The 134,406-nt window shown below is 46.2% G+C and overlaps 1 protein-coding gene across 1 annotated transcript; it reads left to right on the forward strand.

The window, feature by feature from the left end:
- Positions 1-11,084: 11,084 nt before the first annotated feature.
- On the forward strand, positions 11,085-117,284 carry RTKN2 (rhotekin 2). Its single transcript, XM_044298198.1, has 12 exons — positions 11,085-11,261; positions 14,073-14,272; positions 18,738-18,796; positions 41,506-41,559; positions 60,470-60,587; positions 68,533-68,730; positions 70,107-70,201; positions 72,918-73,024; positions 73,740-73,871; positions 81,269-81,434; positions 108,683-108,790; positions 115,240-117,284. The coding sequence occupies exons 1-12, from the start codon at positions 11,151-11,153 to the stop codon at positions 115,752-115,754; spliced, it is 1,863 nt and encodes a 620-aa protein (XP_044154133.1). The 5' UTR covers positions 11,085-11,150; the 3' UTR covers positions 115,755-117,284.
- Positions 117,285-134,406: the final 17,122 nt, after the last annotated feature.

Consider the following 134,406-nt stretch of genomic DNA (forward strand, 5'->3'; position numbering starts at 1 on the left):
CCATGTTGAAGTGTACAGCCCCACTTGCTGCATGCTGTACCAGAGGCATCAGGGTACATTTGGATCAAAAGGCATAAGCCCACTCACCACGCCCAGGTCGCCTCTTTGAGTGGTCATTGACCTGTAGCTCCTGATAGTAGTGGACATGTTGTGTTAAGACAACTGTTCACATGGTGCAGTACTGCGAGGTGGCCTTTGTGGCGCTGTTCTGGTGGGTTGGTGGGACCTAGTGCCATGGGTGGCATTGTCAGACAGCAGATGTGCTGTTTGACTCCCGGGTCCCGCTGCCTACTAGGGCAGTGCCGCTTTGTCACCGCATTGCGCTGCGCCTTTTTGTCAGAGTAGGTCCCACTCAAAGAGGCGACCTTGGCGTGGTTAGTGGGCTTATGCTTTTGATCCAAATGTACACTAATACCTCTTATACAGCATGCAGCATGGGGGGCTGTACACTTCAACATGGCGCTGAGAAGCGAATTTGATTAGATCAAAGCATAGCGTTGTGGATGTGCGATCCAGTTCTGTTTTTCTTTCTATTCCACCCACATGACAATTGTTCTTACCTGCATTGGGGAGTTTTGCAAGGTGTTTGGAGATCAGACATCGTATTCAAAAGCAGTTTATTTTCATGATGGACGAGAATACCAGCAAGAAGCCTGAGATGAAGTGAATAACAACCTTTTAAAGTCTGTCCCTAGATACCTACTACACTTTAGGTAACATAGTAACATAGTTTGTAGGGCTAAAAAAAAGGCATCTGTCCATCCAGTTCAGCCTGTTATCCTGCAAGTTGACCCAGAGGAAGGCAAAAAAAAAAAAACATGAGGGAGAAACCAATTTCCCTTATTATAGGGGAAACAAAATCCTTTCCGACTCCATTCCAATCAGGCAATCAGACTAAGGCCTCATGCACACGACAGTATTTTTTCACGGGCCGCAAAACGGGGTTCCGTGATCCGTGTCTGGTTTTTCTTCCGTGTGTCTTCCTTGATTTTTGGAGGATCACCAGACCAGAAAAGTGAAAAAAAAAAATCTAAGTCAAGTTTGCCTTGAAAATGATAGGAAAAAAAACGATGACAATCTTGTGTGCCTCCGTGTTTTTTCACGGACCCATTGACTTGAATGGGTCCGCGAACCGTTGTCCGTCAAAAAAATAGGACAGGTCATATTTTTTTGACGGACAGGAAACACAGATCACGGACGCGGATGACAAACGATGCATTTTCCGAGTTTTCAACGGACCCATTAAAAGTCAATGGGTCCGCAGAAAATCACAGGAAACTGAACAACGGACACGGATCCACACAACGGTCGTGTGCATGAGGCCTTACTCCCTGGATCAACGACCCCTCTCTAGTAGCTATAGCCTGTAATATTATTACACTCCAGAAATACAGTACAGACCAAAAGTTTGGACACACCTTCTCATTCAAAAAGTTTTCTTTATTTTCATGACTATGAAAATTGTAGATTCACACTGAAGGCATCAAAACTATGAATTAACACATGTGGAATTATATACATAACAAAAAAGTGGGAAACAACTGAAAATATGTCATATTCTAGGTTCTTCAAAGTAGCCACCTTTTGCTTTGATTACTGCTTTGCACACTCTTGGCATTCTCTTGATGAGCTTCAAGAGGTAGTCACCTGAAATGGTCTTCCAACAGTCTTGAAGGAGTTCCCAGAGATGCTTAGCACTTGTTGGCCCTTTTGCCTTCACTCTGCAGTCCAGCTCACCCCAAACCATCTTGATTGGGTTCAGGTCCGGTGACTGTGGAGGCCAGGTTATCTGGCGTAGCACCCCATCACTCTCCTTCATGGTCAAATAGCCTGGAGGTGTGTTTGGGGTCATTGTCCTGTTGAAAAATAAATGATGATCCAACTAAACGCAAACCGGATGGAATAGCATGCCGCTGCAAGATGCTGTGGTAGCCATGCTGGTTCAGTATGCCTTCAATTTTGAATAAATCCCCAACAGTGTCACCAGAAAAGCACCCCCACACCATCACACCTCCTCCTCCATGCTACACGGTGGGAACCAGGCATGTAGAGTCCATTCGTTCACCTTTTCTGCGTCGCACAAAGACACGGTGGTTGGAACCAAAGATCTCAAATTTGGACTCATCAGACCAAAGCACAGATTTGCACTGGTCCAATGTCCATTCCTTGTGTTCTTTAGCCCAAACAAGTCTCTTCTGCTTGTTGCCTGTTCTTAGCGGTGGTTTCCTAGCAGATATTCTACCATGAAGGCCTGATTCACACAGTCTCCTCTTAACAGTTGTTCTAGAGATTTGTCTTTTGCTAGAACTCTGTGTGGCATTGACCTGGTCTCTAATCTCAGCTGCTGTTAACCTGCGATTTCTGAGGCTGGTGACTCGGATGAACTTATCCTCCGCAGCAGAGGTGACTCTTGGTCTTCCTTTCCTGGGGCAGTCCGCATGTGAGCCAGTTTCTTTGTAGCGCTTGATGGCTTTTGTGACTGCGCTTGGGGACACTTTCAAAGTTTTCCCAATTTTTCAGACTGACTGACCTTAATTTCTTAAAGTAATGATGGTCACTCGTTTTTCTTTACTTAGCTGCTTTTTTCTTGCCATAATACAAATTCTAACAGTCTATTCAGTAGGACTATCAGCTGTGTATCCAACCGGACTTCTCCACAACGCAACTGATGGTCCCAACCCCATTTATAAGGCAAGAAATCCCACTTATTAAACCTGACAGGGCACACCTGTGAAGTGAAAACCATTTCAGGTGACTACCTCTTGAAGCTCATCAAGAGAATGCCAAGAGTGTGCAAAGTAGTAATCAAAGCAAATGTTGGCTACTTTGAAGAACCTAGAATATTACATATTTTCAGTTGTTTCACACTTTTTTGTTATGTATATACATCCACATGTGTTAATTCATAGTTTTGATGCCTTCAGTGTGAATCTACAATTTTTATAGTCATGAAAATTAAGAAAACTCTTTGAATGAGAAGGTGTGTCCAAACTTTTGGTCTGTACTGTACATCCAGGCCCCTCTTGAATTCCTTTATTGTACTCCCCATCAGCACCTCCTCAGGCAGAGAGTTCCATAGTCTCACTGCTCTTACCGTAAAGAATCCTCTTCTATGTTTGTGTACAAACCTTCTGTCCTCCAGACGCAGTGGATGTCCCCTCGTCACAGTCCTGGGGATAAACAGATAATGGGATAGATCTCTGTACTGACCCCTGATATATTTATCCATAGTTATTAGATCTCCCCTCAGTCATCTTTTTTCAACAGTGAATAACCCTAATTTTGATAATCTTTCAGGGTACTGTAGTTGCCCCATTCCAGTTATTACTTTAGTTGCCCTCCTCTGAACCCTCTCCAGCTCTGCTGTCTGTCTTGTTCACAGGAGCCCAGAACTGTACACAGTACTCCATGTGTGATTTGACTAGTGATTTGTAATGTGGTAGGACTATGTTCTCATCACGGGCATCTATGCCCCTTGGCATAATCTTATTGGCCTTGGCAGCAGCTGCCTGACTCTGGTTTCAACAGGTAAGGCCCCATTCACACGAACCCAAGGCTTCATGCCCGTATTGCAGATCGCAAACAGCGGGTCCGCAATACACGGGCAATGGCCGTCTGCACTCCATGTTGCGAATGTGGACCCACGGACTGGAATGGGTTCGCGATCCACAAGATCCAGAAAAAGATAGGACTTATCCTATCTTTCATAGAGAGGAGGCACAGATCGGAAGCCCATGGAAACACTTTGAAGCGCTTCCATAGGCTTTCGGGTCTGTGTCTCCGCACCGCAAAAGATAGAATGTGCCCTATCTTTTGCGGATCACAGACCCAATCAAGTCAATGGATCCGCACTGCAATACGATATTCACGCAGGTGCAAATAGCGGTCCGCAGCATGGGCACGGCAACTATGCGGTCTTGTGAACAAGTCCTAAGTCCTTTTCCATGTCAGAGTTACCCATTGTTTTACCATTTAGTATGTGCGGGTGACTTGCATTATTCCTTCCTTTATATTTTGCTGTGCAAGCCTTCTACAAGATCATTAATAAATATATAAAAGAGAATTGGGCCCAATACTGACCCCTGAGGTACCCCACTAGTGACAGTGACCCAATCTGAGTGTGTACCACTAATAACCACCCTCTGTTTTCTATCCCTCAGCCAGTTACTTACCCACATACAGACGTTTTCTCCCAGTCCGAGCATTCTCATTTTATATACTAACCTTTTATGTGATACAGTGTCAAATGCTTTGGAGAAGTCCAGATATACGACATCCATTGATTCGCCGCTGTCAAGTCTAGAACTTACCTCCTCATAGAAACTGATTAAATTAGTTTGATATGACCGATCCCTCATGAAGCCATGCTGATATGGCATTATTTGCTTATTTTCATTGACGTACTCCAAGATAGCATCTCTTCAAACTGTTTACCCACGGTAGATGTTATACTTACCGGCCTATAGTTTCCGGGCTCTGTTTTCGACCCCTTTTTAAACATTGGCACCACATTTGCTATGCGCCAATCCTGTGGAACACTCCCTGTCAGTATAGAGTCCTTAAATATCAGAAATAAGGGTCTGTCTATGACATTACTTAATTCTCTTAGGATATGGGGGTGTATGCCATCTGGACCCAGTGATTTATCTATTTTAATCTTAAGAGCATAAAGTTGATGACAGCAGGTTCCCTTTAACAGGGAAGTTTACTTTGACGCTCTGTATTTCATCTGACATTTCATTTTCCTCAGTAAATACAGAAAAAGAATATTTACTAGATTCAATTTCTTCTCATCACCCTCTACAACTTCACCCTCATTACTCCCTAGGGTACATGCACACGTTCAGGATTCATGTGCGGAGAATCCGCACTGAAATCCGCAGGTGTTCGCAGGCAAATCTGTGTGGTCAATCCGCATTATTTGGTGCGGATTTGCGTGCGGGGGGGGGCTAAGGGGGCTAATAGTTAGTAAATAAAAAGTAAAAAAAATAAAAATACCAACATATTAAATATAAATCGCCTCCTTTCCCAATTTTACATATAAAATATATAAACAATAAACAAATAAACCTATAACCGTATTTTTCGTCCTATAAGATGCACCGGCCCATAAGACGCACCTAGGTTTTAGAGGAGGACAATAAGAAAAAAATATTTTTCATTACACCTTAGGTCAGACCACAAATGAGACCCCCAATGTTAATCAGACCTCAGCTGACAGCCCCAATCAGACTCCTAATGTTAATAAGACCTCAATTCAGCCCCCAATCAGACCTCAGCTCAGACCCCAATCAGACCTCTGATAAGAGCCCCATGCCTTTCATCACCCCCATATCAGCCCTTATGCCTCTCATCAGACCCCATATCAGCCCTTATGCCTCTCATCAGACCCCATATCAGCCCTTATGCGTCTCATCACCATTATGCCTCTCAGCCCCCATTATCAGCCATTATGCCACTAATCAGCAATTATGCCCCCAGCAGCCTGTTTTATAAAATAAAACTCCTGGCTGCCACCGCTCCTCACCTACATCGCGATCCTCTTCCTCCTGATGTCGGCTGTGCTGTGATCTGACACGCACAGCGTGAGGTCACAGAGCGCCCTCACGCTGTGCACAGCCTTCACAGCTGACAGCCGAGGACCAGGAAGCGGTGAGTACAGAGCCGTCACTGCTTCCTGGTCCTCCGATACTAATGAGCGCTTCCATAATGGAAGCGCTCATTAGTATTCGCCCCATATGATTGGGGAAAAATTGCATCTTATTTTTTTGGGGAAAAATGCATCTTAGGCTTTATTCACATGGTCAGTGATTTTCATCAGTGATTTTGAGCCAAAACCAGGTGCGGCTCTAAACACAGAATAGGTGCAGATCTTCCCATTACACCTGATCTTTGTGGAGGCTCCACTCCTGGTTTTGGCTCACAACCACTGATGGTAATCACTGACTAAACACTGACGTGTGAATAAGGCCTTATGGGGAGAAAAATGCGGTACATATCGCCATGTCCGAAAAGGCCAAACTATTAAAATATAAAAATGTGGTGAACGTAAAAAAAAAACTAGCGATTTGCCATTTTTTTGTCGCCTTGTCCCTCCAAAAATTAGGATAGGACTGTTCTATTATGGGCCGGACGTTCCATAAAATGCGGAAAGCACGTGGCTTTCTTGGTGGTTTTTCATTTTGCGTGGTATCGAATATCGCAATACTTTTTTATGGTATCAAAACCAAATCAAAATTTTGGTATCGAGACAACCCTATCCTAGACAACCCTTTCATGGCAAGCACTGAACATAGAATACAGCATATACACCTCTTACAGGTTTCTTTTAGGCTACTTTCACACTAGCGTTCGTCGGTCCGCTCGTGAGCTCCGTTTGAAGGAGCTCACGAGCGGAGCAGAACGCTTCCGTCCAGCCCTGATGCAGTCTGAATGGATGCGGATCCGCTCAGACGTGCGGAGGCGTGCGGATCCGTCCAGACTTACAATGTAAGTCAATGGGAACGGATCCGCTTGAAGATGACACCATATGGCTCAATCTTCAAGCGGATCCGTCCCCCATTGACTTTACATTGAAAGTCTGAACGGATCCGCTCAGGCTACTTTCGCACTTAGAAGTTTTTCTAAGTTATAATGCAGACGGATCCGTACTGAACGCAGGGGCGGACTGGGCCGGGGGGCAGGGGGGCAATTGCCCCCCGGGCCTCCCTGGCTTGCTGTCCCGGCCGGCCGGCCGGGCCAGAATAAACATCCGCTTTATGCCAGGGAGACGGGGAGCAGTGGAGGCGTGTTGCGGCAGCCTATCAGACAGGCCGCCGGACCGGCGCAGGAGGCGCGATGACGTCATCGGCGCGATGACGTCATCGCGCCACCTGCGCCGGTCCTGCGGCCTAACTGAGCCGCTGCCGTAAAGTGATTGCAGTGTGTGCTGGCGCCTGGCTGGAGGCGGGACCGGAGTAGTCCAGAGAAGCAGGGAGGTAAGTATGTCTGACTGACATTTTTTTTTTTTTCTTTATTTTTGTCCCTATCTGGCTACTACTGGGCTGGCACTTTATGAGGGGGGTGGGGGGCAGGGGGCACAATCTGGCTAGTGGTGGCTACTCCTGGCACATTATAGGGGGGCCCCCCCCTAATCTGGCTACTACTGCCAGTAGTAGCCAGATTAGGGGGGGGGCCCCCTATAATGTGCCAGGAGTAGCCACCACTAGCCAGATTGTGCCCCCGTGCCCCCCTGCCCCCCACACCCCTCATAAAGTGCCAGCCCAGTAGTCTACTGGGCTGGCACTTTATGAGGGGGGTGGGGGGCAGGGGGGCACAATCTGGCTACTCCTGGCACATTATAGAGGGGCCCCTATCTGGCTACTCCTGGCACATTAGTGGGGGGGGCCCTATCTGGCTACTGGCACATTAGTGGGGGGCCTATGGCTACTGGCAGATTATAGGGGGGGCCTATGGCTACTGGCACATTATGGGGGACCTATGGCTACTGGCACATTATGGGGGACCTATGGCTACTGGCAGATTACAGGGGGGGCTATGGCTACTGGCAGATTATAGGGGGGCTATGGCTACTGGCAGATTATAGGGGGGGCTATGGCTACTGGCAGATTATAGGGGGGGCTATGGCTACTGGCAGATTATAGGGGGGGCTATGGCTACTGGCAGATTATAGGGGGGGCTATGGCTACTGGCAGATTATAGGGGGGCTATGGCTACTGGCAGATTATAGGGGACCTATGGCTACTGGCACATTATGGGGGACCTATGGCTACTGGCAGATTACAGGGGGGGCTATGGCTACTGGCAGATTACAGGGGGGGCTATGGCTACTGGCAGATTATAGGGGGGGCTATGGCTACTGGCAGATTATAGGGGGGGCTATGGCTACTGGCAGATTATAGGGGGGGCTATGGCTACTGGCAGATTATAGGGGGGGCTATGGCTACTGGCAGATTATAGGGGGGGCTATGGCTACTGGCAGATTATAGGGGGGCTATGGCTACTGGCAGATTATGGGGGGGCATATGGCTACAGGCACATTATAGGGGGGCCCTATGTGGCTACTGGCACATTATAGAGGGGCCCTATGTGGCTACTGGCACATTATAGGGGGGCCCTATGTGGCTACTGGCACATTATAGGGGGCACTATGGGGACATTAGCTCAACTGGGGATATTACAAGGGGGTATTTTGTGCACTGTCTATTATAAGGAGAATTATTTCTACTGGGGGGGTGGGGCATTATGGTGGGCTTTATTACTCCCCCATGGTATGACCCCCTAGTAGCAGCCCCAGCCTCTCCCTGCTCTGTGACCCCTCTGCCCCTTCTCCAAATCCTTATTATGAAATCTTTCTCATTAGGATAAAACACAACATCAGCTCCGCCGAGCCCCCGGCCAAAGCGTGGAAGTGGCGTCCGAGATCCCCAAGGGTCAAGTAACTGTAAGTTTTCAAATGAAATATGTTTATGTTATACACATATAGCCTACACTGTGCCACACAATATACAGTTTCTCCTGCAAAAGTCATCAAGTGTAATGGGGGGGGGGGGGGGGGGGACACAGAGCAGCGCCCAGCGGGGAGGAGAGAATACACGGATGCAACACTGTATCAGCCAGAAAATGACACTTTCGGCATTATACCAAAAATGCAATTTTCGGCTGATGTGTTTCGGCGGCCGATATATCGGAGCAGGCCTAGTTTATTTAGTTTTACTGTGTTCTAATTTACATGGCTGACGAAAGTGGGGGGTGGGGGGGCTCAGTGGGCCTCTGGGTGTTACTTGCCCCCTGGGCCAAAAGTTGCCAGTCAGCCCCTGACTGAACGGAGCCTCCGTCTGCATTAATATGATCGGATCCGTTCAGAACGGATCCGATCAAGCGCAAGTGTGAAAGTAGCCTTATTCCCATTTAGACTTGCACACGATTCTCTGCATTTCCAGTACATACAGAGCTTTCCTGAGGACACATTTATAGATTTCTTAACATTGTTGAGTGTATAACTAACTGTGTTTCCAGTTATTAAATGCACAGCGCATTGCACATTTATTACTTACAGAAAATTTCAGGAACTTCAGAAATTGTATTCCAATAAATGTGGTTTAAGTTCTTAAGATTTGGCCATTTATAAAGGAGTCAGAGCTGGGGTCAGTGTGATAAAATACAGGAGTCCGAACTTTACCAACTCCCCAGCCCTGCTATACAGAACGCTATGGCCGATTTCACACGGGCGAGTATTCCGCGCGGGTGCAATGTGTGAGGTGAACGCATTGCACCCGCACTGAATCCGGACCCATTCCCTTCTATGGGGCTGTGCACATGAGCAGTGATTTTCACGCATCACAGCAAAAAATAAAAATACAAATATATATATATATAGCAGCATGCTCTATATTGCGCGTTTTTAACGCAACACAGGCCCCATAGAAATGAATGGGGCTGCGTGAAAATCACAAGCATCCGCAAGCAAGTGCGGATGCGGTGCGATTTTCACGCACGGTTGCTAGGAGATGATCGGAATGGGGACCCGATCTGTATTATTTTCCCTTATAACATGGTTATAAGGGAAAATAATAGCATTCTTAATACAGAATGCTAAGTAAATTAGGGATGGAGGGGTTAAAAATAATAATAATAATAAAACTCACCTCATCCACTTATTCGCGCAGCCCGGCTCGTCTTTGGTGACGTCACTATGCTCATCACATGGTCCATCACATGAAGATAGATCATGTGATGGACCATGTGATGAGCGCAGTGACGTCATCAAAGGTCCTTTTCCTCCCAGGTCCTTAAAGAAGAAGAAAGAAGATGAGCCGGGCTGCGCGAACAAGTAGATAAGGTCAGTTTATTTTTTTAACCCCTCCATCCCTAATTTAGGCTACTTTCACACTTGCGTTCGGGGATCCGCTTGTGAGTTCCGTTTAAAGGCTCTTACAAGCGGCCCCGAACGCATCCGTACGGCCCTAATGCATTCTGAGTGGATGCGGATCCGCTCAGAATGCATCAGTGTGGCGGCGTTTGGCCTCCGCTCCGCTCAGCAGGCGGACACCTGAACGCTGCTTGCAGTGTTCGGATGTCCGCCTGGCCGTGCGGAGGCAAACGGATCCGTCCAGACTTACAATGTAAGTCAATGGGGACGGATCCGTTTGAATTTGACACTATATGGCTCAATTTTCAAACGGATCCGTTCCCCATTGACTTTCAATGTAAAGTCTGGACGGATCCGTCTGAGCAACTTTCACACTTAGAATTTTTTCTACAATATAATGCAGACGGATCCGCTCTGAACGCAAGTGTGAAAGTAGCCTTACTTAGCATTCTGTATTAAGAATGCTATTATTTTCCCTTATAACCATGTTATAAGGGAAAATAATAAAATTTACACAACACCGATCCCAAACCTGAACTTCTGTGACAAATCCAAGTCCCCGCCTAGTTGAACCGAATCGCCTCAGTAGCATATGAGGCGACAAAAAAAAAAAACAGAGACCACAGCGGAAAAAGGGGGGGGGGGGGGGGGGGGGCTTTGAAAAAAATAAAAAGCGGAAAGACATCACTGGGGGCCGCACTGTAAGGTAATATAACTATTTCAATACATGTACTGTATGTCACACAATGTATTTCCATGGTGTCCCACTGCGATGCAAGTCACAAGGAATCCATCTGACCAAGTCAGGTATTTCTTTGGCGACTGTTGGGTCACAGTTGCAGCATTTCACATTGTGACACCACTGAAATAAATGATAAGAAGTGCCCCCCCCCCCCCCCTCTTTACAAAGCGCAGATGGAACAAGACACCTGCTCCAAGCTCCTGCTAGCTCAGAATCAAATCCAAAGGACGATACCATATAGACACAGGCGGGAGGGGAGCCCTGTTAGCCAGATCCTATAAAATATAATCAGTTATTCTCACTGGACAGTTACCATTACACTACTGCAATCTTTATGGTAAAATCTTCTCTCCGAGGGAACCCCTCACTATTTTGTACGGCGTCTAGGGGCGCTGACGAATGGTACGGGCCAGCCTATAGGAGGCGGCTCCCATTCGGATCAGCAGTCTCCGGGGAGCAGTGGAGCGCTCGGGCCGTGACGTCACTCGGTCGGCTCCTGGGGAAGGACTAGTGCGCAACGGCAGCGCCAAATTCAAAATGCTTCGCCGTGGAGATCGGTACCGGGCCACCGTGTCCAAGTGCTCGGCGCTGGACATGGAGATCAAAAGGAAGAAGATCCGGGAGAGCGCCGTCTTCCCCTCCCAGGAAGTGAGTTGTGATTGGAATCTGCCTTATCTATTGCAGACAGGCTCCTCCATTGTAAGGCTGGTGCAGGGAGTGTTGTGTGCAGGCGGCTGGGCACGAATGGGTTAAAGCACCGTGCATGCAGTGGCCCCTTTGTTTTTTGGGCAGGTTGGTGCTGGAGCTAGACCCCAGGATCTCGGTCCAGTGCTGGTGCTGAGACCTTTGTCAGTGGCAAGCAATGGAAATCAGTCCACTTCCATTTACTGCAGTTTGGAACCCCTTAAAAAATTGTTCCATTGTAAAAGTGATAGGTTTCTGTCACCTGAAAAATGGGTATTAAGTTGGCTAATGTCAGCTGAACATAACTAGATTCGTGCCAGTTCAGGGTTTGGCGCAGTGAGGAAGCCGGCAGCCGCCGAGCGTCCTTCCCTCACCGCGTGAGATTTACACTGCAGACAGGGCTGGCGGGAGGAGAGCAGCGCTGCCTGGCCCTGTCAATCAAGAGAAGGGCGTTAAAGAGAACCTGTCACCTGGATTTGGGGTATAGAGCTGAGGACATGGGTTAAAAACGAAAGTCAAGCAGCAGCACTCTTTTTAGGTTGCCAGGTGCAAATCCCACTAATTCCTGGACCAGGAACAGTAGAACAGAATCGGTGAAATGAGGGCTGCTTTATTTTTTATTTTTTGTTCTCATAATAAAAGCACACAGAGCTATGGGGACTGGGTATTGCGGATGTGCTAGCGGCCATCTAGCAACCCATGTCCTCAGCTCTATACCCAAAATCCCGGTGACAGGTTCCCTTTTAAAAGAGGTGGGCAAATGGAGCCTCTAGGACAGTGGTCCCCAACCTTTTTTGCACCAAGGACCAGTTTCACGCAAGACAATTTTCCCAGGGGGTGGGGCTTAGGGGGTGCTAGTCGGCGCTGACTGATTCATGTGCATAACAAAACACAAAGGTGCATATTAAAATATATAAACTGACTAGGCTCTCTGCTGCACTGTATCTAGGTTTTAGAGTAGAACAATAAGACATTTTTCATTACATCTCAGATCAGACCCCCAACCTTTAGCCATCTATCAGCCCCTTATGAGCCATTAGTCCCTATGTCAGCCGCCAGGGCAAAAAAAAAAAACACCTGGTCACCATCGCGATCCTCTTCATCCTGCTGTCGGCTGTGTATCACGGCGCAAAGTGTGAGGTCACGGAGCAGCCCTGCACAGCCGATAGCTGAGCTGAAGACCAGGAAGCTGTGAGTACAGATCCTTCACCGTCCTGTACTAATGAAGCTCTTGCCGCGGCCCGGCAAACAATCTTCCAGGGCCCGGTCCTTGGCCGCAGCCTGGCGGTTGGGGACTGCTGCTCTAGGAGCAGGTGCAACACCCCCCTCCCCCTGCTTGCTCACTGAGGCTATATTATTATTATTATTATATTAGCATATTATAAAAGTTAGTTTTTCTTAAAAAAAAAAAAAGGCTTCAGGCAGTGAGATGGCACTAATATAGTTATGTTCAGCTGACATTAACACATCGCCAGCCAGCTTAAAGGGAACCTGTCACCTGGATTTTGGGTATAGAGCTGAGGACATGGGCTGCAAGATCGCCGCTAGCACATCTGCAATACACAGTCCCCATAGCTCTGTGTGCTTTTATTGTGTAAAAAAAACAACAACAATTTGATACATATGAAAATTAACCTGAGATGAGTCAGAGCTTGTAAATATGACTCTTCTCTGGTCACACAAGATATGACTTATGTTAATTTTACATAAAAGGCAGGAAGTACAAAAATGCAGAATACTTATTGAATTTGTCTGCAAATTAAATTAAAAGTGTAAATTATATGTTCAGGGTAACGCAATGGACATTTAGAAACGCTCAGTGAGGGTAGCACAGTAGAGGTGACAGGTTCCCTTTTAATACCCATTTTTCAGGTGACAGAAACCCTTTAAATATCACATTTATGGGGGTCTGGTCCAGGACATCCCCATAGATGCTGCATACAATACCTTATAACAGGTGATGGCCACGTGTGGCGGAAAATCCGCTGCATCTTCAGTCCCAGCAAAGTAGATGAGATTTTAGCAGAAAAGTTTTGCTACTAAATGTCACTTTACGCAGTGAATTCCAGGACAGTGGACGTACTCTTAAAGGGGTTCTCTGGTAATAATGACATCTACTATTAGCCTTACATGTACCTGCTCCCCGCCGCCTCCGGTGTCTACGTGTTTACTTCTGCCGCAGCATTGGCATGGCCTGTGTCCTGACTGCAGCAGGGGCTCCCAGCAAAATTATGTCTGGGGACACTAAGCCTCACACCAAGCCCCTCCCCATCAAGATCTGCCCCATTGCTCTTCCCCACCCCTTGGGCCCCTGTGGAGCTGGGGGTGGGGGTGACGGACGCTGAGAGTAAGTGAGGGCCGCAGAGGAGGAATATGAAGTGGAACCATGAGCCCTGGACTGTATAGAAAATTTGGGGCCCACTCCAGCCGAGAATTTTAAATAATTTCCATTTCAAAGTTGATCAGCAGCAAGTAGAAATCTCAAGAAGGCAGATGACGATACTGCATCAATGAGTCTTTTATCTATTATTATTATTATTATTATTACATTAATTTATTCATTCATTAATTTATTGTATTTAAATTTGGCAGTTAAAAATTTTTGGCTCCTGATTATTATTATAATTTTTTTTCGGTCTGGAGCACTGTTCGGCTTGTTGGCAGCCACAATGCACCAGGACTGCAGGTCTCTACACTGCTTTGTGAAACGGTTTGCTTTTAAAATTCTCAATTTTCCTCTTTTTGAAATTTTATTTATTTTTTTCCAATTTTTAGGAGGGCTGTATCCAGGAGAAGCTCGGCTTTGAATGTCGTATGCGAGAGGGCATATGCAAGCTGCTGTCAGTCAGCACCCAGAAGGATCAGATCCTAAATGCTGTGAAAAATCTCATGACCTGCAATGCCCGGATCCAGGTTTATACCGCGCAGCTTCATTCCCCACTGGAGGCAAGGAACGCTATGGTCTCAGGCAGAAGGTATGTCGGTGGAAAAGATAACTGTCTCGCGGCAGCTGCTTCCAGACACCATCCAGTTATTTGGGGAGGACTTTCCCATATCCTCAGGATAGGCCAGGGGTGGCCAACCTTACAGACACAAAGAGCCCAAAAAAAAATCGTATGACTGCCAGGAGCCACGAGCTATCCGTTTACACAAATATGCGTGCACACGACAGTATTACTGCAATTGAGTTATCAAACATTTAAAAGTGCATTTAAACCACCTTTCCTACCTGTAATGTAGACAGCTTTAGTGAGACTTCTGGCAATCTTTGTTTTTCACAATGTGTTTCAAGATTTCTCGGATGACCACCCTCATGCTCAGATGACCGCCCCATGCTCAGATGACCGCCCCATGCTCAGATGACCGCCCCATGCTCAGATGACCGCCCCATGCTCAGATGACCGCCCCATGCTCAGATGACCGCCCCATGCTCAGATGACCGCCCCATGCTCAGATGACCGCCCCATGCTCAGGGGTGATTTGACATAGGGGAGATGTGAGCATGGGGTGTCTTATGTGAGCACTGGAGAGGCTTATTTTGTGGGTCTGATGAGGATTTGGGGGTCTTATCTGAGCTCATACTACCCCCATGTCAGATAAGACCCCCAGATCAGTACTTTAATAAAATAAAACTGTGGCTTATCCTACCTCTGCTGCCGCTGCTCTGAAGACTGTGGCGACCTCTCCATAGTGACCTGACATGCAGGTCAGAGCGCGGGCCTGCATGGTATTAAGGGGGGTGGGCACTACGCCACCAATGAAAACCTTTAATAAAGATACAGGGGGCGGGTGCCGGCAGAATCTCATAGCCGACACCTGGCCTCTATGCTGCATTCCCCAGTGTAAACAGCCCCTCCCCTCCTCTTCCCCTCTTAATTCTCATTGGTGGCAGCGGCAGCAGCACAGGGAGGAGGAGGGGACTGCTTTCTTCTTCCTTCTCCCGTGCTGCTAATATTTTTAAAACCGGCGATATCCCTGGCCCGCTCCCCTGCGAGCCGCATATGTAGAGGAGACCGCGCTCCTCTGAGAGCCGCAAGTGAAGGTCCGAGGAGCCGCATGCGGCTCGCGAGCCGCGGGTTGGCCACCCCTGGGATAGGCCATCAATTTTTGATTGGCGGGGTGCTGGGGGTTGGACCGCCACCCATCAGCTGTTTGTAGAGGCTGCAGCCTAAGTAGGCTAGAACCAACCCTGTCCTCACATGGATCCAGAGATCTCCACATTCATTGCTCTAATCGCTCTGCTAGATTTATTTAGGACACACCCCCTTTAGCTCAGGGAGGCGTGTCTTTTATGCTGCAGCTCTCTCCCTATCACAGATCAGTTGACTGCTGGAACTGAGCATGTGTGTCCACCCCAGTGAACTGGGCAGAGAAATAAGAAAAAGAACAAACAGCAGGTGGCGCTATACAGAAACATTTTACGGAGTAATGCTTCTTTCACACTTGCGTTCGGGGTTCCGCTTGTGAGTTCTGTTTGAAGGCTCTCACAAGCGGCCCCGAACGGATCCGTACTGCCCCAATGCATTCTTAGTGGATGCGGATCTGCTCAGAATGCATCAGTATGGCTCCGTTTGGCGTCCCAGGCGGACACCCGAACGCTGCTAGCGTTTCGTGTCCGCCTGACCGTGCGGAGCCAAACAGATCCGTCCAGACTTACAGTGTAAGTCAATGGGGACGGATCCGTTTGACGTTGACACAATATGGTGCAATTTCAAACGGATCCGTCCCCCATTGACTTTCAATGCAAAGTCAGGACTGATTCGTCTAACAATTTGACTTAGATTTTTTTCTGAAATATAATGCAGACGGATCCGTTCTGAACGGATACCATCGTTTGCATTATAGGAGCAGATCCGTCTGTGCAGATACCAGACGGATCCGCTCCGAACGCAAGTGTGAAAGTAGCCTTACTCGGTGGTTATACAACATTTTTCATTAAATACAATTACAAAAATATTTAGATACTGGTTTGAAAACTGCTAAATATTTTTCATGGGACAAACCTTCTAACATTCAGTGATATTTATTTCTTACTGTGGTAACAAATTTTCGAAGAAGCCATGGAAACAAAGAATATGACCCTGTTACTCCTCATAATGACAATGATTGGTAGAAATGACTGGGGATGTAGCATTAAAAAAATCCTTCTTTATGGCTCAAATAAAGGCTTAGGCCTCATGCACACTGCCGTGTTTCACGGCCGTATGCGGGCCGTGGAACCGCGGCCTGGATCCCTGCTGAGAGCAGGAGCGCACGGCGTCACTGGTTGCTATGACGCCGTGCGCTCCCTGCTGCCGGCACAGTACAGTAATACACTGGTATAGATCATACCAGTGTATTACTGTATTGCGGCGGCAGCAGGGAGCGCACGGCGTCATAGCAACCAATTACACCGTGCGCTCCTGCTCTCAGGAGGGATCCAGGCCGCGGTTCCACGGCCCGCATACGGCCGTGAAACACGGCAGTGTGCATGAGGCCTTATTGAAAGTAAAGCAGCGTATTGATCTCTTAGGGTGAGAAGTAATATACGATAAGGTGGGCGGTGGCCAATATTGAAAAGGGACGGATCCGCAGCAAACGTGAGTGTGAAAGCAGCCTTACTTTTGAGGGGTCGTCCACTTAAACCTGCTGCATTTACTGCTACCTTGTTATTACTGTTACTTGCCTGAAATGGCTTGTACCATTTTTCTTATGACTTTTTTTTTTGTTTTGTTTTGTTTCTCATCCATACTAAAACTAATACAAGCTTTAAAGAGGACCTTTCATCAGTTTTGATTGTGGTATTACCCTCCCCCCCCCCCCCCCCCCCCGATTTGGCGCGCTGTATTATGAGCAGTAAGCTCGCAACTGTTCTGGGCATCTCCTTCTCCCTGGCTGTGAGCCGTCCGTTGAAAAAAAATACACTCGTGGCATCAGTTGTGGCCGCCCAACAAGTTTATACCGTAATTAGCCTATGTCGAAACTGATGAAAGGTCCTCTTTAATCTCAAACATGGTTTCATAGCACCATCTTCTGGTCATTTCATGTAACTACACTTTGTCTGAAAGAATCTAATCTGTATTTGGGTTTATGATGGCAGAAATTTGCTTCTACAGTGGGTTTACAGCAGACAGATCCAATATTATTTTTTTACATTTTAATAGCAACCCAACTTTAGCAATATTGGAACCCTTTCACTGTATGCCCCCATTGTCTCATAGGTGCGGGTCAGCCGACAAAGTGGTGGCCGGCAGTGCCGGGTCCGGACACCACCTAGTGTTCCTATTGGCCCACTGAAAATAGCCGAGCGGTGCATTCGGCTATTTTCGAAATCCCCCATATAATTTAATGGGAGTGCACCGTGCTTACGTGGCCTCCGCTTGCTTTCACTTCTATGGGGCTGACGGAAATAGCCAGGCCAGTGCTTGGCTATTTTGGGCGGCCCCATAGAGATGAATGAAGGGTGGCCGCGCATACGCAGTGCACCCTCCTTCACTTTGCTGCCTGCATTTATGAGATAGGTGCGGGTCCCTATCGGACAATGGGGGCATATCCTAGCGATATTGTCTGAAAGGGGAAAAACCCTTTAAAGGGCTTCTGTCACCCCATTAAACCGTTTTTTTTTTTCTTTACTAATAATCCCTACACTGCGATCTCATCATACATAAGCTAATTAATGATTTTCGTTCAGTAGAATTTGTTAAAAATCGATTTTTGAAATATGTAAATTACCTTGCTACCAGCAAGTAGGGCGGCTACTTGCTGGTAGCAGCCGCGTCCTCCGATGGTAATGACGCCCCCTCTGCTTGTTGATTGACAGATCCCGTCCGCTGGCCCTTTCTCTGCTGGCCCTGCCTGTTTTGATTCAATATCTGGCGCCTGCGCCGCGGCCGTACCTCTCTTCAATCTGCGCAGGCGCACTGAGAGGCGGCCGCTCGCTCCTCAATGCGCCTGCGCCGGGTGTAGATGTGACGTCATCGGCGCAGGCGCATTGAGGATGGAGCGGCCGAGCGAGTGGCCGCCTCTCAGTGCGCCTGCGCAGATTAAAGAGAGGTACGGCCGCAGCGCAGGCGCCAGATATTGAATCAAAACAGGCAGGGCCAGCAGAGAAAGGGCCAGCGGACGGGATCTGTCAATCAACAAGCAGAGGGGGCGTCATTACCATCGGAGGACGCGGCTGCTACCAGCAAGTAGCCGCCCTACTTGCTGGTAGCAAGGTAATTTACATATTTCAAAAATCGATTTTTAACAAATTCTACTGAACGAAAATCATTAATTAGCTTATGTATGATGAGATCGCAGTGTAGGGATTATTAGTAAAGAAAAAAAATAAAAAACGGTTTAATGGAGTGACAGAAGCCCTTTAAGAAGTGGCTTATAGCATGGCTGATGAATCTTTAGTATATTAATTGTTCCTATTCATTCTTTATTGTGTCTCCTGTTTCTTTCTTTACTTCACAGGTTGTCAGATGCTGGACTGAAGGAACGCTTGGCCTGTCCTGGAAAGCTGTCTATAACAGGTACCCGTATTTTAGAGCTTTTTCTTCACAAACTATGGAATAACAGGAATATTGGTGTTATCTGTTTTGCACTTTATACTAAAAAACCTAAAGCTGCCCATATTCTACAGGCCTTGGTTTGTTCACAAGAGTTCTAATACATGAGATTGAGATGCAGATAATTAAAGGGCCATATGCAGATACGATGTCTTCGTTGTGCTCTGCTCTCATATGTATAGCTGTTTCAATGCTTCAACTGGAAGCGAACAAGAAAAATGGAAGAAAAAAAATCCCAACCAATCGCCATTAAGTTTTGCAACAGACGCATAAAGAGGTTGTTTTAGGATTTGATCTTATTCTCTAACCACAGGGTTGTTAGGGATCAGACTGCTGGGAACCACACCTTCTAGAACTGGTCATGCATCCATGCTGCAGCTCCATTCATGTGCCATCAGCACAAAAATATAAAAATGCGTATAGTGCATGGATGAGAAATACGATCATGAAGCCTTACATGGCATCTATTCACTCGACGGGCAGCTATGTAGTGTGGTGGGGACGTTACTGTAGTTTTATAATGTCCGTATTCCCCAGTAGCACATGGCAAGGGGTTGCCCAGATGGTACAATCCATTTTGCCAATTTAGCCTTTAGTTTTGGCTGTAATAGAGTACATTGTAGATGTGTCTATCCTTATGTCCCCATATATCTTTTATCTGTTTTATATAGTAGTGTGTGCTTTCCCTAGGTTTATACATTTCCACATAAAGCTGCTGTTTTTGTGGCGCTCAGAGTGAGTAGAGATGCAGGTTTCTGCCACACTTTATCTACTGACTTATTAACTTTCCTGATGTTCAAGACCAAAGTTATTCATTGGCTCAAATATAGTCTGAACTGACCTTTGTTTCCCAATAAGACCTGGAGGCTTTTGTGGATGTTTACTAGGAACTGTGTTCTACACTAGAGGCCTCCGTAGACATTACGCTATTGTTGACCAGCCGGCTAAAGGGCCCTTTGCATTGTTCAATGGATTCCTGACAGTTGGCTGCTCGGCAGTGGAGGAGAAGGCGACCTCCTCCCAACAGTATGGACAGTTAGCCCATGGCAAGAAACTATATGCAGACTTCCCCATCCTCCATCTGCAGAAGACCTTTAAAGGAAACATGTCCTCAGAAAATGACCTAGTGTTTAAATCGCGTTTTTATGTTTTAACATATTTTGAAAGAATATTTGGTGATATTATTTTTAAGTTTCCATGTCACTATCTTTAGTTAACCCTTTCATGACCAAGGGTCATTGATGCCCCAGTGTCCAGGTCAAAATTTACAAATCTGACATGCGTCACTTTATGTGGTAATAGCTTTGGAACACTTTTACTTATCCACACCATTCTGAGATTGTTTTCTCGTGACACATTGTACTTCATGATAGTCATATATTTGAGTCAATATATTTCACCTTTATTTATGAAAAAATCCCAAATTTACCAAAAATTTGGAAAAATTCACAATTTTCCAAGTCATACCTAATAAAATATTCATTACTTAACATTCCCCATATGTCTACTTTATGTTGGCATCATTTTTGAAATGTAATTTTATTATTTTAGGACGTTAGAAGTTTAGAAGCAATTCTTACAATTTTTAAGAAAATTTCCAAAACCCACTTTTTAAGGACCAGTTCAGGTCTGAAGTCACTTTGTGGGGCTTACATAGTGGAAACCCCCCCCCCCATAAATGACCCCATTGTAGAAACTACACCCCTCATGTTACGCAAAACTGATTTTACAAACTTTGTTAACCCTTTAGGCGTTCCACAAGAATTAAAGGAAAATGGAGATGAAATTTCTAAATTGCACTTTTTTGGCAGATTTTCCATTTTATAATTTTTTTTTCTTTAACACATTGAGAGTTAACAGCCAAACAAAACTCAATATTCATTACCCTGATTCCGCGGTTTACATAAACACCCCACATGTGGTCGTAAACTGCTGTACGGGCACACGGCAGGGCGCAGAAGGAAAGGAATGCCATACAGTTTTTGGAAGGCAGATTGTGCTGGATTGGTTTTCTGAACGCCATATGTTTTTTATTTTTCTGCCCATCGTCTTGTGCAGGGGCTCGTTTTTTGCAGAAAGTGTGGAGGTTTATATTGGTACCATTTTTGGGTACATAGGATTTTTTTGATCATTCATTATTACACTTTATGGGGCAAGGTGACCCAAAAATTGGCTGTTTTGGAACAGTTTTCATTTATTTATTTTTTACAGCGTTCATCTGAGGAGTTAGGTCATGTGATAGTTTTATAGAGAAGATCGTTACGGACGTGGCAATACCTAATATGTATACTTTTTCTTATTTATTTAAGTTTTACACAATAATAGCATTTCTGAAACCAAAAAAATGATGTTTTAGTGTCTCTATAGTCTGAGAGCCATAGCTTTTTTATTTTTTGGGCGATTGTCTTAAATAGGGTATCATTTTTTGCGGGACGAGGTGACGGTTTGATACTAGTTTGGCGGTCAAACGCCTTTTTGATCGCTTGCTGTTGCACTTTTGTGATGTAAGGTGACAAAAATGGCTTTTTTTTTTTTACAGTTTTTTTTTTTACAGTTTTTTTTTTTTTTTTTTTATGGTGTTTATCGGACGGGGTCTATCATGTGATATCTTTATAGAGACGGTCGTTACGGACGCAGTGATACCTAATATGTGTAGTTTTTTCATTTTTAATTTTTTATAGGAAAATGTTATTTTTTTTTAATTTTACATTTTTATTTAATAATTTTTACTTTTTTATTTTTTTTTTCACTTTTTTTTTATCAAGTCCCTCTTGGATCATGAAGATCCAGTGGGGCTGATGGCTGTACTATACTTTGCAATGCTCTTGCATTGCAAAGTGTAATACATTCAGATGCCCTGTAGGTGGCAACAGCGGACGCTTTTGCAAAGCGTCCGGTTGCCAGGGCAACCATCGGGGCTGCTATCGCAGCGCAGCAGCCCCGATGGTGGAGAGAGGGAGCCCCCTCCCTCTATTAACCCCATAGATGCCGCTGCCGCAGCATCTATGGGGTCACAGAATTTACAGCAGAGTGTCAGCATAGAGCTGACACTCTGATGGCGGCGGCTCAGGAATGGAGCCGCCGCCATCAAACAGCAGGGGGGCAGACGGGGGTCAGCGCTGGAAGGGGGGGGGGGGGGGGGGGGGAGGGAGGTATGACAAGGCAGCAGGGGGCGGACTCAAGGAGGGGGCAGAGCCGCAGCACTAGGAACAGACGGAGGGGGCACAGATGGGCCTGCACAGATCGGGGCGGGGGGGTAAGTGTCTGCACGCACAGATCGGGGGCGGGGGGCTGCACAGATGGGGGGGGCTGCAAGGACACTGATTTCAGGCTCTGATCTGCAGAGCGCAGATCAGAGCCTGAAACCGGCATTTTAACACTGCCGCGATCCGATTGGTTAGTCTGCACAGACTAACCAATCGGATCGATTGCCGGCAAGGGGCCACTCTGGTCCCTTGCCGGCATTACTGCACTGTATGCTGTCCGTGACAGCAGCAGGGCAGGGGCAGAAGCTTTAATCCAAGCGCTTTGCAGCGCTTGGATTAAAGAGCTGCCAGAACGTGTATATATACGTGGTAGCTGCACGGGGTATGTGCAGCTATCACGTGTATATATACAGATTGCGGTCGGGAAGGGGTTAAACAAAAAATATCAAATCCTTTAGTTTTCCCACTGGCCACTAAGGCTACTTTCACACTTGCGGCAGTGTGATCCGGCGGGCAGTTCCGTCGGCGCCGATCTGCCGCTGACTGAAAGCATTTGTGAGGCGGATCCTGGTGTGGATCCATCTCACAAATGCATTGCAAGGACTGATCCGTCTCTCCGCTTCTCATGCGGACAGACGGATCCGTCTTGTATCTTTTTTTTTTTTTTTTCCACATTTTTACCGGTCTGCGCAGGTCGAAAGGACTGATCCGGCATTCAGGCAAGTCTGTTTTTTTTTTTTTTTTTTTTTTTTTTGCCGGAGATAAAACTGTAGCATGCTACGGTTTTATTTTTTGCCTGATCAGTCAAAACGACTGAACTGAAGACATCCTGAACGGATTACTCCATTCAGAATGCATGGGCATATACCTGATCAGTTATTTTCCGGTATTGAGCCCCTGTGACGGAACTCTATGCCGGAAAAGAAAAACTCTAGTGTGAAAGTACCCTAAGTCTAATAGGCGCCACTTCTTGGTCTGTACAGATAACTTTATTGCAGTTACATGCTTATCTGTACACATAGGTTATATCAGTACAGGCAGGATTAGAATGACAGATAAGACAGGATTGCTAAAGCTTATCTGATTTCCTTTTAGGATCTTCTTCAGATGGGGGAGGGGGAACTCTGCATATATTTTCTTGCCATGGACTAATGGTCAGTGCAGAAAATCGGCATGTGAATTGTCCCATGAAGTTTAATGGGTCAATGTGCTGTTGGTTCTACACTTGGACAACACCCGGATGAGAAGATAGTCTGCCTAAATAAACCCTTAAGGCTCCATTCACAAGTCCGCAATGTGTTTTGCGGAAACACGGAGCCACGGAAAGCGGCAATGTACATTCCGCATTTTGCGGACTGCACATTGCCGGCACTAATAGAATATGCCTGTTCTTGTCCGCAATTGCGGACAAGAATAGGACATGTTCTATTTTTTTGCGGAACGGAAGCACGGATGCGGAAGTGCGGATCCGCAAATGTGGATGCGGACAGCACATTCCGGCCCCATTGAAAATGAATGGGTCTGCACCCGTTCCGCAAAATTGCGGAACGGATGCGGATCCATTTTGCGGACTTGTGAATGGACCCTTAAGATAGAGTGGTACAACCATTATGTGTTGGATATCTTTTTTTAAATAATGGAAGCTGCTTATGGGATAAAATGGCCTAAGCCAATTTTGCATTGCTGGTCCTGCGGTTCCCAGGCAGTTAGGCCCCTTTCACACCGATGAGTTTTCCGCGTGGGTGCAAAGCGGGAGGTGAACGCATCACTTGTGCGTTGCATGAAAATTGCAGCATGCTCTAACGCAGGCCCCATAGAAGTCAAGCAAGTAAGTGCGGATGCGGTGCGATTTTTCACGCACCGTTGCTAGGAGACTATCGTGATGGGGGCCCAATCTTTATTATTTTCCCTTATAACATGGTTATAAAGGGAAAATAATAGCATTCTTAATACAGAATGCAAAGTAACTTAGAGGTGGGGTTAAAAAATAAAAATGATTAAATTCACCTCATCCAGCTCGCCGCTTTTGTTGTTCTTTCACCTGGGAGGAAAAGGACCTTTAGTGACATCACTGTGCTCATCACATGGTCCAACACTGCAATAGGGTGCATGCACCATCTGTCTACCTGGGTCTGCTCTTCTTCCGCTGATGACTCTGAATTGAACAACCAATCTCTCTAGGAAACGTTTGTCAGCCTTCCTGGAAACAGTCCTCTTTTTCCCTGGACAGGATCTGGGTCTTGGACAACGATCAACTTCACTCAGCTGCAGTTGTGAATCACTGAGGGGCCCTCTCACTCCTGGATTCATCAGATTCTTTTGCTCATACATGGCTCCTCCGTCTCAGCTAGCTTCTAAGATGGCTCCCGCCGTTCTCCTTCTCCATGCTCTGAAAACCACACCTCATGAATATGGAAATGTATATGCAGTCAGTCAGCTGTGCCTAGGAAACAGCGGCATCTTGTGGCCAAACAGCAGAATGTCAGCCCATAACATATAAAGGGAACCTGTCACCTCTACTATCCTACCCTCACTGAGCGTTTCTAAATGTTCATTGTGTTACCCCAAACATATAAATTACACTTTTTTTAATTTCACTTGCAGACGAATTCAATAAGTATTCTGCATTTTTGTACTTCCCACCTTTTTATGCAAACTAACATAAAGAGTCATATATTGTGTGACCAGAGAAGAGTCATATTTTCAAGCTTTGACTCATCTCAGGTTAATTTGTATATGTATCAAATCATTTTTTATTTTTTTTCACCATAAAAGCACACAGAGCTATGGGGACTGGGTATTACGGATGTGCTAGCGGCCATCTAGCAACACATGTCCTCAGTTCCTATACACAAAATCCCAGTGACAGGTTCCCTTTAATTTAATCCACACAAACAATGAGAGCTTTTTCCCCATGCCACACTAGGAGTTAGTAAGAAGATAGTGTGGGACTTACTGCACCCACTGCTGGGTAAGGGTTACCACCTCTATGTGGATAACTATTATACCAGCATCCCTGTATTCATGTCCCTCACTGCCAGAGGTACTGTGAGAGGCCTCCCTAGATCCCTGGTAGGGCAACCACTGAGAATGGGTGAAAGCAGGGCTCTGCTCCATGAGAACATGCTGGCAGTGAAGTACAAGAGGGATGTCCTTTTACTGACCACCACTCACAGTGCCACCAGTTCCCCTGCCTCTAGTTTGGGGACAGTGATAGTACCATGTACAGTTTGCATCCTGGACTATAATAGGCACATGGTAGGAGTGAATCTTTCAGATATAGTTCTGAAGCCCTACAGTGCCGCACAAAAAATGAAAGTGGTACAAAAAGCTGGCCATGCACCTCGTACAGACTGAAATAGCACGTATACATTGTACATTGCCATCTGCAGGCCACACAGGAACTTTCCTATAGATCCAAGAGGTGGTTATCAAGGCCATAATTTTTCAGGCTGGGGAGGGTCCCAGTACTTTAGGAAGTCATGGTTCCCGTGTTTTACCAGGGCAACATTTTCCAGGTCAACTTCCCTCCAGACAGCAAGGAAGGGAAGGACCCAAAAAAGATGCTGGGTGTGTTCCAAAAGGGGGGGATAAGGAAAGACGCCATTTACTACTGTGTAACCTGCCCTGAAAAACCTAGTCTGTGCATACAGGATTGTTTCAGAATCTACCACACATCCATGGAGTAGCTTACATAGCCACTTTTCACCAACCACTACATATTCATTTCTGTGAAACACCTTTTAGGTCACAAGTGCCCTTTCCACCCGTTAAAATGTTTGTACAGGGGTGCCCTTACCAAAATGGGGTCACTTCTTGGGGTTTTTAATTTCGGACCTCAGGAATATATTTTATATTTTTTTTTGTATGCGACATGGCACCCAAAATCCATGTCTGCCAATTCAGGTTAGCAAAATCCATATTTTGCTGTTTGCCTCTAGAGCCCTGCTATTCACCCATACATCAGTTTTTGAGCACATATGAGGTGTTGCTGTATTCAGGGTAAATGGGGAACAAAATGCGGGGTGCATTTATTTATTAAATACCAAATTTACCCAAAATTTTTTAACAATTAGCAAATTTCAATTTCTCTTTTTTTTTTTTTTTTTTTTTTTTTTTAATAATAGTAGTAACTCCAAATATAGTTATTACTTTGCATTCCCCATATGTCTACTTCATGTTTGGATCATTTTGAAAATGACATTTAATTTTTTTGGGACGTTAGCAGTTTAGAAGCAAATCTTAACATTTTTAAAGAGTCTGTCACCTCCATTTGGCCATATACAGTGCTTACATGGCTCTGTAGCACACCTATACAGGATTGTAATGGTACCTTTGTTCTTTTCTTTAGACTTGTACCAGCAGGAAAAACTAAGTTTAATTCATATGCAGCCTCCCCAGCCTCTGCCTCTGCCCGCCCTCCAAGTCCAGACCTATCGATGAGGCAAGAGACTTGGAGGGCGGGCAAAGGAAGAGGCTGGGGAGGAGTAAAGTGAAAAGCAAGCAGAGCAGCCTGGGCACCTACACACTGAACGCCGCCCCTGGGCACTTGCGAGTGCTCATTTGCATATGAATTAAACTTAGTTTTTCCTGCTGGTGCAAGTCTAAGGCCTCTTTCAGACGGGCGTTGCGGGAAAATGTGCGGGTGCGTTGCGGGAACACACGCGAGTGCAAAACATTGTAATGCGTTTTGCACTCGCGTGAGAAAAATCATGCATGTTTGGTACCCAAACCCGAGCTTCTACACAGAAGTTCGGGTCTGGGATCGGTGTTCTGTAGATGGTTATAAGGGAAAATAATAGCATTCTGAATACAGAATGCATAGTAAAATAGCGCTGGAGGGGTTAAAAAATAATTTCTCACCTTAGTCCACTTGATCGCGTAGCCTGGCATCTCTTTTGTATCCTTTGCTGAACAGGACCTGTGTTGAGCATTCATTGCAGGAACAGGAACTGTGGTGACGTCACTCCGGTCATCACATGATCCATCACCATGGTAAAAGATCATGTGATGACCGGAGTGACGTCGCCACAGGTCCTGTTCAGCAAAGGAGACAGACGAGATGCCGGGCAGCGCGATCAAGTGGACTAAGGTGAGTTAAATTATAATTTCTATTTATTTATTTTTTAACCCCTCCAGCGCTATTTTACTATGCATTCTATATTCAGAATGCTATTTTCCCTTATAACCATGTTATAAGGGAAAATAATAATGATCGGGTCTCCATCCTGATCGTCTCCTAGCAACCGTGCGTGAAAATCGCACCGCATCCGCACTTGCTTGCGGATGCTTGCGATTTTCATGCAACCCCATTCATTTCTATGGGGCCTGCGTTACGTGGAAAACGCACAAAATAGAGCATGCTTGAAAATCGCCACTCATGTAAACAGCCTCATAGAAATGAATGGGTCGGTATTCAGTGCGGGTGCAATGCGTTCAACTTGCGCATCGCATCCGTGCGGAATACTCGCCCGTGTGAAAGGGGCCTAAAGAAAAGAACAAAGGTACCGTTACAATCCTGTATAGGTGTGCTACAAAGTCATGTAAGCGCTGTATATGGCCATATGGAGATGACACTCCCTTTAAGAACACTTCCAAACCCCAATATTTTTTTATTTTTTTCCGGACCAGTTCAGTTATGAAGTCACTTTCTTGGGCTTACATATTATAAACCACACCCCTCAAGCTATTCAAAACTGATTTTACAAATTTTGTTAACCCTTTAGGTGCCCCCATGAGAATGAAATAAGAATGAAATTTGAAAATTTCACTTTTAGCAGATTTTAAAACAGGTGTGTGTGTTTTTTTTTTTTTTTTTTTTTTTTTTTTTTTTTTCTGCAACACATCAAGAGTTAACAGCCAAACAAAATCCAAAATCTATTACCCTGAATCTGGAGTTTACAGAAACTGGCCATATGTGCTCAAAAACTGTATGGGCTCACAGCATGCTTCATAGTGGAAGGAGCACCATATGGCTTTTGGAGAGCGGATTTAGCTGGAATGGTAATTGAGAGCTATGTCTCATATGAAGACGAGGTACCCCTAGTAAAGTGGAAACCATCAAAAAGTGACCCCATTCCGGAAACTACACCCCTCAAGGAATATTTCAAGATGTGTAGTGAGCACTTAGACCCATCAGGCGTTTCTCAGAATTGGGAGATGCTTGGCTGTGAAAATGAAAAATTAAATATATTTATTTTATTTCTCAGAAAAAGTTGCTTTTCACCCACATTTTTAACTTTCACAAGGGGAACAGGACAAAATGCACCCCCACATTTTTTTTTCCCCATTTCCCCCCGAATACGCCAATACCCCATATGTCCTCAAAAACTATGTATGGATGCATATTGGGGTTCAAAAGGGAACTAGAACAATAGGCCTTTTGGACGACAGATTTTGCAGGTTTGGCTTTTGGGAGCTGTTGCATATGAAGACACCCTGAGGTACCCCTAGAGTGCAAATCCCCAAAAAGTGACCCCATTCTGGAAACTACACCCTTCGAGGAATATTTCAAGATGTGTAGTGAGAACTTTGTCCTCAAAGGGGATTCATAGAATTGGCAGTGAAAATGAAAAATGTAATTTAATTTTTATTTATTTATTTTTTCCAGAAAAATTGACTTTAGGCCCAAATTTTTCACTTTCAAAAGGGGGAACTGGAGAAAATGCACCCCTTTAATTTATTGCCCATTTTCACCTGATTACAGAAAATACCACATATGTGCTTGTATACTGCCATATGGGCGTACCACTGGGGTCAGAAGGAAAGGAGCACCAAATGGCTTCTGAAAGGCAGATTTCATCAGTATAATTGACAGGCGCCATCTCGCAATTGAACACACCCTGAGGTACCCCTAGAGTGGAAACCCCCAAAAATCCAGCTTTTTGTACCACACTTTTGATTTTCGTGTGGCATTGTAGGGCTTCAGAACTTAATCTGAAAGATCAACTCTTTCTCTCTCCCCCCCCCCCCAATGTGTTTATTGTAGTCCAGGATGCAGTCTTCCTTGGGGACAGTGGATGTGGTACCTCATACAGCGGCAGGGGAGCTGGTGTTAGTACCTCTGGAAGCTAGAGACTAGAACAGTGGTAGACTGGTGTAGTAATTATCCACGTTGAGATGGTAACCCTTAAGCTACATGCACACGACTGTGCCATTTTTTTTGCGGTTGCCCGTGTGCCTTCCACAATTTACGGAACAGGCGGCCCATTGTAGACATGCCTATTGTCTGCAAAACGGACAAGATTAGGACATGCTTTGCTTTTTTTTTTTTTTTTTTCGGTGCCACGGAATGATGCAACGGATGTGGACAGCACACTGAGTGCTGTTCGCATCTTTTGCGGCCCCACTGAAGTGAATAGGTCTGCATTCGAGCCGCAAAAAAAAAAAAAAAAAAAAAATATATATATATATATATATATATATATCAGGCTGGTTTTCCAGCCTGCATTTGTGGGAGGGGCATAGGGTACTTAACCCTCCCTCGCTGCATCCATCAGACGTCGGCATCGCGTGGTGCGCATCTCGTGTTTCGGTGACGTCATCCGGGTGCGACTTCCGGTTCCGGCCTTCCCTGTGCAGACGAGCAGCGGCGGCGTCCTTCATCTCCGTGGTAAGCTACTCGGGCCCAGTTTCGTACTGCCGCCCGTCGGTACGTCCGGCCGGCCGGCCCCAGCCTCATGACCCCCCCCCCCTCCGGTTCACCTCGCTCACCGGGGGGCCCGCATTTTACTTTCAAACATTTTCCCCATCAGTCTGCACTGTATACCCGGTCCCTCCCACGTCCGGCACTCTCGTCAGGCTCGAGTGCGCCATCCTCGGTTCAAGTGGCCACCGCAGCTGGGCGCCGGGGGGGCCGCGGGCAGCAGCGGGGGTTTTTTCGCCGTCCCCGCAGCAGGGCCTGCCCTAGCAACCAGCAGAAACTGGTGTCATGTTGCATTTTCCCATCATGGACTGTTTGTTGCACATGACGCAATCTGACCTAGCGGCAGCGTGCTGCGGGGACGCGCACCGGCAACACCAGCTCCTCCTCCTGGCCCGGGGCGGCCTACAGGGGGCGCTGTGCGGTCCAATACTGCACAGGGACTGTGAAAACGGGCGTCCATTGCTTCCACCCTGCACGCTTTTCCATTCACACATCTTTTTGCCAGGAACAACTCCCCTGACGGGCCAGGCAGTCTCCGGCAGGGTCAGTGACCACCGGAGCACGCCATCACTCCTCAGAGGTGCACCCCGGTTTCTGGTGTCGGAGCTGTGGTGGGGGGAGCTTGCCCAGGTCGGATCAGCAGGGCAAGTCAGGTCCCCCTTCCTGGCTCCTGGCACGCTGCACGGCACAGGCGTGTTTCCGCCCTTTACCAGCCATACCCCCCCCCACCCGTCCATTGCTCCTGGCAACAAAAAAAAACAAAAAAAAAAAACAAACTCTTCATTTTCTGCCACCCTGTTCCGTTAAGGTTCTCTTCGTGTCCCGTCACCTGATCCGTTCAGGTTCTCTTCGTGTCCCGTCACCTGATCCGTTCAGGTTCTCTTCGTGTCCTGTCACCTGATCCGTTCAGGTCTCTCGTGTCTGTCACCTGATCCGTTCAGGTTCTCTTGTGTCCTGTCACCTGATCCGTTCAGGTTCTCTTCGTGTCCTGTCACCTGATCCGTTCAGGTTCTCTTCGTGTCCTGTCACCTGATCCGTTCAGGTTCTCTTTGTGTCCTGTCACCTGATCCGTTCAGGTTCTCTTTGTGTCCTGTCACCTGATCCGTTCAGGTTCTCTTTGTGTCCTGTCACCTGATCCGTTCAGGTTCTCTTTGTGTCCTGTCACCTGATCCGTTCAGGTTCTCTTCGTGTCCTGTCACCTGATCCGTTCAGGTTCTCTTCGTGTCCCGTCACCTGAGCCATTCAGGTTCACCTCGTTGTCCCGCCTCCAGATACGTTCTCGTTCTCCCTCGTGTCCTGTCTCCATGTTTCTCAGGTTCTGTTCGGGTCCTGCCACCTGATGCATTTCAGGTTCGTTTTTCGTGTCCTGCCACCTGATGCATTTCAGGTTCGTTTTTCGTGTCCTGCCACCTGATGCATTTCAGGTTCGTTTTTCGTGTCCTGCCACCTGATGCATTTCAGGTTCGTTTTTCGTGTCCTGCCACCTGATGCATTTCAGGTTCGTTTTTCGTGTCCTGCCACCTGATGCATTTCAGGTTCGTTTTTCGTGTCCTGCCACCTGATGCATTTCAGGTTCGTTTCGTGTCCTGCCACCTGACACGTTCATGTTCGTTTCATGTCCTGTCGCCTGATACGTTCAGGTTCGTTCGTGCCTTCTCACCTGACACTTCAGGTTCATTTCATGTCCTGTCACCTTTGAGGTTCAGTTTTTTCTCGTGTCCTGTCACCTGTTTTTCCAGCTTCCTCTTCATGTTCTGTTACCCTTCATGTCCGGGCGCCCGATACGGTCAGGTTTCGTCATGTCCCCTTGCTTGTCAGGCTCAGTTTTGTCTCCTTCACAATCCGCACGGATGTTCAGGGCCGGTCGCCTGACTCTCCCACTATCACTCAATGTTTTCCAGTCGTCCCGTCAGGTCCTTCACCTGTCCTTGTCCACCCATGTCAACTCCCTCCCCACTGTCCTGTCACGCTTTTTCGGCTTCAACCTGCCATCACGGTCAGTTCAGGCTCTTCACCTCTCTCATTCGGGTCCCGTTGGCTCTCCGTCGCCGTCATGCGCGGGTCATGTCGCCTCGCTGGCGGCCACCATGGTAAATTCCACGTTGACACCCAGCCGAGGCCTCGTCACCAGGGGCATCTCGGCTTTCGGTCTCGTTTACGGACCCAGCAACCAGCTCCCGGGATACCCCGGGGTCTTCAGTCCGATTTTTCTGCACAATCCGTCACTCTCGTTAACTCCTGGCCCGCTCAGGTTGTCATTTTTTTTTTTTTTTTTTTTTCCCTTATTCAGGTCTCGTTCTTCCTGATCATCATCTGCGTAAGTTCCATTTTCAGAAATATTGTTTGGCGTACCTCTTCACGCAGGTACCTGTTAAATTCTGCCTCGCTTACACGTCCCAGGTTGCGGTTGCGAGGTCTCACCCTCTTCGTGAATTTTCCCGGGCTTTTGATTGCTCCCAGGTCCCCCTTTTTTCCACCCCAATTCCTCTTGACTCCAGGTAAGAAAAAAAAATAAAATTTTTTTTCCGTGGGGTTATTTGCATGGGTTTTGTCATTTCAATTGAGATCCTCCCAACAGGGTCCAGCTCAAACGAGGGCCATCCTTCCCGATACCATGTCCCACGTGTCTGACATTGAAGACTCGATGTCTATCCCGGAGTCGGCAATCTCCGAGGCAGCCAGCCGTGCTTCATACAGGCACTGGACCATCCCCAGGTTGATCACCGAACTCAAAAAGAAGGGGATCCGTTACTCTGCATCGGCTCGAAAGGCAGAGCTATACCGTCTGCTCTTTCCTGAAACGCCCAGGGCCCCTGAACCACCCAGAGCTTCCGAAGACCTGGTCTCCATGTCGACCATCCAGCTATCATTGACCCAGCTCCACGCAACCATAAACAATCTGGCATCCTCGATTTCGGACATCGACTCACGACTCCAGGTCATCGAGAACAAGGATTCCGCATCTCCTCCCCCGGCAGAGCCCGAAGCCATTCCTTCTACTTCCCGGACCAACCCACCAGGTACAAGTCTTGGCACTCCCGACATTGCCCCCGCTTTCTTTGTACCAGAGAATATCAGGCGGGATATCCTAGCAGGAAAGGACATCAACTTGGCCGCTATCCTGATCTCGACCCACGACACAGTCGAAAATCGGACAATTGCCTGCGGAGACGTATCGGTGGTGCTGAGATCTAAAGACGTCTGACTTAACAGGAAACTCACCATTCCCGAGTTCATGCTGACCTTCAGTCTGTACCGTGACATTGTGTGCTCCGTTCATCCCCCATCGCAGGGAAGAATTAGATACCTACCTATACCGGATCACCGAGCTAGGTTACAAGTACGGCGGCTCTGCTTTCTAAGAGTATCACCGGTCGTTTTCCGCACAAGCTGCAGCAGCGTTCCTCCAGTACCAGCATGTCACCAACTGGGCCGTCCTGGATATGGAACTCTTTTGCAGGCATTTTGCCGGCCAGAAAGCCCCGGCTTGTGCCAGCTGCCAGTCTGTCCTCCATGCTTCCGACTGGTGCCCCCACATCTCCAATCCAACTTCTGCCAGACCAACGACCAGCTCCAGTGCGCCAAGGTCCAACCCCCTTACGGACAAACTCGGGCGACCTATCACCTTTTTAGGGAAGAACCAAGTTTGCAACAATTTTAATCTGGGGTTCTGCAGTTATGACAAGTGTAAAGCATTACACATCTGCTCCATTTGCTTTAGGGCCCATCCGCAGTCCTCCTGTTCCCAGCGCACGGCCAAGCGCTCATGACTAGGCGGGGTCAACATTGACCTATTACTCTCCCTCCTCCAACGGCATCATGATCCCAGTTTCGTCCTGTTCCTCAAGCAGGGTTTCTCCGAAGGTTTCCACACAGGGTTAGTCACCCTCCCACAGGTCACCCATGAATGCCCCAACCTTCTGTCTTCTCTCACGGACCCCGTGGCAGTGGACGAGTTGTTGGAGGCCGAATTGCAGAAGGGCTTCATGATCGGGCCGTTCGCTCAGTCTCCTTTCCTGGTGTATCGGGTCAGCCCCATAGGTCTGGTCACCAAAAAAACCTCAAATAAAAAGATTAATATACGACCTGTCTGCTCCTCATGCATCCAGCACCCCCAGCCTAAACTCCCTGGTCCCTTCAGACGAATTTTCAATGCAATACTCCTCTTTGGATGAGGCCATAGAGCTCATCTTACAGGTCGGGGCAGGAGCCTGGTTGTCAAAGGCTGACATTTCTGATGCCTTCAAGCTGCTGCCAATCCTGCCTCACCTGTGGAGGTTCTATGGCATCAAATGGAGGGGTAAGTATTATTTCGCCACCCGCTTGACGTTCGGGTCAAAGAGCAGCCCCTGGCTCTTTGACCAGTTCGCCCAAGCTCTCCACTGGATCCTGGTGAATCATGTCCACTGTCCAAGGGTGATCCATTACTTGGATGATTTCTTGCTCATCGAGCAGGCGGTGCACGCCCCGGACAGGCTGGACAGCCTACTCAACCTGTTCAGCCGCCCGAACGTTCCCGTGGCTTTGGCAAAGGTCGAGGGACCGTCCAGGGTGATCACCTTCCTAGGAATCACCCTGGACACCGTCAAGATGGAGGCCAGCCTTCCCCTGGACAAATTAGTCAGACTCAGGGACTCTGTGGCCAGGCTCGTGGGTACCCGCACGGTGTCAAAATTGGAGCTCCAATCTTTATTGGGGTCCTTCAATTTTGCCGCCAGGATCATGCCCCAGGGCAGATCCTTCACCTCGGGCCTGCTCAGACTCCTCCCAACAGCCTCGGATCAGCATGCCCTCGTCCACCTCGGACGCGATGCGTTGGCGGACCTGGCCATGTGGTCAGTCTTTTTGTCCAGCTGGAATGGCGTGGAACGATGCCTCCCCCTTGGTGTTTTCTGACGCTGCTGCTTCCCTCGGTTTCGGGGCCATCTGCGGGGACCAATGGTTTGCGGGTCCTTGGCCCACGCAGGTCTCTTCTGACCAGGAGGCTGCCAAGTCCTCCCCCTTACTCGAGGTATACCCCATCGTAGCGGCTGCTCACGTCTGGGGGCAGTCATGGAGGGACAAGCCGGTGTGCTGCATGACAGACAACCAAGCAGTGGTCGACATCCTCGCCAGGGGCAGATCCAGCTCCCCCAAGGTCATGCGTCTAGTTCGCAAGCTCACCTGGCTGTCCTTACAACACAATTTCCGTATCATCTGCAGGCACATCGAGGGCAAGAAAAACACCGCAGCCGATGCCCTGTCCCGCCTAAACATTAGTTTGTTTTTTCAGATCATGCCGGGAGCACGGAAAGTCGGGATCACCCCCCCAGGGTTCGAAGACTTGATAATGGACTAGATAAGTACGTCTCCGCAGCCCATGGTCTCATCCGCAAGTCACTCTCAGCCAACACTGCCCGGAACTATTTAACGGGGTGGAACACCTTCAGACGGTTTTCACTTCTTCATCCCAGGGGGGACAGGGACAAAGTCTCCTTCGTCCTGGCCTTCCTGGCTTACTGCCACAAGGAGCTACGACTATCCCACAATACCATCAGACTCTACCTGGCAGGGATCCAGCATCACCACATGGTCAGTCACCCCAGTCACTCCTCCTTTTTTTCCTCTCAGGCGGTCAAGGCGGTCCTGAGGGGCATCCAGAAGCTCTCTCCTCCATCCGCTCCCACCAGGCAACCAGTCACAGGGGACTTTTTCCCAAAAATTTCGGCCGCCCTAGATGGTAGTCCCTTTGGCCCTTTCAAAAGCCTGGTCCTCAAAGCTGCCCTCTATCTCAGCTTCTACGGGTTCCTCAGGCCTGGGGAGTTCTGCTGCACCTCGGCACGGAGCTTAGGGCCAGCAATCGGTCAGCTCCACCGCAGTCTCGACCATTTCATTTTCTTCCTTCCTTCCTCCAAGACCTCCCAAGTCGGTCCGCCAGTGCAGATCGAGTATTTTAATTCATTTAACCCTTGGTGTCCCGTGACAGTTTTCAACCAGCTGCTCTCCGCTCTACGTGACAGAACTCCTTACAGCCCCTTACTGCCTTTTCCCGTGCTCTCACTGACTTCTGCGCAGTTCATCAAACACATCGGCTCCTTAGCCTCGGGGCTAGGTTTTCACGCGGCCTCAATATCCGGGCACTCTTTCCGAATCAGAGCCGCATCCGCTGCTTCCAAACACGGCGTGCCCGCTCACGTCATACGGAAGATGGGACGGTGGCAGTCTTCGTGCTTTTCCCGTTATGTCCCCCATCCACGGGCCGAGATCGCCAGGGCCTTCTCCAGTCTGGTTCTGTAAATTCTCATCCAATAAACTGCCTAAATTCCTGTTTTGCCCCCTTTTCTGGCTCACCCGCGTTACATGGCTAAAGGCACACCACTAGCCAAGTTAGGTTCCTTCTCCAGTTCTCCACCTTCGGCCAGCGCTCCCCCGGAGCCTTGACCACAAGTACAGCAGGCTGGTTTTCCAGCCTGCATTTGTGGGAGGGGCATAGGGTACTTAACCTTCCCTCGCTGCATCCATCAGACGTCGGCATCGCGTGGTGCCCCACCCTACCCTCCCTCATCTCCAGTCTTGCTCCAAGCTCAGACTCCCTGGGTTAGCCCCCTTTTCTGGCTCACCCGCGTTACATGGCTAAAGGCACACCACTAGCCAAGTTAGGTTCCTTCTCCAGTTCTCCACCTTCGGCCAGCGCTCCCCCGGAGCCTTGACCACAAATATATATATATATATATATATATATCTCTGCTAGGAAACCACTGCTAAGGGCAGGCAACAAGCAGAAGAGACTTGTTTGGACATGAGACCAGTGGAAATCTGTGCTTTGGTCTGAGTCCAAATTTGAGATCTTTGGTTCCAACCACCATGTCTTTGTGCGACGCAGAAAAGGTGAACGGATGGACTCTACATGCCTGGTTCCCACTGTGAAGCATCGAGGAGGAGGAGGTGTGATGGTGCTTTGCTGGTGACACTGTAGGGGATTTATTCAAAATTGAAGGCATACTGAACCAGCATGGTTACCACAGCATCTTGCAACGGCATGCTATTCCATCTGGTTTGCGTTTAGTTGGACCATCATTTATTTTTCAACAGGACAATGACCCCCAAACACACCTCCAGGCTGTGTAAGGGCTATTTGACCATGAAGGAGAGTGATGGGGGGGACTGCACCAGATGACCTGGCCTCCACAGTCACCGGACCTGAACCCAATCGAGATGGTTTGGGGTGAGCTGGACTGCAGAGTGAAGGCAAAAGGGCCAACAAGTGCTAAGCATCTCTGGGAACTCCTTCAAGACTGTTGGAAAACCATTTCAGGTGACTACCTCTTGAAGATCATCAAGAGAATGCCAAGAGTGTGCAAAGCAGTAATCAAAGCAAAAGGTGGCTACTTTGAAGAACCTAGAATATGACATATTTTCAGTTGTTTCACACTTTTTTGTTATGTATATAATTCCACATGTGTTAATTCATAGTTTTGATGCCTTCAGTGTGAATCTACAATTTTCATAGTCATGAAAATAAAGAAAACTCTTTGAATAAGAAGGTGTGTCCAAACTTTTGGTCTGTACTGTGTGTGTGTGTGTGTGTGTGTATATATATATATATATATATATATATATATATATATATATATATATATATATATATATTATATCCTCTACCCTCTATCCGGTCATCATCTCTGCTGCATTTACTGGGGTCTAGCATAGGGCGATGTGGGGTTCTGGGAAATAAATTGCTGGGCGTATAAATTTGTTTGGGTTAGTATCAAATGTAATAAATCTTCAGAGACAAAGATTTTAAAAAAAATTCTGTTTCAGTGAAGCCCGCACAATCTCTCTGAATTCCTGAGCTGCGCACAAACACAGGAATTTGGGGCTGATAATCGTCAGGGGGTGGGGTCCGTATAGGGTCACTCTGGGGGGCTGTCTCTGATGCTACCCTGGGGTGCCTTCTAGAGGATCCCTCATCACCTGATGATGGAGTAGAGGAAAGTGGCATCCTCTTCTCCCTCACTTGTCGACTTGGTATCAGAGGCAACATATGAGTATGCCTCTTCAGCCAGTCCGGTATCTTGTGGACCGTGTTCATGTGTGAATGAAGCCTTAGGCGCAGCTTGGGGAGAAGTACTGTTTCTCACTGAAGCAATACAGTTGTCTGGAGACTTATTTTTCAGGCACTTCTTCATAGGGAAAAAAATATGCAAAAGAAAAGGGTTTTCCGAGACTCTACTACTGATTATCTGTTCTCAGGATAGGCCATCAGTATCTGATTGGTGAGGGTCTGACACCCAGGACCCCTGCCGATCAGCTGTTTGAGAAGACAGGGGCGCTCCTGTGCATGCCACGGCACAAAGCACAGTGCTGTCCGTTTGATGGCGGCTGTGCTCGATATCCCGCTCGGCCCCATTCACTTCAGTGGGGCTGAGCTGCGCTTGGGCCACGTAACCAATAAACGTAACGTCACATTGCCTAGGCTAAGCTACAAGAAGGCTGCGGTGGTACTGTGAGCACGGGTGCCTTTTCAAACCGCTCAATAGTGGGGGCCCTGGCTGTTGGACCCCCATCACTCAGATACTGATGACCTATCCAGAGTAGTAAAGTCTTGGGAAAACCCCTAGTCATACCAGCAGAATCGGAGACGCCCATGTAGACCGCACTGTTGTGGGGGGATTTGCATGTTTTAAGGGTCTGTTCTGCCTTATCTTGGGGCAGAACAGAATGAGTGCCGAATCTCCCATTTAAAATTACTTGGTATCTGGGGGGGAAAAAAAAAACCTGTTTTCTGTGCATTTTTTTTTTTTTTTTTTTGTTCCTGAAAAAGAGCAGACTGGTTGCACACAGCTGTTCTTTTGTTTTGGGGGCAGCAGGTAACTTTTGAGTATGTTATTAGTGTCTCCAGGGAAACAAACAGTGCCTTTTTGGGGCTCAAGTGGGTCAGGAGTTGAAGAGCAAGAATATATAAAAATAGCTGACGGCCGGCTGAGATGGACTATTTTTTAAGCACTATATCATTGTGTATCCACTGAGACACATTACATCATTACCTTCTTGTGCTCGAATGATTAAAGAACTGGCTGAGGAGAGGAAAAACTGAAAAACTTTACTGTTGCGTTAGCAACGGCGAATTAGATCATTCATAATTCTGCCAGCAAATCTCAATACAAGCGGCAGGTTTGTCGCACCTGTGATTTATCCACAATGGAACTACCAGCTCTGTCTTAATGGTCATATGAAAAAAGAAACGATCGGCATGAATTCACACCTTTTGCTAAATGCCAAGCGGGGCCTGTGCTGCAGCCCTAGTTTAATCTCTCCGATGTAATTTAGTTTCCTGCAGTCAACAGGTAGTGAAAATGTTTTATGGGCTTTTAAATTGAATATATTTTTCATGCTGCACTTGTTCAGAATGCTGCAGCCGTGCTTCCCCCGGAGATCGCAGGGAACAAGCGTCTTCCTGCTGCCGGTATTCATGGCACAGAGGAGCCCGGCCTGTAATCTTGTAGTCGTGGGACTTGGTTTTATAGTATTAGGCCTTGTGTAATTGACAACAACTACAAGGTTTGCAAAAAGCGTAAAAGAAAAAGGGTGGAGATTTACCAAACTGGTTTAAAGGAAAACTGGCTTGGTTGCCAATAGCAACCAATCCTATTCCACTATTCATTTTCCAAAGGAGTTCTGAAAAATGTAAATTGGAATCTGATTGGTTGCTGTAGATGACTACGGCAGTTTTGATAAATCTGCCCCAGAGTGCTGTGTGGCCAGGTCATCCATGGGCAGATTAAAGAGCATTGTACTGCACTGTCTGCCCTGTTACATGTGCGCTTGGCAGCTGAAGGCATCTGTGTTGGTTCCATGTTCATGTGCCTGCATTACTGAGAAAAATAAAGTTTTAATATATACAAATGAGCCTCTAGGAGCAACAGGGGCGTTGCCATTACACCTAGAGGCTCATCTCTCTCTGCAACTGCTGCGCCCTCTGACAGGACCAAGCAGTGAAAACCTCATCACACCTAGCCCTGTCAACCAGTAGTCATAGCAGGAAAGAAAAAAATATATCTGGACTGCTTATCAGCAGTGTTACTCATGTATTACTGTAGATAATAGCCCAAAATCGGGGTGACAGATTCCCTTTAACCCCTTAGGGACTTGGGACGTACCGGTACGCCACGTTTGCGGGGGTTAATTGTGACAGCGGGCATCCTGTCACAACGCTGGGAGGGGGTCATGCGACCCTCCGCCGCGCCCCTCGTATCGGCGATCGCAGCAAACCGCAGGTCAATTCAGACCTGCGGTTTGCGGCTTTTACCTGGTGCGGTGGTCGGGTCCCCATGCAGCTGTGGGGGGCCCGATGTCTAAAGAAGGCATCGCGCTGCCTTCCGTTGACGAGCCTGTGAAATCCAGCCCTCTTAATAATACATTATTAAGTGACACAACCCCTTTAAGGCTAGGGCGACATGTGTCGCATCAATGTGGTGTGACATTTTTTGTAATGATAAGTTTATGGTGTCGCAGTGTGACGCCATAAACTATCATTAAAATTAAATGTTGTGCAACACACGTCGCAGTGTAGTTGTTCCCTTTTTCTCCCGCGACTTACAGTTGCAGTGTAGCCCTGGCCTAAGGCTATATTGGGTTCTGCATAGACACAGTAACAAAACCAAGATTTCTACACGCGTGGCATACCAGAGCTAAGCTCACTGCATAGATGTGGTAACCACGCCATATATTGCTGTGATATAATCATAGCCACACTAAGGGCTTGTTCACATTTCCTTGTCCATTTGATGTTCGCGTAAAATAAGTCGGTGAAGAATCAGTGTTTGGTCTGTGACACTGTCCAGCTGAAAATTTCCAGAGCATCTCCTACCAGTGGTCCGTCAAACAGTGACAGAACATGGATGCCATCCATGCGGTATCAGATTTTTCACGGACCCACAGACCGCATTCATTTGGGTGTGTTTGGTCTGCATCACAAACCAAAGTAGTGATGTCTCATAAATTTATTTCTACTGACCCGCGGTCAGTGGAAATCCACTGATGTGTGAATACACACATCGAAATCAATGGGTACGTGTGTTGTCCATGGAAAATGCGGATAGCGCACATCTGTGAAAAACAGAAATGTGACTGAGGCTCAAGGTCCTATACACACACACACACACACACACACACACACACACACACACACACACACAAAAAATAGGAACTGGTCATTTCAATGGGTCTGCAAAAAACGAAACAAAAAAAAAAAAAAAAAAAAATTACTCCGTGTGCATTCCTTTTTCCATACGTCTGTTTTGCAAATAAATAGAACCTGTCCTATTGTCCGCATTACAGTCAAGGATGGGACTGTTCTATTAGGAGCCAGCTGTTCCGTTCTGCAAAATACGGAATACATTGCGTGCATGGGATAGACTGGGTTGGGGACATGCTTACACTAACAAGTATGCACAGTCAGCAATTTCTGTAAAAATCACTGACAATTTTTACAGGTGAATTGCAAAAACAAATTATAAAAAGGAATGTATCTTCCTGCGTTGGCTGCATTTGTGAAAAATGGTAATTGAAATGATAATATATCGAAGACCCCTCCCCCTCCCCAGGTCAAAAAATAATAATAAAAATTTGCCGGACAAGTTTCCTATTTTCATGAATGGTTTGAATTTCCAGACAGCCCTGATATTCGGATGCTGCTATTTATGCGATTCCCTAATACATTCTGGAAGTCGTAGATCCACTGTAACATGTATGTGACACAAAAAAATAAAAAAAATAAAAATCAAAGCTAAAATATTGATAAGCATTTATTTATTTATACATTCATTCATTTCGTTATACAGGTTTAAGAATTCCCCTGATGTGGAAGGATACAGAACATTTTGGCAGCAGAGAAAGTAGGTATATTAATCTGGGTGCAAACTACTGTCATTTAGTTTTGTATTGTTGGTCCCATACAGACTTAAAGGGGTTGTCCCACTTCATAAAATAGGTTTTATCTAATCTATTTACCCCCACACAACATATCTTCCTATCCATGTTATTATCCAAAAGCTACCTTTCATTCAAAAAATCATGTAAAGCGATTCCTTTGTTGTTTTCTGTATCCCATGGATACGGCCTCTTTCGTCCGGCCGCATCGCTGTGCCGCGCCTGCGCACAACGGCTGAACAAGTACTCGGGCCGCCTCTCCATTCCTACAAGTACGCGCACGCCCGCGCATGCGCAAATACAGCAGGCGGGTGCCGGAATCAAATAGCCGGCACCCGACCTCTATGACAGGGAGCGGGACCTTAGGGGTTAACTGCCGCTGATCGCAGCCCCCTATCATAGAGGTCGGGTGCCGGCTATTTCACTCCGGCACCCACCTCCTGCATTTGTATTAACATTGGTGGCGCAGTGCGCCCCCCCCCCCCCCCCAGTATAATATACATTCAGTGCGGCCACCCCCCCCCCCCCCCAGTATAATATACATTCAGTGCGGCCACCCCCCCCCAGTATAATATACATTCAGTGCGGCCACCCCCCCCCCAGTATAATATACATTCAGTGCGGACCCCCCCAGTATAATATACATTGGTGGCGCAGTGGGAAGTGCCAATGAGGGTTAAAAAAATAAATAAAAAATTAACTCACCTCCTCCAATTGTTCGCGCAGCTGCCGGTCTCCTGTTCTATCTTTAGGACCTGTGAAAGGACCTTTGGTGACGTCACTGAGCTAATCACATGGTCCATTACCATGGTGATGGATCATATGATGTACCATGTGATGACCACAGTGATGTCACCAAAGGTCCTTTCACAGGTCCTAAAGATAGAACAGGAGACCGGCAGCTGCGCGAACAATTGGAGGAGGTGAGTTAATTTTTTATTTATTTTTTTAACCCTCATTGGCACTTCCCACTGCGCCACCAATGTATATTATACTGGGGAGGTCCGCACTGAATGTATATTATACTGGGGGGGGGGGGTGGCCGCACTGAATGTATATTATACTGGGGGGGGGGTGGCCGCACTGAATGTATATTATACTGGGGGGGGGTGGCCGCACTGAATGTATATTATACTGGGGGGGGGGGGTGGCCGCACTGAATGTATATTATACTGGGGGGGGGGGGGTGGCCGCACTGAATGTATATTATACTGGGGGGGGGGGGGGTGGCCGCACTGAATGTATATTATACTGGGGGGGGGGCGGCCGCACTGAATGTATATTATACTGTGGGGGGGGGGCGCACTAAATGTATATTATACTGGGGGGGGGGCCGCACTCAATGTTTATTATACTGGGGGGGGGCGGGACCTCACATACGGCTCCATGTGGATGACCTCATACACATGAACGAGCACGCAGGGTGAGTCATGAGGAGGCGTGGCCTTCACTCAACTGCCTGAGAACCAGGAAGTTATCAGGACATCTACTGCTGATAAGATTAAAAAAGCAAAGTGGGACAACCCCTTTAAGCCTCGTTCACACAGTCAGTGTTCGGTCAGTGACTGAGTCAAAAGCCCCATGGATCTCACAGGCCCTGGAAGCTGTATGAGTAATATGGTCGATATGGGCGCGGCGATACCCAATAAGTATACTTTCTCCCCCCCCCCCCCTATTTTTTAACCAATTTTTTAACCAATTTTTTTAACTTTATTTGGGCAAAATGACGGTTTTGTTTATTTTTACTTGAAACTTCAATTTTTTTGGAGCCCCACCCCCCAAAAGATTTTTTTAGTTTCAAGTAAAAATAAACAAAAACGTCATTTTGCCCAAATAAAGTTAAAAAAAATTGGTAAAAAATAGGGGGGGGGGGAGTATACTTATTGGGTATCGCCGCGCCCATATCGACCGGCTCTATAAAAATATCACATGACCTAACCTCTCAGACGAACATCGTAAAAGAATTTAAAATAAAAACTGTGCTAAATAAACCATTTTTTGTCACCTTGCATCACAAAAAGTGTGATGGCAAGCGATCAAAAAGTCACACGCACCCCAAAATAGTGTCAATAAAACAGTCTTCTCGTCCCGCAAAAATCTTGCCCTACCCAAGGTAATCGCCCAAAAACTGAAAAAAATATGTCTCTCAGACTATGGAAACACTAAAACATGATTTTTTATTTTTGCTTTAAAAATGAAATCCTTGTGTAAAACTTGCATAAATAAAAAAGTATACATATTGGGTATCGCCGCATCCGTGACAAACCTGGTCTATAAAAATATATCACATGATCTAACCTGGCAGATGAAAACAGCCAAAACAGCTATTTCTTGTTATCTTGTCTCACAAAAAGGGAGTTTCTACTCTAGGGGTGCATGGGGGGGGGGGGGGGCTTCAAATGGGACATGGTGTCAAAAAAACCAGTCCAGCAAAATCTTCCAAAAACTGTATGGCATTCCTTTCCTTCTGCGCCCTGCCGTGTGCCCGTACAGCTGTTTATGACCACATATGATGTGATTCTGTAAACTTCAGAATCAGGGCCATAAATATTGAGTTTGGTTTGGCTGTTAATCCTTGCTTTGTTACTGGGGAAAAATGGATTAAAATGGAAAATTTGCCCAAAAATTTTAATTCTGAAATTTCATCTCCATTTGCCAATAACTCTTGTGGAACACCTAAAGGGTTAACAACGTTTGTAAAATCAGTTTTTAATACCTTGAGGGGGTGTAGTTTATAGAATGGGGTAATTTTTGGGTGGTTTCTATTATGTAAGCCTCGCAAAGTGACTTCAGACCTAAACTGGTCCCTATAAATTGGGTTTTTGAAAATTTCTGAAAAATTTCAAGATTTGCTTCTAAACTTCTAAGCCTTATAACATCCCCAAAAAATAAAATGTCATTCCCAAAATGATCCAAACATGAAGTAGACATATGGGGAATGTAAAATAATAACTATTTTTGGAGGTATTACTATGTATTATAGAAGTAGAGAAATTGAAACCTTGAAAATGTGCAATTTATTTAAAAATTTTTTGTTTAAATTTGGTATTTTTATAAATGTTATTTTATTTTTTACTTCATTTTGCCAGTGTCATGATGTACAATATGTGACGAAAAAACTATCTCAGAATTCCCTGGATAAGTCAAAGCGTTTTAAAGTGACACTGGTCAGATTTGCAAAAAATGGCCAAGTCCTTAAGGTGAAATAGGGCTGAGTCTTTAAGGGGTTAAAAATGAGGACAGAAGAAAACTGATAACAGATTCCCTTTTAAAGGGGTTTTCTGATTCTTGAACCAGATAGTGACCAGCCTGTTTTGGGCCTTAAAGACAAGGAGATTTATTTATTTATTTTTTCATCATTGCCTTCCAAGACCTATATCTTTTTATTTTCCCGTCTATATGTAGCCATATAAGGGTTTGTTTTTTGCGGGAACAGTTGTAGTTTTTAATGGTTCCATTTTGGGGTACACATAACTTAACTATTGCTTTTATTAACGCTTTCTTGAAGGGAAATGGAGGGAGGGGGGAAACTGCAATACTGCCACTGAGTTTTTATGTTATAAATTTTGCTGCGTTCATTGTTTTGTATAAGTAACACAAAACCTTTTATTCTCTGGGTCTATACAATTACAGCGATACCAATTATATGGGAGGGAGGGGGGCATTTTTCATACTGGTGTAAAGTAGAACTGGCTTAGTTGCCCATAGCAACCAATGAGATTTCTTCTTTAATTTACCAAAGGAACTGTCCAAAATGAAAGGTAGAATCTAATTGGTTGCGTAGGGCAACTAAGCTGGTTCTATTTTACACCAGATTGATAAATAACCCCAGTGTTTTTTTTTTTTTTTTTTTTTTCTCACACAGAGGATATATTGCATGATACTTACTTGGTGCGGGTCTTTAAAAGACTGTGATCGCGTTAGTGACCGCTGTTAAAAGGGCTAATTACTCCTACCAGTAATTGGTTTTTCCAATAGCCCCCACAACCGCACTCACAGAAGGGTGTTCCCACCCTAGGACAGGAAACAACACAGGAGAACATTATTTAAAAAGGCCTCCTCCCCTTACCTATTCAGTCAATAAGAGAGGACACGGAAGTGATGCAAGAAACTAAATGTGTATTAACCATTAGCAAATTGCATCATTTGTAAGAGACAAAGAGAAAAATAGGGAGTGAAATCCAGTGCCGTGTGGAGGCTATTGGAAAAACCCATTACCGGTAAGGGTAATTAACTCTTTTCCCCGGCACCTCCACAAACGGCACTCGCAGGAGGATTAACAGAGTAATCCATATTAGTGAGGGACCACGGCAGAAAGGATTCTGCAGCCAAAGGACAAGTCCTTGTACTTAAGAATGTGTCTACTTTTATAATGATTGAAAAAAGTCATGGGGCTTTCCCACGTGGCTGCCCTGCAGATCTGGTCTAATGAGACTGAAGTAGACTCCACCCAGGAAGATGACACTGCTCTGGTAGAATGGGCTTTTATCCTGGAAGGGGGATGAAGATTCTTTTGGACATAAGCAAAGGCAATAACATCTGTGATCCATCTTGCAATAGATGATTTGATGGTTGCCTGTCTCTTATTTGGACCCTGGTATTGGAGAAAGAGATGGTCTGACTGCCTGAAGTTACTGGTGGTGTGCAGGTAGGATAACTCGCTCCTTCTCACAACCAGGTTGTGGAATTTCCTATTTCTTTCTGTTGTTGGAGATGGACAGAAGGAAGGTAACAAAACTTGCTGTTCACAATGAAACCTGGAAACCACCTTGGGAAGAAAAGCAGGACAATGTCTGAGAATTATGCGGTCGTCCAGGACAGTAAGATACGGAGGCTTGTGAGCGCCTGAATTTCTCCAATTCTCCTAGCAGTTGTTATTGCTACAAGGAAAAACTGTTTTCTAGGTAAGCATTCTTAAAGAAATCCGTTTGAGCCAGTTGAACGGAGGTTCCGTTAGGACTGAAAGGACCAAGCTCAGGTCCCAGGGGGAATGCTAGAACGGCAGGTAGGTAAACTTCTTGTCACCCCCTTTAAGAAACTCTTGATGAGTGGGGAGTCCGACAGTCTTTTTATCCAGAAAGGCACTTAAAGCTGAAGCCTGCACCTTGAGCGTTGCAGGCCGGAGACCCTTATCTAATCCCGCCTGCATGAAACTTAGAATTTGAGGAACGTCTGGAGAATGGTGATTATTTGAGAAGGACAAAAAAGCTTTCCAAGTTCTTAAATACATTTTTGAGGTTATGGGTTTTCGGTTCAACATCATTGTAGAGATTACCGCATCAGTCAACCCTTTTTTTTTTTTTTTTTTTTCGCAAGGCATTCAGCCGCCAGGCCGTCGGGTTGAGCTGATTTTATCCTGGGATTAAATGCTGGTCCTTGGTGAAGAAGGTCTGGGGTAGCTGGAAGGGTCCAGAATACTCCCAGAGACAGCCTGAGCAGCAGGGGGAACCAAGACCTCCTTGGCCACAATGGAGCAATGAATATTGCCTGGGCTCCTTCCTCCTCTACCTTCATTAGAGTTCTTGGGAAAGCATAAAGAAGAGCTTTTGGCCATGGTTGGGATAGTGTCTACCCATAATGGTTGGTCCTGTTGGGAGAGAGCAAAATCTTTTGATTTGCCTGTTGCCACTTGTGGCAAATAGATCTAGATCTGGGACTCCCCATTTTTGCAGATTTGTTGTAATATTTGAGAATTCAGGGACCATTCTACCTCCTTCAAAGTCCGGCGCTTGAGGAAGTCTATTATATTGTTCTCTCCTTTCACATGAACGGCGGTTAAAGAAAATACATTTCTTTCTGCCCAGAAAAAAATGTCCCGAGACACTGCCCCTAGGGAACGGCTTCTGGTCCCTCCCTGCTTGTTCAGGTAGGCCACTGCTGTGGTGTTGTCTAACACCTTTTGTGTTTTGGAGACGGAATGTGAAAGACGATGGCTATGAACGCTCTCAGATTGGAGGAAGACTGTAACATATCTTTTCCCCAACAGCCCTGAACTATTCTCCCTTCTGAATGGCCGCCCCATCCTGAACTGCTTGTCTGGTTATCACCATAGTTTTTCCCTGCCGCCAATAGACACCTGTCTGCAAGCTCTTTTCCACTCTCCACCACATCAAGGATCTTTTTACGGAATTTGGGATGAGAAGGCGTTTTTCTAGGGCTGAATTTTGTTCCGTCCCAGGAGGATAAGAGGAAGGCACGAAGAATCCTCGTATGACTTTAAGCCAATCTGACTTATGGGATTGTAGCCGTCAGAAGGCTTAGGATGGTCATGATGTTCCTGATGGCGGAAGTCCTCTGGCTGCAGAACTGAGACTTTCTGAAGTAGATTGTTTGTTTTGTTTCTTTTTTCTAGGGGTAAAAAGGACATTAGAAGATAAGAATTTAAGAGCACTCTCAAGAGGATTATTTTGGTCTGGAGATAGGTCTTGGAGCAGAGGAGTCCGAATGGGAGGGCTCTGAACTGAAAATGGCGTAGTTGGTCCCCCATGAAGACAGTGATTCCTAAATACTTTTGAGGAGTCTGACCTATTCGGATATTATAGTAAGTGTCCTGGAGATCCATGGTCGCCAAATTGATGGTGGATCTTATAGTTTCCATCTTGTTTATAATAAATCTGTCTGAGAAGGGGATGAAAACTCTAGTTTTTTTTAAGCCCTCTTTTAGGGTAGATACTACCCAGGCAGAGGTGAATGGCGTCAGTGAATGGCATATGGCGTCATTGTGTGTGTCTGCCCCTAGAAGGCTGCCACTTCCTTGACCCTTCTTTCGATCCAGCCTCAATTATTTATTTAATTTTATTTATTTTCTCCTGGTTCTGAAAGGACAGTCTTTGATGAAAGTAACTGTTTTCAAGGGGAAATCCTTTTTTCTTATCCGATGCTCTTTCAAGAATATCATCTAATCTATCCTTCACAGGGGATCGAGCAAAGGCGTTTTTTTTTGACCTGGCATCACCAGGCCATGTACAAAGCCAGATTGCTCTACGAGCCGCATTGGATAGAGCAGCTGACCTGGCGGAAAGTCTAACTAGGTCTGCAGACGCATCTGCTAAAAAATGTGATGCTTTGTTTTAATACAGGCAGGGAAGATGAGATTTCCTCCCTCGGGGTACCAGCTGCTAAGTGCTCTTATAACAGATTTAGCCAGACAGATCGAGATCTGGCTGTGCAGGTAGAAGCAATACTGGGACGCAGCATAGAAGTATTTGTTTTCCAGGCCTTCTTCAATAAACTTTCAGACTTTTTGTCCATTGGATCATTTTTTTTGTCCCACAGATTACATTTGGTGTCCGCAAAGGGATATTTCCTTTTTAAAGGAATTTGTTACAGTTGTTCTTCTTTCAGGATCTCTCCATTCTTTGGATATCAGGGATGTTCTGGATGGGGATGTCCTTTTTTCTTCTTTCTCCCATTTGAGCCCCTTGAATATTTTGATCCTGTACAGAGTGAGTTTCTTTCCCCTCCTGAATGTCCATAGTGGCTCTTATGGTTTTAAGAAGACAGTCAGTCTCTTCAGGCAGAAACAAGGGTTTTCCCGAGCCATCATCTGAGGAAGCAGAGTCTGGATCAGATACAAGCTCTCCTTCATCCAGCTCAAGCCCCAAGTCCTTCATCCAGCCCAAGCCCCAAGTCAAAAGTAAAGAATCTGAGACGTGGATGGGCGTAGGGATTGAGGTGTCATCTTTTGATTCCACCGCCGAATTTACTACTTCCCTAATTGTAGCTCTCATGGAATCAAGGAAGGATGGTGACTTTTCTGTGACCACGTTCTCTGTGCATTTTGGACATAAAGACTTTTGTTTTAGAGGAAAAAGTCTTCCTGCAGATGGTGCACTTCTTGTGTCCCAAAGCTCCCCCAGCTGGTTTAGGTGCCATGGTCTCTGGGCCCTAAGAAAAAAATAAAAGGACTGTAGGGCCAGGAATTTAAAGGACCATGACCTACACCAGGGGTGAATTACTGGGAAAACACCACTGTCACCATGAAATGGAGAAGCCAACCGTAGTGCATAATCATTAGGCGTATAGAAGAGAAATATAAAAGCAGGGATAAACCCCCCCCCCCCCCCCCCCCCCCCCCAATGGGGAGGAGGCTTACCGGGCTGTGGGCAGAGGTGAGCGGGATCTCCAGGCTTCCTTGCTGAGTCCACGTCCACCGGGGCAAGTGTGCTGCTGGCGGTGATAGAGCGATAGAACAGACTGTTCCTCACTCCTTTTTAAACTTCCCGCTGGCCGCGGCACCCGGTAGTGGAGGCTAGAGCGTGAGATTCTCTTGCCCAAGGAGAATCATGCCTGGTGATGTCAGCGCATCAGATCCCGGGGCTGCCTTACACCTAGGAACGTGTAAGGGAGGGAGTGCATCCCCGGGGTTTCCGTTCCCTGCTTTAGCCCTCCCACAAAGTGTGGGGAAAGGAATCAAGTCTGGGCGAGAAGAAATAATTTTTTGCACTCCAGGACAGGCTTCCATGCATCCTGAGCAGTGACGGTCAGTTTGCAGTGTTCGCCGGCGAACACATGCGGGCTGCCATCTTGACTCACCTGTCCGGCCTGTGCTGTGAGCCGGTCTGAAATCGAATGCGGTCACCGGGAGCAGGCAGTTCCGAGAACAGCCCGATAAAGGCTCCCGGAGGCTGTTCTCGGAACTGCCTGCTCCCGGTGACCGCATTTGATTTCAGACCGGCACAGGTAAGGGCTTACCTGTGCATCGCCGGATTGGTGAGTCAAGATGGCAGCCCGCATGTGTTCGTTGGCAAACACTGCAAACTGACGATCACTGATCCCAAGGACAGGAAACGACTGAATTAGTAAGGGCAGGAGGCCTTTTTAAATCATGTGCTTTGTTTCCTGTCCTGGGGGCGGGGACATCCTCCTGTGAGTGTCGTTGTGGAGGCGTCGGGGGGGGGGGGGGGGGGGGGGGAGAAAGCGTATTGGTGGTCACTCAGGGTTTTAATAGTGATGGACTATCCTGAGGATGGGCCATCAATATCTTATTAGGGTGATCTGACCCTCCGTGCCCCCTCCTATCAGCTGTCATGCTGTAGCTCATGAGCGGGAAGTTACAGCTGAGCAGAGGTTGTGTGGATCCCCACAAATCAGATACTGATAACCTCTCCAAGATTAAAATACTGGAAAACCCCTTTAACCCTTAGAGGACTGGCCTATTTAGCGTTTTAATTTTTTACTCCCCATCTTTCTTTTTCTTTTTTTTTTTTTTCTGTTCACATAGCCTTATGAGGGCTTATTTGTTGCAGGACAAGTTGTACTTTTCTAATGCCACCATTTATGGTTGCATACAATGTAGTGGGAAGTGGGGGGAAAAAAAACAAAAGCCATTCTGCCACAGTGTTCTCAGTGTTGTTTATCTATCTGCTCCTTGGGTTTTCCTAGGCTTTGTGCTATTAGTACAGCATAACAGGTTTCTCGATCTCCGCTGAGGAGCGCTGTTGAGGAGTGAAATGTATGTGATCAGCCATATGGCTGATCGCATACATGTGCCGCGGGTCTCTGCTGTTTGAAACGTTAGAAACCCAGCGGCTATGTCGCCCACTACATGCGCGAGTGCGTGTTTTAAAGATGCGACTTCTGCCATACCTATACGGCGGAGGTCACAAAGGGGTTAAAGCGGTTGACAAACCAACATATTCCTCAACATGTCATATGACCAATCGCCTATGGTGTGACATTGCAGACTTCTTACAGCGCCGAGCCAGTACTGGTCAGTTCACCGGAGGCAGCGGGCAAGTAACTCTAATCCCAGCAATTTCGCCCTTCAGATACCATGGTCAATAGCGTCCATGGCATTTGAATGTCTAGACCAGGGGTACTGAAGTACTTTTTGTAAAGGTCCACACATCAGAGTCTGCCGTAGGATGAAGGTCCAAGCTGCAAAACCCCCAAAAATATATAAGGCGGGACAACGCCATTGACGTGTAGCAATTTTTAGTACCTTTTTTATTTTTTTTTTATTTTTTTTAATAATCCACACCTCCAAGCCCACCTAATCTCCTTTCTGCTGACCAAACAGTAAGAATGTCCTTTCAGTGCCCCCTAACAATAATGATGCCCCTTAGACAGTGTGATATCCCTTTAGTGCTCCTCAGAGTGTGATACCCCTAGGTGCACGCTCACAGCAGGGTGATCCTTTGGTGCCCCCACACATTATGGCGCTCCTTAGTGCCCCTGACACATTGCGATGCCTCCTTAGTTTCTCCTCACAGAGTATGAATACCCTATTTGCCTATTTCACAGTAGTAATGCCCTATATGTGCCCCCTTCACAGTAATAATGCCCTTTGTACCCCGTTAATAGTAGTAATGCCCTCTGTGCCCCCTTAATAGTAGAAATGCCCATTGTGCCCCGTACCTCCTCCATAGTAGAAATGCCCATTGTGCCCCCTTCACATTAGCGATGCCCATTGTGCACCCTCGGTGTTAAAAAAACAAAACAAACGCAGTACCTACTCGCCATGTCCCGTTCCTGAAGCTCAGTCCTCTCTCCCTTGCAGACAAAGATTGCACTGAAACACACGGTGGGCGGGGCTTATGCAGATGTTTGGACTGCAGGCTCCGCCCACACAATCTGTGCCTGCAGACTGAATGGAAGTGCAGGAAGACTTCCTGCTTAACTATTCTGTGCGCCGCTGGCCTGCAGGAGGGGAGTAGCGCGGGGAGCTGAGCAGTGAGTGACAGGACCCAGCTCACTACGCTCCAGCAATGAGCGCTTCCATATTGATGGAAGCGCTCATTGCTTCTGGACTGTGGCACCCCCTTAGAGCTGGCACCCGGGTGCATGCAGGGGTCTGGATAGCTGGCAACCACGGTCCGGATTCAGACCGCTGTCCGCCAGTTGAGTACCCCTGGTCTAGACCATAATTGCACCACTTTTTAGACACATTATAGGTGCAGGCACCTTAGTAAATCTGGGCCAATGTGTTGACTGCAGTAATATCGCAGTATTCAGCTTCTTACCCTCTGTTTGTTGTTTAGACTTCCTCGTGCGTTGCTCAGCTTTGTTTCACAGGTAAATCATCATCCGCTACAGTAAGATTAGAGTTTTTCAGTTTTTCATTTTTAATTATTCTATTTTTCATGCTTTCTGCGCACTGAGCTGTGCTTATAGAAGCCGTTCTATAAAGGCTAAGGTTACTTTCACACTAGCGTTTTACTGGATCCAGCAGGGTTCAGCAAAAAACACTTCCGTTACTGATAATAAAACAATCTTCATACGTTATGAACTGATCTGGTTGTATTATCTTTACCATGGCCAAGACGGATCTGTCATGAACTCCATTGAAAGTCATGACCCCCCCCCCCCCCAATGTAAGTCGATGGTGACGGATCCGTCTTGCTCCGCATCCCATGACTGATGCTGCGGTTTGCTCTCCGCCGGAGTCTCCGATATGAGAACGCGACTGAATGGAATGCATTTTGAAGCATTCCGTTCAGTTCAGTTTTGTCCCCATTGACAATGAATGGGGCAAAACTGAAGCTGTTGTGTGTGTGTGTGTGTGTGTTTTTTTTTTTTTTTTTTTTTTACGGTATTGAGCCCCTATGACTGATCTCAATACCGGAAAACTAAAACGCTAGTGTGAAAGTAGCCTAACACATTAAAAAAACTCTTGCATGTATAATTAATAAACGCCAGCGCTTTCACAGCTCTGTGGCATATTGGGCTTAGCACTTTTATTTGAAACACATTCCAGCATCCTCACATACAGGAAATTCTGAAACACAAATAATTCCAGCTTTCTGTTAACAAAGAGGAGCTTAAGTAATTTTCTCAGCATATTTTTCTTCTGTATAAAGTGTCACGCATTCCTCCAAAGCTTTATGCTGCACGATGAAAAGCACTGGTAGCGTTCACATTTTACTCCTGTTCCAGTTGAAAATTGAGTAACTGGGAATATTGGTTGGTTATTGTTGTGTGTGTGTTTTTTTTTTTTTTTTTTTTTAATATAAATGGATGACAGATGGACACATGGAACCTACACGAACTTGACCTGGGCATTAAAATAGACTGTTTTGCATTTATATTAAGGATGTGAATAAGGGCTCATGCACACGACCGTCGGATGTTTTGTGCTAAACACAGATACCGGCTGTTTGCATTCCGTGTTTTCCGGAACGGCCGGTCCGTAATAACTTATTATATTACTTCGAAAGAGTAGGTTAGTTGGATGCACAGGGTGGCTGATACACCAAAAAGGGTGCTCTCAAACTTACAGCGTCACCCCACTGTTAAAAAGCAAAAGTATATATAGGAATGATTGGGCACACCTAAGATACTTGGAGACCAATTTATTAAGGTTGTTCAAATAGTTAATTGATAAAAGACAGTAGTAGAATAAAATGGTAGGAATAAAAACAGCAGTGCGAATTTGGCAGTGCTATTAATGTATAAAACTGTCACGTAATAAAATAAGATTAGATGCGTATGTGACCGAAAGGAGGCTCAGAGTAATGCCTGCCCGGCAGTACCAGTGACTATGAGCCTCGTTGCGACCACAGTGGACAGTAAATGTGAATATTCCAATAACAGTCAATAAAATTATATACTTTATAAATTAAGAATGCCGGGTGGGTAAAACCTATATAAATATAAATGTAAATATCAAAAGTCTGGATGTACTAGGTCGAGATCCTTCTGGTATTGGCACCCACTAACAGCAGCAGAAGAGTGTTTAAAAGAGGTTGCAGGGTTTAAAGTCAAGGTTTCTCTGTCTCTGACCCGGCGGCGTCCCGCTTACAGTCAGAGAACAATCCCGTGATGAGACAACAAGTGGTTCACAGTCTTACCAGTGTTGGAGGGTTCTCCTGATTCGGAGATACCTCGGCCGTCTATCGAAACCTTCCTTCAGTCTTTGCCTTTATAATGAGATGGATCCAGCGGTAGCTTGAGTGCGTCACTTCTGTGATTGCTGCACGTGTCCCGCTTGTTTGGCTCCAAAGCTGCCGGGTTTTCCAGGCTTGGTTTCAGATCGGCTCCGTTCGGTACACTGGCTCAGAGTGGTCTTCAAATTAGTTGGATGCGGTGCACTCGCATAAGATTGGGGGGTCAGACCAGACGCGTTTCGGGGCTATGATGTCCCCTTCCTCAGTGGCTAAACGAGGCTGTGGTCGCAACGAGGCTCATAGTCACTGGTACTGCCGGGCAGGCATTACTCTGAGCCTCCTTTCGGTCACATACGCATCTAATCTTATTTTATTACGTGACAGTTTTATACATTAATAGCACTGCCAAATTCGCACTGCTGTTTTTATTCCTACCATTTTATTCTACTACTGTCTTTTATCAATTAACTATTTGAACAACCTTAATAAATTGGTCTCCAAGTATCTTAGGTGTGCCCAATCATTCCTATATATTATTATATTACTTGTTCGTAATATGGACATAAAATCATATATATACAAAAAACCAGCGGCAGAACCGTCCAAAGTAAATGCGGGTGCAATGCCCAAATGAGAGACCAGCACAGCTCCAAAATACAAAAAAAAATTAAAACCGGCCAGCACTCCAGAGGTAAAAAAGTAAAAAATAAAATAAAAATTTATTCACCCATTGTAGAAGAAAAGCGACGTTTCGGCTCAATACTAGAGCCTTTCTCAAGCCTAATATATGAAAAAATAATAATATTAAAAAAAAAAATATATATATATATATATTATATATAATTTTTTTCTTTTCTTTTCGGGGCTGTGTTACGGACATACGGATGCGGAGAGTCTGCGGTGTGCTGTCCACATCTTTTGCGGCGCATTGAAGTGAATGGGTCCGCATCCAAACCGCAAAAAAATGCGGATTTAATGCAGACTAAAAATACATTTTGTGTGCGTGAGCCCTAATGCTGAGTTTGCATCTACGTTAAGGAGATCCAGCATTGAATGTAATGAGGTTGGGTGGTGGTCCGGCCGCTTTCCACCATATATGCCGGGATTTAGATGGACAAACAGTCGGCATTCTTGCCAGCTCAGGCAACCTGATCTCCTTGACAGGGGTGTGAAGGAGGCCTATGGCTATGTTCTCTGAGACTTTTATATTGATGGTCTAGCCTTAAGATGGGTCAGAAATATCAGACTGGTGGCGGTCGAACTCCTGACACCCCACCAATCGGCTGTTTTGCTGTAGATTCGGCAGATGGAGCAGGTTTCTGCCGCGCTGCTCCCATTCACTTGCCAGTAAACGGCTCCGTTCACTAACTGGGACTGGACCTACTGCAAAACAGCTGATCAGTGAGGGGTTGTGAGTTGGACCCCCACCGATTTTATTGTTCATGACCTATCTTGGGGTACTTTCACACTTGCGTTGATGGATTCTGGCTGGCAGTTCCGTATGCAAACTGAAACCATTTGCGGATCCGTTTCACAAATGCATTGCAATACCGGATCTGTCTTTTCAGTGTCATCGGGGAAAAACTTATCATATGTTATATAATTATATATATATATATATATATATATATATATATATATATATATATATATATATATATATATATATATATATATATATATATATTAATTACATATATATTACACAGGCCGGGAGACCAGATCCGTCCATGCAGCAATTTTAATGCACTTATACATTCCAATGGAAAAAAAATGTCGGATTCCGGCAAGTGTTCAGGATTTTTGGCGGGGAGAAAAATGCAGCATGCTGCGGTTTTTTTTTCTCTGTCCAAATACCGGAAAAGGACTGAACTGAAGACGTCTTGTTGCATCCTGAACGGATTGCTTTCCATTCAGAATTCATTAGGATAAAACTGATCAGTTCTTTTCCGGTATTGAGCCCCTAGGACGGAACTCGATACCGGAAAACGCAAGTGTGAACGTACCCTTAAGGATACATTATCGATATAAAAATCCTGGAGAGCCCCTTTTAAATTAAATGGTGCAATTCACACTTCATTAGTTCAAATGGAGTGGGTCTGAAAAATAAAACTGCGACCAGATGCAATATGAATGACCAGATAAGTCCAAGTTTTGCTAACTGAAATATAATAAATATCTGGGTTTTATTTGTGTCTGATTAAAGTGAACATTTCAGCCCTATCTATGGGCATCATGAGATCTACTAATGAAAATCCTTCCTCACAGGACCGTCTCTTCTCTTTCAGGGATCAGGAGTCCAGTGGGTGCCTCTAAAAAAATGATTGACCGCTATCTGTACAGGCAACCAGGACTGCCCACGGGACTCCTAAGCATAGAAAGAACAGATATTTATATGAATGAAATTTAAGTTCTACTGAATCTCAATATGTATAGTCGGCTCCGCTCATCCTGCTCTATACCATGCCCATACAGATCAGACTATGTGTTCAATGTGACTGATAACGTATAACTGGTAGATTTGAAATGTAAATCCCTGGCTTTTTTTTTTTTTTTTTTTTTTTTTTTTTTTTTTTTGGGGTGGGGGATCTCTCCAGGAGGGTAGTAATCTTAATCTTATGCTACTTGCACACTAGCGGCACTGACCTCCGGCAGGCTGTTCCGTCGGGTGAACAGCCTATTGGATCCTTCCTGCCGCTAGTGACCGTGTGCCTCCAGTCCACAAATTGCGGATCCGCAAAAAAATAAAACGGATGACATCCGTTTTTTGAGGATACATTGTAACAATCCCTAAAACGGACAAGAATAGGGGCTGTTCTATATTTATTTTTTTGCGGGGCTATGTAAAGGCCATACTGATGCGGACAGCACACGGACGCGGAAACAAAAACAGTTTGTGTGCCTGCAGAGTGCACACACAAGGTATCCGTGATTGCTGACGTTAATACGGATATGGTCGTATAGCTGATGCCTGAAAATTCCTGATTTAAAATATTCCCATTTCGTGACCGTGATTTAGTCTGTGGTTACACCCAGGGCTTTTCATATTATTGACCTATTCTCAGGATAGGTCATCAATATCAGAATGGTGGAGGGTCCGGCACCCCCGCCAATCAGCTGTTTGAAGAGGCCTTCTTGCAGCTTACTAAGCACAGTGCCATCCACTTGATGGTGGCTGTGCTTGGAATTGCACCTCAGCCCGATCACTTGAATGGGATTTAGCTGCGCTTAGGCCATGTGACCGATGAATGCAATGTCACATGGCCTAGGACAGGGGTCAGCAACCTTCGGCACTTCAGCTCCCAATATGCAGACTTGCTCAGCTGTTCTTGTTAACTCCATACAAGTGAAAGCTGGATTCTGGGAGTTGTAGTTTCAGAATAGCTGGAGTGCCGGAGGTTGCTGATCCCTGCACTAGGAAGAGACCTAAGCGTTCACGGAGTGCTGCAGCCTCTTCGTACAGCCGGTTGGCCGGGTTGCTGATAGTTGGACCCCCTCCTGACCTCATATTGATGACCTGTCCATCAGTATCAAAATCCCGGACAACCCCATTAGCCTATGGTTCCTCTCTGAGCTCTAATGTAATATTGCAGAAATCTTCACACCGGGGGATATTTGTTAGTAATGTAAGGAGAGAAATTGTGCCATGAGTAACTCCTCTAAAATAGGAAGGATTCTATTGATGGCCACAGGGAACATTGTTGTGGTTGGTAGTGTTCCCCCGTGTCTGATGTACAATGACAGTTCTGTTGCAGGTAGGTGGACAGCAGTTTTTTAGCTCTGTGCGCATAATTATTGGATTTATCTGTAATATTGCCTTGTATCTGTGGCTCTTTTATTACATTTAATTTAGCTTAGCAATGCAAAATACATTTAAATAAATAATCTGACCAGAAACGTTATTTTTGTACATTTAATACCCTAATTTTAAAGTTTTTAATTTACAGCCTTTTTAAATTTACAGCCTTTCATAGCCATCTAAGCTGCTTTTGCTTGTAATAGGCTTTCATACACTGCCAGCAGACTTAATCCCTTAATACTGGCAAGAAAATATTTCCATTAACAGATAGAAAGGCTTCTGAAACTCATCTCTTGATATAGTTAGTCCATCAAATGAATGCCGACGCTATTGATCAGACAGTGGATGAGGGTCTGCTGCGACCCACAGGAATTAGTATTGTATGCGCCAATGCATATCTCATGTCTCTTGTTACCCATTTAAAATCAATTTCAGTTATGAATTATTTTATTATCTCTGCATCATTCATCACTTTTATCTAAGGCTATTTTCACATTAGCGGGTTTTTTTTCGTTTTTTTTTTTTTTTGCAGATCCGTCATCGATCTGCAAAAAAAAAAAAGATTCCGTTACAGTAATACAACCGCATCTGTCCTAAATGGATCCGGTTGTATTATGTCTTCCATAGCCATGACGGATCCATCATGAACACCATTGAGTCAATAAGGGACGGATCTGTTTACTATTCTGTCAGAGAAAATGGATCCGTCCCCATTGACTTACATTGTGTGTCAGGACGGATCAGTCTTGCTCCGCACTACATGGCGGACAGAAAAACGCCGCAGGCAGCGTTTTGGTGTCCGCCTCCAGAGCGGAATAGTGACTCAACGGAGGCAAACTGATGCATTCTGAGCGGATCCTTTTCTATTCAAAATGCATTAGGGCAAAACTGATCTGTTTTGGACCGCTTGGAAGATCCCATGACTGATCTCAGAAACGGAAAGCCAAAACGCGAGTGTGAAAGTAGCCTAAACAAAGATCCAAGCTGTGTTTTTGTATTTTGCTTATTCTTGTCCTGTATGGTCATTGGGCCTTGTGAATATATCTGCGCTACAGATCTATACGGATGCGTTATACAAAGCCTGAGTATAATTTTTTTTTTAAAAAGCCAAAAATGTTGCCCGTGTCGCTTCGGATCCCTGCAGGGTCGCCAATGCATCGCGGGTGACTCTATGTTTTGATCTGCACAACGGGGAGATGTGGCCGTGCAGGGATCTGGAGCAGCGTGGGTTTCGGGGAGCAGGTAGGTATAATGTATACAAGAGGCCCATACATTGGGGAGGTCATTATAGGGGTTGGATAACCCCTTTTAAGGAAGGAGCTGCTGGAATATTGCTTTCTTATTTTGTGACTTTTCTGTGTTCATTGTTTAAAGCGGTTATCCCATGAGTAACGTAAAAAATATGACATCCTCTTTCTACCAAACCTAGAACCAGCCCTGTACCTCACACGGATCCAGAGATAGGCCTCATGCACACGACTGTTGTGTCCGTTGTTCCGTTTTCTGCGGACCCGTTGACTTTCAATGGGTCCGTGGAAAACTCGGTTAATGCAACGTTTGTCACCCGCGTCCGTGATCAGTGTTTCCAGTCCGTGAAAAAAATATGACCTGCCCTATTTTTTTTCACTGACAACGGTTTGTAGACCCGTTCAAGTCAATGGGTCTGTTGAAAAAAACACTGAGGCACACAAGATTGTCGTCCGCGCGTCCGTTTTTTTTCCTATAATTTGCATGGCAAACTTGACTTAGATATTTTTTTACTTTCCTTCATGTCTGGAGATCCTCCAAAAATAAAGGAAGACACACGGAAACAAAAACGGACACGGATCATGGAACAACGGAACCACTTTTTGCGGACCGCAAAAAAAATACTGTTGTGTGCATGAGGCCATATTCCCATTCATTGCTTCTGTTCTGCTAAATTTATTTCAAGCTGTTGGCATATGGGGCGTGCCCATGCTGCAGCTGCTGGCAGTTGATGGATGGAACTGAACATTTTGCTCAGTCTGTGACCAGGACAGAGGAAATAAAAAAATAACCACCAGGTGGCGCTATACAGATTTAATTGAATAACTCAGTAGCTATAATACATTTTTAATTCCATGCGATTACAGAAGTATTCAGATCCAAGTGCTGGTTTGAAAAATGTACAATATTTTCTGTGGGACAGCCCCTTTAAGTGAAGGTGTGCACGCTCATTCTTCAATGCAGTGAACTGTCAGTTACCGTTTTCATTTGCTTCCTCTACAGAATCGGATCGCTATGCAGTATTCTGCATGTTGAGACTTGGCCAGGAAATATTTGATACAGATATGGTTATCGTGGATAAGACAATGACCGATATTTGTTTCGAGAACGCTATTATATTGTAAGTATCCAATTTATGCAGCTGTTTGGATGGAAATTTGTTCTGTCTTCCATCTCTTAAATGACCGTCGGGACATCGATGGTGCTCGCTCTTAGCTGAATTAGTGCGGCGTGCAGCCAGCGCTGTGCATGTGGAGTCTGATGTATCTAAGAGATGCAGGATGCTCCCCATTCTCCAGCCATTGATTGACAGATATTTCCCCATGCACGGTAAGGCCATCTGCACACATTGCAGAATACGTGCGGTTTTTCCGTACAGATTCTTGTGTGGGGAAAAACTGCAGCATAGTACAGTACCAGAAAAGTGTACGGCGTTACACAAATCTCGCTTTGCATTTATTTATTTTTCTGTGTAGAAATTGACCTGCCGTGTGGATTTCCGAATCGGCAGCATGTCAATTATGTTTGCGGTTTCACCCTTTTTCCAATGAAGGGTGAGATTTGTGGCAAAACCGCATCAAATCCACACCAATAACCTCAATAACCCCAGAAATTGCGGATTTTGGTGCGGATATAGTGCAGAAACGCATATAAATCCTCATGGAAATTCGTGAGGATCTTGTGTACGTTCACCCGCACTCGTGTGCATGTGGCCTAATAGGGAGGAAGATATTAATTAGAAGCATGAGGGCGGGGTAGCCTCTTGTGCACATCGCTGCCATCCCACTTTAAGGCCTCATGCACACGACCCTATATATTTGGCGTCCGTGTGCATTGTGCATTTTGTATTTTGCAGAACGGAACAGCTGGCCTCTAATGGAACAGTACTATCCTTGTCCGTAATGCGGACAATAATAGGACATGTTCTATTTCTTTGCGGAATGGAAATACAGAAACGGAATGCACCTTCATTAAAGAAGTTGGAGGAGCAGGAGCGCGAATGAGTGACGTTACCCTGCCGGCCTGCTAGTTTGATAGGGAGTACTACTACAGGCGATTATCGTAGTTTAACAAAGCAGGATTGAGGATTACATGACTAGACTTTACATATGAAGACTGCTGTGAGCGGGGCCCGGTGTAACTGAGTACAGTGACTGCATCGGGCCCCGCCGCAAGTGCAACGGCAGTTGTGGGCCTCCAGCCCCTCCTCCCACCCGCGTGATAGAGCTCTGATACATCGCAGGACGCGCTGTGCAGCATAGTGGCCGGCGATGTGTCAGCAATGTAAAAATGGCACCATTCGCTTTATAAGACGCACTGCAATTTTCCCCCCACTTTTCGGAGGAAAAAAAGTGCATCTTATAAAGCGAAAAATACGTTCTGTCCAAATTGTGTCCATATGATGTAGTACATTTACAACACTACTAGAGTATAAATGCATCCATCTGATACACACATTGAGTGAAGGGATAATTGAAAGTTTATCTCCTTATCTGGTTTTATATTTTAGTTTATTTGCTCGTATGCACACAGTATTATGTATTTTTAGTTCTGTATAATACAAGTATATATGTACAGTGTATATACTGTTCAGGAAATATTAGCACCTAATTACAAGTAAAACCCATCTTTTCTGGAGGTATCCATTTCATCTCCCCTTCTTTTACCTTCCTGGGCTTGACTATGAGGATCGGTTTGGCAGAGAGGTTGGAGCTTGCCCCGATTTACATACCAACAGATATACAGAGAAGGAAAGTATGTAAAAGACCCTTATTTTCAGACAAATGCGTGGAAGCCAATTAGTTTCAGATTGACCAGAAGGCAAGTGTGCGTTCTGTGAATTTTTGTCTTTCAAAAAAAGCAGCATGCTGTCATGTTTTTTTCAGGCATTTTTATCTTACTATAAGGGAGGGGAAAAAACATTATTTTTTCACACAACGGTGTGGAAAAAGTCACTAAAATCTCTTAAAAATCCACGTTGAAAAACGCAGGTGCAAATGTGTGTAAGGACCCTGCACTGGCATACAGGTGAGAAATGAAGAGGATGCAGCGCTTACATGAGTGTCACAGCCCCTGCAAGAAGTTGAAGGTTGGTTTTGCTGAGCGACAGACCCGCACTGATTCGATAGTGATGGCCTATCCCTTTTGATTTTAATCTCTGAACCCGGACAAATCCCCATTTTCACCCAGGCAGCCCCCTAGATATGAGCATCAGAGCATTTCATGCTCCAGTTCTCTCCTTTCGCCTTGAATCGCACAGGGCAAAGGCTTTATTTGAAGATCCAGTAACGTACCGGGCTCTCCCTGGGAAAAGCAAGGCAGAGGAGTCTGCCCAGCAGTGAGCCCGATGTCGTCACCGGCAGTAATTGTCAGGCTTTAGCGCTGCCCTAGCCTGTAAAACGGCTAGGGCAGAGCTAAATCCTGCCCATCAGAGCTGGTGATGTCAGCGGCAACACTGCTAGGCCGAAGCCTCCGCCTAGCAGTGAAAAATGTAAACAAAAAGCCCTTGCCCATGCTCGAGTGCTCATATCTGGGCGGGGGGGGGGGGGGGGGGGATTCCTGGGTGAAAATAGGGATATGTCCGGGTTCAGAGCTGAACCCCCTTTAATATTGCACAGCTCAGTGGTTAGCAGCCTTTGGGTCCTGGGTTGAAATGTGACCAAGGCAAGTATTGCATGAAGTGTGCTTAAATACCCCTCATGCTTGACAGGCTAAAATGTGAGTGATACAGTAAGCTTGCAGCTCTGCAGAATATACTGCTCAAAAAAATAAGCGAACACTTAAAGGGGTTGTCTCACTTCAGCAAATGACATTCATCATGTAGAGAAAGGCACTTAGTAATGGGTTGTGGTTATACATATTGCTTCCTTTACTGGCTTGATTCAGTCTTCCATCACATTATACACTGCTCGTTTCCAGGGGTTATGACTAGGGGTGAGCGAATTTCAAATTTTGAAGTTCGTGTGGTGGTATTTACTGAATTGCGTTATGGATTCCATTACCACGTAGGGTTGGGCGATATACCGGTATCACGATATACCGCGGTATTAAAAAAACGGCGATATGGCGATATCGCCGTTTCCTAAATATCGCGGTATTTCGTGACGTCTTAGACCGCTTCTAAATCCGCGGCCGCCCGCCCCAGCGTGAAGTACCGTACGGCACATTTACAGAGTACTTGCGGCGCTCTTATCCATTCGGCCGGCGTGAGGGAGGGAAGGAATACTGTGACTCGCATTCCCGGCACCCGACCTCTGAGAGGACTCTGTGATCCGCGCAATTAATCCCAGCGCGGTGATCACAGCGTCCTCTCAGAGGTCGGGTGCCGGGAATGTTCTTAAGTCCCTGCATTGGTGGCAGCAGTGGGCAGTTCCGATCGGAGCCCCAGCAGTGTAATGCTGGGGCTCCGATCGGTTACCACGGCAGCCAGGAAGCTACTGAAGCCCTGGCTGCTATGGTATGTTAGTAAGCAGCATTATACTCACGTGCGCAGTGGCCGCCGGGCGCTCCTTTTTCTCATAGGTCTGTGCGGCGCATTGCTAATGCTATAAGCATTAGCAATGCGCCGCACAGACAGAAGAAGGAGCGCCCGGCGGCCACTGCGCACGTGAGTATAATGCTGCTTACTAACATACCATAGCAGCCAGGGCTTCAGTAGCTTCCTGGCTGCCATGGTAACCGATCGGAGCCCCAGCATTACACTGCTGGGACTCCGATCAGAACTACCCACTGCCACCAATGATGGGGGGACGACCCTGTGGCCTCCAAAGATTAATATTGGGGAGGGAGGAGGGGGGCCCACTGCCACCAATGATGGGGGGACGACCCTGTGGCCTCCAATGATTAATACTGGGGAGGGAGGGGGGCCCACTGCCACCAATGATGGGAGGGGGACCCTGTGGCCACTGCCACCAATGATTAATACAATTAACGTCTCCTTGTGGCTGCCCCCATACAGTGTAACGTCTCCTTGTGGCTGCCCCCATACAGTGTAACGTCTCCTTGTGGCTGCCCCCATACAGTGTAACGTCTCCTTGTGGCTGCCCCCATACAGTATAACGTCTCCTTGTGGCTGCCCCCATACAGTATAACGTCTCCTTGTGGCTGCCCCCATACAGTATAACGTCTCCTTGTGGCTGCCCCCATACAGTATAACGTCTCCTTGTGGCTGCCCCCATACAGTATAACGTCTCCTTGTGGCTGCCCCCATACAGTATAACGTCTCCTTGTGGCTGCCCCCATACAGTATAACGTCTCCTTGTGGCTGCCCCCATACAGTATAACGTCTCCTTGTGGCTGCCCCCATACAGTATAACGTCTCCTTGTGGCTGCCCCCATACAGTATAACGTCTCCTTGTGGCTGCCCCCATACAGTATAACGTCTCCTTGTGGCTGCCCCCATACAGTATAACGTCTCCTTGTGGCTGCCCCCATACAGTATAACGTCTCCTTGTGGCTGCCCCCATACAGTATAACGTCTCCTTGTGGCTGCCCCCATACAGTGTAACGTCTCCTTGTGGCTGCCCCCATACAGTGTAACGTCTCCTTGTGGCTGCCCCCATACAGTGTAACGTCTCCTTGTGGCTGCCCCCATACAGTGTAACGTCTCCTTGTGGCTGCCCCCATACAGTGTAACGTCTCCTTGTGGCTGCCCCCATACAGTGTAACGTCTCCTTGTGGCTGCCCCCATACAGTGTAACGTCTCCTTGTGGCTGCCCCCATACAGTGTAACGTCTCCTTGTGGCTGCCCCCATACAGTGTAACGTCTCCTTGTGGCTGCCCCCATACAGTGTAACGTCTCCTTGTGGCTGCCCCCATACAGTGTAACGTCTCCTTGTGGCTGCCCCCATACAGTGTAACGTCTCCTTGTGGCTGCCCCCATACAGTGTAACGTCTCCTTGTGGCTGCCCCCATACAGTGTAACGTCTCCTTGTGGCTGCCCCCATACAGTGTAACGTCTCCTTGTGGCTGCCCCCATACAGTGTAACGTCTCCTTGTGGCTGCCCCCATACAGTGTAACGTCTCCTTGTGGCTGCCCCCATACAGTGTAACGTCTCCTTGTGGCCGCCCCCATACAGTGTAACGTCTCCTTGTGGCCGCCCCCATACAGTGTAACGTCTCCTTGTGGCCGCCCCCATACAGTGTAACGTCTCCTTGTGGCCGCCCCCATACAGTGTAACGTCTCCTTGTGGCTGCCCCCATACAGTGTAACGTCTCCTTGTGGCTGCCCCCATACAGTGTAACGTCTCCTTGTGGCCGCCCCCATACAGTGTAACGTCTCCTTGTGGCCGCCCCCATACAGTGTAACGTCTCCTTGTGGCCGCCCCCATACAGTGTAACGTCTCCTTGTGGCCGCCCCCATACAGTGTAACGTCTCCTTGTGGCCGCCCCCATACAGTGTAACGTCTCCTTGTGGCCGCCCCCATACAGTGTAACGTCTCCTTGTGGCCGCCCCCATACAGTGTAACGTCTCCTTGTGGCCCCAAGTGTTTTTTTCTTCTAAATGGGCATTTATCGCGATATATATCGTTATCGCGATAAATTTCTTAATATCGTTATCGTGGGTATATTTTTGATATCGTCCAACCCTATTACCACGGACCATATAACGCAATTTCATGACGGAATGCAAAATGGAATGCCTTTAGAGTCATTCTGTTATTCATTTCATCATATCCTGCATAACAGATCTGTCCGGTTTCAGTTATGCTGGAGAGGACTTCAGCATAACGTAGACTGGATGGATCCGTTATGCAGGCCATAGTTGTCTATTATGGCGGAATGAATAATGCCTCGGAATGCGTAATGGAATGCCTGTTAGTCATGGAATTGCGTTATGGTCCGTGGTACCAGAATCCATAATGCAATTCAGTAAATATCACCACATGAACCTGCACTTTAACTTCAAAATATGAAATTCACTCATCCCTAGTTATGACCACAGCTGGGGTGGAAGCTGCTGCGCGTGCGTGCCTATGCGCGCTCCCGTGGTCCTGGCTACCAGAGATGGGTGCTTTTTCCTATAGTGTGAATATACAATCGCCACTGCTGCAAACGAGCAGTGTATAATGTGATGGAAAAATGATTCAAACCAGCAAAGGAGACAATATGGATAATCGCAATACATAAGTAAGTGCTAATTAACTTTGGCTACATGATAAATGCTATTTGCTAAAGTGAGACAACCCCTTTAAGCATCACAGTATAAGGCTACATGCACACGAACGTAAGGGGTCCGTATTGCGGTCCGCAATGCAAAGGCACAGATCGTGAGGCAGCCGCATGCGGATCACGGACCCATTCACGCATCCGACGGTCCGCACAGCAAAAATGTAGTGCATGCGCTACTTTTTTTGCGGTGCAGAGGCACAGCCACAAACACCACAAAGCACTCCGTAGTGCTTCTGTGGGGTTCCGATCCGTGCCTCCGTTCTGCATCTCCGTGATTGCGGACCCATTCAAGTGAATGGGTCCGCGATCCTTGATGCGGGATGCACACGGCCGGTGCCCTTGTATTGCGGACCCGCTGTATGCGGGCCACTTTCACATTAGGAATATCAATCTGTCCAGTTATGAAGCATAAGTGATTGTGAATTTACGTCACCTGCTTTGGTGCAAATCAAAATACAAAAGGTGCACTAAAGAGACCACAGCAAGACAACTCCCAAAAACGGAATGGGTTTGCAGGTGGTGGCCACAGAACGTTAGGGTACTTTCACACCGTATGCCCTCCGAGACATTCGGTCAGTGAGCGGGCCATATGTCCTGCAGCGGCATACATCATGCGCACAGCATCATAGGTTACTACGATACTGTGTGCATCGTACCGTCCGTGGGACTATTGTCGTGCACTCGTGATCATATGAGTTCTGGACAGTAGTGGGCCCGATGCGCACGGTATCGTAGTAACCTATGATGCTGTGCACACGATGTCTGCCGCTGCGCGAAATATGGCCCGCTCACGGACTGAATGTCTGAGGGCATACGGTCGTGTGCAATCACCTCCAATAACCCACTGTCCTTCCCATTTCTGACCAAGCTGTCGAAACGGACTTCATGAAAGTGGTATGAAGGTCCAGCGTCCTGTATTGAGACCTGTGTTCGCAGTCCAGCACTATGCAGCTTGATTGACATTCAACAAAGAACATCAGAATTGGCCGGTTTACCATTGGTGCCCTATTCTCTTTACAGATGACACTGAGCATGTTTGACAAACGTGAAAGCGTCCAGAGACACTGTAGTCAATTTTATGCTGCCTGCTACATAACTCAGTATGACTGGTTTGGCAGTGGGTAGGTGGTAGTCTGGCAATTTCTTGGAAGGTCACACAAACCTCCACATGATAGCCAATGGTTCCTTGCCTGCTAAAATCTTTAGAGCCATTGTCAGACCTTATACTGGTGCAATGGGTCCTGTGGTTTCTTCTAGAGAAGGACAATGGCCAGCCTCATGTGGTCGGAGTGTGTAGGCAATTCCTGGATAATGATGGTATTGACAGGCCCTCATTTTCCCAATGTCCAAAAACTTCTGGACATTCTTTTAGTGCATTGAACACCGCCAAGTAGCACCACAGACTGTCCAGGAGCTCATTGATGCCTTTATCCAGGTCTTGGAGGAGATCCTTCACCCTCCCTCCCCAGGACACCATTTGGAGCATGCCCAAACCTGGTCAGGAGTGCATGGGGGTCATACACACTACTGAGTCACATTGAGTTGCTGTGATTAAATTCACACAGATAGGATCTGCCGGTGATGTGTGTTGAGAGTGTGTGTGTGTGTGTGTGTGTGTTTTTTTGATTGTAGGTGATTTGGAATCTAGCCCTCAATTGGTCACTGGGGATGAAGGAGGTTTGTGAGGAAAGATCTAAATAGGACTGTTTGTAGTCTTTATTGTTTATGAACTCACCTTTTTATGTGTTTTCATGTTGGTCTTCATTAATATGCTCTTAGTTTGATTCTTGCAGCACGATCAATCTCTTCTGCTCATATGCTGTAATGTAGCATGCATATCTTTTTATTGTGAGTTATTAATTTACAGCACAACAGATGTTTACTTGCTTTTGCAGCACTGAAGCAAGGCCAGACTTTCAATTAAAGCTGGAAGTATATAGCTGCAGCATGGAAGAATCGTCTGTAGCAAACACTCCCAAGAAACTCGCACGGAGGCTTAGAAACTCAATTGGGAAATCTACAGGGAAGAAATTTAATTCAGAACTTGAAGAATCTGAGCCAGAAGCTCTTTTTTCCTCCAATCCTCACATGCCGTGAGTTGTGCTTTCAGCGTCCATTATTATTAATATACATATATTTGGTCACTTTGTAGCCATCTTTAAAACAATGTATGGAATCCTAGAAGGGAAAAAACTTTTAGTTGAGGTTTTGAGAAGTTTGAGCAGAATTGAGACTATACAGTATTATGTTTTTAGAGACTATTTCACAGTAATTTATTTCTCCTTAATATAGAATGCAAAAAATAATGGCCATTTACAGGTAAAAAAATAATAATAAACTCTCCTCATCCCCTTGATCACGCTACAGCAGTCTCTTCTATCTTCATTCAGCAGGACCTGTGATGTGCGCGATAACGTCACCGTGCTTACCACGTTTGCAGATCACATCATGCTGTTTTTATTTACGTTTATCTACATTTTACACAGCGCCCCAACTTTTTTTTTTAAATTGAGGTTGTGTTTAAAGTGAATCTGACACACTGAAAATGCAGTGCAGAATCTTCTAGAGCAGTAGGCACTGAGCAGATTGATATAGTTTAGTAGTCATGTGGGTGGTCTTACTCAGTGATTGCCAGCTATCTCTCAATGCACTCTTAAGCCGAATGCACACGGCCGTGAGCGGTCCGTGGTAACCCGGCCTGGATTCCTGCTGAGAGCTGGAGTGTACGGCGTCATTGGTTGCTATGATGCTGTGCGCTTCATGCCACCGCTGCACTACAGCAATACACTCTTATAGATCATACGAATTACTGTAGTGCAGCGGCGGCATGAAGCGCAGGGCGTCATAGCAACCAATGACGCCGTGCGCTCCTGCTCTCGGCAGGAATCCAGGCCGGGTTACCACGGACTGCTCACGGCCGTGTGCATTCGGCTTTTCCATGTGACAAGTTTGTTGTAAATAATGCATTTGTTATAAACCCTGTTTTTCATAATGACAATTGGAGCTCACACAGTGGGCTGACCTTTCCTATATTTTGCTGTGTAGACTGGGGTAGGATCAGCAGTGACCTCTCATTATCATTAGAGAGTGGAGACCTTTATGCTGAAGGGCTAGAAAATGCCAGGTAGCTATATTGTACCCACAGATATGGCTTTGTAGTCATCTCCCCCTATACTCTGTGGTCTCTATAGGAAGGGCTATATTCACCTCCTCACATTTGTTGTAGCCATTAAGTACACACTCATGGTTGCACTGTCTGTACAACTAATGTAGGCACAATACTCAGGGAAATGGTTAAAAATGAAAAAAAAAAATTGCTACAGCATTTATTAATAAAACAAACAAAAATTTAATTTCAATAACCTCTGTAGACAATTAACATTGCCAGGTGTTCAGTCTTACTGAATCAGCAGTGGAGGAAGAATCGCTGATATAAGTGATAATTAATGCATTTTGTTTAACCTTTTAGGGGAGCAAAATACAGGCTTTTGGCTCATATTACATTCACGCTGGATAGTGTGGAAGATGGCTTCAGAACCCATACCCTTACTATCACAGGACATGGTAAGTGTCTGCACATATGCATACGAGTTCTAATAAGTTTCTACCCCATGCTGCTGTACCTGGGTAGGGGGGAAATAAAAAAAACTCACTTGCTCCATTCCGGCTCGCTTCACTGGTCTTCCCTGGCAGCGATGTGTCCCCAAGCGATACAGAGCACAAACCAGCGGGACACAGTTGAGAATGTTATAGATATATAATTACACACAGATCCAGCAGCCTGAGATTGAAATTTAAAAAGTAAAACAAAGCCAGACTAATGAGTCCATTACTGACCACCATAGTGTTCTTTTGATGTATTTCACAAGTGTAAACATAAGGGTCCGTTCACTCTTCCACAGGTTTTTTGCAGTCTGCAAATTGCTAATCCGCAAAACACGAACACCACATTTTGTGGATCGAACATGGCCGGCACTATGATAGAAATGCCTATTGTCCGTGGCTGTGGACAAGAATAGGATATGCTCGATCTTTTTTTTTGTGGGGGCAACGGAACTATGGATGCAGATAGCACATTGTGTGCTGTCCACATCTTTTGGGGCCCCATTGAAATGACTGGGTCTGCACCGTTCTGCAAAATTGTGAAACGAATGTGGGCCCATTCATGCAGACGTGTGACTCGAACCTTATACCGCAGAGAAACTGTAAATACCGGTAATCGGGGAGTTTCTAAAGTCTAGGAACAAAAAAAAGGTGTTTTTATACACTTTTAGATTTAAAAAAAAACATTCTTGTAAGAATTTTGGCGAGATTTATCTATCTGTGCCTCTTTTTTGGTGTAAAAAGTCACTACGCGTTTGCGACTTTTTTAAATGCCACTTGTAACAAATTTTGTCATAAATGGCCTTTCCTCTCTGCCCTTACCCCTTTCTGAAAAGGGACTATGGCAGCGGTCTGTCACATATATCTTCATTTTCAGGCGCAAATAAGACAGAAATGTACAGCAGCTCAGAGCTGCCGTAGATTTCATTCTGCTGGACTATGTGCCTAATTTATGACTAGGCCAGCGCCACACCATAAATTAGGAGTGTTCTTCAGCAGCGCTGGTTTTTGATAAATCTCCCCCTTTGTGTTCTCTATATGAAATCAATTTTTCCTAACTTTTTGAAACTAGTGATCACGGGACACATTGCATGAGCTATGGGTGCCCAGATCTCTTATCATATCATTATGCAGTGGCAAAGTCTGGGGTGGCCCCAATGCTATGCTGGGTCCCCTGGACACCGTCTAGGTGTCACCACGTGTTGCTGCTCTCCGGAAAGGATGGTAAGGCGTGGTGTACCCCAATGGGAAATAAGTCCAGAGAGTCAGGGTCTGCAGTAAACCAGGGTGATTCTTTACTGGAGGAAATCGGGTACAAACAAGGCATTGGGCTGGCTTCTTCAATCTCCTCCCTGGCAGAAGAAGGTTTTGTTTTTTTTGCTGAGGAAAGGCCTGAGCTAGCTGTCCCCCTTTCTCTTCAGAAGGCTGTGTAACCCTATCTCAGCATCTTCTGGTCACTCAGTAGTCTGGCAGAGTCTCCTCCCTAGCAGAAGAATGGTTTGCCGAGGAAAGGCCTGAGATAGCTGTCCCTCTCTCTCTCAGAAGGCTGGCATCCTGGTCAAGGGCCCACGGTCTATAGCTCAGTAGTCTGGGTGGCTCCTTGGTCACAGGGCTAGTGACCCATGGTCTGTTGCTCAGCGTCCCCATCTCGGCATCTTCTTCTGGTCGCTCATGCAGGCTGGCATGAGTCTCCCCTCCAAGCACTGGTCCCTATCCGCAGCTCTCTGACTGCTCTCCTTATATACAGTTTTTGCTAGACTAGAACCTTCTAGTGGGAGGTGTGCAGTGGAGAAACTCGGCACAAACAGATATATTGTTTCAGCTCCCGTCTGGTATAGACTTACATTAGACCTTTAGTGATATTCAATGGCAATGACACAGCAGGTTTTCCAGACAAAAACAAGTTTCCAGACATAATAACATAGCTAAAACCAGACATTTTAAAAGGTCAGGCTGTCTGCTTTTTGGTGGTAAACAAGCCTGGGTTTTTCCCTAAAAAAACATGGTGGTAAACAACGTCTGGGGTTTTCCCTCCAAAACATGGTCTACTTTAAGCCCTATGGCAGCTGTGGAAAATTACCAGCTTCTCCTTTAAAGCCCTAACAGTCTTTCAGTATTCATTAGCCCATTCCACAAAGCCATGTAAATACAGTGATAATGAACAGGATGTAGATCACAACAACATATAAAATGCAGTTACACAGTATTAAACAGTATAAGTTAACCCTTTTAAGAGAAATAAAGTAAGAAGTTTTAACTTGGCATAGGGGATATAGGCAAATGTCAAAGTACTCCCTACTCCAGAGCACTACAATTACGGCACATCATAGAATATTAGTTTTCGGCTGGACTGGCTAACTATCTTATGTGAACGGGCCTCAGATGGTGTCTGGGGATAGATGGATTGGGCATGTTGAGAACTTGATCCTTTTCTTCTTCACGAAGATGAGCCTCCACCAGAGGTATCTGGCAGCAGCTTATCCCCATGTCCCCCATTTAGAACACATGCATGCTAGGCTGAGCGTGCATGTGGAAGAGGGAGTCAGGAGAAATGGCTGAGCTACTAAATCAACCAGGCGACTTTTACTTTATTGTGGCTAATGCAACATTAGGGCTATTTTTCCCGGTTTTTATTTTTTGCCAAAATATTAACTGTGTGTTTGCCTCTCATTTACAGAGGATTCCTCTTTCTGGCTTCCATTGTATGGGAATGTATGCTGCCATTTGATTGCACAGCCCACGTGTGTAACTGATGAAGTTGTTAGTGGTTTCTTTAACCAGCAGGTAAGCGCTCGTCCACAACCCAGACCAGCAACTTCACTGGATAATTTATTTGCTTGTTGTATTTGGCTTCATGTATTACAGCCCTTCCCCCGCATTTTACACAATTTATCATTTCCCCCTCCCCCATGCTAGTTTTCTGGTGTAAAAAAGTCACAATCCCTATTCTTGCGACTTTTTAAACGCTATGACGCCTAAATCTAGGCATAAGTGGCGTTTCTACGCTGCCCTCGCCACTTTCCTGGAAAGGGGGGCGTAGTAATGGAGGTGGTGGGTCTAGAAAGTGTATCTTCATTTATGCCAGTTTTCCAGCGTAAAAAGACTGAACTCCACGGCAGCTTGGAGCTGCAGTAGATTTCAGTCTAGGCGCATGCACTGGTGGAGGATGCACCTAATTTATGATGAGGCATGTGCTCCTACGGCAGCACAGGATGATTGGCGTAAAATGGTCTGTAATAAATCTCCCCATCTTGTATCGCATCACCTCAAATTCTTGTTTTACCCCTTTCTCTGCGTAGTGTGTGACAGTTGAATGCATGTTATGCCTGTTGGTCATTTAGATAGCACATAGACTCCATCATTCATTCCCATATTTCCACTATAGTTAATCAGGCAGCGATTGGCGATAATTCTTAATCATTACTTATATGACAAGCAGTGATGCATATGGATTTTCACTGTAAAGATATTTTAATACTTATCTCATGCTTCAATATAGGAAATGGTTGGTGGCGTTCGTAGTTGGAACAGACTGTACTGTGTGCTGAAAGGTGGGAACTTGCATTGCTACTATTCACCGGAAGAAATAGAAGCTAAAATCGAGCCGACTATGACCATTCCTATTACCAAGGTAAATTGTCTCAAAAGGCAAATGTTCCAAGGGAGTCGGTCACCTAAAATTCACTGTTAAACCAGGCACAGTGCCTTGTAGAATGTAATGACACCTTTCACTTTGTCAAAAATTTCTTTATTATGGAGAAAAAGTACTTAAATACATATGCAAAAGAACAGTTTAGTGCACCGAGGGCAGGCCCAAGCCACTCTGTGCACCCTGGCTTGCTCTGCCAACCCGCCCTCTCCTTGATTTACTTGGAGAGTGGAAGAGGCTGACAGGAAACGGGAGGGACAAGGGTGCGCGGAGTGGCTTGGGCCAGCCCTCAGTGCACTTAACACCTCATTGGCATATGGATTAAATGTACTTTTTTTCCAGAATGTGGCAAGGGATCACTAAGTGAAAGGTATCATTAGATTCAGCTGAGCTAGCCCTAGAAGGCATTAGTTTTAGGCTACGAATGTAATTTGTTTCCGTGTCCGTTCCGTGTTTTATTTTTTTTATTTTTTTTCTGGCGGATAGGATGTAGACCCATTTCAATGGGTCCGCAAAAAAATGCAGACAGCACACAGTGTGCTGACCGCATCCGTACGTCCGTTCTGTAGCCCATGTCCTATTTTGCGGACAAGGATAAGCAATGTTACAATGGATCCGCAATAAAAAGATGCCACACGGACGTGTTACTTTTTTTTTTTTTTTTTTTTGGCGGATCAGCAATTTGCAGACCGCAAAACAGTTGTGTGAATGTAGCCTTACACTGACATTCATGGTGATACTTCCATTAAGGGAGCATGCACACAACTATTGTTTGGGTCCGCTATCCGATCCGCATTTTTTTGTGTATCTGATGCGGACCCATTTACTTCAATGGGACTCCAAAAGATGTGGACCTCACTCTGCATGGTGAAACTTCCTGCTTTGTGCTACTCAGTTTCCAGCTTAACTGTGCAGACTGAGGTTGGATAGCAGAGTCATCATCTTATCACTGGAGGGGAGGGTTTACAATGATATTTATAATTTTTTATTTTTCATTTTTGGGGCATCTAATAGCATAGCAGGTTATTCTATTCAAAACCGTGTTAAATTGCCTCTAAAGGTGTCCAGACACCATATGTTTACACTGTGGGGGCATATTTTGCTTGGGAAAACTGGGTGACGATTCTCTTTTCCAATCTCTTGCCAAGAAACTGATATAGTTAAAGTAGATTTTTTTCTCGCCCATTTTCCTTGGGGGACACAGACCTTGGGTATAGCTCAGCTCCCTAGGAGGCGTGACACTAAGTAAAACTGTTAAGCCCCTCCTCCACAGCTATACCCTCAGCCTGGAGATAGAGGCTACCAGTTTTAGCTTAGTGTCCAAGGAGGCAAGACACTCCCTGCTACTGCAGGGCTGTTTTCTCCTTGTTATTTTTACTTTTTCTTCTAATTTTGTTATTTTATTTTTTCCTAGGGATACCAGAGACGCATTAGACCTCTCTGCTCTCCCGGGGTTGAGCTGCGCCAGTGCCAACTTATCTGCACTGCTGCCTCCCCCACAGAAGCAATAGGAGGATCTGGGCAGCAATGACTCCCCTACATCCCGCCAGCTAGGGGGTCGCCCGCACGCCAAGCCCCTCTTCCAGCTTCCTGCCACTGCGGTGCCAGTGGCTGAAGGGGCGACCCTGCTGGAAAGGACTGAGGGTGAAGACGTCGGACGGTGAGATGGCTATTCCAGCCCATACCCCGTCCCTATCTGCAGCATCTACCCCTCTGGGTAAGGGGGGCACCCGTGGTCGCTCATTCTGAGCGCTCATCTGCAGGACAATGCAGCACAGCAGCATCCTCAGCACCCCCACGCCGTTCCCCCCCCACGCTGCTATCTTTCTCCCCCCCCCTCCCCCTCATTCAGGGCTGACTCCATTTTTCTCTTCTCTCTCTCCCCCTTCCCGCCGAGAACGGGGGGCGGGGCTTAGCGGTCCCGGTAGGGGGCGGGGCTTACGCGCGCGTCATTTTGGGGGCGGAGCTACGTTCTCCTTCACAGGAGACATTTCAAGCGCTGGAGGGGGCGGAGCTTGTTCCCCGTGCTTTCTGCTGAGGTTTCCCGCGCTTCCTCACTCCTGACAGGAAGCTGGGACACGGTGGGGGACTCTAACCTCCTGTGTACATCGCTCGGCTTCTGTGGGCGCTCTCTGCTGCGCTCTGCTGCTCACTGCTGTTCACTGCTTCTCTGCTGCTGCTGATCTGGGCCATCTCCTGACGTTCTTCTGAGGCACTGGTAGGACAGTTAACCCTCTCCTAACCCTCCTGGTCATAGCTGCTATAACCCTTTGTGGTCTCTATATTAGAGTACAACCACACTTCAGCATGTCAGATCCCACAGGTGCCCCCAAACCCTGGTACCATGCCTGTACCGCCTGTAAGGAACTTTTTCCGCGTGGGCAATCTGAGCCGCATTGCCTTGCATGTCAGGCCCCGGTGCAGGGCCCGCTTCCCGCTGCGCCCCCCGGTGCCTCTGAACCCCCTGACTGGGCTAGGTCTCTGTCTCAGGCGGTGGAAAGCCTTACACACGTAGTGGGCCGTCTCGTGGATAGACCGCCTCTCCCGCAGGCTGCCACAATCCCTGTCGCACCCGCTGGGACTACCGTTTCTGCCGCCCCCACTGGTTCCCTGCCTCGCAGCGAATCTTCCAGGGCCCGGCATACTCAGAAACGTTCAAGGGTTGAGCGCACATCTTCTCCAGATGCTTCGCTCTCTCCGCCATGCGTGCGAGCTCAGTCAAGTCTATCCTCTCAAAGGGATACGCTTTCTGAGGGAGAACTGGCGGATTCGGACGTGGACATGGACTCAGAGCTTCCGTCCAAATTGGCGTCCGCGGTGGGGCATCTTGTCACTAGCATCCGTGATACCTTTCAGCTACACGATGACCCCCCCCAGCTCTGAACAGGCCGGCGTGTCCTTTCTCCGCCCCAAACAGGCCTCCAAGGTTTTTCCCATACTCGCTGATTTTTCTTCTGTGGTATCCAAGGCTTGGACTCGGCCTAACGTCCGCTTTATTACACCCAAAAAGCTGGACATTTGTTATCCCTTTCCAGCGGATTCTGTGACCACGTGGACATCCCCGCCTAAGGTTGATCCTCCCGTGGCTCGCCTGTCCAAAAGCACTACTATTCCTGTACAGGACGGATCTTCCCTCCAGTCTGTTGAGGACCGTCGTACGGAATCCCTCTCCAAGGCCATATTTACTGCCTCTGGTTCGGCCCTTAGACCGGTCTTTGCCTCCGCCTGGGTTGGCAAAGCGGTCTCTGAATGGGGTTTGCAACTGGAACGGGAGTTAGGGTCGGACGTCCCTGTTCAGGACCTCCGTTCCTTAGCCCAACTAATTGTTCAGGCCGGAAAATTCGTCTGTGAGGCCTCCCTTGATGCGGGTGCCCTCATTGCCCGTTCCTCTGCCCTGGCAGTTTCTGTCAGGAGGGAACTCTGGCTGAAGGTTTGGGCGGCGGACGCCGCTTCCAAACGCTCTTTGGCCGGCCTACCATTCACGGGTTCCCGCCTGTTCGGAACCCGTCTGGACGAACTTATATCAGAGGCCACGGGTGGGAAGAGTACTCACCTCCCCCAGTCCAGGCCAATGGGCGCCCCCCGTGGTCGCGCTGGTTCGTCCCGTTTTCGGTCCTTTCGCAAGCCCACCGGGTCTAGACCCGCGGCCAGTTCTTCTTCCTCTGGCCCAGCCCAGGATAGACGCAAGAAGCCTTTTTTGCGGACGCAACCTACCTGGCGCAAGTCCCAGCCTGCACGGGCTCCCACAGGCCAGCAGCCCTCTGCCTGAAGGTGCGCCCCCACCCACCCGGGTGGGGGGCCGCCTTCTCCTATTCAGGAACGTATGGCGGGCCCACATCTCAGACGCATGGGCGCTCGAGATTGTATCTTGCGGATACAAAATCGAATTTGCGTCCATTCCGCCAGACCGTTTCTTCCGATCCCGTCCTCCGCGAGATCCCGTACGAGTGGCCGCCTTCTTCGCGGCCATTCACTCTCTAATGGACAAGGGTGTCGTCGCCCCCGTGCCTCCGACGGAAAGGTTCAGGGGGTTCTACTCGAACCTCTTTGTGGTTCCCAAGAAGGAAGGCTCAGTGCGTCCGATCTTGGACCTAAAACGCCTGAACCGTTTTCTCCGACTGCAGAGATTCCGGATGGAGTCTCTCAGGTCCGCAGTGGCCTCCCTGGAAAGAGGGGATTTCATGGCCTCAATCGACATTCAGGATGCATACCTCCACGTTCCGGTTGCTCCATGTCATCACCGCTTCCTGCGCTTCGCGGTGGGGGACGATCACTTCCAATTCGTCGCCCTTCCCTTTGGTCTGGCGACGGCTCCTCGAGTGTTCACCAAGGTCCTGGCCCCTGTCTTGGCCCTTCTACGTTCAAGAAGTGTTTTTCTTCTCCCATACTTGGACGACATCCTGGTCAAGGCACCCTCCTTCTCTCAGACATCCCGCAGTGTGGAACTCACTCTGGAGACCCTGACGCGGTTCGGTTGGATTATCAACCACCCCAAATCTTCCCTTACCCCCTCCAGACGGCTGATCTTCCTGGGGATGCTCCTGGATACAGAGTTGGCGGAGGTCCGCCTTCCGTCGGACAAGCGTCTGGCCCTTCGCGGGTCGGTTCGCAGTCTCCTCCGTCATCACCGCCCTTCCCTCAGATCCAGCATGCGGTTGTTGGGAAAGATGGTTGCCTGTTTCGAAGCGGTGCCGTTCGCACAATTCCGATCCCGCACCTTTCAGAGGGCAATTCTGTCGGCCTGGGACAAATCACCGAGGAGTCTGGACAGGACCTTTCTTCTGCCTCCCCTGGCTCGGGCTTCCCTCGGCTGGTGGTTGCATATCCCTCTAAGGGGGAAGTCCTTCCTTCCACTGAACTGGCTGGTGATTACCACAGATGCCAGCTTACGGGGGTGGGGGGGGGGTTTTCCCTCCCCGGTCCGTCCAGGGCGTTTGGTCTCTATCGGAGTCCAGACTTCCAATCAATATTCTGGAACTGAGGGCGATTCTTCTGTCCCTCAGACACTGGACCCATCTGCTGAGGGGCCACCCTGTTCGGATCCAATCGGACAATGCCACGGCTGTGGCATACATAAACCATCAGGGAGGCACTCGCAGCGCTGCAGCGATGCAAGAGGTGACCCTCATTCTCCTCTGGGCGGAGACGCACGTGCCGGCCTTATCTGCGATTTACATCCCGGGGGTGGACAACTGGGCGGCGGATTTCCTCAGCCGGTCCACCATCGACCCGGGAGAATGGTCCCTGCACCCAGAGGTGTTCGAAGCCCTTTGTCTTCGCTGGGGTCGCCCCGACGTGGACCTCATGGCCTCCAAATTCAACCACAAGGTCCCCCTATACCTGGCCAGGGCACGGGACCCGAAGGCATACGGCGCCGACGCGCTCGTCCTTCCGTGGCGCGAATTCTCCCTTCTGTACGTCTTTCCTCCTTTTCCCCTCCTGCCACGGGTTCTTCGGAGGATCGCGGCAGAGGGCGTCCCCGCGATTCTAATCGCCCCGGATTGGCCCCGCCGGTCTTGGTACGCCGACCTAATGTTGCTGTTGGCAGACGCACCGTGGCCACTGCCCTCCAGGGAAGACCTTCTCTCTCAGGGACCGATCTTCCACGAGCATTTAGGCTCGCTACGTTTGACGGCGTGGCTATTGAGACCGCCGTCTTAACGCGACGGGGTTTCTCCGCGGACGTAGTCCGCACCATGATCCGGGCTCGTAAGCCCGTATCCTCTAGGATCTACTATCGGGTTTGGAGGTCCTATCTGGGGTTCTGTGAGTCCCGGAGCATCCCACCTCTCCGGTTTTCTCTTCCCACAATCCTGTCCTTCCTCCAGTCGGGTCTGGACCTGGGGCTGTGCCTCAGTTCTCTGAAGGGTCAGATTTCGGCGCTGTCTATTCTTCTCCAGCGTCCCCTGGCCCCTCTAGGGCCAATTAAGACCTTTTTACAAGGGGTGGCTCACTCTGTGCCGCCCTCCAGTTCCTTCCTGGGACCTGAATGTGGTGCTCTCGTCGCTCCAATCAGCCCCCTTCGAGCCTTTACGGGAGGTCTCCCTTCGCCTTCTGTCCTGCAAGGTCATCTTTCTTGTGGCCGTCACGTCTCTCCGACGGGTGTCGGAGTTAGCGGCTCTTTCTTGCTCCGAACCTTTCCTGATCTTCCACCAGGATAAGGTTGTGCTTCGGCCTGTCCCGACTTTCCTGCCAAAGGTGGTCTCCGCCTTTCACATCAATGAGGACATCGTCCTTCCGTCGCTCTGTCCCTCTACTTCCCACCCCAGAGAACGGGAACTGCACCGTCTGGATGTGGTCAGGGCGTTGAGGATTTACTTGGAGGTCACCGGGTCCTTTCGGCGCACGGACTCCCTGTTTGTGGTTCCGGAGGGTTCGCGCAAAGGGTTGGCGGTCTCCAAGGTGGCTATTGCCCGTTTCATTAAACTGGCGGTGTCTGAGGCTTATCGAGCCAAGGGCAGACCTCCGCCTTTCGGCGTCACTGCTCATTCCACCAGAGCAGTCGGAGCTTCCTGGGCGCAGAGGCATCGGGCCTCGGCTGAACAGTTGTGCAAAGCAGCCACTTGGTCCTCTCTGCACACTTTCACACAGTTCTATAGGGTGCATACGCATGCATCAGCGGATGCTGCTTTGGGCCGCCTGGTTTTGCAGGCAGCGGTTTCCTGATGCTCTGGTGGTGTTCCGCCTTGGGTTTGTGGTCCCTCCCTTCTTGGACTGCTCTTGAACGTCCCAAGGTCTGTGTCCCCCAAGGAAAATGGGCGAGAAAAGGAGATTTTTGTATAACTTACCAGTTAAATCTCTTTCTCGCTCTTCCTTGGGGGACACAGCACCCACCCTTCTGTGTTTGGTTACAGGGTTATGGTCTGGCGCCCCGTTGGGTTGCTGGCTGGTTGTTTCCGTTATTGGTTGTTATCCTTTCACTACTTGGACACGCAACTGGTAGCCTCTATCTCCAGGCTGAGGGTATAGCTGATGGAGGAGGGGCTTAACAGTTTTACTTAGTGTCACGCCTCCTAGGGAGCTGAGCTATACCCAAGGTCTGTGTCCCCCAAGGAAGAGCGAGAAAGAGATTTAACTGGTAAGTTATACAAAAATCTCCTTTTTATTTATTTTTTTATAACAAGACAAAGGAGGAAAATTCAAAGCTTTGGATTTAAAGTGCTTTTTCCATCGTGGATGTTCTGGCGATGGGTGCAGGACTTGCATCTTGTATCCATAGATTCTGATATGGATTTGGCCATTTATTAAAAGACTGCAGGCATTTCAGGGTTTCCACAGCATTGTGTAACTCTACCCTGTTTCTGAAGACACATGTGTTTTGTCTTCAAAAAACAATGTAGAACTTTTGGATTTTCTTTTTCTCTTGTTTTTCTTTCAAGGAAACAAGAATCCGTGCCGTGGAGAAAGACTCCAAGAAAAGAACCAACAGTTTTACTGTTATCAACCTGGTGTCTGGAGAAGCTGTAACAAAAATATTTTCCGCTGACAGCAGAGAAGAACTGCAGAAATGGATGGAAGCCTTCTGGCAGCATTTTTACAACCTCAGTGAGTGCACACATCTAGTTTTCAGTGCTTTTAGGAGTTTACTCCTAACCATAAAATTAAGGAATGCACTGCAAATATTCTGATCAAAGGAGCCTGTAACTTTTATATCATAGACGTTAGTATAATTTAAACTGATATTAAAATGCCTCCCCATACGTCCGGGCCCCTCACAGAGGTTGTACTTACCTGGCTCCCCAGCACCCGCGTCGCTTCTGACGGCCACAGCTGCATCTTTCTGTTCCAAATACTTCGTTTCAAATAATTCCGTGTTGTATTTTTTTCTTAACTATTAGGGCTCTTTCACACAGCCTTATATTTGGTCCGCATCTGATCTGCATTTTTTTACGCATCCATTTCTTTGAAAGGGGCCACAAAACACTGTGTGCTGTCCGCATCTGCACATAACTCTTACTGTATACATATACACTCACCTAAAGAATTATTAGGAACACCATACTAATACGGTGTTGGACCCCCTTTTGCCTTCAGAACTGCCTTAATTCTACGTGGCATTGATTCAACAAGGTGCCGATAGCATTCTTTAGAAATGTTGGCCCATATTGATAGGATAGCATCTTGCAGTTGATGGATATTTGAGAGATGCACATCCAGGGCATGAAGCTCCCGTTCCACCACATCCCAAAGATGCTCTATTGGGTTGAGATCTGGTGACTGTGGGGGCCATTTTAGTACAGTGAACTCATTGTCATATTCAAGAAACCAATTTGATTCGAGCTTTGTGACACGGTGCATTATCCTGCTGGAAGTGGCCATCAGAGGATGGGTACATGGTGGTCATGAAGGGATGGACATGGTCAGAAACAATGCTCAGGTAGCCCATGGCATTTAAATTATGGCCAATTGGCACTAAGGGGCCTAAAGTGTGCCCAGAAAACATCCCCCACACCATTACACCACCACCACCAGCCTGCACAGTGGTAACAAGGCATGATGGATACATGTTCTCATTCTGTTTACGCCAAATTCGGACTCTACCATTTGAATGTCGCGACAGAAATCGAGACTCATCAGACCAGGCAACATTTTTCCAGTCTTCAACAGTCCAATTTTGGTGAGCTCGTGCAAATTGTAGCCTCTTTTTCCTATTTGTAGTGGTGATGAGTGGTACCCGGTGGGGTCTTCTGCTGTTGAAGCCCACCTTTCTTTCCCATTCTGACATTCAGTTTGGAGTTCAGGAGATTGTCTTGACCAGGACCACAACCCTACATGCATTGAAGCAACTGCCATGTGATTGGTTGACTAGATAATCGCATTAATGAGAAATAGAACAGGTGTTCCTAATAATTATTTAGGTGAGTGTATACTGCAACTTTATGGACAGGCTGAGCTCCATACTCACTGTATACATATATACTGCAGCTCTATGGACAGGCTGAGCTCTCTATTCACTGTATACATGTATACTGCAGCTCTATGGACAGGCTGAGCTCTTTATGCACTGTATACATGTATATTACTGCTCTATGGACAGGCTGAGCTCTCTAAGCACTGTATACATGTATATTACTGCTCTATGGACAGGCTGAGCTCTCTATTCACTGTATACATGTATACTGCAGCTCTATGGACAGGCTGAGCTCTCACTGTATTCATTTAGTAGAGAATAGTGTAAATGGAAAACTTCTAAATAACTTCATTAAAAAAATGTCTGCATCCACCTGAAAAAAAGCTGTAAAGTCATGGCCACCAGGCTTCTCACCCCCTTGGTTTGAAGTCCACTGTCTTGTCAGGCAAGATTTGTCCTTAGTAACAGAGATGACATTAGGGGAGCCCAAAAAAGAAATTCCTTCACAGTAATGATTGCACAAAGAAGCACTGCTTGGGAGGACACGTCACCGCAAAGGCAGGTGTGACCCTCGTCCAACATGAATGTTGATAGTGTGGTGGACTGATGGCACGGAGCAGGGAAGTATGCTTCTGACAAAAAGTCCTAGGGAGAGGCTGCCCAAAAGTGTTTGAAAGCTGGACTACCCTTTTAAGTAATTAACACGTCACTTAGAACATTTACAGAATTCCTGGTCCTCTAAAAGAAGAAACCTTAACTGAGCTAGTTGTTGAACCATACATCCCAGCATAGCTTGCCAGCATGCTGGATCTAGATCGCTCATGGGCCTCCTCTCTGTGCGGTCTTGCTGTGTGCTACATGTAAAAACATGTTTCTTTTTATTTTGCACCATATAAAGGGGCATCTTGCCATGTTTGCAGAGCTGTTGGCACATAGACTAAAGCCTCCCTTTAAGTCATTCCATAAACATTGGTTTGTAGTCGGCTTGAATGGACGGCATTGTGCGCACTTTACCTGCAGCATTTTTTACCGTTTGTTTATCCTGGTATGAAGTGTAATATTAATAGGATAAATCTACTCTGTGTAACCAGTTTATTTGTATTCATTTTTCAATACATTATCAATTAAATTTTTATTTTATTTTTTCATGGAGAAACATGAGTGGAAGCCTCAGTGCAAGTGTACACTGCGTATAGCGCCCCTGCCAAGGGAAAATGGGATCCCATTAATTCTGCAGTGCCGCAGCTACAGCTCGGGCCTGGGAGGCTTTGGTTACAGAAGGAAACATTTAGTGTAATTTCCAAACAAAATGGGAAAATAAGAACTTCTTTCAATGCCGTTCAAAATTAGTACCCTTATATTTATTCATACGGGCCACCTACTAGGTGCTTGTAGCTTTAGAATTTGTAGACTGCAGCAAGTTGATGTTAATAGTCTGATTCTGTGTATTTCCAATTAAATGGCAGGATTAGAAAAAAACACACTTCTAAACTGTATTACACTGGCGCTTATACCGTCCACTAATACCTACTTGTTGCTGTAGTATCGCAGCAGTACCACCGCTGCTGCAAAACTTTTAAATCCTCAGGTAATATACTTAGATCTCGGACGACACTAAACCTGCACCTATTGAAGTATCAAACATGGAGGTAGACGTGCACTCACAGCATAAAAGACAAGCATGTACCTTACTAGGCTTCTGCTGTCATGTCACTGCCCGTATTGCTCCTCTCTTGTATACTGGTACTTCTTTTCGGAGCTGGGTAAAAAATCCTATACTCTGAAATGAAACACTGTGTGGCACTACTCTGTATTGTATTCGCTAACTCGCGCTCAGAGCGAAAAAATCACAGAAAAAACTAGGATAAAAACATCCTGCACGATATGATACAAATGTGCGGATGTCCCTGGCCATATTATTGAAGAAAACCACAGAAATAAGATAATAATGCACTTATTAAAGCAGATGCAAGCACTACATATGGACTAAGTCCTCACTCTGATATGATAATGTCTGAGACACTTAGTCAATATATTTTGATCAAAACACATCTAAGCCCGCCTACCGAGCGTCAAGGTGGTCTCAGGTCAGGCGGGTCCTACGCTAAACCTACCTAAGCCGTTGGCTTCTATGTTCAGGAGCGCAGACACCGCACATATGGTGTGCTGCTCCTAGTAACCTCCATGTGCATCAAGCAACCAATGGGAGGAGGAGCAAGCACAGCCATATGTACCACCTAATTAAGGCGCTCATTGGATAGGGGAGGGGGGCAAAAGTGCAGAGGAATGCTACTCCCAAGATGCTAGGTGCGCATTCACACTTGAAGGTGCCACTCCCTCAAGCAAACACTACATAAACAAAAAAATCACAGAAAAAACGAAGATAAAAACATTCTGCACGATATGATACAAATTTGCGGATGTCCCTGGCCATATTATTGAAGAAAACCACAGAAATAAGTTAATAATGCACTTATTAAAGCAGATGCAAGCACTACATATGGACTAAGTCCTCACTCTGATATGATAATGTCTGAGACACTTGGTCAATATATTTTGATCAAAACACATCTAAGCCCGCCTACCGAGCGTCAAGGTGGTCTCAGGTCAGGCGGGTCCTATGCTAAACCTACCTAAGCCGTTGGGCTTCTATGTTCAGGAGCGCAGACGCCGCACATATGGTGTGCTGCTCCTAGTAACCTCCATGTGCATCAAGCAACCAGAGCTCAGAGCGCTTGGTGACGTCACTATACTGCGTTACGGATGCTTAGGAGTGTCGAAACCAACCCAACACGTTTTGGATAATGCAATATCCTTCGTCAGGGATGTAAACTGACTCTCCTGATGTTACTTATATCGGATACTCCTCCCATCCCATTTTTAACTCTTGAATAATTTTCCACTATCTGATGCTCATGTCTCCTTATGTCAAGATAATGGGCGGCCATCATATTTTCTGTGGATATTATAAATGTGTCCCCCCCCCCCCCCCCCCCCAATCTTCTGCTCAATATCCTTTTGGTACGCGCTACATAAATATATACGTACCCTCTATTTTTTTTTTTTTATCTGTGTGACTTGCCCAGATTTCCTAGTAATCTATTATTTATTTTTATTTTTTTTGAGAGGCTACTTTCACACTTGCGGCAGAGTTATCCAGCCAGCAGTTCAGTCGCCGGAACTGCCTGCCAGATCTGGCAAAACGTATGCCAACTGATGGCATTTGTAAGACTGATCAGTCTTAAAAATGCCTGAACAGTCCGAAAAATGCATTGAAATGCCGAAGCCGTCTTTCCGGTGTCATCCGGAAAAACGGATCCGGCATTCCGATATTTTGAATGCCGGATCCGGCGCTAATACATTCCTATGGAAATCAATATAACTCATTAAATCTAAAAAAAATTAATCTCTTGTGTACTAATTCGGTGTAAATTTAAGATAAAAATAATTTTTATTCAGTTCTTTAAAAAAAAAAAAGTGTATGCCCCCCCCCCCCCCCCCCCCCCCCCCGGCATATAAAAAATCACACCATTTATAAATCGTTTCCAGAGAATGAGATTCGCCCGGATCTAGCCATTGTGGTGGATAATAGAATGTTCCCATTGCCCCACATACAGGTCCTTCTAAAAAAATTAGCATATTGTGATAAAGTTCATTATTTTCTGTAATGTACTGATAAACATTAGACTTTCATATATTTTAGATTCATTACACACCAACTGAAGTAGTTCAAGCCTTTTATTGTTTTAATATTGATGATTTTGGCATACAGCTCATGAAAACCCAAAATTCCTATCTAAAAAAATTAGCATATTTCATCCGACCAATAAAAGAAAAGTGTTTTTAATACAAAAAAAGTCAACCTTCAAATAATTATGTTCAGTTATGCACTCAATACTTGGTCGGGAATCCTTTTGCAGAAATGACTGCTTCAATTCGGCGTGGCATGGAGGCAATCAGCCTGTGGCACTGCTGAGGTGTTATAGAGGCCCAGGATGCTTCGATAGTGGCCTTAAAGGGAATCTGTCACCACTTTCTAACCCCCCCTTTTAAAACTATTGTTCTCTCCATGCCGCCCTTGTGATTACAAAGATGTTGTTATAACATAAATTCGCCGTCTCGTTTTGCTAAAAATACCTTTTATCTAACCTGTCAATCTCTTTGGATAAGGTGCCCAGGGCGTTTCTGAAGCTGCCGCCCGCCGCTGCCGCCGTTGGTGCCCAGCTCCTCCCCTGATCCTTTCAGCGCCGCCTGAATGTAAAGAAATCCGCCTCCGGCTCTCGCTCAGTCAGTGCCCCCTCCTCCTTTTCAAAGATCCCGCGCGTGCGCACAGGCCTGTGCCTGATGCGCCTGTGCGGTCATTTAGAATCAGCCTCATTGAGGCTGCGCTGAAAGGATCAGGGGAGGAGCTGGGCACCAGCGGCGGGCGGCAGCTTCAGACCTTCAGAAACGCCCTGGGCACCTTATCCAAAGAGATTGACAGGTTAGATAAAAGGTATTTTTATCAAAACGAGACGGCGAATTTATGTTATAACAACACCTTTGTAATCACAAGGGCGGCATGGAGAGAACAATAGTTTTAAAATGGGGGTTAGAAAGTGGTGACAGTCCCTTTAAGCTCATCCAGAGTGTTGGGTCTTGCGTCTCTCAACTTTCTCTTCCCAATATCCCACAGATTCTCTATGGGGTTCAGGTCAGGAGAGTTGGCAGGCCAATTGAGCACAGTAATACCATGGTCAGTAAACCATTTACCAGTGGTTTTGGCACTGTGAGCAGGTGCCAGGTCGTGCTGAAAAATGAAATCTTCATCTCCATAAAGCTTTTCAGCAGATGGAAGCATGAAGTGCTCCAAAATATCCTGATGGCTAGCTGCATTGACCCTGCCCTTGATAAAACACAGTGGACCAACACCAGCAGCTGACATGGCACCCCAGACCATCACTGACTGTGGGTACTTGACACTGGACTTCAGGCATTTTGGCATTTCCCTCTCCCCAGTCTTCCTCCAGACTCTGGCACCTTGATTACCGAATGACATGCAAAATTTGCTTTCATCCGAAAAAAGTACTTTGGACCACTGAGCAACAGTCGAGTGCTGCTTCTCTGTAGCCCAGGTCAGGCGCTTCTGCCGCTGTTTCTGGTTCAAAAGTGGCTTGACCTGGGGAATGCGGCACCTGTAGCCCATTTCCTGCACGCGCCTGTACACGGTGGCTCTGGATGTTTCTACTCCAGACTCAATCCACTGCTTCCGCAGGTCCCCCAAGGTCTGGAATCGGTCCTTCTCCACAATCTTCCTCAGGGTCCGGTCACCTCTTCTCGTTGTGCAGTGTTTTCTGCCACACTTTTTCCTTCCCACAGACTTCCCACTGAGGTGCCTTGATACAGCACTCTGGGAACAGCCTATTCCTTCAGAAATGTCTTTCTGTGTCTTACCCTCTTGCTTGAGGGTGTCAATGATGGCCTTCTGGACAGCAGTCAGGTCGGCAGTCTTACCCATGATTGCGGTTTTGAGTAATGAACCAGGCTGGGAGTTTTTAAAAGCCTCAGGAATCTTTTGCAGGTGTTTAGAGTTAATTAGTGTATTCAGATGATTAGGTTAATAGCTCGTTTAGAGAACCTTTTCATGATATGCTAATTTTTTTTAGATAGGAATTTTGGGTTTTCATGAGCTGTATGCCAAAATCATCAATATTAAAACAATAAAAGGCTTGAACTACTTCAGTTGTGTGTGTAATGAATCTAAAATATATGAAAGTCTAATGTTTATCAGTACATTACAGAAAATAATGAACTTTATCACAATATGCTAATTGTTTGAGAAGGACCTGTATAGATTGGCAAACCCCGGTGTGAATCTTGTCCCTATCACAGTACTCCATACCTGCAGATATAAACTCAAAAATAAAATAAATATTTTTTTTTTTTTAAATAAACAATATACACTCCCCTATATAATCAATTAGATCTTTAGGAAGTTCTCCTTTTTATTTTTATTTTTTCTCAGAACTTTGCTGCTTCGCATCCTTTTACATTTTTTATTAGTTTACAGTGACCCTACAGGCGTGAAAATGATGTAATGTGGCCTCCATTCAATTTCGCTTAATATCTGTAGAATGTACTTCGTGTCTTTTAGATACGTTGGTAACATCTGGGTGCATGGTTGTAGATGGTAATCCACATATCTAGACAGATTACTAGTCAAGCACTCTGTCTGATATGATCGGTCTACCTGGCGGTGCAATTGTACTTTTTATGGATTTTAGGGTTGTGATGGGCCACAATTTTGGGATATCGAATCCCTATAAATTCCGCCTTCTTTTTATCCAGTATATCTTGTTTTCTGTCTTTTTGTATTAGTTCTTTTAATTCTATTTTATACTTTTCTGTTGGATCTTTTTTCAACCTTCTATATGTGGTGTTCCTTTTTTTTTTTTTTTTTTTTTTTGTTTTTTTTGTTTTTTTTGGTCCCCCAATAAATGATGGGCCTATACGTATGTCACACCTGTGACAGGTGTTAGAAGGTCTGAAAGACTGCCTGCACATGAGTGATCTGACTGCCTCTTTTGGTTTCACTTTGTGTGTTGCTGGTATGTCTACACCTCCTATTCAGGTGTGGATCATGTGATGTGACCTTTACCTCTCCCTATTTAGTCTGACTTTACCCATCACTCCTTGCTCATGGATAGCTTCATTTGGTTTTGGAAAAGCTGGAGTGTGGTTCTTGTTGTAGTCCTGTTCATCCATCATCCTCGAAGTTAAGTGTTCCGCTTGTTGTGTTTTGTATCTCTTCTCCCCCCACACCCACCGGCAATCTGCATGCAAACAGACAGCATTTGTAGACGGATCCGTCTTACAAATGCGTTGCAAGAACGGATCCGTCTCTTCGGATGTCATCCGGAGAAACGGATCTGTTATATATATTTTTGTCACATTTTTACCGGTCTGTGCATGCGCAGACTGGAAGGACGGATCCGGCATTGCTGTATTTTCAACGTAAATTGATGCCGGATCCGGCATTCCGGCAACTGATCCGGAATTTTGGATGGCGATAATACCGCAGCATGCTGCGGTATTTCCTCAGTCCAAAACGCAGTTCAGTGAATGAACTGAAGACATCCTGATGCATCCTAAACGGATTTCTCTCCATTCAGAATGCATGGGGATAAAACTGATCAGTTATTTTCCGGTATTAAGCCCCTATAACTGCACTCGATGCCGGAAAAGAAAAAGAATGCTAGTGTGAAAGTACCCTAAAGCAGAAACACGCTGGATTTTTTTACATGAACACATTGGTACCAGCAGGGTTAAATTCATAAATTGAACTGTTTGCATTTGAATGAGGAAGTAAAAGTAGACCCAAGCATCAGATAGTGGAAAATGAATCAAGGGTTAAAAATGGGATGGGAGGAGTATCCTATATAAGTAACATCAGGAGAGTCGGTTTATATCCCTGATGAAGGATATTGCATTATCCAAAACGCGTTGGGTTGGTTTTGACACGCCTAAGCATCTGTAACGCAGTATAGGGACGTCACTAAGCGCTCTGTTTGAGTGCGAGTTAGCGAATACGATAGAGTAGTGCCACCGGCAGGGGCACACTGTTTCATTTCAGTGTATAAGATCTTTTAGCCAAAGAAGTACCAGTGTACAAGAGAGGAGCAATACGGTGAGTGACATGGCGGCGGAAGCCTAGTAAGGTATATGCTTGTCTTTTATGCTGTGAGTGCACGTCTACCTCTCTGTTTGGTACTTCAATAGGTGCAGGTTTAGTGTTGCCAAGATCTAAGTATATTAGAAAAAATGGTCTGCTACTTTTTTATTTTTTTTTAATCTTTTTTTTTTTTTTGCCCCACTCTTGTCCATGTGGTGTGGCAATTGACTAAAATGCAAAAAGTTTCAATACCAGATACATCCCAAAGACGAGAGGGGCGCTGGTTCGGTGGCGAGGGAATATATATCTTATCCCGGATAACACCCAGGACCCCTGCCGATCAGCTGTTTGAGAAGGCAGCGGTGCTCCTGTGAGTGCTGCAGCCTTCTCCATGCTTACAAAGCACAGCGCCATTCATTGTATAGGGGTTGTGCTTTGCATCGCGCAATACCACTCAGTCGCTATACAATGTACGTTGCTGTGCTTGGTAAACTGTGAGAAGGCCACAGTGCTCACGGTAGCGCCGTTGCCTTCTCAAACAGCTGGTTGATGGGGGTCCCGGTTGTCAGACCTGCACCGATCAGATACTGATGACCTATCTAGAGGATAGGTCGCGAGTACCAAAATTCCAGATGCCCAGTTATCGGTTCAATCTTTTATTTCCAGTATGTGTAACGGAGGAACTGCCCAAGGCACAGTTAAGAAAAGATGCTCCAGAATTATTTCATGGGGCTTAATAGTATGTATTAAGACGGACATGTTAAAGCTGTTGTCTCAGAGTACATTTGTCGACTCCTTGTGCAGAGCAGGACAGTCTTCATGCCTGAGGCCCTGTCCTGACTGATCATTTCACAAATAATTGTGTAGATAATGTTGGTGGGTTTGTGTGTGTAGTCTCGGAGTTGTATTTTAGGGAAGTGCTCCTAAACATGATGAACCTCTATGAAATTCTTCTGCTGCCTGTTCCTCTTCCTCTCCCGTGCTAATGTCTCCTGTGAGTGCAATTAGCACAAGCCACATTCAGATTCAATTTCCCTAAAGCATGCATCTAATTAAACATTTTCTCCTCTGACAGACAATGAAATATTGTCTGCTTTCTTTTATATTTAATTACCATGTTTCTGGTGTTTAGAAGCTGACTTTCTTGCTCGTATCTTTGGGGGACACAGGACCGTGGATATAGCTGGTTGCTGCCACTAGGAGGTGACACTAGGCTGAAAGACTTTGCTCCTCCCCTGCAGGCCCTCCAGCCTGGAGAGAGCATGTCAATTTTTAGCTTAGTGTCTGGAGGATGAAGATGATGGGGTTAGAATCTGGATTAGGTGAGTACTCTCGGCACCATCTTCCCCCTCTCCACTACAGTTGTGGGCCTCTGGAGACCATGTCTGGGGGATGGGGGGGAAGCGCAAACACAGGGCCTTGGTCCCCCTACCATTCATAAGTCCACAGGCCTCCCTCTCTTGCTCCTTGGGCCCTGTGGCCTGTGCCGACTCTTCCCGGCCAAAACTTTAGTTCCCGGGTACGGGGGTGGGGGGGGGGGGGGGGTGGGGGTTCGGGTTCATCTTTCTTTCATTCAACCAACAAACATATAGGTACCTCAGGAGGTTGCGACGCTATATTTAATATATTATAAGGTTCAAAGGTCTCTAGGACCTAAGTGTAGCATTTGCATACCTCTCTGACTTAGGCCTCATGCACACGGGCCGAGAGCGGGAGGAATCCCAGCCGGGTTTCCACGGTCTGCTCTCGGCCGCGGAACACGGCCGTGTGCATGAGGCCTAATACTATATAAAACATAATTCTTTATTGTGTACTCTTAAAACCACATAGAACTCTTGGGAACTATTTTAAAATTCCTCAGGATGCACGCCATCCCCTGAAGACGCCGAATTAAACGGCAAAACATGTAGGGATGCAGGCAAAGATTTTTAGTTCAGGATAGAGAGGTAGGGACCCCTGAGTGGGAAAGTCTATCTAGACAGTGACAGAATAAATTAGTAAGGGTGAGAAACAATCAGGCATTCCACCGAGATACGGTTTATCTGAACACATGATATAACCACAATTTATAAAGATACAAATTCCCTCCTGTCCTTCCTGAGGAATTTTAAATAGTTCCCAAGAGTTCTATGTGGTTTTAAGAGTACACAATAAAGAATTATGTTTTATATAGTATTAGTCAGAGAGGTATGCAAATGCTACGCTTGGGTTCATCTTTCTGGCGCAAATTCTTCCCGCTTAGCTGTCCCACTCCCCCAGGAGCCTGCTCCGCCCGCGGTCCTCAAGGCAGTTTTAACCCTTCCTGGCCTGCAATCTTTTTGATGCCGGCACCAGATTATCCGGGGTTTCTATATGCAGGCAATGTGACTTAATTTTGAAGTATTCAGCCCTTCCTGCCTCTTGTCTATTTGAGACAAGAGGCAGGAAGGGCTGGGTCATCACTAAGAAAAAAAAAAAAAAATGTGCGCCCATACAGGTCCTGCCCCCAGCCCAGATCACCGCAGTACCATACTGGGCCCGTGCTCTATCCCGGATAGTGGAGGATTTCTCAGTTTCCTAATCCGCCCTCCGGGGCCGTTTGGTTGATAATGCTCCACCTGCGCAAATCCAGTGGAGGACCTCTGGAAATTCCCAATCCATCCTCCTGGGGTTGTTTGATTGATATATCCTCCGGGGTTGTTTGGTTGATATATCCCCACCAGCGCAGTTCGCAACTGTCAAGGGCAAGATTATTAGAACTGCGCACAAGTGGGCCAGAGCAGGACATATTCCTCCTCTGTCATCTCCGCACCCCCACCCTTTCTCCCTAGGGTCACGCTAAGACGTGCAGCCGATACAATCTTCCAAGATTGCGTCCACGGTAGCCAGCAGTACTTGTCGTATGCGTTACCTCAGGGAAAATGGGGTGGACTAACCGCACTAGCACTGGTGTCGGTGATGGCCGCAGGTGGCGGAATTGCATTTTCACTGATAGTGTTTTCCATATGCATTACTCCCCTCCATAACTGGCGTAATTTCTCTACCATTTGGATTCAGTTCCTGCCGTATGCATTACCCTCTTCCATAGGTGGTGTATTTACCATACCTCTGGATACAGTACTTGACGTAGGCGTTACCTCCCTTCATAGGTGGAGTAACTGCACTACCACTGTGTGCTGTGCTTGCTGTAGGCATTACCCCCATCCATAGGTTGGGTATTTACACTATTGTTGGATATGGTTTTGTCACGCTACCCCCTTCCTTAAGCGGAGTATTGCTTTACCACTGGATGCTATTTCACCAGTCGCATTGCCACCACCATGCTTCCTGTTGTGTTACCCCCTTCCACAAGTGATCCGCTAACAGGGGACTAACTAAGCATCTTGGATGCTACAATTTAACTACGCCACAACACTAGATGCCTTGGTTTCCTTCACAGGTGGGGCGTCGCAAGAGTCGGTACCCACTAGTACCCTGTACTCTTCATCTAGTGGCATATGGGTACCACCACTGCATACTGTGGCTACTTCCATATTGTATCCTTCTGTCCTTCCGGTGCTGGTTGGGGGCGCAAATATATCGACCTCTGCCCTCTCAGGGGGGTTACCCAGCAACACTTATGTGTCCTAAAGACCCCCCCATCCCCATGGGCCTCCACAGTTCAGGTCGGTCAAGGTATTGGTCCTCGACAACATGTAGTGCGTACGCCATTGCACAGAATATTGTGATTACGTTCCAGTGAGCCGAGGGTTGCACTGACTCTCTGTATTCTCTGTCCACCACTTTAGGTGAAGTGGTTATGCTGGCACTCTGGATTAGCTACTACAGCGTGTTCTCCTTGCAGGTGCAGTTTTCACGCTAGTGCTAGAGATCGTGGTCGCTGCAGTGGGGCAGCCCCCCTCCAGTTAGGGGTTCTGCCCTGGCCCTGGCTTCGGTGGTTCCTCCTGTTCAGCGCCCTTACCAGGTGGAGTGTTTAAGGTTAGCTCTACTTAACTGGGGCAGTATGGTACCATGGCTCCTACGGGATGTCCTCAGGCCTACTCCTCAGTTCTGTGCTGGCAGGGCATGCTGTAGCTATTAATGGATAAGGGGTATTTGTGTTACTACTGCACAGTTCCTTCGTCAGGTGACGGATTCTTCTAGCACTTGAATCAGTGGCCTCTACTGTGTGACCTCCTCCTCAGCTGGAGTATGGCGTTAGAATTAGATTTGTGGCTTCCCTTGTATGGCCTCCTCCTCAGGTGGAGTATTGCACTACCACTAGATTCTGTGGCTACTTCGGTATAGCACCAGTCTCAGATGGGAATGGGCTTTTCCCTTACCCTCTTACTCATTTACGCTACTGATAATTACCATTTCTCTGACAACTGTTGTCCTTCTGTCGCTACACAGGAGTTCTTGCTACATTCATTTTTGCAAAAGTAGAGAAAATAACAAGGCATCTTCTATTATTTATGTATTTTTTAACTCAATAATTCCCATCAAGCTTCAGTGTAATAATGGCCCGTAGTTGTCACCGCCAGATCTCTGAGAATCTCTGACAGACGTTCTTCAGTACCTCTTGCTTGAGGTTCTTTTTGTTTTTGGTTTCGTTTTGTCGTCTCGTTTCCTTCTTTCAGCTGTCATCTAGTTGAACTGATTGCATCCCTTTATATCCCCTCCCATACTGCATCACTTTGCGGTTTATACAACTTCCTGGATTGTGCTCACTGCTAGATGCTGCAACTGCTGGTTCCCCAGATAAGTCTGGTATTGCCGTCTGTTGGCTTGATCCTAGGTGACCCTGACTCTCTCCGTATTAAGTGTAGGGAGCCGGTGGTCATGTCCCCCCACTATTATAGGGTTTTCAGGTGTCACACATTCTAGGTACGAGGGCATGCAATTATCTATCATAAAAATCTTTGTATGGGCTGAGCAGTCAGGGAGAGCTCTAGGGCTTTTATAGGGCTCACCCTTATGTTCCTTAGTTTGGGATCAAGTCAGTCGGATCTTTATTTGTATCTTCTAGTTTTCTGAAACACCATCCGTGACAGTAGTGTAATTTTTTTTTTTTTATTGGCTATAGCAGATATAATACTTTGTTGGTTTGAGTATTCAGTAACTGTCTTCTATAACGCTGTTATCACTTCCATCACAAATTTTAAAAAAATTAGGGTGACCATGCTCAATTAAAATTTAACATGCAGGAGTAGTATGCGTCCTAGAATGTCCCTGCCATCTTCAATACGTGGCCAGGAATTAAGAAAATTAAAAGTAAGGATTGGAGAACATATTAGAAACATACACTATGGGTTTCCAACCTTTTTTCTTTATCAGCCCATTTTAAAAATTGGTGCATAATTCAATTGAAATGGCTCACCTCTTATATATTGTTGAGGAAGGATGCTCCAACTAAAATAGACTCGCCCAGTCTATTAAAATGTATATGTAATATTTGGTTGGGCTGGGCACACCTAATACCTAGACTCAAATATGGATGCGCTGCATTGGTGCACAAATACAATAATTTATTGATAAAAAATGGGTACACAATAAAAAATATATTAAAATAAAATATACGCTGACACTATATATATTAAAAAAACTCCAATAACATGTATTGCTGATAGAATGGAAAAATGTTCTGGTAAATCCAATCAGTACGATAACTGTCAAATGTATAATGTCCTGCTATAATCCTAAAAACTGTAGTAAAGGTTTAGAAAAACTTGTCACATACAGTTAGTGACTGCACATAGAGTAATCACTTGTCTGTAGTTGGTATCAATCATGGGTGTGTGGTTGCATACTTGTAGTCAGTAATAGTAAAGCTACATATGCTGCCCATACAGTTTTTAGTTGTAACAATAGTTGTGCTAATATAGCTTGAAGGTGGTGTTCTTGGTCTCCTGGAAAACAATATCCTTTCAGTATATAGCAAATACGGTTCCAAACTTTAACTTTGTAAATGAGTTGCTCGCTGTTAGCATATCTGAAGTGGGGTCTCACAAGTGCCGCGGCGTCCCACGTGTGTTTGCACTCCAAATGAGCTCTTACCTACTGCTTCCTGTTTCTGTGGGCACTGTTGTAATGATTACTGCTAACCACTAGATGGTTGGTCGATGTACAGACTTAGGCTACTTTCACACTAGCGTTCGATCGGATCCGTTCTGAACGGATCCGATCATATTAATGCAGACGGAGGCTCCGTTCAGTACGGATCCGTCTGCATTAATAACTTAGAAAAAATTCTAAGTGTGAAAGCAGCCTGAGCGGATCCGTTCAGACTTTCAGTGTAAAGTCAATGGGGGACGGATCCGCTTGAAGATTGAGCCATATGGTGACATCTTCAAGCGGATCCGTTCCCATTGACTTACATTGTAAGTCTGAACGGATCCGCTCGCCTCCGCGCGGACAGCTGAACGCTGCAAGCAGCGTTCAGCTGTCCGCCTGTCCGTGCGGAGGCGAGCGGAGCGGAGGCTGAACGCCGCCAGACTGATGCAGTCTGAGCGGATCCGCTCCATTCAGACTGCATCAGGGCTGGACAGAGGCGTTTGGGTCCGCTCGTGAGCTCCCTTCAAACGGAGCTCACGAACGGACCCATGAACGCTAGTGTGAAAGTAGCCTAAGTCTTTCACAAGCTTGATAAACTTTAGGATTTTCGGAGCACTCCTTATCCTTCTTTAAACCATCTGCATTTAATGCTTCTTTGATAGGAGGATTGTGAAGCAAAGAAGCATTAAATGCAGATGGTTTAAATAAGAATAAGGAGCGCTCCGAAAATCCTAAAGTTTATTAAGCTTGTGAAACACTAAGTCTGAACATTGACAAAACGAACATTATACAAGCTGCGAGATCCACTCTACCATCTAGTGGTTAGCAGTAATTATTACAACAGTGCCCACAGCAACAGGAAGCGGTAGGTAAGCGCTCATTTGGAGCGCAAACACACATGGGACGCCACGGCAGTTGTGAGACCCCACTTTGGATCTGCAAACAGTGAGTAACTCCTTTACAACTGCACCACTGTTAAAGCTTGGAACCGTATTTGCTATATATTGAAAGGATATTATTTTCCTGGAGACCAAGAACACCACCTTCAATCTATATTAGCGCAGCTACTGTTACATCTAATTAATAACTGTATGGGCAGCATATGTAGCTTTACTATTACTGACTACAAGTATGCAACCACACACCCATGATTGATACCAACTACAGACAAGTGATTACTATATGTGCCGTCACTAACTGTATGTGACAAGTTTTTCTAAACCTTTACTACAGTTTTTAGGATTATAGCAGGACATTATACATTTGACAGTTATCGTATTAATTGGATTTACCAGAATTTTTTTCCATTCTATCAGCAATACATATTTATTTTTTTATATTTTTAATTGTGTACCCATTTTTTATCAATAGTAATCAATAAAATGATTGTATTTGTGCACCAATGCAACGCATCCATGTTTGAGTCTGGGTATTACAGTAGGTGTGCCCAACCAAATATTACATATACCATATCCATTTTAAAAATTGTCATCAGCGCAATCCGACGGGACTCAAGTTTATGCGCGTGGAATTAGTACGCAACAGATGGCGGGGCATGGACCCGGTTGAATATATTACCAAAAAAGAAGCTGAGTGGCTATATAAAATGAAAACTTTACAACCTGAAGGCAGTATCACTGTATTAACTGCTGGCTGCTATGTATGATAGAGGACTTTTATTAGTGGCATATATGGTGGATATTAGTGGGTATATAGGATAGGGAATATGGCATAAGAATAATGAATATCCAGGCTTCACTTGTAGGCAATTGTAGAAAAAAAAGCTACTAGTGTTCTTTATAAGGATGTCTTACTATATTATTGTAATATTCTTATATTTTTATACATTTTATATAATGTTTGAGTAATTTTATTACTGAGACATATAGAAATGTATTTATATTTCAAATGAGGAGGTTCAAACGCACCCATACCAGAAGTGAATCTCGGCACGCCCCTCGGAGCGAAACCCGGGTCGGGCAGTGACATTTTATGTGATTTGATTAAGACAACTTTGTAAGTACATTAAAGTGTGACTATTTTTTATCTATACGCGGTGAGCACTATGTATGCATCTTTTCTTAAGGCTGCAGCGCTGGAATAATGGGCAGAAACTAGCATTGCGGTACCTGCCTTCAGCACTGAAGTATATTACTGTAACAAGAGAAGTGTGAACGCCCGTGGGCTAAGAGACAGACTTTGTTAGTTGCGTTGAGCATACACTGACAGACGGCACTTTTGATTGATCACTATTACCACTTGTCTAGTTTGCGCTGATCCGCTACCCTTTTTCTTTTTTCCTTTTATACGGAGGACTGGGATAACTCCTGATAGGATCTTGCAGCATACAATACGCATGTGTATGAAGAATATAATAATTTTTGTCCAGTGAGCACATGGGCCTCTTCCTAGGCCATGTGATGTCACGTTCCTCACTCACATGGCCTAGGTGCAGCTCAGTCCCATTCAAGTGAGTTGCAGTACCAAGCCCAGCAGCTTTCCAATGGGTGGTACTGTGCTTGCTAAACTGTGAGGAGGCAGCGGAGCTCACCAGGATACCAGGCTCCTCAAACAGCTGATGGTCGGTGGTGCTGGAAGTTGGACCCCCACGATCTTATATTGATAACCTATCCTAAGGATAGGCCATTTAAATGAAAAGAGAATTGTTTGGATAATAGGTGTACATTAGGGAGATGCTGCTAACGCAGTTGGTTAACACGATGGTGTCTGCACAGTTCTCATATTTAGCTGCTGCAGCCATGCCTTTTGTGATGTGGTGGTAGAAGATGCCCTGTTCATTTGCCAAATTTCTAAATGCTGTCAATGAGACCTGAGCTTCAGAAAAGCTAAGGCCTCTCATGTGATGAGTGAATTTCTAAATTGATTGCACAAGTAGATGATTGGAATATTAACTATATTGAGTTCCTGTTCAGCACTAAAATTGCCTCCAAGGTCACTGAGAACTTTTGTATCTTGTTCATGTGATTAGCATTCTGTTCATGTGTGCTGCTACATAATCATAATTAGCCATACACCAAAATGCAGGGGGATTGATGGTATATGAAGCCTTGTCCATCCGTGCAGCGGTATCCAAGGTTAATTGTACCCTTCAATAACATTTTATGATTTTTACTGCAAGCCGTCCGTACGGATGTAAAACAGGAGATCGGTTACATAAAAGCAGTATCTATTGATTCATTCTGTATGTTCGCGTGCTATAGTCTAGCAGCAGCTCAGGTTTGGATAATAATGGCGCGGTGTTAATGAGCCGAGTGGTTGCCTGTTAGCAGCAGCTGACAGCGCTGTATGAACCAGCCTGGAACAGCTGTTGAACAAGTTTTGACATTCCATGACAGCTGCTCACTGATCGGATCGTTCACCAAACAAATATTATTCAAGGTCCTGTAATGATTTAACACTTGGGGTTTAGTGATGCTGTGCACTAGGACAATAGGATTACACATTGAACAGGCCTATGCTGGGTGGAGGCAAAGGCTGTCTTCTTTCTCTACGTCCCAGAGTGATTATTATTTTTTAGTTTTTGTCTATTTAAAGGTTCTTGAATGTTCTGAATTGAACGTCTTTGAAGCAATGAAATGAGGGCACTCGCCCTCTGACATGGCACTGCGATCCCCGACGATTAACCCCTTTAATGGGGTTTAAAGGAGTTGCCCAGCGTCATAAAAAAACTGGATGTTTTGCAATGTACTTTAATTAGAAGATCTGGGTTCCTCCCCCTCTTTGTGTATGTTACATGCTTGAAGGGACCTGAGCTGCTTAGTTCATTAGCTAAGTCGGGCCCCTTCTGTGTCTCAGCATCAACCAGAGGGGTCTGGTTTCGCTTATGAACTAAGCCAAACACACATCTGTCAGAGGTATATATTTATTTATTTTTTAACTCAATATTCATATTTTGGGGATGTTTTTCTATTTGTTTGGCATTACTATACCTTTTTAAAGTTAAATTAAATATGAAATATTCAGCGCTCCAGATGGCGACTGAAACTGTCGCCAAAGCGCCTTCAAATTTGCATTTGCGAGTGGACCGCGCTGCAGCTGAAGAGCATACGGGGTTTACTTTAGCGATACTAGGCTGCGCAGCCTAGTATCTGTTTGAGGACATGGTGAGCGCTGCTCTCGGTGCGTGCCAAGTTCTCCACAGTAGCACAGTGGAGAAGGAGGCAGTCCCTCCCCCTGTGCCGCTGCCACCAATGGACTGATGGCAGGGAGGAGGACTGTGGTCACTGCGCCACCAATGAATATAATTAACACACAATACAAAGTCTAAATGGAGGCAGTGGTATCACATCGGCAATCTCCCTCAGACGGGGCACTGCGATCCCCGGCAATTAACCCCTCAGACGGGGCGCTGCAATACCGAGAATTGCAGCGCCATGTCAGCGGGCAGGTGCCGGTTATGTGATACCGCTGCCTACACTTAAATTTATGTGTTAATTATATTCATTGGTGGCGCAGTGCACCCCCCCCCCCCCTCCCCAAACACCAGTATTATTGTCAAGGCTGTTGCAGCCTGTGATTGTGGGAGGGGCGTAGGCTTTATAAGCTCCCCTCCCACGGTCATCCAACACTGGCGTTATTTTCTTGCAACCCACTTCGTTTCGCCAGTCCCACATGAACAAGGCTCCGGCCAGAGCTACCTTTCCGGTTCCTTCTGACAGAGCCGTTGTACGCCACCTGTTTTATTACGAAATTTACCTGACCCTTTTTTGTTCGTCAAAAAATCTTCATCAGCAGGTTGGAATTTTTGTTTTACTCTAACCAGTCTCCTGCGCGCTCTGGGTACGGTAGTCTGGATACGTCTGCTCGTCCATGTCTACGCCTGTTTTAATGTCACATCATTCGTTTGTCAGTCGTCTCTCCATTTGTTTTAGCCAGCCACGTTGTCTACGTTGCCAGGCCACTTTCACATTCCACGATTCACATCTGTTTTACGTCTCCGTGTCTTTCACGTCCCAGCCTGGTTTTCGTTATTTAGGCCACGTCTGTCTTCACGTCTCAGGCCTGTTTTCGTCATTCAGGCCACGACCGTCATTTTCGTCTCAGGCCTGTTTTCGTCATTCAGGCCACGACCGTCATTTTCGTCTCGCGCCTGTTTTCGTTATTCAGGCCACATCTGTCATTCACGTCTTGCTTGTTTTCATCAATCAGGCTACGTCTGTCCACACCGGTTCACGCTAAAAAAAAATAAAAAAATTTCCCCATCATTCAGCCCTCATCTGTCTTCCATGTCTCACGTCCTACCGTCATGTATCACGCCTGTTTCGTCATGTAACCACAACCGTCAGTCACGTCTTTCGCCTGTTTTCGTTATTCAGGCCACATCTGTCATTCACGTCTCACGCCTCTTTGCGTTATTCAGGCCATGTCTCGTCTTCTCACTTCCCCCTCCGTTTTGTCTCTAGCCACATCTCGGCTTGTTCTATCCATGTATTTCATCCTTATCTTCCATCAGGCCACTCCATTCCACGCACGCCCTGGTTTCAATATTCTAGTCACACCCCAGTCACCAGTGGTTTCTCACCTGCCACGTCAGGCAGGTCATTTCGGTCCCTCATCCATGTTTGTCCAGCAGCCTACCCAGGCATCAGGTTATTTCATTCACAATCTTGTTCACTGGCCATTGGGCCTCCGCTAAAACTTTTACTTTTATCTCGGTCAAAGACCCGATTTTGTCTACACCGCCACGAATCATCAGGACCTGAGGCCTCGGTAGACCAGGTGGATTGTAAAGGGTACCGATCCCCTCTTTATCTATATTTATCCGGGTACAAGCATAGTCACGTTTTATTCAGGCCGCTCCAAGCGTCCAGCTGGGGCAGCAAACGCAACACACCTCCGGGCATCAGGGCCCTAACATTTCAGAGACTACATCTCGGATAAAAAAAAAAAAAACTTTTATAAACCTTGTCCTCTCTTTCAGTTTCCCAACATCGTTCCAAATTAGACTACTCTGCATCCCTTCCGGATTCCCTGGCTTCCAGCCATGCCAGCGTGGGGTCACTCCGGAGCTGGACGATCCCCCAAATTATAGTCGAACTCGCCAAACGAGGGATTCGTTACCCAGCTTCGGCCAGGAAGGCGGAGCTTTATCGACTCCTTGTGTCCGATTCGTCCCACTCCGAAGACCAGGTGTCAATGTCAACTATCCAGTTGTCATTGACCCAGCTGCACGCCACCATCAACATCCTAGCCACCTCCGTATCGGACATTCAGACCAGGCTGTCGGCAGAGTCCAGAGACCCGTCTCCCAGCATCCCTGTACCTCCTCTCCCGGTCGCTTCCACGTCCCAATCCACATCCTCAGGTAGGGTTCCCGCCTCGTCCGAGGTAGCCCGGTCCCATTTCGTTACTGACACCCTCAAACGAGACATCTTGGAAGGGAAGGACATCAATTTAGCCGCCATCCTCACTGCCACCCACGACACGGTTGAGAATAGGTCCATAGCCTGCGTGAATGTGTCGCTAGTTCTCAGGTCCAGGGATGCCCGATTGAACAGGAAACTGTCTATCCCAGAATTCATCCTGGCTTTCAGCCTGTTCAGGTACAATCTGCTCCGCCTTCCCCGAAAGGCGTGAGGAGTTGTATTTGTACCTGTACAGGGTCACGGATTTGGGGCACAAGTATGGAGGGTACGCGTTTTACGATTACCACCGGTCCTTCTCTGCCAAAGCCGCGGCAGCCCTCGCCCAGTTCCAACGGGTCACCAATTGGGCATCCCTGGACATGGAGCTGTTTTGCCGACATTTCGCCGGTCTCAAAGCCTCCGCTTGCGCGTCATGCCAGTCCATTCTGCATGCCTCAGACTGGTGCCCAAACCCCAGCCTTCCATCGTCCCTGCCCAGGTCTGCGGCAAGCTCCTCGGGGGCCCAGCATAGACACAACCTTCTCTGTGAAGCCATCGCTCTCATCCTCCTGGCAGGCCAGGGGGCTTGGCTGTCAAAGGCTGACCTGGCGGACGCTTTCAAGCTGCTGCCCATCAACCCACAACTCTGGAAATTCTACGGCATTAAATGGGACGACTTGTACTACTTCGCCAATCGCCTCACCTTCGGCTCCAAAAGTAATCCGTGGTTGTTCGACCAGTTCTCCCAGGCCCTCCACTGGGTCCTGGTCAACCATTGCGGGTACCCCATGGTCATCCACTACCTGGATGACTTTCTCTTAATGGAGCAACCAGACGTTCCGCCCTGCAAATTTGATAGCTTACTCCAGGTTTTCGTCAACCTCAACATCCCTGTCGCCCCTACCAAGATCGAAGGACCCTCAACCACCAACACTTTCCTCGGCATTGTCTTAGATACCCGCCAGATGGAAGCGAGGTTGCCTGAGGACAAGATGTCAAAGATCAAGGAGGTCATTTCCAGATTTGTGGGTTGCAGGGTCGTCTCAAAGCAGAACTTACAATCCCTGCTAGGCATGCTGAACTTCGCCGCCAGGATCATGCCCCAGGGCAAGGCCTTCTTGTCCAGACTCCTGGATCTGCTACCAACTGCTGCAGAGCAGGACTCCCCGATAATCCTGGACGCACATGCGATGGCGGATCTAGCCATGTGGAATTCCTTCCTGACCCGCTGGAATGGGATCTCCCTTTTCGTCCCTCTTCTCCCACGATTTTTTACGACGCCGCTGCCTCCAGGGGTTTCGCGGCCATCTACAACACCCAGTGGTTAGCGGGCCACTGGCCCACCAAGATTTCTTCGCTCAGCGAGTACCTCAGATCCTCCCCCCTCTTAGAGATCTACCCAATTGTAGCGGCCGCAAAAGTTTGCGGCAGGCAGTGGGCAAACTCCCAGTGACGTTCATTACGGACAATCAGTTGGTAGTGGCTATCCTTACCAAAGGTAGGTCCAAATCCCGTCACCTCATGCCTTTCGTCCACAAATTAGTTTGGTTCTCCCTACAGTACAACTTTCAAATTTCATGCAGACACTTCCAGGGTGTCCAGAACTCCGCGGCTGACGCACTGTCACGCTTTTATTTCAACCGTTTTTTCTAGGTCATCCCAGAGGCGGATCCAGCAGGATTGTCCCCTCCGGAGTTCAACACCCTATGCATGGACTAGCGCAAATCATTTCATCCGCCAAATCCCTCATAGAAAAATCACCATCACCCAACACAGCTAGAAACTATAAAACCGGTTGGAACAGCTTTCAAAAATTTTCACGTCTCCATTCTAGGAGCGGCACAGATAGGACCACCTATTTGATGGCCTTTTTAGCTTATTGCCACCATCACCTCAAACTTGGCTACAATTCCATCAGATTGTACAAGGCAGGGGTGCAATACTTTTCCACCCTCAAACACCCCGGTAGTAAGGCGATATTCGCGTCCCCCGCCATCAGGGCTGTCCTTAGGGGAATTCAAAAAAACAGTCTGCCATGCACTCCCACCATGCAACCAGTCTCAGGGGATCTGTTCAGGAAGCTTTCGAATTCCCTAGACAGCAACCCTTTCGGGCTCCATCCCAGCACAGTCATTAAAGCAGCCATGTATTTAGGTTTCTATGTGTTTTTGCACCCAGGGGAATTCAGTTTTCTCCCCAAAATCCAAGGGTCTGACCAAGAGCCAGTTAACTTGGAGTCACGACCATTTCATCCTGCTATTACCTTCCACCAAAACGTCGCAATCAGGGCCCCCAGTCCCAGTCAAGTACTTCAGGTCCTTCAACAAATGGTGCCCAGTCCAGGTGTTCAACCAATTAATCAGCTCCTTAGGTCATTCCTCCCCAGACAGCCCGCTGCTACCCTTCAAATCCAAGCCCCTCACGACCACGCAATTAATTTCACACATTCGCCTTCTAGTCACCGGCCTAGGTGTAGATCCCAAAACCATTTAAGGTCACTCGTTTCGGATCGCAGCGGCTTCCGCAGCCTCCAAGCATAACGTTCCCAGTCATATCATTTAGAAGATGGGACGTTTGGAGTCATCTTGCTCCACCAGGTACATTCCCAATCCGCATCAAGAAATATCAGACGTTTTCCACAAACTGGCATTGTAATTCATGTACCCTTCAATAAATACAAAATCTACCTTTTGCCTTGCTTTTTGGCTCCTTATAGGCTACCCACGTTTCACGGCTATGGGCACAATCCAGGGCTACTTAGTATATGATACGTTCAGGTTTCCTGGGTTCACTTCGATAGCTCCAGTATCCGTAGCCACAACCATAATTGTCAAGGCTGTTGCAACCTGTGATTGTGGGAGTGGCGTAGGATGACCGTGGGAGGGGGGCTTATAAAGCCTACGGCCCTCCCACAATGACAGGCTGCAACAGCCTTGACAATTATGGTCGTGGCTACGGATACTGGAGCTATCTAAGTGAACCCAGGAAACCTGAACGTATCATATACTAAGTAGCCCTGCATTGTGCCCATAGCTGTGAAACGTGGGTAGCCTGTAAGGGGGCATATCCTGAGGAAGCCCTTGAAAAGGGAGGGCAGATGGGGCACGAAAATAACGCCAGCATTGGATGACCGTGGGAGGGGGGCTTATAAAGCCAACGCTGGTGTTATTTTCGTGCCCCACATCGTGCTGCCCCATAGAAATTAATGGGTCTGCAATTTCGTTCCGCAAAATGCGGAACGAAATTGCTAACGTGTGAATGGACCCTATGTTTGTATACATTAATTTCTGAGACTGGCAGGACCTTTGTTGGTGATCATACTTACCTGATCCCCAGTGCTGGGTACCGGCTTGCTTGCTGCCCCGCTTCCGTTGCTTGTCTTGAGTCCCTTCATGAAAACTTCCTGTTTGACGCTGTTACAGCCAATAACTGACCACTGCTTCCCTTGCATTATGTTAAAGAGTCTGTCACCTCCATATGGCCATATACAGTGCTTACATGGCTCTGTAGCACACCTATACAGGATTGTAACGGTACCTTTGTTCTTTTCTTTAGACTTGCACCAGCAGGAAAAACTAAGTTTAATTCATTAAGTCTCTTGCCTCATCGATAGGTCCGGACTTGGAGGGCGGGCAAAGGAAGAGGCTGGGGAGGAGTAAAGTGAAAAGGCAGCAGAGCAGCCTGGGCACCTACACACTGAACGCCGCCCCTTGGCACTTGCGAGTGCTACTTTGCATATGAATTAATCATTTTTACTGCTGGTGCAAGTCTAAAGAAAAGAACAAAGGTACCGTTACAATCCTGTATAGGTGTGCTACAGAGCCATGTAAGCACTGTATATGGCCATATGGAGGTGACAAACCCCCTTTAAATAGTCATGTGATGCAAGGGGAGCAGATCTCCACTGTGGCCAGTGATTGGCTGCATTGGCATCAAGATAAAAGTTTTCATGGAGAAACCCAAGACAAGCAGCGGAGGCCTGGAAGCGAATGAGCTAAGGCCCAGCACCTAGGGATCAACTAAGAATGATCAGCAACGTGAATCTGGCTAGTTTGAGAGTTCATAGAAATTAGTGCATAACCCCTAAAGATTGATGGGGTCACATGAAAAATATTGTAATTCTGTAGCCGTCAGCAGAGATAAACTTCCATATAAATAGGTTATCCATTATTTAGTTTGCTGCTGTCAAGAGAAGAGGTTATCAGCTTATATAATAGATATAGAATTAGGATGAACGTGGAATATGTGAGGATCTAATTATTCGCTCACCCTGTTTCCTCTCTGGCCGCAGTGATGGTTTGACTGAGAAAGTCCAGCAAGGCTCATTGCTGTGCTGAAAGTCCAAACAAAGCCGGAAGATAAAAAGCGAAAACAGGAAGTAGAATACATAAAGGGGCTTAAAAATGATATCCCACAAACCATCCACTATTTTTTGGTTAAAAAATAAAATACATAGAATGTTCACATATAGGGCTCATTCAGACGGCCGTATGCTATCCACAAAAATGCAGATCAGTTTTTTTGCGGATTAGATGCTGACCCATTCACTTCTATGGGGCCCTTTTCTATTCCACGGTTCCGCAAAACAAATGAAACATGTCCTATACTTGTCCGTGAAAATCGGGACATGGCCCTATTGAAGTCTATGGGTCCGCAAAAATAGTAAATGTTGTGTTTTTTTTTTTTTTTTTTTTTTTTTTTTTTTTTGTGGCTCCGAAAAAAACAAAACGGCATTCAATATTTTTGTGGACAGCATACGGCTGTCTGAATGAGCCCATAGGCTGTGAAGAAAAAAATGGTAGTGTCCATTTAAAAACCCCTCTGGCACATGGGGATCGGATCAATCGAAGTGGATTTTCCAGGGTGCAAAAGACAGCACTGCAATCAGAACATTATTTATTTTATGCACTGATAGCGCTACTATATTCCTCAGCGCTTTACAGACATTAGCATCCAACTGTCCCCATTGGGGCTCACAATCTAAGGTCCCTATCCAGTATGTATTTTTAGTGTGGGAGAAATCCGGAATACCTGTAGGAAAACCACGCAAACATACAAACTCCATGCAGATGTTGTCCTTGGTCGGAACATTAGTACGTTTTTATTAAGTCCTCATTCAGATGGCAGTAATGTGTGCCTATTTTAATGTCCATATTACAGCCATAAATCTGGCCCAACCATAGGTCTAATGATGTAAACTAATAGCATCATAGGGATCTGTGATGCTGTACATTTGAATCATTAGACTCTCAATTAGGCTGTCATTTGAGGCTGTAATAAGGACATTCAAATGGCGAGTGAACAGCCTGTCGGATCCGTGCAGCCGCTAGTGCACGTGTGCCCCCGGACTACCGCTCTGGCCCCATTGACTATAATGGGACGGGACGGAGTTCCAGCGGCAGCACGGCAAACATGCCGAGAGGCCGCCGGAATAAAACTACGACTTGGCCATGACTGAGCTGAAAGTCAAAGGTCCGTTTTCTATTGTGTCTGAGAAAACTGATTTGTCCCCATTGACTTACATTGTGAGTCATGATGGATCCGCAATGGGGACGCAACGGAATGGACTGCATTCTGGTGCATTCCGTATCATTCAGTTCAGTTTTGTCCCCGTTGACAATGAATATGGACAAAACAGGAGCGTTTTCCCCCGCTATTGAAATCCTATGAAGGATCTCAATAGCGGAAAGGGATAACGCTGATGTGAAAGTAGCCTAAAGTGTATTTTCAATGGCAAGACCAGTAACCTTTTTCTTCCCTCTGTTATCACACGTAAGTACATTTAACATAGTTATGTTCCTGGATCAGTTTCATGAAAGAAAAATCTGAATGCCTTATTAAATGAAAAATGTATTTCATGTGTAAATAAAAACTGCTCTGTGCTGCCCTGCTAACAGAGGTGTTCCTCTCTCAGGTCAGTGGAAGCATTGTGCAGAAAAACTTATGAAAATCGAGATTATGTCACCACGGAAACCACCATTGTTTCTAACAAAAGAGGCGACGTCAGTGTACCATGATATGAGTAAGTGTAATTTGTAGACGTGGAAGGTAAAAGAAAAAATTTGAAGGCTGTATTTTCTGTCTTTTTTTTTTATTTATTTTTTATGTAGTGTTTTGGGTTTACAAGCAATATACTGTCTGCTCTGAGCTTTACTTGATTTTTTTTATTTTTTTTTATGCGTTTTTTCTTTTTTCCCTTTCCCCCACGACAGCACCACTAAGAGAGGGGATCGGCCCCCAGGGACTGGAAACCTGCAGAAGAAAAAGGCGGAGCCCTTCTTCAACCACGGTGGTTTCCTGTCCCTGGAGCGGGAGACCCGCAGTTTTATTTTCAGGTACCTCTAGTCTGGAAGTCCCAAAAATGTTCTGGAGGGCTATGCGGTAATACCTGCTGGGGTCTATCGCACCATAGTTTTGGACTGATAGGAGCCGGGGGGGCAGGGTCCGGGCCCTCCGTCCTGTTCTTGCGGCAGGTGCGTGGGCCCCTCCATGTGAGTAAGGCCACGCAATGTTTGGAGCCCAGTTCCATGGGTAAGAGGAAGCAGACCCAGGGGGTTATTGCGTCCCACCACTTGCAGCCTGGATCCATGGAAGGAACATGTATTCCGGTGCATCCTCCAGCGGCTCAGACAAGGAGGAAGCAGCCTAGATCAGGCAGACCGCCAGTCTTTGAAAGAAGGTACTCCTTATGATGATTGTACTTAGGTTATATAGTGAATATTTGTGTTATGTGGTTGGTATGAATCTGGCTGAACACTTTAGGGCCTGGTTGTCCCTCTCGGGGCTTTGGCGCCTGGTTGTCCCTGTCTCTGTTGTTCTGTTTTTTTTCTGTTTACGAATGCCTGTATGGCTTAACGCAGGGCTCCAGATGGCGACCAAAACGGTCGCCAATGCGCCTTAAAATTTGCAGATGGCGACAAGACTTTAGTCTTGTCGCCATTTGCGACTGTACCGCCGCGATCCTGCGCAGCCCAAGTTCTCTTCAGTAGCACAGCACAGTCAGTGGAGAAGAAATGAGTCCCTCCCTCTCCACTCTGACGCGGCCGCCACTACCACCAATGGGGAGATTGCAGGGAGGAGGAGGGGAGGAGCTGTCGCCACTGCGCCACCAATATAAGTATAGGCAGCAGTATCACAGACCCGGCACCCGGCCTCAATAACAGGGCATGCGATCTGCGGTAATTAACCCCTCAGGTGCCACAGATCGCATGCCCTGTTATTGAGGCCGGGTGCCGGGAGGAGTTAAAGAGGACCTTTCATGGGTACAAAGAATATGAACTTATTAGTAGCAGGCTGCATAGAGCGGCACCCAGGGATCTAAGTGCACTTACTATTATTCCTGGGCGCCGCTCAGTTCACCCGCTGTGGCCCCCGGTAATTTCAACATTCAGAGCAAGGAGGAGGAGACGCCAGTGTCTGTCCTTCCCCCTGACTGCAGCGCTGACCAATCACAGCGCAGAGAGAGGGAGTTGTTTGTTTGTTCTCCCTCTCTCTGCGCTGTGATTGGTCAGCGCTGCTGTCAGGGGGAAGGACAGACACTTTGCTTGCCTGGTGGGATGAACTTTATACAAAAGGTGGTCGCGCTGCCAGGTATACGTCTTAATTCACAAGCTCAAGAGAAGCGGCAATCTTCTTTGACACAACCAGCACACTTGAGTCCTGCCGGATAGTAGCCTTTTCTCAACCTTCCTATGGAATCAAAGTTTCGGGTACATGGTGAAGGGCCGCAAAGTTGAGTTTACGAAACTTTTATTACGGTCACAAAAAAAATGTGAATGACATGCCTTTAAATAATCATAAAATCTGGTCCATCAACCACAATGCCCAACCTAGGTTTCGCCTCAGAGGCGATCATCATGTGGGATGAACGCCTGTTGCATCTATACTTGGTTGGCTTGCACCTACAGCATCAGACTGGACGGCTGAACACCTGTAGCATTTATGAGCTCCTGTAGAGTCTATGCCTGGTCGACTGAAGGCCTTTTTGCGCCTGGGCCTGTCTGGCTGGCTGCCTTTTTGCGCCTGGGCCTGTCTGGCTGGCTGCCTTTTTGCGCCTGGGCCTGTCTGGCTGGCTGCCTTTTTGCGCCTGGGCCTGTCTGGCTGGCTGCCTTTTTGCGCCTGGGCCTGTCTGGCTGGCTGCCTTTTTGCGCCTGGGCCTGTCTGGCTGGCTGCCTTTTTGCGCCTGGGCCTGTCTGGCTGGCTGCCTTTTTGCGCCTGGGCCTGTCTGGCTGGCTGCCTTTTTGCGCCTGGGCCTGTCTGGCTGGCTGCCTTTTTGCGCCTGGGCCTGTCTGGCTGGCTGCCTTTTTGCGCCTGGGCCTGTCTGGCTGGCTGCCTTTTTGCGCCTGGGCCTGTCTGGCTGGCTGCCTTTTTGCGCCTGGGCCTGTCTGGCTGGCTGCCTTTTTGCGCCTGGGCCTGTCTGGCTGGCTGCCTTTTTGCGCCTGGGCCTGTCTGGCTGGCTGCCTTTTTGCGCCTGGGCCTGTCTGGCTGGCTGCCTTTTTGCGCCTGGGCCTGTCTGGCTGGCTGCCTTTTTGCGCCTGGGCCTGTCTGGCTGGCTGCCTTTTTGCGCCTGGGCCTGTCTGGCTGGCTGCCTTTTTGCGCCTGGGCCTGTCTGGCTGGCTGCCTTTTTGCGCCTGGGCCTGTCTGGCTGGCTGCCTTTTTGCGCCTGGGCCTGTCTGGCTGGCTGCCTTTTTGCGCCTGGGCCTGTCTGGCTGGCTGCCTTTTTGCGCCTGGGCCTGTCTGGCTGGCTGCCTTTTTGCGCCTGGGCCTGTCTGGCTGGCTGCCTTTTTGCGCCTGGGCCTGTCTGGCTGGCTGCCTTTTTGCGCCTGGGCCTGTCTGGCTGGCTGCCTTTTTGCGCCTGGGCCTGTCTGGCTGGCTGCCTTTTTGCGCCTGGGCCTGTCTGGCTGGCTGCCTTTTTGCGCCTGGGCCTGTCTGGCTGGCTGCCTTTTTGCGCCTGGGCCTGTCTGGCTGGCTGCCTTTTTGCGCCTGGGCCTGTCTGGCTGGCTGCCTTTTTGCGCCTGGGCCTGTCTGGCTGGCTGCCTTTTTGCGCCTGGGCCTGTCTGGCTGGCTGCCTTTTTGCGCCTGGGCCTGTCTGGCTGGCTGCCTTTTTGCGCCTGGGCCTGTCTGGCTGGCTGCCTTTTTGCGCCTGGGCCTGTCTGGCTGGCTGCCTTTTTGCGCCTGGGCCTGTCTGGCTGGCTGCCTTTTTGCGCCTGGGCCTGTCTGGCTGGCTGCCTTTTTGCGCCTGGGCCTGTCTGGCTGGCTGCCTTTTTGCGCCTGGGCCTGTCTGGCTGGCTGCCTTTTTGCGCCTGGGCCTGTCTGGCTGGCTGCCTTTTTGCGCCTGGGCCTGTCTGGCTGGCTGCCTTTTTGCGCCTGGGCCTGTCTGGCTGGCTGCCTTTTTGCGCCTGGGCCTGTCTGGCTGGCTGCCTTTTTGCGCCTGGGCCTGTCTGGCTGGCTGCCTTTTGCGCCTGGGCCTGTCTGGCTGGCTGCCTTTTTGCGCCTGGGCCTGTCTGGCTGGCTGCCTTTTTGCGCCTGGGCCTGTCTGGCTGGCTGCCTTTTTGCGCCTGGGCCTGTCTGGCTGGCTGCCTTTTTGCGCCTGGGGCCTGTCTGGCTGGCTGCCTTTTTGCGCCTGGGCCTGTCTGGCTGGCTGCCTTTTTGAGCCTGGGCCTGTCTGGCTGGCTGCCTTTTTGAGCCTGGGCCTGTCTGGCTGGCTGCCTTTTTGCGCCTGGGCCTGTCTGGCTGGCTGCCTTTTTGAGCCTGGGCCTGTCTGGCTGGCTGCCTTTTTGAGCCTGGGCCTGTCTGGCTGGCTGCCTTTTTGAGCCTGGGCCTGTCTGGCTGGCTGCCTTTTTGAGCCTGGGCCTGTCTGGCTGGCTGCCTTTTTGAGCCTGGGCCTGTCTGGCTGGCTGCCTTTTTGAGCCTGGGCCTGTCTGGCTGGCTGCCTTTTTGAGCCTGGGCCTGTCTGGCTGGCTGCCTTTTTGAGCCTGGGCCTGTCTGGCTGGCTGCCTTTTTGAGCCTGGGCCTGTCTGGCTGGCTGCCTTTACAGAATTCAGGCTGAAGGGTCCAGTGGGCTCTTTGGACCTCTTGTGGCAGACCCGTGAGCTCCTACGGGGGATGGATGCCACGGTAGTTTTTCCATTATGAGTGCCAGATTGCGAGGAAAATTGGAGATTTGACATCTAAAGTTCTTCTGGTAAATGTAACACTAGGCCTCCAGTGGATCTTGGATCAAAGCATCTGTCTCGCAATATATTCTGTACCAAAGGAATCGGTGTTTAGCAATCATCTTCAGTTGGTCATTCCTTGTCAAGATAAGTACTTCTCTAAGATGTTTTGTTAAAATCTGTTATGATTATTTTGTTAAACACTTGATGAGAAACCCATATGAGATTTCTTTTATAAGATTATGCTAGATTTAAGTATAATGTCTGGTATTAAATTTTTCTAGGTTATTGATACAACCCCTTTTTTCTTTAAGTTCGGACCTCTAGTTAGCTTGGATTCCCTATGCTTCCATCTCGGTATTCTTAGCTTTGATTGCTTTTCTAGCACTTTTGAGAAGCCCAGGGATCAAAAGGAATAAGTTGCCCCTGCCTGGACATTAGGAGATGCCTTGTACGTTACCTAAGGGTAACGAAGGAGTGGGGAAAGTCCTTTTGATCTTTTTGTTCCTTTTTTCTGGCCTAAATAAGGGTAAAGCGGCCTCGAAGAGTTCACTAGCCAGATAGCTTAGGTCTTTTTTTTTTTTTTTTTTCTCTGGCTTGCATCTCTTCTGGAAACATTTCTACTTGTGCAGTCTACCTCTTGGGAGGAGGGGCTATTGTTTCATTTGTGTAAGGCTGCCACGTGGTCTTTTCATTCTACCTTACCGTCTCTATCGGCTCCAGCTCTATTCTGCCTCTGTTCTTCTGTCGGTAAGAAGTTCTGCAAGTGGCGCCCCTCTCCCGTAAGGAAGGGGTATTCTTCTCTGTAAATTCTCTCTGTGGTGCTGTCGTGGGGGAAGGGAAAAATGATGATTACACTTAGGGAGCATTCACATGACCGTATAAATGGATCTACATCCGTTCCGCAAATTTGCGGAATTGGTGCGGACCCATTTATTTCAATGGGGCTGCAAAAGATGCGGACAGCACACCATGTGATGTCCACAACCGTTGTTCCGTTCCGTGGCCGCGCCAAAAAGATAGAGCATGTCCTATTCTTGTCTGCATGGCCGGTATCCGTGTTTTGCAAATCCGCAATTTGCAGACCGCAAAACGCCTACGGTCGAGTGAATGCTCCCTTACCGATAATAAGATTTTCCGGACCCCACGACAGCACCCTTCCTTATTCCACCCCTGGTGTTTCTGGGTTCTTGACTTCAGTTGTACAGGGTGTCTTGAAAATCGTGAGGTCTGGAAAATCCGATTACCGGTAAGTGTAATCATCATTTTTCCTTACATTTTTGTTACATTGTGTTTTTCCAAGACTTTTTATCCTCTGGATAGGTCATCAGTATCTGATTGGTGGAGGTCCGACAATAGATACCCCCACCGATCAGCTCCAGCTACATTGTACAATGCAACGGCTGTACTGGGTATTGCAGTTCAGCCCCAATCACTTCAATTGAGCTTAGTTGCACCTAGGCCATGTGACATGACTTGAGATGAGCGAATTTCATATTTTGAAATTCGCTCATGCTTCGATTACTGGTAAAAGGCGAATTGCGTTATGGATTCCGTTCAGCATAACGGAAACGGGACGGATCCATTTTGCAGCCTATACACTTCTATTATGACGGAATGAATAACGGAATGCCTCTAAAGGCATTCTGTTATTCATTCCGTCATCGAATTGCATTATTGTCTGTGGTAACGGAATCCATAGCACAATTCAACTTTAACCAGTAAACGAAGCGTGAACGAATTTCATAACCTGAAATTTACTGCTCTCTAGACATGACCTTGCCTAGGCCTATGTTGGCTAACCTTCGGCACTCCAGTTGTGGAAAACTAGGACTCCCAAGATGTACACTTGCTTGGCTGTTCTCAGAACTCCATATAAATTAATGTGGCATGCTGGGAGTCGTAGTTTCAGCACTTGCTGGAGTGTCGGAGATTGGCCATCACAGACCTAGGCTAAGCTGCAAGAAGGCCATGGTGCCATCTCAAACAGTTGATCTGTGGGTGTTCTGGGTGTCGGACCCCTACCAGTCAGATACTCTTGACCTATCTAGAGGATAGGTAATCAATATAAGTCTTGGAAAACTCCATTGAATTGATCCTATTGTGCTTGATGTATCTTTTTTTTTTTTTACTTTTAATTAGTAGGAAAAAAAAAATATACAAAACTAAATTTTCAGAAAATTCATATCCATTCGGGGGTTGGGGGGTGGAATATGTAATTGAGCAATCAGGTCGCCATGTATTTCGAAATACTTCTGTTTAGGTCAAATTATTAATTTCTATGATACCATTCATTATTGTATACACTCATTTTTAGGTATTGGTTCTCCTGTGCAGCTTGAAAGCCTAACGGATATTCTGCACAGGAAAATTGAAGAGACAGATGGCCAGTTTCTCATTGGTCAGGAAGACTCTGTTCTACCTCCATGGTCTGCCTTATTTGATGGAAATCATGAACTTCATATAGAAAAGAACACCCTTTCTCCAAAAAATAACGAATCAAACCCTTTGGACAGCAAAGGAAAGAAAAGAAGAGCCCCGCCTCCACCTCCCAACAAGACCCCATATAGTACAGTTCAGAAGGTCCTGGACCCTACAGAAAAGGAGAATATCTGGCCGCGATCTCGCAAGTCTCTTGATGCCAAATTGTCATCTATCATGCAACAGTTCCAGAAGCCAACCATCCCTCCTAGAAAGGCCATGTTCCCTGAGGGCAATGACCAGACTGAAAGAGATGCTGAGGAGCTTCCATCAAAACCAGTTCCAGCTCCAAGACAAAAGTCCATGAAAGATAGACTGGTCCCAAAGTCATGGTTACAGTCTCAAGAATGAATGCATTTTTGGTGTAAGTGTATTGTAAACTGGAAGAAAATAATTCACATACAAATTAACTGTAATTTACTGCGAAGAACCTGTTAAAAAGAAAATATTTTTTTTCTTTGTCCCTGAGAGCAGTTGCACAGCGTAATTGGCTTATTATTTTAATCACAAGCCTATCCTCGTGTTATTTTATTTTTTTATTTTTTTTGTGTTCAGATTATGTATAAGAATTTTTCGCATACCCTGAAAGAAAACCAGGCTCTTTGAAGATTATTATTATCCGCTGGCTCGCAGACTGTTCAGCCTCGTAATTACACCCAGGACACAAAAGTCAGTTTAGGTTGACTTCTACACATTTATTCCTTTCTTTGCCAGTGACTGTCCTGAGCTGAGGTTTTGCTATGATAAGTCTTACTAATCGGCCCTATTACAGTTCATAATCATTAAATATAAGACAAATGCTGAATGCAAGTCATAACGAGGCAGGGCTTACTATGTAAAATTAGATTTTTGTTTTTATATATAGAATGTGTTTGTAAAAAGTTTTATATTCTGTAACTGTAAGTTTTTTGTTTTTTTTTGCGAAGTTAAAATGTAATGCCTCTTTCAGTCGTCCATGATGATATCCATGACACAATGGTCAATGGGTTCAGCCCTGTAGATGTCCGTGATGAATCCATGTTTGGTCCATATGTTTTTTTTTTGCGTTCTTTGTTATCAGTGTTCCACGGACACTGCTAGACTGAAAATTTAATTTCCAGAGCATCTCCTAGCAAAATGGTTTGTGAATACCATGAACCAAACACTGGTGGCATCTGTGTTGTCAGTGGCATTCACGGACTTATAGTTTATAATGTGAGTGAGGCATCCATAGTCATGGACAAAAATAAGGCATGCTTCCTTGGTGGTCCGTGGAAAACCTCTGATGTGTGAATACACACCTTAGAGTCAATGGATATGTGAGCGATCCCTAGAGAACACACACAGCACACGTACATACTGTAATTCACTGACGTGTGAAAAGCCTTTCGAAATGGTCCTTTTTCACATATCATAGTAGCATACTTAGTTTTAATCAATGGGGGTCCAGGTGCTGAGACCATTGCCAATCACCAAGGCTAGGTCTACACGGCGACATTTGTCGCACTAATGTCGCGTGACAATTTTTATAATGATAGTCTGGTCTTGCACTGCGACGGGACTGTCGGAAAAAATCTATTCGAGATGGATTCGCATTGCAGTACCATAGACTATCATTATAAAAATTGTTGCACGACATTGGTACGACAAAGGGCGCAACTACACTGCAACATATCTGTCGCGTGCCTTATTGTAGTCGTGTAGACCTAGCCTAAAACATGGAGAGTGGAGCACCGTCCTTGCTTGGAGAAGATGGGCTCAGTAGAAAGACTGGGTAAGGAGAGTTCGTGGTCAAGTGAGCACTACTGCCTCCATATTTTAGTGATCAGCAGGGGGTACATGTTTACATTATTTTTTTTTGTGAAATAACAGCAAAACTTACGTTTGGTAACCCTAAAAATGTGTTAGTTTTTTTGTGGGGGGGGGGAGGGATGGGAGCTCGCATAACATCATGAGCATCATTATGGTTAAGTGTTGAGTTGCACATTTTGTTTTTAATTGGAAATAAAAATTTTTCTTCCTTTTCTGGAATACTTTTATAAAACAGTTTTGTAAAATGCAAGGCCTAATAGGCTTTATTATGGAATGCCGAAACATAAAAAATATACATATTTGTAACTCTTAGGGTACTTAAACACTTGCGTTGTTGGATTCCGGCAGGCAGTTTCGTTGCCGGAACTGCCTGCCGGATCCGGAAATCCGTATGCAAACTGATAGCATTTGTTTCCGGATGCAGATGCGGCTGACAAATGCATTGAAACACTGAATCCGGCTCTCCCGTGTCATCCGGGAAAACGGATCCGGTATTTATTTTTAAAGGTCTGCGCATGCGCAGAACTGGTTTTCCTTAACACTTAGTACCGGTTCTGGTACTAAGTGTTAATACATTTTAATAGAAATTTGACGCCGGATCCCGTATTCCGGCAAGTTTTACGGATGCTGCGGTATTTTCTCCGGCCAAATACCGTAGAAGTGACTGAACTGAAGACCCCCTGATGCATACTGAACGGAAAGAATTCCGAAGTGTGTTTTTATTTTTATTTTATTTTTTTTTATTTTTTTTTCTGGTATTGAGCCCCTAGGGCGGAACTTAATACCAGAAAACTTTAATGCAAGTGTGAAAGAACCCTTAGCTGATTCTTAGGGACCACATGTTCTTTAAAGAGGTTTTCCAGCATTCGAGAAGGGAGTCTAGTTTTCATTGCACCAGAAGCAGCACCACATTTGTCCAAAGGCTCTGTCTGGTATTGCAGTTATGCCCCATTCACTTGAATAGGAATGAGTTGCAATACCAGACACAGCCAATGGACAGGTTTTTCTTCAACGGCACTGACTTTGAAGGAAAAAAAAAGACCCCTTTTCCCTTAGACGACCTCTCTTAAAGTGAATGTATTAATGTAGTTTTAGATTTATAAATGTAATTATGTAGCAAAAGTTGTAGCTATTTATTTTTAACATTCTCTGAATGCTGCCATGTTAGAGGCGCGCACTATCCTCCTGAATTTATCTGTATTATGCTTTATGGCAGTTACAATTAATGAGTTAGTAGACAGTAAAATGTCTAGAGACCAATAGAAACTCTAGAAAACTATAGTGTATAGTCCCAACCCAGAAACTAGGGTGCGACAGGAGAGCTGTATACAGAGCTTTGTACAGTTGCATTAATGTGGGTATAGTTTTACCCAGGCAGTCAGCAGTACAATAAGGCTGATAAAGATCCTCTGGATGACATGGCTGTGCTGATTATGTCCTAGTCTACACAGCAATGCAAAAAGAACCTGAGTGTCAGAAAACTGGAATCACCAGCCTGTTGGGTGTGCCCCAATAGCCAGAGTGGAAACTGGAATGCTTTTAGGATAAAAAAAATATTATGTAATTTTCAGATGATACATTCCTTTTGTAATCCTTAATGGAATAATAAAATTTAATGTTGGAAAATGGTGCAATTTATTTTCTGTTTTATGTATGCTTTACTCTAGTAATGAAATGTTTCTTTCATTTCTCAGATCTAACAAACCCCTTTTCGGTTAGCTCTGTACACTGTTATTTGTGTCTATTTTTTTTGTCACCTGTGTTCTAGCACCAGGTACCTTTTTTGTTTTATAATTTAGAGCATAGCTAGATATTAGAATCTTAATCATTGAAAGTTTTTGAAACTGAGCCCGCACCATGGAGGTTCATTTTTGTTTACATGTTCATAAAGCATTGTGCATAAAGCAATGTGTGTGCACGCCCTCATATAGCGCTGTCCTTGATCTCAGCTTTGCGGACCTTATTGTAGTGCGATGTAGATGTAAAAGATTTAGTATTTTCAGTGTGAAATACTTTGCACATTCACATCAAGTAATTAAAGTGAGCCCGTCTCCTCCACCAAGTTCAGTTAACTACAGCACTGCATGAGTAGTACTTGTGCTGAGCCTGGATTGCTAATTTGTATATTTCGAAGCACCACTGGAATATAGTGAGCTCATGCCCAGGAGGTCCTCTTTGTTATTAGTGCAAGCTCACAAGTCCTGTAAGTGTATTCCAGTGGGAGAAATGGGGGTGTTGAAATAGAAGAGAATATAAAATTGGCGATCTAAATTAAATGCAAGCAGTACTATTCATGTAGTACTGCACTTATTTGTGCTTGGAGGAGGTAATAGACTTCCTTTTATAAAATTCTGGCTGTGCGCTGCTGCCATTAGGGTCATCTTATTAAACAGTGTTTTCATATGTTAAACTCAATAATAAAACTCTGGAGTAAGCTCCCCCTAGTGGTGGCTAAAAACAGCCAGATTTTTGCATTTACCTGTATGACTGTACAGGGCATTTTGTGTGAGGGAGGAAAAAAACTGCTATAAAGATTTTATTAAATGGATCTGCAAAGATTGGTGCACAAGACACTTCTTACTGATTTTGCAGTGATCTAATATCTTAAACATTTTTTTTTACAATAAAGTTGCATGGATATATAGAATTTTCCTGTTGTATTGGACACTTTGTAGATTCCTGTAGATGTATGTTAAGCAGTGATTATGTATTAGGATTATTTTGTGCAGAAGAAAATGGCTTGCATATAAAATGTAGCAGTAATTATTTTGCTACAAACTGTAAAATTTAAGTGCTCTACGTACAGAGTCTTACAGCATGAGGGCTTTCAAGGTACATAGTGCTGGAGCACCAGTGGAAACTGAGCAGTAGCTTTTAAGATGGAAGCAAAACAAATTTGAAATAAATGTGAGTTAAAGAGTTTAGGTTGTTTTTATGTTGGAAATAAATTGTGCATGTGCCATAAAATCGCCAAATATATTTGTATACTGTATTTTCTGTTTGCTTCCTACTGCTTTTAAAGGGATTGTCTGAGATCACAATATTGATAACCTATCCTTAGGAATGTTCATCAATAGATCAATGGGGGTCTGCAGTGCTGCAATCTTGTCATGGTTTACTTTGGCCTGTACACCAGAATTTTCTGGTAGTACAGCTGAAAACACAGTATTATGTGATCCTTAAAGGCACCTTTTTGGGGGCAGTTATTATTGCATTGTACTCATTTTGAGCTTAGTAACTTTTAAGTTGGTCTTTTGAACCAGTGTGGAACCTTTGTGCAGCCTTGAGTTTAGCTAGTAGCAGAATCTGAATTTTCACTCTGTTCTGTCAGGCAACTCACCTGATGGGCTGCTTATCTCTGACCTTCTAAACACTCATTATAGCTCAGTTCTTATCTTACTGATAAGAATATGACTAAGTGTTTGACCTTTTGGTAATTTAGAGATAAAGGTTTATTAGATGAAAGCAAAAAATGATTTTATGGCTGCATGCACACAAATGTATTTTTATTTATTTTTTTTGTGTCCGTTCCGTTCTTTTGCGGATAGGATGCGGACCTATATATTTCAATAGGTCCGAAAAAAATGCGTGTGCTGTCCGTATCAGTATGTCCGTTCCGTAGCCCTGCAAAAAAAAGAAAATAGATGGACAAGAATGGGACATTTTAGGCATTGTTACAATGGATCCGCAAAAAAAAAAAACTGGCATACGAATGTCATCCGTTTTTAGTTTTTTTTTTTTAGGACTGCAAAACGCATGCAGTCGTGTGCATGTAGCCTTAGCCCAAAATTAATAAAATGCAATAATGGAAAAAAAAAAATGCCCCTGAAGGTGTACATGGCCTTTAATGGGGGTTTCCCGTTAATTAAATTTATCACTTATCCACAGGCTAGAAAGTAGAATATTTTTTTAAATAAATAAAAACATCTTTCATATAGTAAAATACATGCAGTGCCATTTTATGACCATTATCACTTTCTTGTATAGGGGCAGTGATGCTGACCATTTTTGTAATATACTTTAATTAATGAAATCATACATTTTCTATTAGAAAAATGGCTCTAAAGTAGGCCATTTTGAGTCTTGGCAACGTTCCTCTGTCTTCTGTTTACATAACAGTAGAGTCTTGCTCAACACTGACTGTTATGTAAACAGAAGACAGCAACGCTCCTCTGAGGCACAAAATGGGTCACTTTAGAGCTATTTTTTCTGATAGAAATGTACGATTTCAGTAATTACAAAAATGGTCAGTATCACTGCCCCTATACGTTACACACAAATAAAAAGAATGACACTTTAAATATATTTTCAAATAAATTTTTTCCCCGGCGCCTCCACAACGGCACTCACAGGAGGGTGTCCTCACCTCCCCAGGACAGGAAAGAACGTAGAAGCTCAAGGCCTCCTCCCTTTACCTGCTTCAGTTGTTGTTTCCTGTCCTCGGGATCGTTTGGAAGCCGCTCCTGCAGAGTCGGGAGTTCAAGTGAAGAATCACACGGCTTGGTAGTTTGCCCCATCGGGGAGGGTCTGTGCAGGGGACGGGGATTGAAGAGGGCCTGGCGCCTCTGTCCCGTTCCTTTTGGCATAAACACTTCAGTGTTTCGGCCCCAGGCATCCGTTTCCCCGGTTACAGCACCTGCGGGAAGCAACAGATCGCGCGCATGTGCTTAACAGGCAGGAACCCTCTATGCAAGAGTTCCGCTTTGCCAGGTCTCTGTGCATCACTTCCACTGGCACATGACGTTGGAGGCCTGGCAGATATCAGGGGAATGTCGGGAGCATGGAGCGCAGCAAACAGCATCCTGCTCATGCAGTATGTCCGCTCCCATGGAAGCTCCTGACATGTCCTGCAAACCTGTGGATCCTTCTGCCGCCCAGAGCCCGGTAAGCCTCCTCCTACCAGTTGTGCCATACATGTTACCTTTATTGGGGGAAGGGGAGCACAGTTGTATTGTCCCCCCCCCCCCCCCACTGCTGTTGGTGCTGACCTTAATTTACTTCTTAGTTGCTAATTCACCCCAAAAGTGTATCTTGCTTTATAGGGCAGGAAGGGCAGCACCATAAAGACCTCTAGCTGAGATTCGGCACAGGGAAATGTGCAAAAAATCCCTGCTGTCGAAGGCTACTTTCACACTAGCGGCACGGACCTCCGGCAGGCTGTTCCGCTAGTGAATGTGCGCCCCTGGACTGCCACTCTGTCTCCATTGACTATAATGGGGGCGGAGTTCCCAGCGAGGCCGAAGGTCTGTGCCGCTAGTGTGAAAGTAGCTTAAGTCTAAATAAGTGCTTTGTCCCAGGTGTACAGACAAAGTAGTGGTAGTGACTGAAGAATCCCAATCCTTCCTAGAATCCATAAGAAATATGATCATGGAAGTGTAAACGTGGTGATAGATGCAAGATTGCCATCAGGTTCCCCCTAACCATCAACCTCACAGATATCAGAATTCCCATGTGATCCAGACTCTAATGAGGGTGAAATATTCTCACAGGCAGATTCTGAATCTTCTGAGGATGAATCTGGGAAGCCTTTCTGTATTCCTGAAGATACAGAAAAATTATTAAAAACAATAAGAGCTACTATGAAGATTGAGGACGTAAAGGAATCTCAATCAGTTCAGGATAAAATGTTTCAAGGATTGGGTGAAAAGAAAGTCTTCCCTGCCCATAATAACATTAAAATGTTGATTGCTAAAGAATGGAAGGATCCAGAAAAACTAAATACAATTCCGAATGCCTTTAAAAGAAAATACCCCTTTGAATCAGACTCATCCTTGTGGAATAAGGTTCGCAAAATCGTTGCCCCGCATATAAAAAAAGATGTCCTTGTCTTTTTTAAGATATGGGCCTATTAAAAGATCCGATGGATAAGAAATGTGATGGTCTTCTCAAGCAAGCATGGGGTCAAACTCGGCTATGCTGAGGCCTAGTATAGCAGCTACCTGTACCTACTGATCATAATCGGTCTGGTTAAGCCAATTGAAGGACCACCTGGCGGCAGGCACCCCCCAGAGAAAATATTCTATACCTATTTTGAAGCAGGCCTCAAATTTTTTATTTTATTTTTTGGTCAGATGCCTCGGTGGATCTAGTAAGGCTCTCTGCTAGATCTGCGGCCTTATTGAATGCCACACAAAGAGCTATATGGTTCAGATCCTGGTCTGGGGATGCTAGCTCGAAGAGTCATCTATGCTCCATTCGGTGTAAGGGGGATATGGTTTTTGATTCAGCCCGAGACTACATTTTGGATAAGGCATCAGACAGGAAAAAAGGCTTTCCGTCGGACTCAAACGTTTTCCAACAGAGACAGTCCTTTTGGGGCCAAAAAAGGACCAGATCAGATAAAAGGAGAAAAGACTTCTCTGGAAGATGGCAATCCTCAAGAGAAAAGGGTTTTTATTCACCCCAGAAACCACTGCAAAGTCTTCACAATGATGCCAAATTTCAGGTAGGAGGCAGATTAAAAAGATTTGCCTCTGCTTAGGAAAACAATTCTACCTCCCCTTGGGTAAGAAATACCATAAGCAAATGTTACAAACTAGAGTTTGCTACTCCTCTCCAAGGTTTCTACATCAGCAACAAGCCTTTGAGTCGACTAGAAAAGCAGCAGGCTCTGGAATCTGAGATATTGTTGATGCTACAAAAACAAGTCATAATCCCGGTACCAAACGATCAGAAGGGAACGTGGTTTTAATTCTCCAATTTTTTTTTTTATTATTCGGAAAAACCAAACCTCTTACAGGGTAATAATGACTCTGAAAAGGTTGAACAAGAGCATAGCCTTCAAAAAGGAGACCATCAGGTCAACAGTAAATCTCCTGATTTAGGACTCCAATCTGGTAACTTGACCTTTCCGATGCATATTACCATGTCCCCATTCACAAAAGCTATCAGAAATTCTCAGACTAGTGATATTTCTGAAGCGAGAGAAGCGTCACTTTCAGTTTCAGGCCCTTCCCTTCGGATTATCCTCAGCCCCCAGCATTTTTTCAAAGATCATGGCCAAAGTGACAAGTTACTTTCACCTTCAAGGTATCTTCTCCCTCCAATTTCTCCAGTTAAATCTACAGATGATTCAACAGAAGTTGACGGTTAATATCCTAAGAAAAGTCAGACCTAGTTTCCAACAGAGAAAAAATATTTTTGGGGGTCAGGTTAGGTTCTCACAATCTCATGTCTTTTCTCCTTCTAGAAAAGCAGATTTCTCTATCTCAAAAGGTCTCTCTTTTTTGGGAGTCCAGAACAGTATCCATCAGAGACATCATGACACTTTTAGGCCATTTAATGTCCACAATTCCAGCAGTGCGGTGGGCCCAACACCACACAAGGCCACTACAGTCATTACACCTGAAGAACTGGGATGGAAGTCAGAATACTCTAGACAAGAGAATAGAAGTTCAGTTAAATGTAAAGCAGTCTCTCCTGTGGTGGAAAATAAAAGAAAAAATCTTCAGGCAGGAGTATTTTGGCGACACACTAATCAGGTTATTACTACCGACGCCAGCAGTCGCGTGTGGGGAGGCCACACCAAAGATCAGTCAACTATAAAATCCCAATATGTAAAAATTCTGTCCGACAACTCCACCCCGTGGGCCTATTTAAACCGGCAATTGGCATGCTGACTGCAGGAATGTCTACCAGAGCTGTGTCCCGTGCAGTGAATGTTCATTTCTCTACCATAAGCCGTCTCCAAAGGCGTTTCAGAGAATTTGGCAGTACATCCAACCGGCCTCACAACCGCAGACCACGTGTAACCACACCAGCCCAGGACCTCAACATCCAGCATGTTCACCTCCATGATCGTCTGAGACCAGCCACCTGGACAGCTGCAGCAACAATCGGTTTGCATAACCAAAGAATTTCTGCAGAAACAGACTCAGGGAAGCTCATCTGCATGCTCGCCTTCCTCATCGGGGTCTGGACCAGTTCATCTTCGTAACCAACTTGAGTGGGTAAATCCTCACATTCAATGGCATCTGGCATGTTGGAGAGGCGTTCTGTTCACTGATGACCCTGGTTTTCACTGTTCAGGGCAGATGGCAGACAGCGTGTGTGGGTGAGCGGTTTGGTGACGTCAGTGTTGTGGATCGAGAGGTCCATGGTGGTATGGGCAGGCGTATGTTATGGACAAGGAACGCAGGTGCATTTTATTGATTGCATTTTGAATGCACAGAGATACCGTGACGAGATCCTGAGGCCCATCGTTGTGCCATTCATCCACAACCATCATCTCATGTTGCAGTATGATAATACACGGCCCCATGTTGCAAGGATCTTTACACAATTCCTGGAAGCTGAAAATTCCCCCCCCCCCTCTCAGTAAGGTAAATCTGTGCACATTTCAGGGTGGTCTTTTATTGTGGTTAGTCTAAGGCCCACCTGTGCAATATTCATGCTGTCTAATCAGCACATTAAAAAAAATATATATTAATAATAAATATATAAATATTATCTAAAATAACAAATATATTAGGGAATATAATCAATTTAACACAAGAAATAAAAAGTATAAATTATGTAGCTTATTAAATACTGTATAGATTAGTTAATACGAGTAATATTAAATAATGGACACAATTGATAGTGAATCTAAGGCCGAATGCACACGGCCGTTTTTCACAGATGATCTATACCAGTGTATTACTGTACTGCGGCGGCAGCAGGGAGCGCATAGCGTCATAGCAACCAATGACGCCGTGCGCTCCTGCTCTCAGCAGGAATCCAGGCCGCGGTTCCACGGACCGCTCACGGCCGTGTGCATTCGGCCTAAAGTGAAGAAGGGTTAATATAAGTTTTTTTTTTCTCTTTATACATACTAATCATGGTTATTTATAATAAACACTAATTATGGTCACTGTGTTATACATTATATATCATGTGGATTGTATGCACTTTTAATCTTAAATTTTCTTTTTATTTTTGATGTTTCACAAGCACAATTCAGTATGCACCTATATATGGGGCCATGCTTATTACTTGCTCTGTTATATGATATCTATTTATGTTAACATTTTGTCCTATTTTTCTTGCGTTTTGTTTCCTCTCCTGTTTTGTCCTCTCGCCCACATGGTTCTGCAGGCCACGCCTCTATTACGTGACGCTGCTTCCGGTCCATGGCACGCAGCGTGCGTTTCCTGATCCAGCGTGACTTGCTGCTTCCGCGTTTTGGAACGCAGCACACGCTGGTTCGACTGCACGCATGCACAGATGGCATTTCCACCCGCCATTTGCCTTGGTGTGCATCTGCCTCTGCACTGAATCTATATTGAAGACCAGCACCTCCTCCCCTTCCCCCCAAGTGTGGGGGGCAGTGATTCCAATACACCACATGTACGCCCATACCACAGGTGATGATTAGCATTACTATGTATGTATGTGTATATATATATATATACACTGCTCAAAAAAATAAAGGGAACACAAAAATAACACATCCTAGATCTGAATTAATTAAATATTCTTCTGAAATACGTTGTTCTTTACATAGTTGAATGTGCCGACAACAAAATCACACAAAAATAAAAAAATGGAAATTACATTTTTCAACCCATGGAGGTCTGGATTTGGAGTCACACTCAAAATTAAAGTGGAAAAACACACTACAGGCTGATCCAACTTTGATGTTATGTCCTTAAAACAAGTCAAAATGAGGCTCAGTAGTGTGTGGCCTCCACATGCCTGTATGACCTCCCTACAACGCCTGTGCATGCTCCTGATGAGGTGGCGGACGGTCTCCTGAGGGATCTCCTCCCAGACATGGACAGTCTGTGGTGCAACGTGACGTTGGTGGATAGAGCGAGACATGATGTCCCAGATGTGCTCAATTGGATTCAGGTCTGGGGAACGGGCGGGCCAGTCCATAGCATCAATGCCTTCTTCTTGCAGGAACTGCTGACACACTCCAGCCACATGAGGTCTAGCATTGTCTTGCATTAGGAGGAACCCAGGGCCAACCGCACCAGCATATGGTCTCACAGGGGGTCTGAGGATCTCATCTCGGTACCTAATGGCAGTCAGGCTACCTCTGGCGAGAACATGGAGGGCTGTGCAGCCCTCCAAAGAAATGCCACCCCACACCATTACTGACCCAATGCCAAACCGGTCATGCTGGAGGATGTTGCAGGCAGCAGAACGTTCTCCACCGGCGTCTCCAGACTCTGTCACGTCTGTCATGTGCTCAGTGTGAACCTGCTTTCATCTGTGAAGAGTACAGGGCGCCAGTGGCGAATTTGCCAATCTTGGTGTTCTCTTTCAAATGCCAAACGTCCTGCACGGTGTTGGGCTGTAAGCACAACCCCCACCTGTGGACGTCGGGCCCTCATATCACCCTCATAGAGTCTGTTTCTGACCGTTTGAGCATACACATGCACATTTGTGGCCTGCTGGAGGTCATTTTGCAGGGCTCTGGCAGTGCTCCTGTTCCTCCTTGCACAAAGGCGGAGGTAGTGGTCCTGATGATGGGTTGTTGCCCTCCTACGGCCTCCTCCACGTCTCCTGATGTACTGGCCTGTCTCTTGGTAGCGCCTCCATACTCTGGACACTACGCTGACAGACACAGCAAACCTTCTTGCCACAGCTCTCATTGATGTGCCATCCTGGATAGGCTGCACTACCTGAGCCACTTGTGTGGGTTCTAGACTCCGTCTCATGCTACCACTAGAGTGAAAGCACCACCAGCATTCAAAAGTGACCAAAACATCAGCCAGGAAGCATAGGAACTGAGAAGTGGTCTGTGGTCACCACCTGCAGAACCACTCCTTTATTGGGGGTGTCTTGCTAATTGCCTATAATTTCCACCTGTTGTCTATCCCATTTGCACAACAGCATGTGAAATTGATTGTCACTCAGTGTTGCTTCCTAAGTGGACAGTTTGATTTCACAGCACCTCTGAGGAATCCAGCAGAGCCTGGCGATACGCGTTGGGCATTTCTTTCCCTGACCACCACGCATACTCCCACTATGCTACCTCAATGATAAGTATTTTATTCATATCATTCATGTTGATGGATTTCATTCACTTTAAGTTGAATTTTACTTATTCATGTGGGAGAATGTTCATGGTTTTGTGGTGAGCCACATAGCCATGATTTATTGTATACAATGATTTTAAGCTATTTTTGTTGTGTCTGTTGTCCTGAATAAATTTGATACTATTCAGATGTGCGGCTTTCATCTCAGTATTCTTCTTTTTCGGATCATAGTCTAATCAGCACCTTGATATGCCACACCTGTAAGGATTTGTGAACAATATTTGAGATGAATGGGTCTTTTGTGTATGTAGAAAACGTTTCAGATCTTTGAGTTCAGCTCATGCAATATGGGAGCAAAACCGAAAGTGTTGCGCTTATATTTTTGGTCAATGTAGATGGTGTCACTATCCAGATCCTGATATTCCCCTAAGGGTACATGCACACGACCATATGTGTTTTGCAGTCTGCAAATTTTTGCGGATGCATTATAACAATGCCTAAAACGGACAAGAATAGGACATTATTTTTTTTTTTTTTACAGGGCTACGGACATACTGATGAGCACACTGTTTGCTGACCCATTAAAATGAATGGGTCCGCATCCTATCTGTCACAGAAGGTGTACAGGAAACAAGACAACGCCAAATGAATATATGACTCACTGGATCCAAAACTAAGGAACAAAAAGGGAAACCCCTGCATCATACCTGGCACTCTCCCTGATTGCTCAGCCTATGCGAAAATCCCAATGGTAGATGATCGCATATCCTCGTACCTTGACTGTATAACACCTGAACACCCTATAATAGTGAGGGGACCCGACCACCGGCTCCCTACACTAGACACGGAGGGAGTCAGGGTCACCTGGGATCCAGCAAACAGAAAATCACAAATGAATGTATAACACTTATTTTGTAGAAGACTGGGAAATAGGATCAGCATGCACACACACTCCAGGAAGTTGTATAAACCGCACACTAATGCATTATGGGGAGGAATTTAAAGGGATGCAATCAGTCCAACTACATGACAGCTGAGAGAGGCTAACGAGATGAGGAACTGAAAACCAAAACAAAGGAAGCTCAAGGAGGAGGTTCTGAAAGGCATCTGTCAGAGCTTCTCAGATGTCTGGTGGTGACAGTACCCCTCCCTCTACGAGTGGACTCCGGACACTCAGAGCCCACCTTCTCAGGATGGGACCTATGGAAAGCCCTGATGAGACGAGTAGCCTTAATGTCCGTCACTGGGACCCACATCCTCTCCTCAGGACCATAACCCTCCCAATGAACAAGGTACTGGAGAGAACCGCGGACAACACGAGAATCCACAATCCTAGAGACCTGAAATTCAAGATTACCATCAACCATAATCGGAGGAGGAGGCAAAGGCGAGGGTACAATGGGTTGAACATAAGGTTTTAATAAGGACATATGAAAAACATTATGGATCTTCCAAGTCTGAGGAAGATCAAGAGGGTAGGAAACAAGATTGATGACAGACAGGATTTTGTAAGGCCCAATAAACTTAGGACCCAACTTCCAGGAGGGAACCTTCAATTTGATATTCTTGGTAGACAACCACACCAGATCACCAACATTCAGGTCCGGACCAGGCACACGTCTCTTATCTGCCACACGCTTATATCTCTCACTCATGTTCTTTAGATTATCCTGAATCTTTTGCCAAATAGATGACAAAGACGAGGAGAATCTGTCCTCATCAGGTAAACCAGAAGACCCCTCTCCCGAGAATGCCCCAAACTGCAGATGAAACCCATATGCACCACAAAATAGTGACTTATCAGAGGACTCCTGACGACGATTATTTAAAGCAAACTCAGCAAAGGACAAAAAAGAACACCAATCCTCCTGATTCTCCGCCACAAAACAGCGCAGATATGTCTCCAGATTCTGATTGACGCTCTCTGTCTGGCCATTCGACTGCGGGTGGAAAGCAGAAGAGAATGACAACCGAACCCCCCAAGCGAGAACAGAAAGCCTTCCAGAATCTGGAAACAAACTGCGTGCCCCTATCAGAGACTATGTCTAAGGGAATACCATGCAATTTGACAATGTGATCAATAAATGCCTGCGCCAGCGTCTTAGCATTGGGCAAACCAGGAAAACGGTCCACCACCACCACCAGAATCACAGTCTTCCCCGAGGAACGAGGCAGGTCCGTTATGAAGTCCATGGACAGATGTGTCCAAGGACGGGAAGGAATAGGTAAGGGAAGGAGAAGACCTGATAGCTGTGAATGAGGGACTTTGGCACGAGCGCAAGTCTCGCAGGCTGCCACAAAACCCTCAACTGACTTACGAAGCGCAGGCCACCAGAATCTCAGAGCGATTAGATCCACTGTGGCTCTTGCCCCTGGGTGCCCAGCAAGGACAGTATCGTGGTGTTCCTTAAAAATCTTGTGTCTTAAAGCGAGAGGCACAAACAACCTCCCAGGAGGACAAAGATCAGGAGCCTCTGACTGGGCTACCTGCACCTCCGCCTCCAATTCAGGATAAAGAGCAGAGACCACCACACCTTCAGCCAAAATGGGACCCGGGTCTTCAAAATTCCCACCTCCCGGAAAACAACGTGACAGGGCACCTGCCTTCACATTCTTAACCCCAGGGTGGAACGAGACAACAAAATTAAACCTTGAAAAGAACAAAGACCATCTGGCCTGTCTCGGGTTCAGACGCTTGGCTGACTCCAAGTAGGCCAGATTTTTATGGTCAGTAAACATGGTAATAGGGTGTCTGGCTCCTTCTAGCCAATGGCGCCATTCCTCAAAAGCCAACTTGATGGCCAACAACTCCCTATCTCCCACATCGTAATTTCTCTCTGCAGAGGAGAGTTTTTCGAGAAAAAGGCACACGGTCGCCATTTGGCAGGAGAGGAACTCTGAGACAAGACCACACCCACACCCACCTCAGAAGCATCAACCTCAACTATGAAGGGTAGAGAAATATCAGGTTGTACCAAGATGGGAGCGGAAGCAAAACTCTCCTTGATATTAGAAAAGGCCTTACGCGCCTCTACTGACCAGGAAGAAAAATCTACCCCCTTTCTGGTCATATCAGTGAGTGGTTTAACAACAGAGGAATAATTCAAAATAAACCTCCTGTAATAATTGGCAAAGCCCAAAAAACGCATCAGCGCCTTCTGATTCTCAGGAAGCTCCCACTCAAGCACAGCGCGGACCTTCTCGGGGTCCATGCGAAAACCAGAAGCGGAGAGAAGAAACCCCAGAAATTGAATTTCTGGAACCACAAACACACATTTTTCCAGTTTCGCGTATAATTTATTCTCCCGCAGGATGAGCAAGACCTGATGTAAGTGTTCCTTATGAGTTTTGAAATCAGGAGAAAAAATCAAAATGTCATCCAAATACACTAATACAAATTTTCCCATTAAATGATAAAAAAATGCTGTTCACGAAATGCGGAAAAACGGCTGGGGCATTCCTCAAACCAAAAGGCATAACCAAATTCTCAAAATGGCCCTCAGGGGTATTGAAGGCCGTCTTCCATTCGTCTCCTTCTCTGACCCTGACCAGGTTGTATACTTTAGGAAAATACTTTAGCCCCAACAATCTGGTTAAACAGGTCCGGGATCAGAGGAAGCGGATAAGGGTCACGAATAGTGATACTGTTCAGCTCCCTGAAATCCAGACAAGGTCTTAAAGAACCATCTTTTTTCTTAACAAAGAAAAAAACTGCGGCAACAGGTGACTTCGAGGGTCGTATGTGTCCTTTTCTCAGACTCTCAGAGATATAAGCATGCATAGCGACCCTTTCAGGTTGGGAGAGATTGTATAAACGAGATTTAGGCAGCTTGGCGCCTGGGATGAGATTAATAGGGCAAATCCTGAACTCCACTCTCAGAGAAGACATCCAAAAATTCAGAGAGAAAAGGTGGTACAGTCTTAGTAGAAACCTCAGAAACAGATGTCGTGAGGCAATTCTCTCTGCAAAAGTCACTCCAACCATTTATTTGCCTTGCTTGCCAATCAATGGTGGGGTTATGTTTAGTGAGCCAGGGTAGCCCCAACACAAGAGGAGTAGGTAATCCGCTAAGGACGAAACATGACACATCCTCAAAATGAGCATCACTCACAATTAAACGGATATTGTGAACTATGCCCTTTAATGATTTCTGAGAAAGTGGAGCGGAATCAATAGCAAAAACAGGAATATCCTTTCCCAAAGTGCATACCTGGAAACCATGAGTTATCGCAAATTGATTATCAATGAGATTGACAGCTGCTCCACTATCTACAAAAATCTCACAAAAATGTTCTTGCTCTCTAGCGCCACCCTGGCAGGCAGGACAAAACGGGAACTACAAGCAAACGGAAAACCTTCAATTTCCGCCTCAACCCTGCCAATAGTAACAGATGGAACATTTTTAAAAGATTTTTTTCCTTTTTGTTTCTTTATTACTCCCCAAAAACTGCCTGAATCTCCTAGAGGGACAAACATTTGCCAAATGATTTATACCTCCACAACAAAAACAAACCTTCCCATGCGGGCTGAATCTTCTATTGTCAGAGGCAATCAACCCCAGCTGCATGGGCTCCTCCTCAGAAGGGGCTGACAGCGACTGAGACCCCTGCGCACAGAATGAGACCGCTGCACTGTCCTGGGATTGAGTATGACAGGAAGGAGAGATCTCTCCTCTCTCTCTAAGACGCCTGTCAATACGAACGGCCTGAGACATAGCAGAGTCCAAGGAGATAGGCCTCTCATGAAAGGCAAATGCATCTTTTAATCCCTCTGAAAGACCATGGCAAAATTGACTTCGGAGTGCAGCATCATTCCAACCAGTATCAGCTGCCCATCTCCGAAATTCTGAGCAGTATATCTCTGCGGATTGTTTACCCTGGCATAACAGACGTAGTCTAGACTCAGCCAAAGCAATATGATCCGGATCATCATATATCTGACCCAGGGCTAAAAATAATTCATCCACTGAACGGAGGGGCCGTGCCCCCACTGGCAGCGAAAAGGCCCAGGACTGAGCGTTATCCCTGAGCAGCGATATAATGATCCCCACCCTCCGTTCCTCATCACCAGAGGAATGGGGAAGAAGGCGAAAATGGAGTTTGCAAGCCTCTCTAAAACGCACAAAATTCTCACTACCCCCGGAGAACGTATCCGGGAGCGAGATCTTAGGCTCAGAACAAACTCCATGAACGCAAGCTGAACCGGTCACTTAAAACTGAGAAAGAGTCTTACGGAGATCTGCTATCTCCAATGAAAGACCCTGCAAGCGTTCAGTCAAAAGTGAAACCGGATCCATGCTTGAGACGGTTTTGGTGGTTTATAATGTCACGGAAGGTGTACAGGAAACAAGACAACACCAAATGAATATATGACTCACTGGATCAAAAACTAAGGAACAAAAAGGGAGACCCCTGCATCAGACCTGGCACTCTCCCTGACTGCTCAGCCTATGCGAAAATCCCAAAGGTAGATGATCGCATATCCTCGTACCTCGACTGTATAACAACTGAACACCCTATAATAGTGAGGGGACCCGACCACCGGCTCCCTACACTAGACACGGAGGGAGTCAGGGTCACCTGGGATCCAGCAAACAGAAAATGAATGTATAACACTTATCTTGTAGAAGACTGGGAAATAGCATCAGCATGCACACACACTCCAGGAAGTTGTATAAACCGCACACTAATGCATTATGGGGAGGAATTTAAAGGGATGCAATCAGTCCAACTACATTACAGCTGAGAGAGGCTAACGAGATGAGGAACTGAAAACCAAAACAAAGGAAGCTCAAGGAGGAGGTTCTGAAAGGCATCTGTCAGAGCTTCTCAGATGTCTGGTGGTGACACTATCCCCCCCCCCAAAAAAAAAGAAACAGACACTCAAACAAGGCACCCATAAAATGCAAGTTTCAGCGTTAAATAATTTTCTAGAAACAAAACTCGCGGATCTATCCCTAATAAAACTGTTCCTAAAAGGGGCAACAAGACTATGTCCATTCGTCCATTCCAACATACCTCCTTGGTATTTGAACCTGGTGCTTGATGTTCTGACAGCTGCGCCCTTTGAACCCTTACAGGATATTCTGCTAAAACTTCTGACGTTTATGACTACCTTTTTATTGGCAAGTAGATCGGCTAGAAGAGTTGGGGAAATCCAAGCCTTTTCCTGCAGACTACCTTACCTCACGGTCTTAGGGTACTTTCACACTTGTGGCAGAGGATTCCCGCAGGCAGTTCCATCG

The sequence above is a fragment of the Bufo gargarizans genome, chromosome 6 (genome assembly GCF_014858855.1).
Source record: "Bufo gargarizans isolate SCDJY-AF-19 chromosome 6, ASM1485885v1, whole genome shotgun sequence".
In the NCBI taxonomy this organism is placed as follows: Eukaryota; Metazoa; Chordata; class Amphibia; order Anura; family Bufonidae; genus Bufo; species Bufo gargarizans.

Bases quoted from the DNA above. Each gene is read 5' to 3' on its own strand.
- RTKN2 (XM_044298198.1), top strand. From the start codon at position 11,151: ATGCTTCGCCGTGGAGATCGGTACCGGGCCACCGTGTCCAAGTGCTCG. The intron at 18,797-41,505 runs GTACCCGTATTT...TTCGTTATACAG, and splicing joins TGGAAAGCTGTCTATAACAG to GTTTAAGAATTCCCCTGATG. The intron at 73,025-73,739 runs GTAAGCGCTCGT...GCTTCAATATAG, and splicing joins GTGGTTTCTTTAACCAGCAG to GAAATGGTTGGTGGCGTTCG.